The sequence below is a fragment of the Drosophila persimilis genome, unplaced genomic scaffold (genome assembly GCF_003286085.1).
Source record: "Drosophila persimilis strain 14011-0111.01,24,50 unplaced genomic scaffold, DperRS2 tig00000000-arrow-pilon, whole genome shotgun sequence".
In the NCBI taxonomy this organism is placed as follows: domain Eukaryota; kingdom Metazoa; phylum Arthropoda; class Insecta; order Diptera; family Drosophilidae; genus Drosophila; species Drosophila persimilis.
The window spans coordinates 21348973-21481461 of NW_020825288.1; the positions used below are offsets into that span (position 1 = coordinate 21348973).

Genomic DNA, 132489 nt, shown 5'->3' on the forward strand with positions numbered 1-132489 from the left:
TTTGAAATATATCAATCTTGTAGAAAATTGATTGGACTATTGCCTAAAATCATATGTTCAGTGTTAAGGCTTAAAGATAGCTAGTAATACTAAGCGGAATATCAAAATCGAGCAAATGCAGATCATTTTTGACGATAATGAAGTGATAATGAAAATGGTATTTTGAAATAGAAAAAAACCAATAAAGTGCGCACTTAACATTTTTGATGTGGCAGGGCCAAGGCGATGTGTGCATGGGGCTGCCAGACTGTCGGATTTTGGCCAGTTCCGCTTATCGCAAAAAAAAATCAAAAATTTATATCGATATATTGAACCCAAACATAAGCTCGCCAGCAACATGAGTCAGCAAAAGGCTTACCGTTTTAAGTGTCTACAATGTTGATTGTAGAAAAAGATGAAAATGGATCTAGAAGAAGAATTAACAAACAGTATTATTTTCCGCCGTTGTACTTAAGCTGCTTCACCTGTTTAAGTAGAATAGTTTAAAGATCGTTTTTTCACCGGTATATTTCGGTGGGTCAGACGGTGATGTTGCTGCTCATACTTGCCACGCAAAAATAAGTGGGGGGAAATTTTATAAAGTTCCCTTCATGGTATGTTAGACAAAACGGTGAATTTTACGTTACATGCGTTGCATCTTCAGGGCCGTTTTGCCTGTTGTCCATACCCTCTTTTTCCGCAGCAAATTCCCAGCGGGGAAATTTTATAAACTTCCCTCCATGGTATGTTAGGAAAAGTGTGGATTATACCTTGCATGCGTTGCATTTTCTGGGCCTTTTTACTGTTGGCCATACCCTCTTTTTCTCATATTTTTCCAATGCAAACATAAACAACTGTTTTTTCGTTTTCTCCACCACCTCATTCGTAAATTTTTTCTGGCGCCGCGAACAACAAATGGTAGTGACTTTTTCCGTTGATACTTTTGTTGATTTTTAGCGGCGCGTTCTTCGTTCCGTTTCGCGCATAAATAATAATCCTCAAAGAAAAGTAAAGTGCAACTAAATTAATTAATGATTTAAGTACAAAAAAAATCGCGAGAGTCGCGCAAACGAGAAGAGGAAAACCAGTTTTCCCACCGTGCAATGCGCAGAGCCCCAGCGAAAGAAAAACGGGCCCAAAGGAGATGCTAAAGCAGGAAAAAAAATCTAGTGAAAAAAAGTTTTATTGTTGTTAACGCACACCAAAACAGGTCTCTCGCGGTATCTGTGGGTGTGTTTGTGTGTTCGTGTCCGTGTGCATTTGTTATTGTTAGTGCAGACAAGAGGAAGAGTGTAAAGAGGCATAAAAAAGGGCGTCGCAGTTTGCAGCAGCAGCCAAAAACTACACACACGAAAGAGGCGTGGAGGAGAGGAAGAGAAAAGAGAGTGAGAGAGTGAAAATAGCGGTAAAGCGTGGGGTAGCTGCAGCGGGCGGTTCAGAGGTGAGTGCGTGCCGAATATTGTTTATAGTTTCTTATTCCAGTGAGCGTTATGTGCATGCATATGGGTATATGTATTCATATGTATGTATATGTGGGCCCCAAACTACAAAGCAAGAACAACTAAAACCACACCCACACATACTGCTATTGTCCGAACAGTGGGAACACACGCACGTACCTGCAGCCCACGTATGCACGGGTGTGTGTGTGTGTGTGTTATGCTTGACCAGGAGCGGGTTTTGGTCCAAGGGTAAAAGCACGTTTTGAATGACCCCCCCCCGCAATGAAGAGAGAGGAAAGGCAGAACAAAACAATCAATCATTAGTCTTTCCGCTCCTGGACGTGTTTGTCCAGAGGCGGATTTGGATTTGGGCCATGGTCCATGCAGCGGATGGCAGAATGCTTCCTCTTTCAATATTCAATATCGAATGATCGACAGAGGCTTGTCCAGGGGCGGTTTCTTCCATTCAGGTAGCAGCACAATGTTGGTCCCCTATAAGAAAGAAGACGGCATAAAACGTATAATCAATCAGCAATTTGGTGGGCAAAGAGGGTAGCGGCCCCCATAAAGAGAGTAGAATAGATGCTAATTGGTGATACAGAAGATTATTTATTCCCCCTACCCTCATCTGGCTGTGTCCGCTCCTGGCAATCGACACGGATGGCCAAGCTTTCGCTGCTGCAGCGGGTCGACTGCACTTTGATTGCTTTTTGCTCCCCCTTCCCTCTGCATTCCACATCCCCAGACCATCTGCATAGCACAATTAAAGTTAACAACTTCAATTCAATTCATAATAATAACAGAGAGAAAATGCGTTTTGTGGCATGTTAACAGAAGCAATAAGAAATCGGAGAAAAGAGTCTATGCACAAACAGAGAGTCTCTCTTGCATCTCTTGCAGTCTCTGCTCTGCTCTGCCCCTCTCCCTCTCTCTCTCTCTCTGTTCATCAACCGAAGTTCCTCTTGAAGAAAAGTTGTCTTTTCTTTTGATTGCTGCTTCTTCCTGTTTTTTTTTGTGATACCCTGTTGCACAGAGGGAGTACCCATAATCATCCATGCTAAAATAAAGCAAAAACAAATATTTAGTTTCTATTTATTACGATGATTTGGAGTGACATTTCTATAAATTTATCAAGCAGCATTACGATCGAATGATTGCAATCAACCTGTCTACACAGGGTATTCCATTGTCGACGGGCACTCAACTATAGAGAATATTTTTCCCTATTTTTGTTGTTGGTTGTTCGGCGACAGGCACGGTTGAATCTGCAGCAACAGCAACAGCAACAACAATTGCAATTGAATTAAATTTAACAGAAATGATAACTGTATGAATGAGTGAGTGAATGAAATGAATTGTCATATTCATCTCTCTCTCTCTCTGTTTTCGCTGTTGCCCTCTCCCACTCGCACTTTCATGTGTCCGATGGTAGGTTGGGGCTATGGCTATTTTTGGGGAGGAATCTCTGTGTTTAAATTATTTATTTAATTTTGTGTGCAGATCCACCAAGCCTCCCTCTTCCACTCGCTCGCTCGCCCACTAATCTCTGACAACTGATGATTTTATTTATGAGGGGGATTGCTATACATATGTATAGAATATATAACTGAAAAATATATTTTTCATTGAAAAATGCTTGCTCTCTTATGCTAAAATGTTTGTTTAATTTGCCTCGTGCATGGAATAGCCTTCGGCTCTTCTAATTCTCCCTCTCCCTGTCCCTGTCTCTTCACTCTCTTCTGTTGCCAACGGCGCCAAAAGCACTTACACACACGGAGCACCCGCACGCACACATTAGCGCACCTCAAGAATTTTTTGGAGAGGCCGAAGACCCAGCCAGCAGGTGACGTCAAAAGAGCGACGGCGACGGCGGCGGCCAGAGAGTGGGAGAGCGTGAGATTAGCCATTGTTATGCAGATAGAGGGAGAAGGCTAGCTAGCGATTTGGCGGTGGTGTGGGATAGGGAAAAATGAGAGTCATTCAATCAATCAACAGTTAGCCAATGATTTTAAATGAAATAAAGCAGAGAAGGGGGAATTTATGCTCGTATGCTCGATGCTTATAGAATCATAGAAAATTTTGAAATGGAAACGAACATTCCCTTCAGCAAAGAAATATCTAAAAATGTATATATTTTCTTGATTTATTAAATAGTCTTATAATTCTATAAAACTCCAAGTAAGTGTCATACAGTCGCATAATTCAATTAAGTAATTGTCATGTAGGGCCTTAACTAGGAAATACCCACCAAGGGCGGGGGGGCTGTCTGTGCTGTCAATCAGTGAATGATCTTAATTCATTTTCAATCAATAATTTTCCTGCCTCCTCTTTCCCTACAAAACTCGTTCCATAAATTAACATTTTGACATGTGCCCCACTTCCAGTTTCATTTTCATTTTCTGTTTCTCTTTTAGCTTCCGTTTTACTCTCAGAGTTTCAAGTTCCAATCCCCCCCTCCCCATTAAACTCTCAAAATACTCACCTTATATCGTGCATTATTATGCAATATAATTAGAGCATAAAATACACGCAAATTATTTGCATATTTAATTAAAGCAAAACAAAAAAAAATCAAAAATTGGGATTTTCGTTTGCGTTTTATTTTGTTCTTGAACTTCTCGAACCTCTCGTTTTTGCATTACGCTTTGTTTTAGTCTTTCCCCCGAATTTCCCTGGCATTTTGTTTTGGGCGTGTGCCCAAAAGAGAAACAGAGAATGCGAGAGAGAGAGAGTGGGAGAAGGGGAGCGGGCAGCACACGTGCTCCTCCTAGCAACAAGAGACCTTCGGCAAAACATTTCATTAAAATATTTTGTGCCATTCAGCTTGTTTTTTTATGGCTTTAGTAGTGGCCCACCGCTTAGGTCCTTTTTTGGTCAATATTACTAATTAAATTTTGTGGAATTTTGATGAAGGAAACCCTTAATAAACCCCCCTCTTGCGGTGCACCCTTTTCATCTTTTAAGAACATTTCCTATCGGATTTTGGATTAGATTCTCTCTTTGAAGCACCTCTAATCTTTCTGTTCAACATTTAATCATCGTAATTCGTTTGATTAGCAAAATTATGACTATTTCTTTATTTGAAACACTTTGAGGGAAGTGCATGCCATATTAAGTAGACTTCTGATGCTATTTCGGTTGGGTACCTGCCTTATAAAGCTGCTTTTTCTTTGTATTTTATAGGAAGTACGCAGAGGTCTTATTACGAAGTGGAATTTCTTTGAGATTAGAGTTCATTAGCACATACAAAATGTGGCAGTTTTTGAGTGGTATTCGAATTGCAGATGATGTCAGGGTTTATAAGAGGATTTATTAGAGCTAATTGGAAAAGTATAAGGAAGTACAAGAGAAGAATATTAAAGAAAGTAATTCTTAAGAATAATCTGGAAGCAGTTTCTATATATTTTTGCTTTTATTTTGGGTTGGTAATCGGTTCGGTAAGCGAAAATCATCTGGGTTTTATAGAATACCTCTTAAAACAGCTGTTCTGGTTGCGGAACTGGTTCCGGTGCTGATTCCAATTCCCCATGGTTTCCTTATAAAACTTTCCCTAGAATTGCCTTTCCTTTGCTTAAGTTTTCCTTTCTTTCTATATGTCTGTCTCTGTCTCTTCCCTCACCCACTTCCTGCCTTCCCTCCCTCTTCTCTGCCATATGATGATGTCTACATATCAAATATTAAATTATTGATTGACAGACGACAAGCAAGTCTCAGCTCTTCCCCTTCTTCCTGCCAACAAGCGAAAGGTGAAAGTGAAAACTTTTGTCCCCTCTCTCTTTGTGTTTTTTGTGTGCAAAAAACAATTTAACAATTTATGTGTAAATTCGTGCACAAACGGAAGTTGTTGAAAACTTTTGCACAACGAACGAACGAACGAACGAATGAATGAACCGCAGGGGGACTCCATCCCAATCCATCCCATCATCAGAGAACAGAACAATCACAACAATCAACTTTAGTGTTTTGCTGTGTGTTAACTTTTAAGGTCAGTGTCAAATACGTACGTATTTGGTCATCTCATCTAACCCAAGGGGGGCAGGGAGGATCCCCATTTCGCTACAATATGACTCACATTCGCACTGGCAGAGGCGAAACTTGCCTAAAAACAATTTGTAGGAAGAACAAATACATAGAGATGCGGCTTTTTATGGTTCTTAAGTGCTTCAGAAGGGGTTGAGTCACTTGGGGGAAGAGTCACTCTCTAGGAAGAGTAAATGATCTAGATTCTAGATGCTCTGTACAATTTTAGGACTATAAAAAGAGCCCAAGGAATTTTCTTTACCACAAAAGGTACTCCTTGGGCGGCGGTCCTCTTCTTCATATGTTGCAGATTTGTTTTCCTTAACTCGGATTGTAATTATGAACTGATTTTGATGATTTTTGGTAGAAAGATAGATAGATACACTGTAGAACCCCATACAAAATTTGAGCCATATATCTTTTAAAATATAGCTTCTGTGGACTGTGGGCTTTATAATCTGATTTAAAAGATTTATTATATACATATTAGGGTAGAAAATGATACACTGTCGATCAATAGAATAGAACTCAATGCATTTCCTATAGGGAATTTCATTTTAAAAATCTAGATACGAATGATTTTGGTAAAAACATATTTTTTAATATTCTAAAGTCCATATTTTAATTGAAAAGGTTTTTTTTATATATTTTGTTTTGTTTTTGAACCTAAAAAAAGTTGATATTTTTATCGATCAAGTGCTTAAAATTAATATTTTTTTATTTCATTTATATATTTAATTATATTTTTAAATGTATGTTAAATTATTTTCAGAATCTTAATGTTAAATTGTATTTTTATGATATTTAAAGTTTTATTAGAAATGACTTCGAAAATTCGTAGAAAACCATACTAAGTTTCAGCCATAAATCTCTTACAATAAGGCTCGTTAAAGCAGCGGTTTCTGGGGGGATATAGCTATAATATATCTAGGAATATCCTGCATATTTACAACATTTTGAAGGGCATTCCAACTGTTCCCAAAGCTCTTTAAAAATCCCTATAAAAGATCCCTATCAACACAATAAGTTTTTGTTGAAATCAAAAGCCAATACCTTTTTTGGGTACTACTAAAATGGAAATTCTTTTCAATGCCACAACCGTAGGTTGTTTTTTTGTTGGGTTTCTTGTTTTTGGAAGCTGCTGTCCGCCCTCGAGAGAGCTCCATTTAATTGCCGGATTTTTTGTTGGGTGCCACATATTTTTCATGCAAATCAAAAGTCAGCTCACTTTTCCTGCTCATTGTTTTAATTTTAAGTGTGTTGGGAACAATTTAAATTCATCAAGCGAATCCACTCATGAATCATGAATCATGCTGGAAGGGGGTGAATAAGGGGCAGTGGTGGGGGGAGGGTGAGGAGGTGTGGCACCTCATGCCTCATGTGCCACACTTCCTTCTCGACAACTGAATCTCGTATTCGATGTTGTTCTACCGATTTCCAACTCTTTCTGGCTTCGTAACTCTCGTCTCTTTCTGGCTCTATTTATGTACAACATCTCTATCTCTATCTCCTTCTGGCTTGCTGGGCTTCGATAAACAAGTTTTTTTTTACCCCCTAAGAGACGGGGTATGCTGATTTCAAAGAGGGATTTTTAAGGCAAAGAAGAGAAAGTATTTTTTACGAATACTTCAGGCATTATATACCAAGAAATTACCAAAATCGGAGCTCTAAAAGCTATAGTTATGCCAAAGAAAAATCAGAAAAATATTTTAATAAATTATGCCATGGAAAACCCTATTATTTCTTTCAAATTTAATCAAAAAATTAACAATATCTACCTCGGAAAAAAGTTTAATAAATGACGCAATGGCAAACCCTATAATTTCATTAAAATTTAATTAAAATCGTATCCACATACAATACGATACAATATCTACCTATCGGCATTTGATATAGGACTTTTTTTGTAAGAAAAACTGTTGGAAAAAGTCTTAAAAGCGATCGTTTCTTATGCTTTGATCTATTATATTTTATATTCTTAAATCTTAACCTTAGAAGCTCTCCCTTTCGTATTCCAGTCTTCAGAACGATGGAGATTTGAGGCTCCCATCAGGTTAAATTATTCCCAAAGAATTCCAATAGGGTATTCCTAATGTCCATCATTTTTTTAGCCGTTTTTTTTCCTTTCTGGTTTTGTGGCTTTTTTTTCCTTTGTTTACGCGACAAAAATCATACCAAAATGAGCATAAAATTCGAGTACAAGTACTGTATTTGTATTTGTCTCTATTTGTTATTGTTTTTTTGATTTTATGCCAAGTTTGCTTTTGGTTTTTTGCTTTGTTTTCCGGTTCTCATCGACACACTCCTTGGACGCGTTTCGGCGTCTCAGCATTTCATTTGTTGATTTGTTGATGTTTATTTTATTTTTTTTTGCATTTTATTTATTCGTCTTATTGTGCTTTTTTTTTGTGTTTGCTTTCTTGGTATTTGCATTTTAGTCATGCGAGCGATGGGGCGTCTGTATTTGCCTTCCTTTTGTTGTTGTTGTTGGATTTTCTTACGTATTTCATGAGTTGTTTTTTTTTTCTTTGCTGTCAATTCATTGAACAACATTCGTTGTAAAAATGTTAAACAGGTTGATTGTATTCTCTGATCTCTGATTCAATGATTCACCGAATAATATTCAACAGACAAGCGAATAAAAAGCATGACAGAACAAAAATTGTCACCAGAAAAAATCGCATTAAATGCAAAAAAATGATTGAAAAATTGTGCCAGAGATATCTCTATCTTTGTTTATTTTTTTTAAATGATTCGCAGGCTTATTTTTGTAGAAATTATTCAAAAGAAGGGAAAATATGGGGGTTCTAGGAAAAGAATAAGAAAATATAGATCGATCGCCAAAAGAAGAAAGACCTTTCCTAGAAATATTTGATAGATTTCTTTCTTGGAATTGGAGCCTAAGAGCTCTAAGCCCTCTCTCGGAAAACAGAATCATCCCCTAATTTCCTTTAGTTTTAAGCCCCAAGCTCATCTCGCATTTCCTTATCGCCTGCCCTGACATTTTCATCCATTTCCATCATTAATTTCGTTTCATTTGGTTTTATTCATTACGAAACATTTAGGCAAAATAATTGCCAAACAAAAACGATGATTGTTTGCACATTATGACGCGTATAATTGCTCAACAAAAAAATTGGGGGCCGGGGGGAGGATGGGGGGATTATTTGCCACGCCCTTAAGCGTCGCGGTGTCCATTTCGTCATATTTTGGGGAGGGCAGGCAATCGACCGAACCGGAGGCTTAATTGACTTTTTCGGGGGCTCTGCGGGTCAATAACATTTTCTGATTCAGAGGCAGAGATGGGGCCTGGGGCACCCAGAGGGGATCGGAGAGAGAGAGCTGGTGGCTGGAGATCAAAAGGCGGGCCCCAGAGTTTCAGTGTTTTTATGGTGTCATTTTTCATATGAGAAAGATACATCTTTTGTCAGAGAGAGAGAGAGAGAGAGAGAGCTACAAAAACTCCTAATGGATTCTGGGAGAACTTTCTTTGTGGCGGAGAAAATTTGTAGAAATTCAAGCACACCTTTGGAGGTCAGAGAAAAGCTCTGAGATGTGGCATTCAGACGAAAATTTGTATCTTTTATTTCCGTCAAATAATTCAAACATAAATCGTATGCTCGAAAACCATTTCAAGAACACACCCATCAAAAGCTATCAGCCTTCACCTGATGCCAGAGGTCAAGGCTGTAGTTCGATAATCTTTTAATTTTATATAAACAAAACGTGAAAAAGTGGCCGCAACACCCACGAAACCACACGGAGCCACATGGCCAAAAAAAGCAGCTGCTTGGGCGATGATCTGTCAGAGGAAAAAGCACGCACCACAGCAGCCACGAAAAAGTATCTTCTGGGGCAGAGTATCTCTAGAAAGTGGGACAAAGCAATTGCTTTAATAGTTGGACGGAAGAGAGCCACGGAACAACGGAAGAGATACATAGATACGTAGAGAAAGACAGGAGGGGAAAATAATGGTCAGCATTAGATAACTGTCATAAAGGTAATTACTTGTTTGGAGTGGGTTGTATCTATTACCTTTTTGCTGTAAACAAGTATTTCCTTTTATTGCAGAGACCCACTCACGTGGCTTTCCTTTGGCGAAGACTAGGCTTTTCTTGGAACGTGAATTGGCCATCAAGAGAGAGGGCCCGAAGAGTGGGACGCGTTGACGCCTTTCTTATCTAGTGTCCACGCGAGAAACCCACATATCGGACACCTGACATTAATCAGCCTCAGGTGTTGAGTCGGCTGAGCCCACAACAAAAGCCCGAAAGCCCGAAAGACAGACCAACAGTCGATTCATTGCTTTGTGGCTGAGACTTCCGATATACAGTATATATTCGTATATTTTTAATAAAATTTGAATCACCTTTGAATCATCAGGAAAACGTAGAAAGAAACAAAACAGAGTACAGAATGTAGGGAAATCTGATATCATTGTTTGCTTGCGAAAACTTGAGCTGATTCATGGATTCCCATATACTGGGTTCTGCAATCGAATCCCATCGTATCTCAAAGTCTCGCCTTTTTTCCTTGCGGTCAAGCCATAAATCAATAAATAAACAATATATTTGTTATTGGAGAACTTTAAAGATTGCGGGTGGGTAAAGATTGCAGAGTTTGTAGATCTTTTGGGATGATTTTAATGAATGTCTTGGGGACATAATGGTCTAACATTCTAATCCTTTCTGTCACTGCCTCTTTCTACCCTTTTTGGCTCCTTTTTTGTATTCTTCTTTCTATTGGGCCTCTTTTTTGTTATTTTCTTTTCCTTTTGACTTTTTTTTTCTATTTTTGTTCTATTATTTTTGCATCTTTTTTGTATTTCTCTGCTCTGCTCTTTTCCTCTATTCTTTGTTTTTCTTCTGCCATTTTTTCCTCCTTTTTTGGCCCCTTTTTTGTATTGTTCCGTAAAAAATAGCAGATGAATGCAGTTCTTGGGATCATATTTTAAGGACTAGAGGCAAAAGATATAGTACAGGGTATTTACTGGGTATTTAGAGAGTATTCACTAGCTCTCTTTTGAATGAAACCCTAGTAAAATAGGAAATAAAATTACGTAAAAATTTGTTGCATAAAAGGAAACTTAAACTAAGAAAAATAAACCGAATATTTAACAACCAAATCATTTGCAATTTTAGCCCTCCACCCCACTCTTCTACCATACCACTTTATTACTTTTCTACTCTTCCATATCTGTAAAAAACATTACATATATGTATGTATGTAGTACTGTGTGTGTATCATAAAAATATGATCATTAGGCGCCTCATTATCTGGCGCTACCTGAGGGTAAATATTGCTCTTGCCAAAACGCTGGAAATCGCTGCCTGGAAACATCTATGGTCTGTGTTTACCTACGGTTTATGGAAGGGTACGGCGTCTCTCCCGGGAAAAACGCAAATTCATTTAGGCGGTAATTAAAGATGGAAAGAGCAAGAGATACTAAGAGAGAGAGAGAGAGTGAATGTATCATAAATCAAATTTGTATCTTTGTGTTTTATGGTTTGCTGATTCATTTGGAGAGATTAATTGGATTTTGGAGACTTCTGCCTATTCATGCTAATATACATAAGTCTGGGCAACATTCTTTGAAGTCGAAGCAGCATGTGTCTTGATTCCCTTGGAGACATTGTTAACTGTGGAGATCGGAGATGTCTAAGCAACATGATTCCTTCTTCTATGCATCATCTTTGGGCACATGCTAAAGTTGGCAGCATGTCTTTAGGTCTTAGGAACATGTTTCCTATGGAGGCTGGAGTTTTTACCTGTTGAAATTTGATTCTAGGATTTGAGCAAGAGCTTTAAAGCACTGGCTATGAGTCTTATGAGTCTCAAGAACATGTTGGAACATCTTCAGCAGCATCTTTGGGGCTTTTACTTAAGTATATTTAAAGAGTCGTATTTTTATGAGCTTTAGAAACATTTTGCTAGATTGTTTAAAGGTCTAAATGGAAATATTTTCCTTCCTCTATCGTTATCTTATTTAAAGTTTACCTTCAGTTTACTCACGTGTAACCTGTAACCCACTAATTATGATAGATAACGAAGGAACGAATGAAAGAACCAAAGAAATGCCCTCATTTGCACTCGGAATTTGTACATATTCGTAGCGTATCTTCTTCCTATATGCCACATTCCAATCGAATAGATACTTGAACCGCACCTGTGACTGATTGATTGATAAGTGAGATTTGTTTGTAATTAAAATACCATTGCAAAATGTTGATATCTTTGGGGTTGAATGCGGTGCAAAAACAGAAATAGATCTGACGATGGCGAGGGAATTGGTATTGTATTTTGCATATCGAACAGCAGATTAGATTATATGTCAGAAAATAGGGAATAGGGGGATACTATAGAAGGAAAATGGTTTCCTTGTGAGGGTAGAAGATTTAGATATTTTTATTTATATTTATTTCTTTTTATTAAAAATTATTTTTTTAATTGATTTTTATGTGTTTTTATTTATAAATTTGGTACTTATATTTTATTCATGTTCCTTCCTTTTTATTTATAACTATTTTTTCTTTTATTTTTTTTCACTAATTTCTTTGTATTTATATTTGTTTTTTTTTATTTTTATTTATACTTATTATTATTACTTTTTTTATTTAGTTTTTTTTTAAATTTATATTTGTTTTTTTTTTTAATTTATATTTATTAATTTTTTCATTTATTTTGTTTGTTTTCATTTTTTTTAATATCGTTTATTTTTTCATTTTTTTTTTGTATTTTTAGTATTTTATTTATTTAGTATTAATTTATTAATTATTTGTATATTAACAATGATCTAATAAGGATAGAGTAAAATATTAACAGAAAGAAAACATTTTTCTAAAGATATTGGAAAATATTACCGTCAATTATTGTAAGGGATATTTCAGGGTAGTGGAGTGGGTTTTATGGTTCCCTATAGTTTCTGTTTGCATTTTCCAACGTTTTCCTTATTTTCCTACTTTTTTTTTTAGCCATATACTAGTACCGTAGCTAATACCTTTTTTCTGGGTTGTAATATAGTTTTTCTTTGGTTTTCCTTTGGCTTTTTGTCTGTGGTTTGTGCTTCTGGCTGTCGTTTCGTTGCGGTTTGCTGTTTGGCTGTCGTCGATTATGACAGCTTTTCGCTGCTCTTCGAGTGCGCTCGGCGCTTATCTCTGAAAATGGAAACAAATGAAATGTTGCGCAACTTTTTCGTGTGTAATTTTTTTTTTTCGCGTCGCGCCGTGAATCACAATGAACGATGATATTTTACGTACTTGACACCAGGTGCTCTACCTCCCTCTCTCTTCGCCTATCTCTTGCTGTTTCGCACTCTGTGGCCACATCCATGCCTCCCGGTCTTTGCCGCTGTTCCACCCTCACCCTCTCTGCCCCACCCTCCTCTCTCTGCCCCTCTCTCGTTGCAAATGAGAACAAAGTTGTCAGAGAGACCCCAATAAAGTGCTGCCTCTCTCTCTCTCTCTCGCTGCGACATTTTGCAGGCAGCTATCACTCCTCCGTCTTCGGCCCCTCCGTCTGTTCCTCTGCCGTTTCGTTACAGCAAAAACAAAACTCGCTCTTTTTTTAACAACAACTTAAACACCTGCAACAATAAACCACAAGGCAGAAACAAGCGCTGTGGCAACACAAGCAACAAATTTTGACAAGAAATTAAGGTTAACTCTGGTGGTAGCCGAAGCTTTAGATACCCTTTAAAGATCAATTTCTTAAGGAATAAAAAGACTTGGATACCCTCTGGGAACTCCGGGAACTCCGGGAACCCTCTAAATCCGCTTTGTTTTGAAGGAAAAAAGCTGTGGATAACCTATGAGAATTCCTAAAATAAAAGCAGCTTAGATCACTCTTCAAAGATTGTTTTCTTCCAAGAAAAGAGCCATTAGATATGCTTAAAAAACGTTTTGGGAATGTAAGAAAGATAGCCTTCAAAAAAGTGATTGAGAATAGAATAAAATTACTCTTTAAAGATCGATATTTAATTAGCGAAAAAACCCTTTAAAGATCTATGGGAACCCCAAGAAAGATATCTTGAAAGGTTTATTGGGGAATAGAATGAAAGATACCCTCTAAAGATGGTTTTGGTACTGGAAGAAGGATACCCTTTAAGATTGAAATTGGGAAACCGAAAAGGGGTACTCTTTAAAGTTTCCTAGGGGAATAGAATAAAAGATACCCTTAAAAGATGCTTTTGGTAATGGAAGAAGGATACCCTTAAAGATTGAGATCGAAACCCAATGAAGGAATCCCCTTAAAGATTGATTGAAATCTAAAAGAAGATAAACTTTAAACAAGATACATACAGACCCTTTAGTACCCTCTTAATGCCCTCTCTTTAGTGGGGTTGGCGGGGTTAAAGTGCATTTGGCCCCACACATCATGCGCCTGTTGTTAAAATGTTGAGGTTATAATGCCCCCCCCCTCCCACCCCCCACACACCGTAAAAAAAATTCAAAAATCTTTCCACTTTGCTTGTGTTTTCTTTTTCGCTTTTATTGTTTTTGTTGTGGGTTTTTATTGTTATTTTGTTAAGAAAACTTTGCAAAGTTTTCATTTTTCCCCGCCATCAACAAAGCGCAAGTTCAATGGATGTTCCAAAGCAAACGGCGACAATCCAAGCCAAGCCAAGCCAAGCCCTGACCTGGCCAACAGTTATGCTGTTGGTTTTGGCTCGTTTTGTATCTCTGAAGTACGTATTTCTTACATAAGCCATGAAGCGAATGAACGGGGGAGAACAGTGAGAGAAAAGGTGTGAAGAGAGTGGAGAGGGAGTGACGCTAAAGTGGAGGGAAAACTAGGAAAAGGCGAATACAATGAGGGAAATCGAAAGAAGGGTACTTAAGATAGATAGAGAATAAATTGAGTTTGGCAGGGAATAATGGAATGGAAGGGGACATTTTTAAAGAAAATTAGGGATTATTTTTATAGAAAATTTCGTTAAAAATTCTATGGAATATTTACTGGAAATTAAATGAGTGAAATTTTGAGAAGATTTCTAATAGATAGATTGATAGATTGATGTCCAGTAACTAAGAAAGATTTTACAGAAGATTTAGGAAGTTTTCTTTTAAAGATTCAGAGGAAGTTTTAACACAAAAAAGAGACGACAATTGTGTGGAAGAATTCGAGTTTTTGATCTACAGAGAATATAGAATGTTGGGCAAACCTTAGAGTGGAGACCTTTGATGGATAGAAAGAGGTTTTAAAAGACTGATTATGATAAGCCTATTACCAAAATCACCCCCTAAGACAGTTCCATCGTAAAGATACTTCGATTGTCGAAGGTAATCCCTAGATTGTGGCCCTACCAAATCTATAGTCCTTATAATGATTAAAAAAGTAGCATTTCCCATAAATAAAGCCTTGAAATAATTACATTTCCGCGCATGACATGATTTCAGAATGTAATTGGTAAATTTATGATAATTATTCCTCTAGATTTCCAAAGATAAGATCGTCTGGAATGCCCCAGAGTTAAGATCGTTTTGAGTTCTTGAGTCTTGAACTCAATTAAAACTGGGAGACGTAAACCCAGAAGCGTCTGGGCTCATGAGATCATTCGAAATTCAAATGCAAATCGACTCCAGAGAGACAGGCGAGTGCTTATAGAATATGTTGTGTTTTGTCGTCTATAAAAAGCATTTCCACACACAGCCATATTATTGCTAATGATAGAATTACGACTTATGGGCGAAGATGGAAGAAGCAGGCGAGCTGGAGGAGGAATGAGAGTGGGAGCAAAGGCAGTGGGTGGCGGGAAGTGGGAGGTGGGAGGTGGGTATATAATGTGCACCCAATGGAAATGCAAAATGAGACTGTAATTATTTGCTGACTGAATGACAGTCTGGGGCTGTCTGTCGCTGTCTGTTGCTCAGACTTATAATTTAATGCGGTTCTTTATATTTATAATCCAAGCGTGGTGACCTTCACAGATGATAACCAGCCGGCGGGGCGGTAATGGCCGGTATAAGAGGTAGAACTAAGGGAGTCGATGCATGGGAGTCTCCGTAGGAGGTATCCCATGAAAGGTGGGATGGTAGATGGTGGTCTCCGATGGGAGATGGTAGTCCGGTGAAAGGAAGGCCCTGCTCAAAGGTCGAAGGTGAGAGGAAGGCATGGCCACATGTTGCATGGCCCGTAAATGACTATCTTTGTATCTGTTGTCGTGCCGGGCAACGTTGCCGCATTTCATTCACTGAGTCATTCGGTAAATTGTTTTCTTTTGTGCATAATTGAGGTCGGGGTCTATTCTGTTCTATCTTTTGATAAATTATCTCCCTCTGTCTCTCTCTCTCTATGGACTTTGAGCTCCACTACTCTTATGGGCGGCAAATGCGGAAGTGCACTTGATATTGTGGATCCGTGAGATGGGGGAATAGACTAGTGATAACAGACGACCCCCATTTATGCTGATAGTGCTTATACGTATATGTAGAGCTGACGATGACGAAGTGAGCTTTTTTTCAGAGCTGCTTATCACGAGACTTTTGCGACTTGAAAGTGGAGATCTTCATATAGCGAAATCCGAACCCAAAACAGAGATAAGTCTACAAAGAGAGAGAGAGAGGGGGGAGAGAGGGAGAGTTTAGCTCGTGCCGATGTCAATGACCCTGAAAAACAGCTTTTGTTGAAATGCACCTTGCACCACAATTATTTCTGATGTATTTCTGTGAATGCCCTCTAATTAAATAAAAAAGGGTGGTTTAGGCCTTAAAATAATTTAATTAATTTTTAATTTATTTTTAAACTTGAGAGCAACATCTTTTAAAAGGCGCATTTAGATCGGATTTTTTTTAAATTGAATTAAAATTTAACTAAAATATATGTACCTCTTTTTTTGCCTACAAACTGGTATTTCTTTAAATTTAATTTCCTATTTAATTTTTCATTTATTTTTAAATTTGAGAGCAACACCTTTTAGAGCCACAATTGGATGAGATTTATTTTTAATTAAAATTTGATTAAAATATACAAGTTTTTTTTTTTTTTTTGCCTAAGTTGGTTTTTATTTTGCCTACAAAAGGGTATTTCTTTAGTCGTTATGCCTGGGTTTTGTTATTTTTATGGTTTTTGTTTTTGTATAAATATCACTCCACGAAGCAGGAGAAGAAAGCGATTGAGACGAAAACAAAATACACAAAAAAAACAACAACAACAAAGAAGGTTACAAAATAAACGTTGATTAAAATTCCGGACAAACAAAAAACCGAAACGAAATGAGACGAAACGAAACGAAAGCCCGAAGAAAGGGGAACAAAGAAAAATGATTATGCTTGGGAGAAAGAGTGAGCGAAAAAAAAAAGAGCACAGTATTCCCCTCCCCACTCCTACCTCTGCTTATCTCAACCCCTTCCTCTCTCCCTCTCCGTTATCCTTCTTCCTCTTTCTTTGGCCTTCCTCTCTGCTTATCTGCGCTTTCCCCCCTGCTTATCTACGCTTCCCCCCTCTTTATCTGCTGTGTGCTGCGGCGCAGTCAAGTGCAGATGAGCATTTGGGTTGAAAGCGCACTGCCCAGGGCTGTGGCGAGGGGGGGGGGGGGGGGGGGGGGGGGGGGGGGGGAGAGCAAGCAGCGGCGGCGACGCACGACAGGCAAAGTCCATCTTTATTGGAGATGGGAGCGTGACTATCGGTGGATGTTGAAGAACGAAGCGATCGATTGCATCGACTATCATCGAAGAGCAGTTTGGGATCCCAGATCGATAATATCGGTATACCCTATGGGATGATCAGTTTTCATGGGACATTTTGGTACCCCTTTTTATGTTGTTCTATCGCAGATAAGGCTTTCATATTTAGGAAGGCCATAGTCTAGGAGGGAATAGTGATACTCTTCCTAGATCCATGGAATATTCCATATTCCATCCCCTATCAGATTATGTTTATATGGTAAATTTTAGTGCTTTTTTCCAGTGCCGATAGCACCGATCACGCCGGCCCATTGCTACCATCTCTAAGTATTATCTCCTTCTCTCTCTGCCGCTTGGAACGGAATGGAATGGGCTTACAAGGCATACAATTACAGTACTGTTAAAGAGCCCCTCTCTCTCTCTCTCCCTCTCTCTCTCTCCCTATCGCTTTGTATGCGTATGCTTATGCGATTGCCTGTCTGTGAGCTTCAAGGGATTTACCAAACGGAAAATTACCCGAAAAAAATGTAAACGAAAGTGAAAAGAAACGAGGGGGGGGGGGGGGGGGGCAGCAGGCAGGGGCAGGGGAACGTGGTGTGGATGTTCCTCTCTCAATTGATTTTCTCAACTGAAGTTACAATGGGGTAGGTCTCCGGTCTCTTCGGTATGCAAATGGGTGTGAAAGTGAAAGATAAAGTCGCATTAAAGCTGATTAGTGCTTGAGGCATTCTTCAGCATCGTGCGAGTACTTCTTCAACAAAGATTAACTGAGGATTAACTTTTCAAAGGGGATTACATTCAATGGAACTGGAGATATTTTCTGCTGAAATATGAGCTTTTTTTGTTGGAAATTTGAGATGGGGTTTTTGGATTTGTTGGGGTTTAATTAAAGAGTATAAAATACCTTTATGTTGAATGAGGTACCAAAAAGGTGTTCTATGGCGGGTTACGGCCTACTCTTCTTTGTCCCAGAATCGTACAACGTAGGATCTTTCGGTCTACAAATTTGCAGCAACAAATTTCACAGTCTTTGGCGATGCACAAAAGTCGTCCCCCTCTCACAAGCGAATGATTCTAAACGGAATGCCCAATAGTACAGCAACAAATTGCATGTCTTGTGCATGACTAAGGCCAAGAAACGGCCTGTACATATCGAATACATTAGGTTTATTTTAATCAACCGATAGAACAAAGCGTTTACCATCTCCTAACGTATGTATGTATAATAAGGTCTATATATTCCTGGTCTATATATTCAGGAACCTAAATAATAATATTTTCTACTAGACTTCTAAAAAGAGCTACAATCGGTTGATTATTGTAGCCAGAATTAAGATTTTGTTTGGAAATTCCTACATTTCCCAAGACGTTTCTTAGTGAACATTTTCAAGAACCGGAACATGTACGGAACCCTCCGTGCACCACTCTAATTGCTGCCCCTCCCCCCCCTGCTGAGGCCCAGAGGTGTTACATCGCTGAAGGCGGCGCGGCGTTGGTTTATTAATAACACAATTTTGTGTCTGTATAATGTTTGTATAAATGTTTATAGTCGGGTAAACAATTGTTATCATTGTGTGCCACAAACCTGATGATGATGTGTCCTCCACCTCTGACTCCGACTGCCTCTCCCCTGGCTGTCTCTCCTGTCTGCTCCCCTGACTGTCTGCACCTCTGACTGCTATAAAACATCCATTGGCATGCCGCTCAGGGCACTTGAGCTCTACGAAATTCGTATGTACAGCAGTCGGAGGAGGCCACATAATCGATCTATATAAGGTGTTCTCCCGTTCTCATACTATGGCGGCTACTGGGCATACAGAGAGAGAGAAAGAGAGATTGTTTTTACCATTATCTCTAATAAATTGACACCATATCAGGTTTATAAAAAAAAACAAACATACAAACATGCACTGAACGACAAAGGGGGTAACATAAAGAAACTTTGAGAGTTAATGGTACCCAAAAAAAATCTGGAAGTCTGATTGATTGATTTTGTATGAAAAAAGTCTTCTTTTGAGTGTAGGATTGTATCAAAAATTATCCCAACAAACTATATATTTGTATGCCTTTCAAGAAAACTATATTTTCTGGTTTTTACCATCAAAATTCTAAAATAAGGAACAAAGAATCATTAATATAATCTAATAATCTTAGATCTACCCACTTTTATCCCCTTCCTTTAGAAAAATATAGATTGTTCCTACACGGAACCCGAAATACCTATAAATGTTCACATATTCTTCAGTGTATAAACCCAAACATTCCTATAGATTGAATCCCAAAAACACTTGAATTTATGGCTTTTGTTGGCTTGTTGTATTTACAAGAAAATATTTGGAATATTTTACACCATATAATCGGATGGTTTTCATCATCGAACACCCGCTAAACAATGCCAAAAATGTATATAATTTTTTTTGCATAATTAAACGTGCTCCAGTTTTCGTATTATTCGTATTTCACTTATTTATAGCTGTGATTGTGGATTGGATTATCAGTTGAATGCTTGGAGAGTTGAATCACCTTTGGACTTTGTGTTCCGTAGCCTAGAAATACAAATAACAAATGATTGGAATATTATAATTAATTCTTTGCCTTGGGTTTTCTTTTATTCGTAGAGTGTGGCTGATCTACCATTGAATGGCAACAAGATGCAATAATGGACTCAACGCCTAATGCGGTGCCAAGTCGGGATCTCTTAACCTTACAGCCACTGCGTCCAACACGGGGCTCGAGTACGAATCTACGCGCCAGTCGCAGTCCATCCGCCAGTCGCAGCACCGCAGAACAAAGTAAATTATTAATTAAGGAACCATCTATCTGTCTATCTTTAGGGAGGAGTAGTACCCTTCCATCCTCTATGTATCGGTCCATCTTTAGGGAGGAGCAGTACCCTTCCATCCTCTATGTATCTGTCCATCTTTAGGGAGGTGTAGTACCCTATCTACTTTGCTTTTCGCAGCCTCATAATCGCTTTGATTGGCGCGTGTCTTAATGCTGTGGCTTCCTCTTTCCTTCAGCATCTTATCGTCTGGGTCTCACTCGTTTAATGGGTATTCATGATTAGGTCTGGGGCTTTCAATCTTGTTTCTAACTAGGGAATAATGTTGTTATCAGTGGGATGCTGCTGCTGATTCAATTAGTATTTCCGGCTATTAAGTCTGCAGCCATCGAGGCTTAAGAGGGGGAAAAAGATAGAAAATTGTCTGCTTAAAGAAGACGCAAATATAGGATTCTGAATGAAATTTTGAGATTAAAGATGGAGCTTGAATGCGGGTTTTTAATGGTTAAAGAAAAGATGCGAGTGCATATCAAAGATTCCTTTTAAATGGCTTACAATACTCTACTGTGTTGCGGGCTATAACATTTCTTTAGTGTTTTATTTATGAAAAGATACTTAAACGTTTTTGAAAAGAAACTTTGTGAATAATAAGGCTTTAGATGCCAAAGTTAGGCTGTGATTCACATATTAATTAAGTTTAAGTGAATTATTCTTGCCGTACCGATACTTAAATATTTATATGTGTAGCAATACCAAAGAAGAAACCTTTAAATACCTTTTTATGCCGATTAAAACGCATCCCATATCAATTATAGCAATGGGCTTTTAGTCAGGGGGGCGGAAGAAACAAAGCAAACAAACAGCTTTCCCCTCCACAAATTGTTCTTTTTTTGGGGGCATTGTGATGCTCTCAATTTATGCTCCAGATATCAATGATGACTCATCTGCAAAGCAACCCCCAGGCACCCATCTACCCTCCCTTAGAAATCCCCCAGCCCCGAGCTTCTGCGTATTGCAGCAATCAGCTTTCCACAGGGCCATATTTTTGCAAACCCACAAAATTTTAGCCTGCTTTTGTGCGCTTAAGATAATTATTGAAAAAGTAAAGCCTGCTTTTGTGTGCTTGCAATTATCATTGATTGTTGATTGCTTATATTTTGTATATATTTTGTCTCTAACCATTTGTTTTCCTATTTTACTTTTCACACACATTTACATATATTTTTCTTTGTTTTTTCTCTCTTCCTTTATTTACCTTTTCTTCAGCTTTTGTAACCGTTTGAATGTCAATTGTGCTGTAGCCTACATACCCACACACACACACACAAGCCACAAGAAAATAGAATCTCGAATTTCCATCGCAATAAATCATTAATAAATGTAGGTATATAATCATTTCAGATATAGTCTTAGCTTTATGTTAAATCATACATTAAAAAACGCAAACATTTTTGTATTTCTACAGCGAGTTTTCATTAAAATTAAGTAAAAAAAAAATATGCTCTTTATTGTGATATTTCATTAGTAAATCGTATTTTTGGAATGCAATAATTTTTGTACTGCGAAATACTATAAATACGATATTTCGTTACTAAATCGATTGAATCTATATTTTGTCAATTTATTCTCATTAAAATTAATAGTTTTTCTTGTATTTTCACTTTTGCTATTCCCAATTATCGAGTGTTCATTGTGCCTGCCTTTTCTTGTTTGTTTTCGTTGAATTCTTTGGCATGCACGCGATTAAAAACGCTATTAAAACGCTTGGCGCTGTTCTCTTCCTCTCTCTATTTGTCTTCTCTTTCTACTATCCGGCTTATGCTCTCTCTCGCCCGCGCGCAGACCATGCGGACGGGTCTCAGTGTCAATCATTCATGTAGGTGAAGACATAACTCAGTGGAAAAGCACACGCACACAGCCATCAACAGTCGCCCTCGGCCGAGCCATCAACACTCTCCTCTCTGCCCATCACTCACACTCGCTTCCCTGCCCAATACAACCATTACTCACACAATCACTCACCCTCTCCCGCTCTCACATCACATAACGCTTCATACTCATACACTATTTCTCTCACTCATACGCTCTCTCTCTCTCTCTCTCTCTTTGTCTCGCACACAGCATTCACCAACAGCCACAGCAGCACTTGCACTTGCACACTCTCTCTAACACCCGCCCTGCCACCCACCACCCAACACCGCCCTCTCATTTACACACTCACACAGCGGATGACACTGCTTTCATTTTAAGCCGGCGCCTATGTGCATGCAACACATTTTTCCCAGCTGCGGCGAGCTCTGCGCGATCTTATCATTCACAAAAGAACAGTCAGAAATAGGAATAGAAATAGAAATAGAAAAAATAGCAATAACCCCATCACTCGTACCGTTTTTTCTATGCGCCACAATTTACCAGTGTCCAGGGAGCGGGCCAGCGAGGCAGCGGCAGCCACACAAACAGCAGCGGCAGCGTCAGGAGGTGCATCAGCAGCAGCAGCAGCAGCAGGAGCAGGAGCATCAACTTCTGGAGGACCAGCAGCAGCAGCAGCCACAACGACTACGACAGTAGCAGCAGCAGCAGCGGCCAGCACTTCCGGTCCCGCTTCGGGGAACACCAATAGCAATTCTTCGGCCTCCTCCAGCACAGTGGCAGCTGCACAGGCGGCTGTCTACAGCGGCGGCAACACGGTGACCGGCAGTCTGGGCAGCGGTGGGGTGGCGGCACGTGGCTTCCGCAGCCACAGCCCCACCCACCGGCGAAGGAGTCGCGAGAGGCAGCGTCGGACCCATGGCTCGGATCAGGGCGGCCTCCTGGCCTACAGCGGCCTTGTGGGCGTCAATGATATGAATGATTTTGGAGGTGTGGTGGGCGGCGGAACCCAGGGAGGCGGCGGTGGCGGGAGTGCTGGCACAGGCAGTGGACTAGAGGATTCCCGATTGTCCGGCAACGAGGACTACTATTCATCATTCGTGTCGGATGAGTTTGACAGCAGCAAAAGACCGCGGAGATGCACCCACGAGAGGAGCTCCAGTGTCCAGGCCATCGATCGTTTGAACACGAAAATCCAATGCACCAAGGAGTCAATACGACAAGAGCAAACTGCCAGAGATGGTGAGAGAGAGAGAGAGGGGGAGTCCTTAAAGGCACAGAAAGTTTATATAGTATCTATTCCCTTTCAGATAACGTCAATGAATATCTAAAGCTAGCAGCCAGCGCCGACAAACAGCAGCTGCAGCGCATCAAGGTACGAGTCCCGCCAGTCCCTTCGAGGAAAGTCCCCCCCCATTAATTTACCCTTCTTTTGCCACAGGCTGTCTTCGAAAAGAAGAACCAAAAGAGCGCACACAGCATCTCGCAGCTGCAGAAGAAGCTCGATAACTATACGAAACGAGCCAAAGATCTGCAGAACCATCAATACCAGACCAAGAGCCAGCATCGACAGCCGCGCGAGGTCCTGCGCGATGTGGGCCAGGGTCTGAGGAACGTGGGTGGCAACATACGCGACGGCATCACCGGGTTCTCTGGCTCTGTGATGTCCAAGCCGCGAGAGTTTGCCCATCTCATCAAGAACAAGTTTGGCAGCGCCGACAACATCAATCAGATGAGCGATGCCGAGCTGCAGGGCATGCAGGCGGCCAATGCCGCCGATGTACTGGCAGCCAACGAAAGACTGCAGCAGCAGGTGCCAGGCGCTGGAACCTCCACAGGATCGGGTGGCGGCGGACACAATAATAATACGGGAACCGGCAGCGGCACAGGGAAATTCAACAGCGACAATGGCAGTGAATGCAGCAGCGTGACGAGTGAGAGCATACCAGCGGGGTAAGCATATGGCCTGGGGGGGGGGGCATGGGATCCCTTTGCAACATGGAGTACTTAACGAGGGCTCTCTTTCGTTGTTGCAGCTCTGGCAAGAGCCAATCTGGTGCCAGCCAATATCACATAGTCCTCAAGACACTCCTCACAGAGCTGGCCGAACGCAAGGCAGAGAATGAGAAGCTCAAGGAGCGCATGGAAAGGCTAGAGGTACGCGCCCTCTTTTCCCTCTCTGGACTTACATTAATTCTTCATCTATCCACAGACAAGCCAAAAGGAATTTAATAACCTGACAGCCACACTCGAAAGTGAACGATATCGTGCCGAGGGACTCGAAGAGCAAATCAATGACTTGACGGAATTACATCAGGTTTGTAGGACACGAGACGGTGCCTTTCCTTTCCCCTTTTGGCATGGTTCCAAAAATAAATATGGCCCTTTGTTTTATCCTTTTGCAGAATGAAATTGAGAATCTAAAGCAAACGATTGCCGACATGGAGGAGAAAGTACAATACCAAAGCGATGAAAGACTACGTGATGTCAACGAAGTGCTTGAGAATTGTCAAACGAGGGTAAGCCCCTAGACCAAAAGGAGAACAGACTCATATTCATATTCACATTCATATTCATGTAATCCCTCTCGCAGATATCCAAAATGGAGCACATGTCACAGCAACAATATGTCACCGTTGAGGGCATTGATAATTCGAATGCCAGGGCCTTGGTTGTGAAGCTCATCAATGTGGTATTAACGGTATTACAGGTGGTACTCCTACTAGTGGCCACAGCAGCGGGCATTATAATGCCATTTCTTAAAACAAGGTATGGGGTTTTTGCAGTAAAGAATTTGAAGGTGGAAAACTAATTGAAATTTTGTTGGTTATAGGGTACGCGTTTTGACCACATTTCTATCGATTTTCTTTGTCATCTTTGTGATACGTCAATGGCCCGATGTGCAGGATATTGGTTCCGGTCTGGTGCGGCATCTCAAGCAATCGCTTGTGGTCAAGTGAAGCGGAATTCCCATGCAACCCATAAAACATTATGTTTCTTTAGTTATAAGTTCTTAAAAGTGCTGCATATTCTGTCTTTTTTTTTGTACATAGCTTTGTCGACATTTTTAAAACCGAAAATTGTATCAATTATCCCACAAAAAACACTCATTCGCATTCACATACACACTCACATGAAATCTGTACAAATCATACATTATATATCCCATATATATCATCAGATCAGATCGGACATCTCCCCTACACTCTCTCTCTAGAAAAATTGTAATAATATCTTCGAAAAGTGCTGATTACTCAACTAAAATCTGAATGGAATGAATGAATATACATGCTGTTTAATGTATACTCCTACGATATGTGTAATGATATAAACTATATATGCTATAAAATAACTCTTATATTATATAAAGTGAAAAATGTTTGTATAAATCCCGAGAATTACTTCGTATTTATTTATCCCTCACACCCACAACCCAACCACAAAATGTACGTAAATGGTGGCCTAAAAACACACACACACATCTATATATGGCATATACATAGATATATAGCAATTTCCAATATATAAATACCCTACACGTACATTCGGAACAGCAGCTGCAGTGATTCCCAGGCCCTTGGATTGGATCAACACCAAACACACAGAAAATACAATGAATCCTCCTTCTACACAAAAAATAGGCCGACTATAATTAAAGTTGAAAGAACATGCGTAAGAATCCAAAATGAGTTGTCTATTACTGCCGTTCGCGTGTTGTGTTGGAAAACAATCGTGTAATTAGGTGTAATTAGGGATGGTTAATGTGGGATTAAAGAAGTGCTACCCAGCAGGGTAGCAGGGAGGCTTGGGATGCCTGGGTAAAAGGGTTTATGGACACCAATAAACTCGGGTGGATTCGAAACCCCATTGAAGTTTAGCAACACGTCGCATATCTCGAATCTACATGGCATATGGGATGAAGTGCTGGCTAAACAAGGCATTATCTCATCATGGAAACTAATCGGAAATGGAGGAAGAATCTCAATAACAGAGGAATACAGATACTGGCACCTTTTAGACCCATCCACCCATGTTGTACCCATCATCGGAGGTTAGCAAACAGCCATCATTCTTAGAATTGACGCTGGAAGGGCTAAGGTTTACTGCATATTTTACAAGCATTAAACAGAATTGAATATATATGCAAAAACGATTTCTTATAGAATCACTTATTATTTCCTGAAGTAAAATGAGTTCTGCTCCTAAATCTCTAGCCAAGAAGGCTCCAAAAGCAAGAACGCCATGATGCTATGATGGAGAAGCTGCTACCCCACATTAAGGGCAATGCTGGCTTTGTCTTCACCAAGGATGATTTGGCCGAGGTCCGCGACAAGTTGCTTGCAAGTTGCACCGTTCGGGTGCCATCGCTTCCCTGAACGTCATCATCCCAGCACAGAACACTGGCTTGGGACCCGAGAAGACCAGTTGCTTCCAGGCTCTGTCCATCCCGACCAAGATTTCAAAGGGTAAAATTGAAATCATCAACGATGTGCCCATCCTTGAAGTGAACAGAGTGCTGCTCCTAAATTTCTAGCCATGAAGTCTCAGAAAGCTGCGGCCAACTACAGTCCAAGGACCAGGACTCTTCTAATTTCTATTAGAGCCCCCTTGAAACTCTTTAAGCCCTCCATTTATCTGTTAATAACCCTGATCTGGTGAGCAAAACAATTCCAGATCATGTGTATTTTTTATATCCATTACGTTTATTTTTTGTTTGAATGTAAATTAAATTTAAATTACACTGCCACAGCATTTCTAAATATACTTTATATATTTTGGTTGGTTTTTTTCGAATGCATCTATGCCTTAATTGAATTTCGTTTTATCTTCAGTTTCATATAATAGGGTTTCTTTTTGGGTTAAAATAATCACAAACACTTGGTTTTTTTTTGTTCTACTTTCAGTGGATTTTGTGGCAACTTGAAATATAATTTTATCATATTTTTAAAAAGGAGAAGAAACGTACATTCATTCATATATTGTATATGTTTTATTGTGTTGTGTTTTTCACTACTCTTCTGCGGAAATCAATTGCAACATTTTGGAGGTGTTTTAGTTTAAATATTGTTTCTTTTTTTTTTATAGTAAACTTAAAATTAGTTAAATCGAGAATAATATACAATATGTGGCCCATATAATGCCACATCAATCATTCATTAATCAAATTTTGTTTGCTTTAATTTCATTTGTTTTTGTTTTGTTTGTTTTTGTGTGTGTTTGTTTCAAATTAAAAATACAAACTAATTCCATGAATCGCTCTGTTGCACGTTTTTGGGTTTTGTTTGACTAAAGAAAAAACATAAAAAATAATTAATCCGAAATCAAAATCAGTAAAATAAAAAACAATTTCAAATCTTAAATGTGGTATTTTTTGCGTTTTGTTTTGGTAAATTTTGTAGGCGGGTGATTCTTCTGTGGTTCTGTGCCAATCGTGCGATTAGGTTTGTAAAATGTATATAAAATAAATCACAATTTTTATACGCATATATATGTACGTGTGTGTGTGTGTATTGTGTGTGCCTGTGTATTTTGTGGGCGTGACGGACTTACAGGCCAGCACAAGATCTGGGGGGGGGCCTACATATTTATTAATATTTAATAATAAACATTCGTTAATTGTTTAAAACAAAGCAGCTGGCAGCCACACAGCTCTCTCTCTCCTTCTCTCTCTTTGATTCTCTCCTGAAAGCGAACCCAAACGAAAAATAATTCTTGATTAGAAAACAAAAAGTGTTATTCTTTGGGAATCGATGACGACTAAGGGGGAATCTCATATGAGAAACTGACGATCGGCAGCACTGTGTGGCAATGCGGCCACGCCTATGCCGCCCTGCGTGGGCGTCTGCAGGAACGCCGAATCATTGGCGGCCGCTGGCGTATTGATTGCTATGGGTTCGTAGATGGAGCGATGCGGTGGCATATCGTCGTCATCCTTGAACGAGCCGCTTAAATTCGGATTAAGGATGTTATTCGAAGCGGGCGTGGCAACGGCAATTGTCCCCGTTGTTGATGTCATTGCAGTCGTCGCAGGCAGCCCCATCACGGCACTAGTTCCAGACTCTACGTGCTCCAGATATGGAGGTGCTGCCACACTAATCGCAGTCGCTGGACGACGAAACAGGAAGCTGCCAAAATGCATTCAGAATTAGCGTCCAGACACACAAAAAGAAATACAATGAAAAATAGGCATTACCCAAAGTTGATGCGCGACCAAATCGAGGGACGTGCTTCGTTCAACTGTCGAGCGAGATGTGCGGGTAGATTTGGTGCACGATCGAATGGATTCATGCGCTCATGAGTGGACGACGATGAGGTGGCCGGAAGTGAGGCAGAGTCCAGCAGGGCTGTTCCCAAAAACAAAGAAGAGAATTTACTAAATGATTCAATCAATCAGCAGAGCAGCACACGCACCATTCTCATCATCCGAGCTTTGAGTCTCCTGCGCCTCAAATGGATTCCGACCAGCATCAGCACGTCGAAAGGTGCCGTGGCGTGTGGTGCCTCCAGCAGCAGCAGCAGCAGCAGCTGTTGCCACACTTGAGCTACTGCCAGCCGCTGCTGCACTGGCAGCGGATGAGGTGGACCCTTGACCACCCTGCCTGCCACCGTTTGGCTGCTGTTGCAGCAGCGGCGTTGTATCATCATCCGTGTCCGTGACACTATCCAACGAAGGCTGTCGATTCCGACTTGCACGTGTCTCGCCTTTCGTAAAAACCTTGCGCTTGCAAATGGGACAAACGCGACGATTTTCGGTCAGCCAGGGATCAATGCAATGTGTATGATAGGCTGCAAGATAAAGATATACGTATAAATATATATGTATTATCTACTGGATTACAGCGATCTTCGCTTACGATGTGAGCATGGTAGCACACGCAGCTTGTCATCCTCAACGAATTCATCCAGACAGATCACACAGGTATCATATTTATTGTTCGTATTGTTCTTTGTGTAGCGCCGCACAGGCAACTTCTTCAGCATGCTCTTGGGCAGTCGATGGCGACGCAGGCGACGCTGTTCGCGTATGCATTTATATATCATATAGATGACCTAAAGAACGAAACACAAACCATGAATGAAATGTAAATAGGGATATGTGAATCAATCAAAGATTGAATCGCTCATACCATGATGAGAAAGCAGAGGCCAATCAATATGGAGAAGGGCAATATCAATTGTGTGTTGATATTGAAGGGCAGCTCATCGTTGATGATTAGCACCACTTCGGGCGTGAAATATGTGGCCAGCGCCTTACCCGTTGTGTGGCCCACGAAGACGGAGGGTATGTGTATGCCCGACTGATTATCGGCGGACATTTGCTCTGCAAATCAGAGACATAATTAGTAAGACAATCGGCAGGGAAGTCACTTGATTGCGGCGGGTATGCGCTGGTGCCGGAGCTGCTTACCCAAGTCATCCCCTTCATTATTGTAGACAATCACAGCTGAGTAGCTTGCATTCTGTGCCATACGCACCTTCGTCTCAAAGGTGCACCCACCGCCGCGTGATATCAGTGCCACAAATTTGGCCGCCGATGGATAAAGCAAATGCGGTGGCCTACTCAGCGTATCACAACCATAGGAATGGGGCATGGCAGGCACCACATACACCTTGAGACCATTCGGCGGCAGTAGAGGACCAAATTGTGCTGGCAAATCATTGAATTCTTCGATCAACTGCCAAAAGAAATATCAACAAATGAGTATTGGTTGTTCTGTCAAAGGAAATACACATGCATATAGAATACTTGCCTGATTTGAGATGCGTCTGTAGACGAGCACATGTCCACTGACCACAGCCGCTTCATGGCAGACCAGACACAGACCCAACAGGGCCAGTACGTGGCAGCTCTTTCTTGTGGTCATGCTGCTGCTACTGCTGCTGCCTGCCGGCCTGCAACTTGTGGTTTTTCGTCGAAATATTATTCCTTCTACACTGATGTTATTGCTGTTGCCCCTCGTTGTTTCCACTGCTGTTGCTCCTGCTGCTGCTGCTGCTGCTTTGTGCTGTCGTCACCATTCGCACTATTCGCATCTCTCATCTGTTTGCCACAGCCTGGTGTTCTTTTTTTTAGGACTGCAATTGTAAAAGAAACAGAGTTTATAATGCCAGCTCAAGTCAAAGGCAAACAAACAGCTCAGCTGATAAGATAAACGGCTTGTGATCGTTATTTTTATATTTTTTCGTGTACGAGTATGAGTATGCGTATTGATTATTCCACAAAAAGTATACTTTTTTTTCCCCATTACAGCTGTTGCCCGAAACCGGAGACGGAGACGGAGACAGAGACCCATGAAAATGCATTTTCAAAACTTATGTAAGCAATCAGCGCATTTCGCTGACGTCGCAACGGAACTGTCTGCGGCTATGCTTTGGCCCGTGATTGAGCTCAATTTGCCATCAATTGAAGCGGCATAGATTTTAGAAACTTCTCCGATAAATAGCCCGCCGAATCTGTGTCACGAATGGGGGCTCTTCAGCCGGCTTAAACCCTAGGGAATGATGAATCACAGCCCAAAGTTTCAGAGACTTCGAGAATGTGGAAATTGTTCACCAAAAAATGTCCAAAGTAGAGTTGTTAGCATGTACCGCAAATATGTCACTAATAATAAGTCTTAAATGTATAATTAAATAAGAGAAAACGTCACAGGCATTAGCACATCGTCGTGTATAGAAATGTGGCTACAAAAGAGGACAGAGAAGCAGCAGCAGCAGAAACATTAATGAGAACGTGACTTTCATTGGATGAACAAATAATAAATAAATAAATACTCGATTGGACAGAGACAGCCAGGGGCTCTAGGAGAGAGGAATTCAAACGGAGAAACGCGTGGATGCGATATGATTTCGAAGGGAGATCCATTTCTAATTGCAACACCCGTGAGTTGGTTGTCTGTGCAGCGAGGTAATTGTTGATTTCTTGTAAACAAATCGAAGTTGAGATTGTTTTGCAGAACAGCTGTGTTGCCTGGCAGCTAAAACAAACAGCTGATTCTTGATTTTAAGCGGAAATTTGTTGTTTAGAAGTGAATTAAGTACACAATGAATACATTTCCATATAATGTAAGCAAAGAAGCGATTATAGACTGGAGTTCTTTCTAGTATTCCAGTTTCCATTTTATGCAAAACAAACTAAGTTCCTAGAATACCCCCATCGCCATTGGAACCGTTTCCCAGGTGGAGGGAGATTCTTATCAAGGCTGCCAGGACCGCCCTTTTCCTTATTAATGATAGCGGGCAAGGCTTTTTCGTTACAGCTTATTTTTTGCATTAATCCGCTTCCCCTGAAGGCTGTCACACACGCGTTACCCACCCCACCTACACACACACACACACACACACGCATGGGTGGCAATACCTTGAACTTTACAAGGCGCACATCGCACGAAACAACGCGAATTCAAGGTTTTGCTTTACATACCAATACACTTGTAATATCTGTATTTGTACCTGTAGTGAAAAAGGGACAACAGGTGTAAAGGGTTGAAGCGACCATCAAAAGGCATCACCGACTAAAACGCTAAATTTTTACCAACAAATTAATGCACTGGCTTTTGTTATGCTTTTTTTTTGTTAGGCGTATCTCTCTCCGTCCGCATATGTGTGGGTGGGTGGTGCTTTCATGTGTGTATGTGTGTTGCTGCTTAATTAACACCACAACAAAGCAGCTGAGCTGATTTCCTGTCTTATTTGGCCTTTTATTCACGTACACCCCATTGAGAACTCACTCGGTTATTGTTTATTTCAGGAATTCTGTTGATTTTGGCTGCCACTGTTTTGCTGCTTGAGGGTTTATTTCTGCAACCGATTTTTTTCTCTCTCAGCACTCGCTCGCCTTTTCGCCAGCACTCGTCGCCATCGCAAAACAATTGCGTTCTATTTTGCTGCTATTCTAGGACACTGCACGATATCTATGCGTCGGTAATATTCAACAGGGACACTGGCGCAGATCGTTATTTAGCATGGCAGTCGAGAAATCAGGATTTGACTTGGTAATTAGTGGATATTTTTTTTTTTTTTACATTCCCCCACACGGACTTGTGCTTCGCGATAACCGTTAGAGATGACTGTTGAAACCATCGGTTGGACTATCGATGTTTTTGTGCGTCGATGTTATCGCTTCTACCAACCAGGGGTAAATTAAATAATAAATAAAAACAACTTCAAATTCTTCAAGATGTGGCCCTATCTTAGGGCAATTTGAGCTTAAATTTAATGAACGTGAAATGTAAAAATCTTACAATCACATGTCTACAGCCTATTTAATCCACAAATACATCTTTCCTTGGATGGTGTGCTTCACGGGATTGATTTTCTTCAATATTTTTGTCATAGTCTCCACAAGGCGATCGCTAGAGACGCCAGTCTTTTTGTTCTTGAACTTGGTCAGCAGCTCGGTGGCAGTCAACGGCTTACGCTTGAGATACCGCCGCACTGCCTCCTCGGTTATGCCATAGTCCCTGAAAAAGAAACATGGTTAGGAACACTGTATTTAAAGGGGATTTAAAGGTTGAACTTACTCCACTTTGCTGCCAGAGAAGGATGTGGGCAGCGAAGTGCTGATTTCGTTTTTGGTCCGCTTGGCCGGCGTGCTGGTTGGACTGTTACTGGTGTCCGAGCCAGTGAGATCGCTGGGCAGGCTGTTCATCTTGCGTTTGTTGACATCGTTGTTCGCTGGCGTGGGCGTGGAAGAGCGCGATTTGTTGACATTGCTGCTGGTTGATGGCTTGTTGTTGGTGGCACTCTCCTTTTCCTTTTCCTTCTCCTTTTCTTTGTCCTTGGGGACGACCTTCTTTTTGGGTGGCCCATTGCTGAGATCATCCTCGGAGTCTGTGCTGTCCGTACTGAAGTCCGTGGAGGAGTCGCCACCGCTGCCGTTTGCCTTCGCCTTCTTGTCATCCTTCGAGGGTTTCTTCTTCTTCTTGTCCTTAGAGGCTTCGTCTTTGTTCTTTTCCTTCTTCTTTTTCTCACCATCCGCCTCATCCTTGTCCGACTCATCCGACTTCTTCTCGTCCTCATCTTCCTCGTCCGATGTAAGCAGCTTCCGTAGAGCATCCTCCTCTGCAACGCCCTTCATGTCCTTGTCCAGCTTGGATTCGGGATCGGGTTCACTGTGGGCAGCAACAAGTGTGTCAACAAGTGGGAATCAGATAAAAGATAATGACGAGATAGACATACTCTTCACTGGACTCGGTGTCGTAGTCCATTTCACGACCCTCTTCATCGCCATCATCCGACTCCTCGAACGCCTCGTCGTCCACATCGCGCTTTTTCTTCTTTTTGTCGGCGCCCTTTTTGCCCTTGCCCCCCTTGGCCTTGCTGCCATCGTCGCTGTCCTCCTGCTCCTTTTTCTTCTTCTCCTCCTCGTCTTCCGAGTCGGACTCGTCCTCGGAATCGATCCACTCGTCCATGTCGGTGATTTTTAGCTCTTTGGACTTTTTGGTCGCTGCCTTAAGTAGTTTTGCCTCCTCCGGATCCTGCTCCTCCTCCTCGTCGCCACGCAAACGCTTGCGCAACATAAGCGAGAAGTAGTTCATGACCTTCTTTCGACGACCGAACTCCTGCTCCGCCTCCTCCGCCGATAGAGATTTGTATCTCTGAATGGGTTGGAAATTGTACCACTCGTTCAGGGGATACGCCTCGATGGCACCATCCGGGGCATGGGTGAACACATAGAATGCTGCATTCTCACCCACACCGCCCTCCCGAATGCCCTTGAACTTTTTCCCCATCTTGCCACCGACTTTCAATATCCAGGGCTGTGCTTCCGGCCTGTACTTGCGCGCTATGATCCCAAACTTCTTGCGGCGTGCCTCCTCTCGCTGATCTCGATTGTACTCGGAGCCGGCCCCAAACTTGGGCTGATCCTCGTCCATCCCTCGAAACTCCTTCATATTGTTTTCCCTCTCCAGTTTCACATTTCGCCATTGGGCGAAATCCACATTCAGTGTGGCATTGAAACGCATAACATGATGCTTCTTTCGCATCTTGGGCACCCGGATCTTAAATTCCTGGACATTCGAGGAGGATGCTGACGCCGTTGCTGCAGACGTGGAGCTGTTGCTGCTGCTGTTGCTGCCGCTGGCGGCGGCGCTTGGCTGCTCATGAAAGTAGTAGTGGGTGTAGTAGAAAAGTTATCCAAAAAGAAGACAAGTGCTGCTTACTGTGGACTTTGATGCACTCGACATGATATTTTGATTCAATTTGATCCTACTACTAATACTTTAAGCTTACAATTTAAAAATGGTGTGTTTTTACTAAAAATTTATTCATTGCAGAACTAGCGATGTGAGGATGGCAGTGATGCATTCCGATAGCCACCAAGTGTATCGAAATCGACCTATCGCTTTCATTTGATGGATGCGATGTCAATTTTGTGCGTCTAAAAGTTGTTTTGATTGAATTTCAAGAAATTTGATTCAAAAATGTCGCGAAATATGATGCTGACGGACGAACAAAGCAGATTGAATGCTCGCCTGGAGGCGCACATGGTGTACATATGCCCTGAGTGTGGAAAGGCCTTCCGGACACAGGCCGAGTGGCGTCAGCATCTAAATACAGTGAGTAATGCGGTCCCGTCCCTCCTGGTTGCTAAAATCCATTCTTCCTTTGCAGAAACACGACTATCTGAAGAAGACCTATTCGGACTTTAACTTTATCGAAATCGATGAGCGTTTCCATGAGTGCCAGATCTGCTTTAAGTGGGTGGAAAATGCACACAAGACAATCGCTCTGCTGCAGTACCATTATTTCATGCACTTGGACCACAGCGAAACATATCGCTGTGTGCACTGCCGCATGGCATACACCAGGAGACGTGCACTCAATGGCCATCTGTTGGACACGCACATTCGGGAGATTGAAAAGTACGAAGCGAAGCTGCGACAAATGAAAAGGAATCCGAACCCCAATACATCTGCCACGACAACGGTTGCGGGACGACTGCTACCGAAACGTCGCGGTCGTCCGCCAGGGACAGTGGGCGCCAGACGTAGGGATCTGCTACAAAAGGCCCTAATGGACATTGATTTGCAGGCAGAGGAGGATAAATCCTCCCCAAACAAGCCGAATGTGAGTGAAGTAAACCTGGACAGATGCCTGACGGCGTACGAGGATATTGTGCGCAAGGAGGAGGAACAGACTCCCAAGGACGAGGCCGATTTGGATGCCCTTTGCCAGGAGTTTTTCGATGATCCCGAAGCCGCCGAAGCAGAAGAGGATGCGGAGAACAAAGAGATGGTCATCATTGAGATCGATGCTCTTGGCAAGGATGAAGTGGCGCAGCTACAGAAGGAAATGAAGACAGATCCAGAGAATTCGGCGGGCGCTGTTGGTGCAAACAGCGTCAAACGACGACGCATTTCCGGCAGCCCAAATCGAGAATCCGATACGGAAATCTCCACCAGCGGCCTCATGAAACTCTTAACCTTTTTATGTCCGAAATGCGGCAAGGAGGTCAACTCCATGGATGTGTGGCGGGAGCATGTGTTCGAGAAGCACGACTTTGAGCATTACATTGAGAATAGCTTCAAGATCCTGGAGGCTGGACGCAAGAGCATGTGTCTGCAGTGCCACGAGATCCAGCCCACCACCAAGAGATCCGAGCTGCAGAAACATTGCTTCAAGCATCTGCCCTATCGATCATATCTCAAGTGCACCCTTTGCAATCGCACCAAGACCAGTATGTCCAAAATGTTCAATCACGTACGGTACAATCACCAGTCGGAGCTGCAGCGCAAGAACAAGACACAGCTGCTCATCAAGACAGAGCCCAAATGGATCAGTCCCAACCACAATCGGCATTCGGTCAAGAGAGAAAACGTGGAAGAAGGCTCTGCCGATGAGGAGTGCTACACCTGCAACCACTGCCACAAGTCGTACAAGACCCAATGGCGCTACCACCGACATCTGGCCACGTGTACAAGAGAAAGCAGCGGCAGCGGCAGTGGCAGTGTGCGCCCTGCTACCCCCATACAAGCGGGCGTTGATGCCCTGATGAGTCATTTGCGTGAGGGACGAATGCGCATGAATGATATTTGGAAAACGATGCAATTACAGAAGTTATAGATAGTCCTGAATCGTAGATTAATTCAAAAACTGTATGTGTAGTACCGAGTATAAAAAAGAAAAACAAACATACAAGATTTATGCAGTGGAGCGCATATCATTTCCATTTATTTCAACATTGATTTATTTATGAAAAAGGATATTCTCTAGGCTCTGGAACATCTGCATTTATTCAGCATTCAACCATTCAGCCCACAACAATCCAACGGGCATCGGCCTTGGATCTGGAACGTTGACGACCACGACCACGACCACGACGACGACGACGCCGCTGCCCATTTTGTTTTCTACCACGTTTCATGACTTTGTTCGCTCTTCCTGTTCTGTACCAGTTCCACTTCCTCCGACGTATTCGTCGGGCTCTGTTGATTAAACGCTTGTCTTTTGGACTTCTAAAGTTAGTTCTATGACCCTCGACTTTGTTGCTATTGTACTCCACCTCATGGTTCGTGGTAACGATCGTGACCTTGCCTTCCTTGTTGAGCATATTAGCCCTTTTTATCATGGCCAGAAAGCGAGCGAACTTCCTTAGAATCCGGGCTTTATCCTCTGCCGCCTGCTGTTCTTCATGTTTCTGATTTTTTTTTTCATCTGGTAATTCTCTTAGTCGATGGGAGGTGTCTACATCATCTTCATCTGATTCATCAGAATATGATTCTAGCGATTCTACCCAATCTTCACCTGAAGATGATGATTCTCCTTCACCTTCTGCAGCAATACCAGCTCCTCCTGATGCTCCTCCATCTACTGCTGCTGCAGTGGTCTCTCCATCTGCTGCTGCATTGGCCTCTCCATCAGCCGATGCTGGTGCATTGGCCTCTCCATCAGCCGATGCTGGTGCATTGGCCTCTCCATCAGCCGATGCTGGTGCATTAGCCTCTCCATCAGCTTCTGGTGCTGCATTGGTCCCCCCATCTGCTGCTGCTGCTGCTGCAGTAGTCTTATCTGCTGCTTGTGCTGAAGTGGTCTCCCCATCTGCTCCTAGTGCTGCTGCAGTGGCCTCCCCATCTGCTGCTGGTGCTGCTGCAGTGGTCTCCCCATCTGCTGCTGCTGCTGAAGTGGTCTCCCCATCTGCTGCTGCTGCAGTGGTCTCTCCATCTGCTGCTGCATTGGTCTCCCCATCTGCTGCTGCTGCTGCTGCAGTGGTCTCTCCGCCCTCTCCAGTTGCTGCTTCACCGCCACCTGCTGAAGATGGATGGTGCAAATGTATATACATATATATATCTGTATATCGAAGTTTAAACAACAGAAAACTGAGTGCAAATATTTTGCAGTTTCGAAATTAAATTTGCCAAAAATTACATTGAAGGCATAATGGAACAATATCAATTAAGATGAAATTGGAAATGCAAATGGCAAAAATTATATTAGCCTCCATCCAAAAAGGACAGTCTTAAGACATAAAGCCATGCTCTGGTTTTCGGAAATTTTTACAATTAACATTTCGGATAAATTCGTACGAATTAAGAGATTTCTCTTAATGAGGCTAAACTCTCTATAAGTAAGAAGTATTTCGATATTTTCCCTGAATATAAATTCAGCACTCTTTCTCACTTCTCGGACTCCCGCCACAGAGACGCAAGATCAAGACGATGAGGCGAAGGAGGAGGTGGATGATTGCAAGGAGCTGGTGGCCCACTCGCACTTGCTGAGCCACATGATGAGCGCCCATTTGGACGGGGACAGGGCCCAAGGTAATCGCCGTACACACGGAGACGAAAGAGGGTTCCACTGGGGCGATGACACTGCTAACCGTTTCATGCGTTTAGGCCGGGACCTGTGCTCAGCGTCCAGGAGCTGAGCTCCCACATGCCCGTGCTAGTGATGGTATTCAGGGCCACCTGGAAGTCTGTGAAACTTCCGAAACTAGAAGAGCCTTTGCTACTGATTGCGAAAACGCAGTGCTCGAACTCAGTTTTTAGAGATTCGGTATCTTTCGGTTCTGACTGAAGGCAAGATTCGTAATGATTCGTAACCGATTAAAGGGGCAGGGGATGGGTATATCTGTGATTTTATAAGCACTGTGGATTCAGGCACTCTTTTTTGTATATGTACAAAATATACAAGGAATATGTGTGGTTTCTCTTACCCTCAGTTGCTGTTCCACCTTCTGCTGCTCCTTCTGTAGCACCTTCTGCTGCCCCTTCTGCTGCTCCTTCTGCGGCGCCTTCTGTTGTTGCTTCTTCTGCAGCTCCTTCTGCAGCTCCTTCTGCGGCTCCTTCTGCAGCTCCTTCTGCGGCTCCTTCTGCTGCTCCTTCTGCGGCTCCTTCTGCTGGTCCTTCTGCTGCTCCTTCTGCTGCTCCTTCTGCGGCTCCTTCTGCTGCTCCTTCTGCTGCTGCTCCTTCTGCTGCTGCACCTTCTGAGCCTACTCTTTGTGCTACTCCTTCTGCTGCTGCAGCTTCTCCTTCTCTGCGTTGGATTTTACTTCTTCGTGCTAATCCTACTTTATGTCCGATTGTGGGCATCAATCTTAGTTGAACCTTGGGTTTCTGGCGGAGTGGACTCTTACGCTTTTGAATCTTCGTTTTCTTGAGTGTTGGACTTGTACGCTTTTGAACCTTGGTCTTCTGCCGGAGTGGACTCTTACGCTTTTGAACGTTGGGTTTCTGGCCTAGTGGACTCTTACGTTTAAGAATTTTGCCAGATCTGCGACGTGCTACTGGCGCTACTTCTTCACCAGCAGCTGATGGTGGCGCGTCTTCGCCAGCTGATGCTGCACTGGAGGAATTTGGAGGATTCACATATTCTTCGATTCCTGGACTTCGGTTAGGGATCAAACGATTTAGCTCTCGCACATCGACTATGGTCGATACCCCATTCCTCATGTATACTTCATCGACAGAACAGAGATTCGTATAGACGGGGTTGTGGCCGGACTGGCAACCATCACCGGCCCGTTTGCTGCTGTTGTAAACGGGTTGACCCAGCACAGGGGCGAAAGCGTAGTTGCAAGTGAGAAAGGTCTGGAGCCAGCCGTTCTTGGTCTGTTGGACGATGGCACAGCCCACACGATTGCAATTGTCGACCACCATTTGAACAAAGTTCTCTCTCGGTTTTCTGCGGGGCGAGTTAGCGGGGAGTTAGCCCATGAGAATTGGCAACCAATCTTACCTTACCCAAAGTGCGGTCCAATGTAGTTCAAGATGTCATCCATGGCGGTGACCTCGTGCTCACGATACCACAAGCCAATGGCATTGTAGATGATCTCAACCAGCTCTCGATGCTTAGAGCTGAGGCCGCGATAGGCCACCGACTGGCCAACGGTGCTGTACACCAGGGTATTCCGGCACTTATCGAGATGGGGATCACACGTCTGCACATTGAAGCCGGCGAGGTAGGCCAGCTCCGGGTCCCAAGTCATGGTCGCCATTTTAGCAGCCGCCGTCAAGCCACTAAAGCCCCCTTGGGCCACCTTATCCCTCAGCTCATTAATACGATCTACTAGACTGTCCTGTAGCTTGCCTTCGATTGGTATTATGTCGGCATCCATCGAACATTTTTTGCCCAGTGTCTGTTCAGTGGTTCAAGATACACAGATGTATAATGCGTGGCACCTACGTGGCACCTAGGTCACCATTTCAAGAAATGGCTGGTTGGGATACTCACTTTCTCCCGTGCCTTACAGGCCACATGTGTCGTTCCCTCGGGACAAAGTTTCTCATCGCAGTAGTTGTAGGCTCTGAAATCTACCCCCGTAGGACCGACGGCCAGTGCCAGCTCCACCAACAGGAGGAGGCACACCAGCCCCAGCGGCAACATTTTCCATCCAGATATCATTGCGCATTGAATGGAATACTACTGGCTTACCATATATTCCATTTAACGATTTGCCGATTTGCATGCCTGATTCGTTTGGTCAAAATTCATTTTATTGCTTACAGTTTTTGTTTAAATAAAATACAAAGCGTGAAAAATTTGATTTTACAGTGTATATGGTGGGACGTCGCTCCTTAAGGTCACGCCGCTGTTGTCTGAACTTTGATTTGAACTGTTCCTCGAGGGTTTGGACGCGCTCGCACATATTCAAATCGGCTATGATTTGCGGCCAATCGTCGTCAGCAAAGATGTCCATCAAGGCATCCAGTCCCTCGGACATGGCCCACAGATCTTCCTCCTGTGCGCAGGAATTCAGGAGGAACTGGACAATGCCTTTCACTAGGGCCTCCGACAAGAGGCAGCCCAGTGTGCCGAGCATGCGGTTCCAATTGACGCGTATATCCATAATTGTTGACTTTTGGGCACTCTCGATGATCATGTTTAGATCATTTTCGGTTATTTGACTGAAGAGATCCTTGCGCGTCTTCAGGAGCGTCAAGGCGGAACGCATTAGCGATGTTATGGCCTCCATTATCGTTGCATCTTCCGTACCCTTGAAGGCCTGCTGTCCCAGGTGGAACCACATGTTGTAGATGTCATTGTGGCCACCCAGATCGTGCACCGACAGCACGTTGCACAGATTCTGCAGGCAAATCAGGTAGGAGACACGCATTTTCGAGACCTTCTCGCGAATGCTCTCCTGCTGCGAGAGGAGCTTCTCCAGTGCGGTGTCGAGGGGCTGCGATTTTTGCCACAGTTTCTGCACCACATTGTTTTGTAGGATGGTTTCCACGAAATTCACAGGCAGAGCACCCGCATCATTGTCCGCCGACTGTTCGTTCATATCGAAATCGACGACACTTTCGGTCTCCGACTGATCCGAGTCCGAGCCCCAACCAGATTGATCGTCACTCGATCCGAGATTGGTGATGATTTCTGCCACCAGACGTTGGGCATCCAACAGATACTCCAGATTCTTGACAGCAGAATCCGCTTCACTTTGGGGTTTTGGCTGATTTTGGGTCTGCGCTTCGGACATTTCTTCCGTTTCCATGGAGATCTCCAGCACGGGTGCTTCGTTTTTACTCTTCAGGTCTTTGATTTCGTTTTTGCAGCCCATCAGCTGCGCCTGCGTGTCGATCGTCAGCAGTTTGTCCAGGCTGCCGAGAATCTCCCGCGTGTAGGCCGATGAACAGGCGGGCACATTGCACAGAATCCCGGCTGCCAGAGCGCTTAGGTACAACAAACTGTGGCTTCCTTCCGTTACTTTCAGTAGTTCTGTCAGAATTGTGGCATTTGCCAGGAGGTTCCACGAGCTAGAGTTGTTTTCGGAGACCACCAGTACCAGCTGAGCCACGGAAATGGATATCTCCAGGCCAAACTTCTGGTAGTCCAGGCAGAGCAGCAGATTCCTTAAGAAATTCGACTGATTGAAGGCTTCTGTGGCTGTGGGAGAGCTCTCGCATAGATTCCGCAGCAAGTGTGTTGCCTGCAGAAAGATGTCGGCATGGAGCTCGGACTCGAAGCACACAGGTTTCGTCAGGTCGTAGCCAGCCACCAGCGACAGCAGGGCAGTCAATATATCATTGTCGACGAGGAAATCGCAGACCTCTGATCCGAACACGGATAGATTTCTCAGGGCACCGGCGGCGGCATCGCGAATTGCCATATCCTTGTCGCACAGCATGGGTGCAGCAATGCGGACCAAGTTACTTTGGCAGATTTCCTGAACCTTTTCCTTTCGCAGGGCGAGCACCGCGAACGAGTGCAGTCCATTCAGCTTTTCCTCCACATCCGGTCGTTGTAGATGCACACTGATCGCTTCAATGGGTCCGCAGCCCTCCTCCTCGCTGTCAATGTCCTGGCCATTCAGGAGGGATGCATCCAGTCCTACTCCGGCAGGGGTGTGTGTCTTTATTTTCCGTATTTTCCCCATTGCAAACCGCGGCTGCACGTGTTAGAAAAACAATTCGGGTTTGAATGTGTGAGGGGTGGGGTCGTGTTACTACACGACGCTGGGCGATAGTTACACGAACCTGTTACTGTTGAGAAGGGTGTCTTAAATCAGCAATCACAGCTAAAGCAGAGATTGAACATTGTCAATATTATATTATACTGTACACACCATATCTGGATAGGATTGAGATTTAAAGTCTATTTGCTAATATTTCCTAAATTCAAAGAGCTTGACCAAAATATCGTGCTCATCTCTAGGCAGATAGCCAGCACTGTGTTTTGACAGCAATCGATAACACGTATCGAAAGCACACCTGCTTGTATTTACATCCCTAGCGGCAGAAAAGTGCAGAAAAATTGGTGAAAATTTTTAAATGCAAAGAGAAAAAAGTGTAATACGCGTAAATTGTGTGCAATGGAAACCACTTTAGACGAGAGCATGGACAGTGAGCGGGCCAGTTCGCCGGTAAACTTTCAGGAAGAGAATCAATCTCCTCCAGGAGTCGCCCTGAACATCAATGGCAATGGCAGTGCCAGTGCCAGCGCCAGTCAAGAGGGGCCGAACGGCGTTGCTATAGCGAAGGAAAAACCGACCGATGTCACTTGGTAAGTATCTGGCGCCGACTTTTCCACCCGATGCCGATATCGAAGCATACTAAATGTGGTCGCATTCCAGGAGTAAACCTTTTAATGCATTTAGTGGCCGCCCCATCGGCGAGCACTCGGCCCAGCAGCAGACGCTGCAACAGCAGGCGCTACAACAACAGCAGCAGCAACAACAACAGCCACCGACACACCACCAACAGATGCCTCCTCCAGGGGCAAATGGTGTGGCGGCGGCCACATCAGAGATTTGGGTGGAGACGAAGGCGGAGGATGGACGCTCCTACTATTACCATGCGGTGACGCGCGAAACCACCTGGACACGTCCGGATGGGCCCACTGTCAAAATAATGACCCAAACTGAGGTAGAGGAGATAGCCAAGAGGCCGCCCAATGCGGCTGTCAAGCCGGATGTGAAAACTGGCGAACCATCTCTGGGCTCTGAGATGGCAGCAGTACCCCATCTGACATCGCAGCCACCGCCTCATCTGATGAGCCAACCCCCGCCGAATGCAGCCGGTCCGCTGCTGTCGCAGCCTCCGCCCAATGTACGACAACAGCCGCCGCCCATGTTTCAGCCTCCTGGGATGCAGCCGCCTCCTGGTTTTGGCCAGCCGCCCTTCTGCATGCCCCCGCCTGCATATGGCTTCCCGGGGGGTGCTGCTCCCGGTGGACCCTGGGGCGTGGGTGTGCCGCCATGGCAACAGCAACAACAGCAGCAGCAGCACATGCACGCTCCGCCAGGCGGCCAGGATAAGCCAGCCAAGACGCTGATCATAAAGCCAGGCGTCATAGATCCAGCGGTGATTGCACGGGCAGCGGAATGGTCCGAGCATCGTGCTCCGGATGGCAGGCCGTATTATTATCATGCTGCGCGCGGGGAGAGCGTGTGGGAGAAGCCGCAGGCTCTGAGGGACATGGAGGCGGCCCGTATGGCTGCACACTCCGGTGTGGCGCCAGCAGTGGGACCTCCAGGCGGAATACCACCCCATTTGCTGCCCAATCCGATGATGCACATGCCTCCGGGCACGGCGCCACCGGGATTTGATCCCCAAATGGCGTACGCGGCAGCTGCCGCCGCCATGAAAGCGAACACCGAGAGTGCAAAGGCATCGCAGGCAGCCGCCTTGGAAAAGGAGGGGAAGAAGGCGGCCGAAGAGAAGCGCAAGAAGGAGGAGGAGCAAAAGAAGCAAGCGGCGGCCACGGCCAAGCAGACGGACAAGTCTCGCCCAGTAACGAGCACCCCCATTGCGGGCACACCCTGGTGTGTGGTCTGGACTGGCGATGCTCGTGTCTTCTTTTACAATCCCTCGACGCGGACTTCGGTCTGGGATCGACCCGAGGATCTAATGAACCGTGAGGATGTGGACAAGGCGGTCAACGATCGACCCGAACAGCTCAAAACGGAGGAGGAAAAGTCAGCTGAAGCGGCAGAACAGAAGACCAACGAGGAAGCAGGAGAAGAGCTAGCCTCAGCCGTGGCCCAGGCGCAGGCACAGCAGCCGGACGTCCAGCACATTGAACCGGAGGAGGAGGATGACGAGGAGGTCATCAAGATTGGCACTGAATCCGAATCCAGTGTAGAGGAGGTCCCCACCAAGCGCGTGCGGATGGGTAAGAAAAGTATTGAGTGCCCATAAATCCCATTTCTGGCCCCCTTTTAATAAATTTGTTCATATTAGTGACAAAATCGAAGCGGTCCGAGGATGCTGCATTGGAGGCCGAGCAGAGGGCAGCCAAGGAGCGTGCCCTCATTCCCCTGGAGATGCGCGTCACCCAGTTCAAGGAGATGCTGCGGGAGAAGGATGTGTCGGCGTTCAGCACGTGGGAGAAGGAGCTGCACAAGATTGTCTTTGATCCGCGGTATCTGCTGCTCACATCGAAGGAACGCAAACAGGTATTTGAAAAGTATGTCAAGGACCGGGCCGAGGAGGAGCGCAAGGAGAAGCGCAACAAGATGCGACAGAAGCGCGATGACTTCCGTAGCCTTATGGAGGAGGCCAGGCTGCATGGCAAGTGAGTGTTTAGCGGGTTGATTGATCGTTCGATTGAATTGTTTGCTGACTGACCCTTGCCCTGCCTTTGCAGATCCTCCTTCTCAGAGTTTAGCCAGAAGAATGCCAAGGAGGAGCGCTATCGGGCCATCGAGAAGGTGCGCGAGCGCGAGAGCCTCTTCAACGAGTACATCGTGGACGTACGCCGTCGGGAGAAGGAGGACAAGCAACTAAAAAAAGAACAGGTAGGCTTATGGCAGGGAAATCGTACTACTTATACGATGCTGTTGAATCTCCTTACGTATCCAAATGAATCGATGTATCTATGCCAATTATATACCAATATATTCTATATACATATATTTTAAATCTTAATCTGTATACAAAGCGTATTTACATAATATGATTGATTTTTTGTTAACTTTTAAACATAAAACAACGTGTGTGAACCGAAACTGATACTGAAACCCAACCAAATCTGAAACCTGAAACTGAAACCCTGAACTGCATTGCATTTGCCCTTTGACCGACGACGACCATGTGGTTCCGTTGTGTCGCTAAATGATGCCCACACCACACAATAAAATGCATTGCCTGTGGCCACTGTTACCCTAGCCACTAGCTACTGCTACTACTAGCTACAGATTACAGCACAAATGCACCACCACTCAAAAAAAAACATCACCAAAAACCACCATCACACAAAACGACAGCAACATCAAGAACAACAACAACAACAACAACAATCTTCAACAACATCGTCGTCATCGCACCACGCACACCACGCTCGCAATCTGTGTGGTGAGTTTTCTAAAAAAAAAAACTAAAAAAACAAAACCAAAAAATTCCATTAAAAATTTGTTTTTCTGCAAAAAAAAAAAATTAAAAAACAAAATGAAACAAATTTGGAAAACAAAAAGACAATTTATATGACAACAAAAAAAGGTTCTGTTCAGCCAAAATACTGAAAAATATCCTGAATAATTGTTGGTGTGATTTCCACTTCCCGCCCCATGCCATGCCCCACGTCGCCCCCGAAAATTAGGATGTGATGTGAGGATGTGATGATAATGGATAATGAATGGAGAATGGCATTGGAGTTATTGGCATTTTGTAATCATATGTAACACGATGATATTTGAAGATCGTGTTGGTACACAGAGAGAGAGAGAGAGAGAGAAAGAGAGAGGCCCATCAGGAGGTAGGAGGAGAGAGGAGGAGCTGCTGCAGAAAGAGGAGCAATCGGAGGAGAGCCACAGCTTGCAGGGTGTCTTCGGCCGCTGAGCAAACAGTATGAATAATACGTAATTTAATTAACCAAATATTTTCCGTTTATGTTTTACAATAATAAAGACATCCCCCACGACCCGCCCCAAGAGTTCTGTGTGGCCCCAATGGAGCGCAAAGAGATCCGATGTCCCATGTCCATGGAGATCAGATCTTTGCACTTGCCGGCGCCCGCCCCGCCACCCACTCACCTTTATTATGTATACTATTATATGTATTTATTGTAGCTCTATAAACACTGTACACTTCGGCCATGGCCTGAAGTCTTTTAATGTAATCCTTTCAAAGGCCCTGCTCTAAAGACGGAAACACAGAGAGAGGAATTTAGCAAAAGGTGGTCTGATTATTGCTTGTTTCCCATATATGCACTTGCATTTACTCTGCTTTGATTGAACGATTGTAAACGATAGAAGCACATTGAATACACATTTGTATTTTTCCCACACCCAAAAAAGTCAAGTAAACTTTCACTCATTTAATTTCATTTTTCTGTGGTCTGAAAGTCCTGCTTTTACATGTAGATCCTCTCTCTCTCCACGGAGCCAGGGCCTGAAACTAATCGAACAACTTCTCTTTCAGTTAGGTCTTTGAAACACTAATCCAAAATCATTCTCTTTTGCAGGCAACATGAAGAGTGTAACTATGTTCAGTAGCCATAAGAAATTACTAGCATTTAAGCTCTAAGTTTGCTCTTTAAGCCCATAGATTGTTAAGTGAAAGACTCTTATCAATGCCAGACCTCTAACTCGTAGACTTTATTTCTTTTCTCTTCCGCATGGCTGTCATGTCAAACATTCTCCTCCCTTACAATCACACTCTCTAGATTCGCAAGGACTTTCTCGATATGCTGCGGGAGCGGCACGACATTGAGCGCCATACGCGTTGGTATGACATCAAGAAGAAGCTGGAATCGGATCCGCGCTACCGGATAGTCGACTCAATGTATCGGGAGGAGTACTTCGAGGATTATCTCCACATAATGAAGGAGGAGAAGCGCAAGGAGCGTGAGCAGCGGGAACAGCGGGAGAGGGAACGTCATCGGGAACGTAAATCCGATCGCAAGGACAAGGATAAGGACAAGGACAAGGAGAAGAGCCGCAAGGATCGTGGCCGTAGTCGCTCCAAGGACAAGGACCGTGAGCGTAAATCCTCCAAGGACAAAGACAAGGAGAAGGATAAGAGCAAGTCGGAGAAGAGCAAAAAACGAGATTCCCCCGTAAGTTTTTATTTCTTTTTTTAGTGTTCTTTCTACTAAAAGTGTCCTTGATTGTACTGCAGGAGGAGGGCGAACACCATGACGAGTCGGAGCGCGAGGAGCGGGCTGGCAGCGATGACAGCGAAGTGGCCCGCCAGCGGGAGAGCGAGGCCGAACAAAAGCAAAAGGAGCGCGAAAAGAAGCTTCGGGCAGAGCAGAGTATTCGGGAAAGGGAGAAGGAGGTGCAGCGCACCCTGGCCGGTCATCTGCGTGATCGGGACAAGGAGCGTGAGCACCACAAGCGGGACGAAAGCATTGGACACTTTACGGCCCTGCTGACGGATCTCGTGAGGACGGCAGACTTCACTTGGAAGGAGGTGAAGCGACAGCTTCGCAAGGATCATCGATGGGAGCAGATCGAGCCACTCGATCGGGATGATCGTGAGAGGTAGGTTCAGAAATCCATTACATACATATAGTAAATACCATAGTTACTTTCATCTTGTAGAATCTTCAATGTACACATTGACAATCTGATGAAGAAGAAACGCGAGAGATTCCGCGAAATGCTCGACGAGATCAGCACCCTACAGCTGACGAGCACTTGGAAGGAGATCAAGAAGTTGGTTAAAGAAGATCCGCGGTATCTCAAGTACAATTCGGAGAAGGGGGAGCGCGAGTTTAAGGATTACATCAAGGACAAAACGCTGCAAGCGAAGACGGCGCTGCGTGAGCTCTTGCAAGAGTGCAAATTCATTACCCACAAGAGCAGCGATCTCATCAAGGAAAATGCCAATCATCTCAAGGAAATACAAGATATACTCAAGAACGATAAGCGGTAAGAGCCATCATATAGCCAGCCCCTCTTCTGAATCAGAGCTTAAATATCTCCTCCCTTTAGCTACTTGGTGCTCGACCACTTGGAGGAGGAGAGGAACGTTATTGTTGTGGGGTTTGTGGAAGAGCTGAACAAACGTGGACCACCGCCCCCACCCACAGCCTCCGAATCAACGCGTCGCAACAAATAGTGGCACTATGGCCCTCCCCCAAAACCCATCAGCCCTTTACCCCCAACACCCTAAAAACAACGCCTAAACGCTAAGCTCTATATTCAATTTAATCTAATAAATTAAATTATTTTAGTCCTGTGTAGCTTCTAATATTTTAATTATTTACAAATGAATAAAACGTACACCATCCACACAACAAAAAGGAGAAAACTTGTCTACTTTTCAATATATATATATTTATTGATCATTTATGTAATGTATATATATATACATATAAGATTTGCATTTGTCACCTATATATATATATATATATATATCTTTTGTTTGCAATTTCATAATTCTATCTCTAAATGTACTTCTTATATACCATTTAATTTCTCTTGCATCGTATCGTTCATCGATTCCTTCCGCGGTTCATTGCTACCATTTATTGTTTAATACACATTCGTTCGTTCTGTACTGCAGAAGTTTTGTTTTCTACCAATCTATAAATACGAATACCACAAATTATACAATACACAAATACAATACAATAATCTTCATAATTTTAGTTGCATATATTTCATATTTCGTTTTCCGATGCCAGGCGTCAGACTTCTTTTTCCTTGCTTTTCCTTTTCTTTGCGTTTGGCTCTCCTTTATCATCCTCTCACCACTCCTCTCCTCTTCATCGAATAGTTATTCCAATTTCTATATGTTTGTGTTGTTTTTTTTTTTTTGTTTTTGTTTAGGAACTAATAGCGAAAATAATGCGCTGTGTTTTTGTAAAAAATTCTTTTTCCTCTCATTTATCATAAAGTTTCATTTGGTTTGTTGTTTCTTTTGTTGTTAACGAATTTTCCACTAGCCAAACGGTCTGCTACTTGGACGAGGGACGATACACACACATTGTTTTGTAGGGTATCCGCTGATCGAAATATCGCATCTAATAATTTAATGATCCATGGCCTAATGTCACATAATGTTGAACCCAGTATGATAATGGAAGTTGAAAATTGAGCGATAAAGATCGCCACCACAGAAAAGATCCGTACTAATGAAATCTGAATTCAATTGTTAATGATTCGAAAAAATTATCGGTGCTGATCTGTGCTTTCACTTATCTCCACTCGGTTCTTAAAGAATTCCAAACTCTCACATAACTCAAATCAATTCTTAATGATCCCAATGATACGAATTGTACGAAAGATATTTGAATGATCCTAAATACTTAATGATCCCAATGAAATGATCTGTACTAAAGAATTCTGAACGATCCCCAAGCTTTCACTGACCCCCCAATCAATTCTTGATTATTCAAAATCAAATCTTAATAAATCCCAAGCTACGCTCCCGCTGATCCTCACTTTATTCTCAATGATAGAAATGAAATGATTTTTAGTAACGAAATCTGAATTAACCCCCCTATCAATTCTTGATGAACCCTAATATAGACCCCAACTCCCATTTATACAACCCCCCACCCACCATCCATTCGAACACTCCACTAGCACTCCCTATGTTAGCTGGTGTTTTAGTTGACTGTCTATTCTATAATTTATTTCTTTACCATAGTACGGCTAGATCATCTGTTAGTTTCTATCATAGGTATATGTACTCGCACTAAACTATTTACTTGGTGTTTTGCTCTTATTGAATGCATTATTACGGTTTCGGTTAGGCACAAAGTAACTGGTTTTCCTTTCTATCCGTTCTATCGCCTGGGGGTTTTCTGGCCTTTGTCTCCATGATTCAGTATCGAATTTTACATGCTATTTGTTTATTCTCTAGTTATACTACTACCAATGTTAGTGTGTTGCTTTTGTTCGATTCTCCATATACTATATATATATCATTCTCTCTATATAATATTGCTACAGGTTGGGTTTTGTTGTTGGTGTTTTTTTGTTGTCTCTATAATAAACCACGTTGCATTTGTTTGTAAATTGAAAAATACAGTGTGTGTTATATATCTCTAAATATAATTAGTAAATTCTATTACAATTAGATTTCTATCGTGTTTTTTCTTTTTGATTCATAGACATACAAAATCTGGTAGGGAGGACCATCGGATGGGGGTACGTGGCAGGGTCTAGAATCTATTCAAAAATCTCAGCCAAAAAAAGCATACGAAAATAAAAGAGCAGCAAATAAAAAATGAACTTAAAGTCATATAAAAAATATATATATATATATTTATTACATAAAGCATTTAAGAAACTAAACTAAAATCAGCAATAATACTCCAAGTCATTAGATTAGTTAGTTACAGCATTCCAAAGCAGTTCTTCGTCCTCTCTTACGCTTTCTTATAGAAATTGAATGGAGAAATAAATGTAAAGAAATCAAAAGTAGTGCTTTATACATGGTACATATATCGTATGTAATATATATATTTTTTGTTTTGGTTTTCATTTCTTTTTTAAATGCAAAAGTTACCAATTTTAATGTTTAATAATGTAAATCTGGACAACTATAAAGTAAATATTTTTTGTTTTTTGTTCTTTCTTAAATGATTAAATGATCTTTTAAGTGTACAAATTTCAAGAGCATTCAAAATGCTTGATGCAAATTTTTCGTTTTTTCTATACAAAATACAAATGTAATGTAAATTTAAGTTTTGGTATATAACAAAGGTTAGTAAGGGAAACATGTTTCTTTTTTCGATGATGTGTGGGCCAAAAGTAGGGTTGGGTTTGGGTTTCGTTTTTGTGTGTGTGTTCATTCTGGAAACCAAATTGTTGTGTAAATTGAACTACGCGTGTGTCTGTCTCCTCTTCTCCATTTTCTTTCCTCTGTTGCAGTTTCTCTTAGCGTTTTGTTTGTTACGAGTAGAATATATAATAGAATAGAATATAATATATGTATGTATATAATACGTTTATATAAATAATTAATAATAGTAATAATAATAATCATAATCGTTAATCCATCATAATCATCATTAATAATTATTGGATGGATTATAATCCATCATCATCTGCGATTTTCAGTTACTGTTGCTATTGCTATTGTTCTTGTTCTTGCTATTGTGGTTGTTGTTGCTGAAGAATTTCTTGCTGCTTTTTGCAATAGTAATTCATTAGTAATGGTTAAATAAGCTTTTTCTTCTTCGTTGACAATCAGTTGCCCTTTGTGGCCTCTTTGGCGGCCATAATCAAAGGCGTCAGACTGGCCAATGGACGTGCCAGCTTCAGGAAGGGATGCTAATGAAAGATTCGTACAGGAAATAGTTATAAAATCTTCTATAATCACTCTATAATCATACCTTTAGCAAATCCATTGCACTGGCTCTGCGCTCCACCTCCACTTCCAGACACTGATCGAGAAAATCTTGAAATGCTGCGGACAGCTTGTCTTTTTCTTTAATCTCTGGCTTGCCATTGGTGGCAATGAGGTACAAGGCTTTCAGCGGATTCTCATTCAAATATGGCGGTTCGCCCTCAACCATTTCAATGGCCATGATACCCAAAGACCATAAATCAACCTGTCGAATAAAAAAGAAGTCAATTAAAATCTTGAGGAGAGAGAGAGTAACGAGTAATCCGTACCTTGGGACCATACTGCTTCCGCGTGACCACCTCGGGCGCCATCCAGTACGGCGTACCCACCATCGTTGTGCGTTTGGATTGCTCCGGCGAGATTTGCGCACAGAAACCGAAATCAGTCAGCTTGACCGAACCATCCAGGCCAAGCAATATATTATCACTTTTGATGTCACGATGGATCACCTGATTGGCATGCAGGAACTCCAGGGCTTGCAGCACCTCCCGACACACGGCCGCAATCTGTCCCTCGTCCATGCAGGTCTCAGTGACGACATCCGTGAGCGAACCACCCGGCAGATACTCCATCACTACCCACAGCTCTTCGGACACCAGATAGCTGTCCAAATAGTTCACGACATTCGGATGCTTGTTCTCTCGCATCACCAGAATCTCATTGATGATCAGCTCCTTCTTCGGTTGCTGCGAGAGGTTCATCTGTTTGATGGCCACCTCCATGCCCGTCGAGGATTCGATGGCCGTGTACACGGTGCCCGAGGCGCCCTGGCCGATCTTCTCCATTTTCGTGTATTTGCGATTGGGATCCCCAACGGAGACGATGGTGCGCAGTTTCTCCAGGATTTCCTCATCGGACATCTTCTTCTTCTTGGCATTGGCCGCCCGCGTGTTGGGCGTGACTGCCGCTGCTGCCTGTGGGACGGCAATCTGATTGCCAGCTGCCGCTGTCGGAGCTCCTGCTGCTGCTGCTGCCACTGCAGTTGCATTCAGGTTGTTCCCAATCGCCACTGAGGGATCGTTGTACAGGTCTGTGTGCAGGCAGGTGGCATCGGTGTCGTCGGCAGCGACAGGTGTGGGTGAGGCAGGCGTTATGGTGGTAGGAGGCGGCGGCATGGGCATGGCCACCGTCGAGTTCCGAGCGGAAGATATGGATAGCATCGATGTTGTCGGCGTTGGACAATGGATCGATGGCAAGGCGTTGTTGGTTGTTGTTGTATCATCGTCGTGGAATGAAGGAAATGATGAAAAGGAGGAAGCAGAAGAATGGTGATTAGTCGTTGGTGCAGTTGTTGCTATTGTTGTTGCTGCTGCTGCTGACTCGGCTGCAAACTGCTCTTGCAATATCGTAGTAGTAGCAGAAGTAGTAGTGGTAGAAGTAGTAGTAGGATTGGTAGTACAACTAGGATTAGTAGCAGACAAAATAGTAGCAGTTGCACTTGTTGTTGTTGCATCAGTGCCTTGTGTTTCTGCTGTTGTTGTTTCTGTTGTCGATGCTGATGCTGAAGCTGGCGTCGAGTTGCCCCCAGACGCTGTTGTCGCAGTTGGTTTTTATAAAGTATTTTTTTTTTTAGCAGCAATTAGAAGCATTTTTTTTTTCAAAAACAGAACAGAACACAGAGGCGATACAGATAACAATTATAGACATTACTTTAAATCTTCCACACAAAAAAGTTGATTAGTTTTCAACACAACAAAACAGAAGATGGGTGGACCAACTGCCTGGCAGCAAATCTAAAATCTCTAAAGAATAAACTCAAATAATATTGCTGTCAGGCGGCGGTTTGGCTCCTTTAAAGAGCCGATCAAAACGATACTAAAACTAAAAGCAGAATAGCAGCTAGTCCTGGCACAACACTCACTTGCATTGTTCTTATTCTTGTCCAGCGTCGTCGTCACATTATTATGATGCAGCGGCGATGGTGCCGTGATCACCTTGTGGTTCTGCAGTGGTGTTGTGGGCGTTGTGGCCGGTGCTGCTGGCATTATGATGGGCGACGGCGATGGCGCTGGCTGCAGTTCCTCAATGGGTCGCGTGTAAATGGATTTCGTGCGTTCGGGTCGCGATGCCACTGGCGGAGGTGGCGGCTGGTGCGCGGCCTGTTGCAGCTGCTGCTGATGCGGTGACCCGAGCATGTCGTCCTCATTGGCAGATGAATGTTGCGATGTGGATGAGGAGGCCGTGTGGCCGCCAAAATTGTATGAATGCGATTGACTGATGCCAATGTGATGCTGATGCTGCTGATGCTGTTGATGCTGGTTATGCTGGTGCAATTGTTGATTCTGATGCTGGATAATATGCTGCTGCTGCTGTTGGTAGTGATTGCTCAGCATTTGTCCTGCCACGGCCACATTGTTGGCATTGGGTCCCAGTGTCATGCTGCCCAGCTGGACGCCAATCAGATTGCCGCCACTGTTGGAGCCATGCAGTTCCGAGTCTGTGGGCGTGCTGCTGGGACTGCTGCTGCTCACGCGACTTAGTGAAGAGCCTGTCCAAGACAAGACGATTGCATTACATTGAGAATACAGTTCGAGAATCAAAGGATAGGATCTCTCACCTGAATGCGTCGTTATGGCATTTGTCATGTATTTGGAACTTGGCCTCTGTTTGGTTGTGTTGTCAAACCACTTGAGCACATCGAGCACTGCCTGGGGATTCTTCTTCTGCTCCTGTTTGCTGATGTTCGAGTTCATCAGCAGACGCGCCCATGCCTCGGGCATACCCTGTAAAAGGCAACACACAAATCGTTTGAGTACTACAGATCTTTAAATGAAAGCTAAGCGAATGAAAGATAGAGCACATATAGATGCCGCAGGGTGGGTGGGGTTCTTTTTGTTAGGTATTTTGGATACAGCAATGCTTGGCCAAATCATTCCGAAAGTAGGGGACATCGACTAAAAGCATTTCCACTACAAAACTCTATGCTTCAGCCATAAATATGTTGTCTGTGTTGGCTAGTGTAGGTGTAATGGAAACTAATGAGGAACACCCGATAGACAAACATCGAATGGAATGGTTGAAGATATATACACAAAAGGAATATAACGAAACACCGATATATCTTGAAACAAACATCGAATGGTAGGAACGAACATCGAATGGGGAATGGCTTGATATTTAGACAAAAAAAAAGGAACACAATCAATGGTTTATTTTTCTTTTGGAGAGAAACTAATGAAGAGGGAGGCAAGATTTCCATTGCGTTAAACGTGGAGTTTACTTACTTTCATGGGCAGCTTGAAATAATAATGAATAATAGAAAGTCGGTAAAGAGCACATATCGGCGATAAACAACAACATAATGTATGTATAGGGTATAGGGTATGTAGTATGTGCTCTCAAGAGTACATTATATATAATTGGAAAGCGAAAATTATGCAAATTTTCATTGGATATTGAAAGATCTTTGAATGAAAAGAGAAATCACCATTGATCCCTGTTGCAAGGCTCTTCAGCGCTCCTCTTTTACTCAAAAATCACAATTAATTCCTTAAGCATGTGAAAGTGTTTCTTCTTTGGGTATGTTTTTCATTAAAAGCTTATCAAATCAAACTGTAGGTTTTAAGCAAATGAAAACAGAAGATTTCCCTCCTGCTATTTTTAGCAAAATGAAAATTGAAGGCGAGGCACATGGAATAATAATAAATATCCCAAGGTAAACGATCCAATACGATTCCAATAAAAGCCATAAAACTCACCGTAAATTCTCCGGTTACGGGATCGAAACCCACATGCACCGTATGCTCGAAATTCGTCGGATACGAGATGTTCGGCTTGGAGTCAGTGTGCGAGGGTTTCGAGCCTTTGATCTTGTTCTTCAGCGTCTTCTTCTTTCGGTCGGCATCGTCGGGCTCTTTGGAGGGGAACAAAGAGAAACACATTGTAGTTCCACTGGTGGACACATACTAATCACAGTGTTGTCATGGCACACACACTCACCCTTGGGCAATGGTCGCATATCAACAGACGGCGCATCACCACAGCCGCCGGCACCGCCACCGCCGCCGCCCATGAGGGGTACACGCTCTATGCCAGCGCCACCGCGATTGCTGGTGAGGCGCACGGGCGGCGCCGGTGGTTTATCTTCCTCGCTGGACATGCCTTCTGTGGGTGGTGGTGATTCCTTTCCTTTCCCGTCTTCCTTCTCTTTTCGCTACGGCTTCTTCCTCCTCCTCCTCGACGTTGTCTTCTACAGCTTCAGCTTATGCACAGCTGTTCTGATGCCCGAAAACAGCTGTTAATGGGGGAAAAAGCGAAAGGAGATTGTTTTATTCGCGAAAAAAAGAAATGATTTCATTCTTGGTGAATTCACACAGATTTCCAACATTTTGTTATCTATAAACGAAGCTTATCTTCTCATTTGATTGTTGTTTTATCAATTATTTTTTTTAGCTTCGGTTGCAGTCGCGTCCGAGTCATAAGTTTTGCAAAAACTTAAAAATTTGTCATACATAAGAAAATGTATATGTAGATAAATATATCACAAATACTTATACGCAGATATATATAGCATATATGTCTGTGTCTGTATGAATATATATTTCACAGAATTCTGCAGAGAATTATACAATTTTTGCCCACTTTATTATTTTTTTAATGTGATTATCTTGAAGATCACGTCAAATTCGTGTCTTGTGTTGCTCTCATTTATTTTGGCATGCGAAAAAAACACATAAAAATGTTCAGAATGGTTAAAGCACCCACACAAACCAAATGTTGCAGGAGAAACAAGAACTACAACAAATAAAGAAGCAAATAAATTTATCAATATGGGTCGTCCGACGAACTGAATCCGACTGTTCTATTGGGGGTATTGGGATTGGGGCCCTCGCTCTTCCTCTGTCGCCGCAGTGTTGAGTGTCACTGCCAGTAGAGCAGCCGGCAAGGCAACACCGCCAGCTTTTCCACTCTCTGGATCGTCAGCCCAATGGGAACGGGCAAACACAACTCATGCACAGAGAGAAAGAGAGAGAGTGGGAGTATCAGCCGCCATAAAGAGCGCCACCTCGCACAGTGTTCTATAAACATCAAGCGAATGATTCCACCCATATGCCCTGCATTTAGTTTCTTCCATTCTCAATGGAGACCACTGTGCGCTCGCTCGCTTTCTCGCCTACGCTGGCGATTGTCCCCCAAAAACAACAACTTTATGCGATAACAAGAGTGACTTCGATTAGCTCACGAAACAAAAACAATGCAGCTCACGCATTCGGAATTACAGTAATAATAAACAAGAGAAAAAGATTAGTCGGGTGCCGATGCTTTGATACCTTTGGCGATCTATTGTTTTTGACTTTGTGGAAGAAAATTAGCCTAAGAACTGAGGAACTATGTATTGTAGTTTGGGTATAATATTTTTTTCACTGCGTAACAGCAACTTTGATCATATCCGTAATACCTGCTTCAAGGGTATCAAAACAAAGCAGCTCTCACGCATTTAAAATTACAGTAACAACATTGCTACCCTGGGACAGACACCACCGACACTAATATGTAATGTGGGCGGCAGCGCAGCCAAAACATATGAGAGTCAACCGCTTGGCGCCTGTCTGCCTTTTTGCCGGTGACGGCGACGTCGACTGCGCAGCTTTTATGATTCATTTATCAACGTCAGGGCGTTAAGAGTCAATGCAGTCGTCAGTCCAGAGAGAAGGAAACAGGGCATAGGTGGGGGGAGGGAGGAGGGAGGTGCTGAGTGTGAAAACACTAACAATTTGTATGTGTTTTTTGTAGGTTTGTTGGCTTTACGCCGAGAGAGACCGTTTCCCCGATTCGCGTCTATAGGTAAATGTTGTTTTTAGATCAAGAAACAAACTTCTCTGGGGAGCGCCGGCGGCGAAGAGCGTGTGGGCGGCGTCCCAGAATTGGGTTAACCGTGTATCGGTGTATCGAATTTGTTTCTTTTTTATTGAAGTTCATATAAAATCAATAAATACTGTATATATAGCGGGGTTTCGCGGTCTCTGAACTTTTTTTTCTATTATATTTTCTACGGGCCGGGCCTAATGCAAAATTATTCCCTAATGAGCAAAACACACACACACACACACACAGGAAGCTCGACAACACTTGCGGCATTTAAATTAGTGACAGAGGTGGGGAAGAATGGTGGGGGGAGGAGGAGCGGAGAGCCGCCGGGGCTAGGGTGGACTTGCCTCTCAAGTGGGGCAAGCATAGGTGCATGTTGCAATGGCAACAGCAGAAGTAACAGCAGCAGCAGCAGCAACAACATGGTGCATGGCGTGTTGCAAGTGCATTGAGTGGCGCTGGGCTCCAAGTGCTGAAAGAAGCCACAAACATATACGGACTTCTTGACAGTGTTTATGCGGTTGCAGATAACATGATATTGAACAAAGGCAAGAGATACTGCAGTATGATTTATTATAGTACGGTCTCTGCAAATGGAGGCAAGGTTTTCTGGGAATGCGGTATCCTATAGTCGGGAAATATGAACATCGCGGATTTGTCACGCATAATCGCTCGATGAAGAGGAGGCACTGCGGCTGTGGCGACGACGAGCGTAGCGTCGCTGTCTATTTTGGGTTTTGGACGCCAGCCGAAAGCAGAAGGCACCAGGCGGAAATGTTATGCCTTTTATATTTTTCTGCTTGTCTATTTCCCCCTCCTCCCTCTCCCTACGATTCTCCGTTACAAGTTCGCTTTTCCGTTTTTACCTGGACTAAACACACACAAGCCCACACATGCATAGGCACATGTTCCATACATACATATATAGAGCCCCGTTAGGACGCCGCCAACTGCTAAATGCCAAACAGTTGCAACACAAAATTGTATTTTATGTAAATTTCTTTTTGCTGCTTTTGTGCTTTGTCACGTTTAGTTTGCCGCAATACACGTGCCCCATTGGGGGAAAATGCAGCAAGAAGAGGTGGAGGAAATCACCCTGTATGCAAGCAGCTTGTTGACATTTTCACCCCAACCCACACCCCACACACACACACACATACATTTCCCCTTACACAATGCCAAATATTATGGGGAAATATATTTGTGTGCTTGGGAAACTGGAACAAACAGCAATGTGTTAATCTTAAAACGAAAACCACTTGAATCGGTGTTTTCCTGGGCATTTTCCGGAACATATCTCAAAGAAAACATAGATCTCGCACACGCACATGCACATACAAGTGGGCGAAGAGTGGAGAGGGAGAATGTGTTGGAAAAATCAATGCACATGTATGCGTATCTGTGTTTGTGGAACCTCCTTTCGATGTGAGGCCAGAAGCCAGACCAATTGGACTTGCAATGTACTCTTTTTTATGAATGAAACGCTCTCTCCGCTCCTCCCCACCTCACACTCTCTATGGTGACGGGACTCACTGCACTGCAGGTATGTCTTCGGTAACACCCTGTATGCCGCTTGCAATCTGTCGCTTTCGTTGCGTTGCACTGCTGCAGCCTTCTTCTTCGTGGATTTCTTGAAGTTTTCCTTAAGCACTCACAACAGCACTTCACTGCACACACACACATTCACACGGACACACAGTGGGTATTGTTTTTCCCGTTTTCTTTAGCGTTGCTTGTCGTGTGTCATTAATGTCCGACACGGGAGCAGAGCAGCAGAGCTAGCAGCAAGAAAACCATTTAATATTCCACAAATGTGGTTGCATGCGACCCAAGCACACAATTGAGAATTGTTAACGATAAGAGCACTTTTCCTTTTCCGCCGCTATGTTTGGTATTGTTTAAATATATTATTTACATTTTCCGATGTTTATAAAAAAATTTAAGACGGTAGCAGCCAGTGTGACCGCGGACTTATCGATGAAATATACCGTCCGACACTCAGAAATATACCGAAACCTACCGTCTCATTTAAAAAATATACCGTAAGTATACTGACCAATTCAAGTTCTTTTTTACATATTCCTCGTTTTTGATATTCCGTGGATTATTACTCACTATATAGAACATTTAGCCATGCCCACATAATTTTATCCGATTAATGAATTTTTTTTCTACTTGATTGGCTTAATTTAAATAATTGCTTTTATTGGATTTCTATATAACGTTGAAAATTAAATTTAGTAGATTGATGAAATTGACAAATATACCATTATATACCGATATAACGTAAATATACCGTCGTTTAAATTTTTACCTCAAAAAATACCGAAAAGTATTAAAAATGCCGTAAATGGCCGCCCTTGTAGCAGCAGCACCAGTGTGACCGCGGATTTATCAATACAAATTGCTGTCTGACCCACAGAAATATACTGACATATACCGTCTTATTTTCAAACTATACCGTAAATATACCGATGAAAAAAATGAACTTAGCCCACTTAAGCCCTCTCTATTTAAACAGGTAATCAACTTGAGTTTCAGCAGCAGCAACCTAGTGATGGGGACTTAAGTAGAATTGATAAAGTATACCGATTTGACATATTTTCATATGCGAACAAATTTGTTTATATGAACGATTTGAAATAGGCACTTGTCGGAGAATTAAGTACTGTTATTGTAGTGTATTCTCTCGTATACAGACAAGTATATAATATACCTTAAATGTTCACCTGGATGAAACATCGTTGTCAATATCGATATAATCGATTATTTTCTGCAACATTTGAAAACACTAAAAAAAGCTAGCAACATTGTCTTCGCAACATCGATTGGTTACAGACATTGTTTTTAATGATATTAAAAATTTGAATTTTGAAATTCCACAGAAATACAAAGCCATCGTTAAAAAACCGAAGTCATGATTTGCAGTCAACGTATAATTAAGTTTTTAGAATGGAGAATCATTTCATTTGCACAGATACCAAACAGTTGGAACCCCAAACCCTTATTGCCACCCCCATAAGGATGTCACCTCTTCGTCCTTTCCATTCAATGTTTACCCAAAATGTCAGCACAAAGGACTGCCGTTGGACGTTTCGAGTGGCCGGCGCGCGACCAATCATAGGGCAAAACAATAATTGTTTACAAATTGTTAACACGCTGCGGAATGATTGTCACTTTTGACACGCCACGCCCCCGCATAAGGCTTATCCTCCTCGTCGTCGAGCAAATAGCGAAAAAACCACAAATCATGTTGAAATACTACAAGGCACTCGTCGTCGTTGATTTGCATATCATTTGTGGGGTATGTCCGATGGGGGTCCTATGGGGGATTAAATGAGTATAAAACCATCAATATCGAGGATGTTCCGTGTCAGTTCGATACCAGGCGGCGTACCGGGACGCACAATGTCGATGTTCAGCTCCTGTGAAGTGTGTGGCGATCAGAGCTCGGGGAAGCACTACGGCGTCTCCTGCTGTGATGGATGCTCCTGCTTCTTCAAGCGCAGCGTGAGGAAGGGCAACCACTATGCCTGCATTGCCATCAAGGGAAACTGCATCGTGGATAAGGCGCGCAGGAATTGGTGTCCCTTTTGCCGCTTTCAGCGGTGTCTGGCAGTGGGCATGAATGTGGCTGCCGTTCAGGATGAGCGGGGTCCGAGGAACCAGCAGGCGACAGCCGTCTACAGGTACAGCCGCAGATCTATGCCGTCGCCACGCCTGCCCCAAACGGTGGTTGCTGCAGCAGGAGGGGGTCAGGCGTTGCACTTTCAAATACTCGCTCAGATTCTGGTCACCTGCCTGCGACAGGCTATGGCGAACGAACACTTTTGTAGCCTGGAGCGTCCTCAACAGGATGCTATCCTCCAGGTGGTGTGGAGCGAGATCTTTATACTGCGGGCCTCGCACTGGTCTCTGGATATCAGTGCTATGATCGATGGCTGTGGGAATGATCAGCTAAAACGACTAATATACGAGGCCCAACAACTAAGGGCCGATGTCTTGGAACTGAACTTTCTTGAGACGTTGATTTTGTGCAGGAAAGGTGAGTACTACTACAGGGACTGGACTGGAAGTATAAGTATATAAAGTTTTGCGTTCTTTGCAGAACTAGCTCTCAGTGCGGAGTATGCCATTATCCTTGGAACCCACTCGAATGGCGCTTTAATGTCTCTGGCGCGTTACACTTTGCATCAGTCGAACTATTTGCGCTTTGGACAGCTTCTACTGGGGCTGCGACAGCTCTGCTTACGCCGATTTGATTGTGCTTTGTCCTGTATGTTTCGAACAGTGGTTAGGGATATTTTAAAAACACTTTAATTAGCAACTAAACTAAAATAAACTAAATTTTAAAAACTCCCGCCTTAAATGTTGCTTGGGCTTTGCAGCATGTATAGCAGCACTTAAATATAAAAACTCTATCGATATTTTATTATCTGAAACTATCGATTATCATTGTGCCATTCCATCAGCTGTTTGCTCCATTGCCAGCCATTCCAAGAACGCTTTGGCAACGAAACACCGCGTCAATTTTGTTTTAAGTGAAAATTTTCATAATTTGCATGGAATTTTAATTGAAACCCCTCGAAAACACACACAAAATCATGGCTGATGACGCGAACGAGGATAGCTGGCTGTACGGCACCTCGAATCCGGACTCCACCACAAACGAGATTGGCAACGGCGACGATGCTCTGGCGGCCGAACACGAGGCTCAGGCGCTGGCTGCCGTGGTGGCCGGCGACAAGCCGGGCTCCAGTGCCGCCTCCCTGTTGCCTGGTTTTCCCAAAGAGGAGGTGCCCGAGTACAGCGAATTCGATGATCCCGCCGAAGAAATGGAGGAGGACGAAGCGGCGCTGCCGGACACCACAGGCCGCCATGCGAGGGTACGAGACGAGGCCAGAGAGGAGGCGAGAACGCCTCCAGACCAGGACGAGGACGAAGAAATGGACGAGGGTCCGGCCAGAAAGGAGCGCAACGGTTCCGGCTCCGATGAGGATGATGACGATGACTCGGATGACGATATCAATGTGGTGATTGGCGACATCAAGCAGGCGCCGAGCACATTCAACATTAAACAGCGTCCCAATCTTTTGGCGGGTGGCACGGCTGCCGACAAGGCCAAGCCGGCTGGCCAGGCGGGAAAGTTCAGTATCGAGGATTTCGAGGGTGCCGGCACCATCAATGGCGTGGCTGTACACGAGTTTAGTATCGATTCGCTGGAGGAGAAGCCGTGGCGGAAGCCGGGCGCGGACATCACGGACTACTTCAACTACGGCTTCAACGAGGAGACGTGGCGGGCCTACTGCGAGCGGCAGAAGCGCTTCCGTGTGGCAGAAAGCGGCGTCGGTCTGGCTAGTCTCACCCAAAACGTGAGTCAGAATGCTCCCATTGGCATCCTGAATGATGGTGGCATGAATATGGGTCCCCCGGGGATGCACAACATGCCGCCGATGATGGGCATGAACGATGTTGGCATGCAGATGCCGCCGCCGGGCATGCCTCCACCCAACATGATGCAGCACCAGCCACGGCCGGGCATGGGCATGATGCAGCGACCGCCGCGTCCCATTTCCACCACGGGAGGCGGTGTCAAAGAGAATGCCATCCAGGTGATGACGGCCGAGTGTCGGGAATATTCGCGCGGCGGCCTGGGACCCATGGCGCCCAATTTCCCACCCCCGGGCGCCTCCGATGAACCCTTCTTCCACGAGCCAGAGCCCTTCGACTATGGCTACGAGCCCACTCAGGAATCGCAATGGGGCAACGACAATCCTGGCTGGGTGCCCACCGGCATCAAGGAGCTGACGCCCGGCCACGCTCACATCCATCAGCCGCCGCCCGGAATGCCGCCGCAAATGAATGTGCCGCCTCCCCAGATGGGCGGACCACCTCCTCAACTGCGCGGCATGATGCCACCCAATATGCGAATGCCACCCAATATGAGTGAGTCTTGATTGAGTCCTTGATCAGTGGTCTGATTACTCATCCATTGATTTAATTTCAGATATGGGACCCCCGCATGGAATGATGATGGGTCCTGGGAATGGACCGCCGCCGGGGATGAGAATGGGTATGGCGCCGCCACAGCGAATGCCCATGGGCGGTAACAACAATGGAAATATCAGCAATTTGGCCTCATCATCCTCCGCCTCCTCCTCAGATCGCGGGGGCTACGACGATGAGCGCGAACGACGGCGGCGTGAAAAGGACAAGCAGATCAAGAAGGATCTGGTAGGTTACATCCATCCTTCATTCTCTGCTCGGATCTTCTAAAGAATGTTTTTCAATGCTTACAGCTCCGCAAGGACTTCCTCGAGATGCTGCGGGAACGTCACGACATCGAGAGGCATACGCGGTGGTATGACATCAAGAAAAAGTTCGAAGCGGATCCCCGGTACCGAGCCTTGGACTCGACCTATCGCGAGGAGTACTTCGATGACTATCTGCACATGCTGAAGGATGAGAAGCGCAAAGAGCGCGATGTGAAGGAACGCGATCGTCATCGCGACAAGGAGCGATCTCGAGACAAGGACAAGGAGAAAGATGGCAAGGACAAAGACAAGGAAAAGGACAAGGACAAGGAGAAAGAAGAAAGAAAGGAGAGCTCCCGTGTACGTTCCCGCTCCCGTGACAAGTCCAGTCGCCGCAAATCAAAATCCCGCGAAAAGGAGCGCAGCGAACGCAGCAGCAAAACGGGTGGCAGCAGTTCAGGAGCCGCCTCTGGCTCATCGTCCAGTCGCGGCGACAAGAAAAAGTCGCATCGCAAGGACAAGGAAGAGGAGGAATAGCATTTGTTTAGATACTACATGGAAGACGAGGGTGAAGCAGCTCCACTCTAAGCTGCCGATCCACACACAAAACACACACAATCCAAAATACAAAAAACGAAGCGAAAAATTTTGAAAGAGAAAAGAAAGAAAAAACACTTCCAATAAATAAGATAAAAACCCAACAAATGTATCAACCAAATGGGAGAACACTGGGGAATCGAAGGAAGAAAGGAATTCTCTTAGGTTTTGGGGAATTCTTCAGCTAAACAAAACGTTCGATTTAAGGTTCTTTAAATCTAAAGGTTCCACTGTAATTTCTACTCAAATTCAAAATTCAAATTTAATCACACAAAAATCTGTGCGAATTTTAAGTTCTCTCCCTCTCAAAAAGAAACGTTAAAAAATATCAGGAAAATCCTTTACATATTTAATTCCGCCGCATTGTCGCTGCAACAATACACATACAAAAAAAATGACCTGAAAGATTTACAATGAAAACATTTAATCCACTCCCCCGAGTTACATGGCAAGAGGCAACAGAGGATATCATGCCGCACTTGAACGGCCTGTCCAATTGGTTTACGAGTATTTTCATTCGATGTTCGGTGGTTTTTTGCTTCTGTGTGTGTTTGACATTTAAATTAATAACAACCGAGAGGATTTTTAAATAAGTTTATGCATTTATTTATTTGTTCAGGTGAGAAGAGAATGAAATTCAAATTTCAAATAAATGAATACTTGAACAAACAAATTGACAGTCAACAAAAGTATGGTCTTAATTAATACCAAATGAACAACACAAGGGGCAAATGATGATAGTTATAGTATATTTAATGGTTATTCGGATTTCATTTTCATTTGGTTTTTATGTTCCGGATTTTGGCATAATTGACACCGTAATTGTCACAAATTTGAGCAGGATATTTTGGAGATGCAAATCATAATGATGATGATAGTTTAGATGGGTTTTACACTTACTTATAGATACATTCATAGGCTAGGTTTTCTTGGGGCTAGTTATAAAAGTTGTGTGTGTGTGTGTGGGTTAGTTTTGAATTATATTCCTCTTGAATTTTGGCTAGAGACCCATTTTATATTAGAACTGATATTTTAGGTTGATTTCCTTAATCCGGGATAGATATACACACGCATGCACTGTAGTGGATGATGAGAGTAGTTTACAATCCGATTAGACTAAGAGCGGTTACAAAATATATACTATATACTATATATGTATACATATATATCATTAGATAGTGAGACAAACGATTCTTTTCGGTTCTTATCCTTCCTATGGTATATAGTTTAGATTTCATTTCATTTAAAAGTAACAACGATTGTCTTTAGAAAACTAAATTCACGTACGCGCAATACTTATACGATACTCGTAAATATGTATGTATGGAATGTCCGCTATATATATACTAAATATTCTGTGACTGGATTGAATTTTCTAATTATTTCTTTTATTCTCGAAAAAGGAACATCATGTATATAATATATAATATATATATGTATGTATATTGTATATTCTATGTTTAGTTTTTGTTATTGTTAATTGAAAACCCATGCAAGTGGAACAAAGAAACAGCCCGAAAGTTTAGATCAGATCAGATATACACACATATAATATTGTAGTTCTTTTGATTACCAGGAGACAGTCAGTACAGTACAGCACAGTACAGAGAAGTTTCAGATGCTTTTGATTATATTCCGATTTTGGTTGTTCAGTATTCAGGATTTTGGCACTCATTGAGGATGAGGATAGGGTTTATATAAGATTCATTCTATGGAACAATGGACAGTGATGGGTTGTATTAATCCTCAACTAAATTGTACTTTCATTTTGCTGCTGGAACCAAGTTTGCATGCATCCGAGGTACTTTGCTTTCCACATCACAACACTTGCCACAAACTCATGCACTTTCACACTTACTCTCATTCGTATACTCACACTCAGATTCATTCGTATTCGTATTCGTACTCTTAAATCGGTTTTATTTTTTGGCCTTCTTGAGGACCTAAAGCTTGGTTTTTTGGCCAACGGCTACGTTTGGGCCTTAGATTGTGCCCTATCTGCTCAAGAGCTGCTCCACATTCAGGGTCAGCTCTGGGGCAGTACTGGGGCTACCATTGTTGTTGTTGGTGTTGTTGGGACTGTGGGCAAAGATGCCATTGAGGGTGCGGGATGGCGCCGGCGATGTGGGGGCCGACAGGAGGGGCGGACTCAGGGCCAATGGTGGCAGCGGCGGTGACTGCGCCTCCAGAGTGGAGGGCGGACTACGATTGAGATTGCTATCGAGACTGCTGTGGTGCTGCGAGGAGGCCGGCGACAGCGGTATCTCCTCGATCTTCTCCAGATCCTGGGTGATCGACGACGAGTTCTGTTTGTGGGCCCGCGTCAGCGTCCCCTTGGGACTGCGCGACGTGTCATGGATGATGGGAATGTCCAGCATCGAGCTCTTGCTGGCACTCACCAAAGCGGCGTAGTTGGTGGCCTGCAGAGAGTGCTGATGCTGTTGTTCTCCCTTCGCCTGCTGGTCGTCGCGATCGAGACTGAACTGGCGACGCAGCAGGCGACTGGAGCCGGGTTTGCTATCGAATTTCGCCGTACTGCCGCCCATCGAGCTGCCACCGCTGCCCGGACCACTGGCCACGCTGCCCGCCCCTCCGCCGTGACAGGACCCCGCATTGCCGTACAGATACTTGCCGTCGTAGAACTGGGTCAGATTGCTCTCGCTGGGACTGAGACACTTGTAGTGGTTGTAGGGCGAGCTCAGGTCCATCATCTCCTCGATCTTCTTGTAGAGCCGCGAGCTGGAGCCGCCTGTAGAGTTGGGCAGTCGGTTGAAGCTGTTTGGATTCAGTAGATTATCCGGCGTTAGTTCGGACAGCTTACGGGACTGTGGACTCGTGCTGCTGGGCGTCGTCGTCTTGCCGGGGAACTCCGGACAGAGTGTGGCATTCGGACTGATCGTGTTGGTGGAATTGGAGTCCAGAGAATAGGAATTGGGCAGATGTCCCACGGATGCCATATCCGAGTTGGCAGGCGGCGTAATCTCCACTTTCACCTCCACAGACTCCCCCGCCAGCGAGGAGCTCTGCGATGATGAGGGATTCGTGCTTGTTCGGGATTTATTCGCCTGCGCCTTGAGGGTGATGGAGTTCCTGATGAGGGATTCATCCAAGCTGTGGGGGGAATCAGGAATAATGGTTAATCAAGGAGTTAAGGAAGAGCTTTTAAGCCATTGATGACCTACCCATGCGACTCTCTAGGGAAAGCAGGGTATTGTTTTGAGAAAAGTTTAAGTTTTTGGTTTTAAAATACGTTTAAGAAGAGTATCCTAATGATAAATACTCACCCGATTGGCGGTGGTGCTGGCAGTGGCTTATCAAAGCCCTTCTTGCCGAGCAGCCAGAAGGTATTCATCATGCCCTTGCCTTTGATATCGATGAGTCCTCGAGGTTCTATGGCATAGCCCCCACGAGCCTCCAAACGATCTCGTGTCTCCTGGGACATGTGGATGCGCCAAGAGGAACCTTTTTGGGGAAAACAGAAACCCCTAAGGAATGTAAACTACAGAAAATATAGCTTGAAATACCTGTAGATTCCATTCTGGAGGCTGTATTGACGGTGTCGCCGAAGAGACAGTACCGTGGCATCGTGAGGCCCACCACACCGGCACAGCAGGGACCTGTGTGCAGACCTATGCGCAGCTGGAGAGGCACACCAGGCAGATGTTTGACATTGAAGCGACCGCTCTGATGGAGCAGATCCAGAGCCATGGTGGCTATCTGCTCGGCGTGATCGGGTATCTTCACGGGTAGGCCACTCACCACCATATAGGCATCGCCAATGGTCTCCACCTACAGATTGAGAGATTTACAATTCCACGAGAGTTCGAATTTCTTTAAGCGATCACCCACCTTGTAGACATTATACGCATTGATGGTGGCATCAAAGATCGTGTAGAGATCATTCAGCAAATCCACAACCTGCACGGGACTGCAATGTGCGGCGATTGTTGTAAAACCAACAATATCGCTAAAGTATATGGTAACATCGGAGAACTCTTCAGGATCCACGCCCAAGCCCATTTTGAGTTTCTCAGCCACAGAACTGAAGGATCAAAAGAGTACTATTATATGAGTGTGTAATATTAAGATCCAGAACCCACTTTGGCAACATGCGATTCAGCAGCTGTTCAGTCTTCTTTCTTTCAATATCCAATTGATCGGTGCGCTCTCGTATCAGCTCCTCCAGATTATTGGAGTACTTCTCCAGCATTTGGAACATGGTGTCCACAAAGTTCACCTTTCGACCATGATTTAACATCTTGAAGCGCTCGTAAACGCTGGACACAAAGGATGTTTGAATGGTAGAAGAATTGGTAGAAGCAATGGCACTTACGAATTGAAATCTGGTCGCATATCTGGCTGTTCGGCCCAGCACTGACGCATGATATTGATGGCCTCCGGCGGAGCAGCACCCTTTGAAACGGAGGGACGTATCAGTGGCGGTGGCTTCTTGATCTTCGCAATGATATCCTCCGGCGAGAGGGAGAGCATGCAGTAGGGCTCCCCACGCACCACAACCTCCTGCATGATGATGCCAAAGGAGTAGACATCCCCGAGCTGTGTGCCAAACTGGATGCGTCCGTGGTGCTGGTGGTGATGCAGGTGCTGCTGCTGATGGGTTTTCATGAGGCGCAGCAGCTCGGGGGCTGTCCAAAGTAGTTCTTTGGCGCTGCGTGGCATCAGTGGCAGGCCCTGCGCCTCGTAGAAGGAATTGAGGCCGTAGTCGGTGATCTTTAGGACCCAACGGGCATCCACCACACAGTTCCGAGAGGTGAGGGCGCCATGAACGCGTAGGGGAGAGGTGTGAAGGTAACGCATGCCTCTGACTAGATCCGTGAGCAGGCTGAGGCGGAACGACCAGTCCAGCTTGATCTCATCCATGATGAGGACATCCTGCAGGGATCCCCGAGAGCAATAGTCAAATACCATTGCCGTGCGATTCGGATCTGAGAGCCAGCCAATCAATGGATTGATGTTCTCGTGCCTCAAGCCATGGGCCATTACTAGGAGATCCATTGCCTTGGATCGCAGTTCTGCGGAACCATTCATGTGGATCTCCTTGAGCTGCACCAGATCCCCGTTGTAGCGCGCTCTCATGTCCAGATGTGCGGGATTGTGCCTGGCCAGGCTGCCCGTGGCGGAGGAGCCTCTCTTTCCGTTCACCGTGGTCGTGGTGGAGCTCCCCACAGCACCCGTGGAAGCTGCTGCTCCGGGTATCACAAATCCCAGATTCTTAAGCGATCCAATGGAGCCCTTAAGCAGATCGGGTTTGTCCACTTCGGGGCCACCAAACTCCTGGAGCTGCTGCAGCCAACAGCAGAGCATGGCCTCAATGCCCTCATCCACCTGGAAAGGAAAGAGATTGGGGGTCAGAAAGGGGTACTCCCAAAGACTGTAACTTTTTCTTACCCTTCGTGAATCCACGGGAAAGACAAAGTCACTGGCGGATAGGACGATCTTATTGGGTCCTTTGGAGAGACGCTGTCGCAGGAAATAGTTTCTGAAGGAAAAAGTTCAGGAGTTACCATCAGACCTGACACCTGCTTAAGATGTTGTCTATTTAAACAAAGCTGAAGAGCTACTTGGAAACGGAGGAGGCTCAATTAGCTCTAGCATCCAATCAAGCACACACCTCCCCCTCCCTCTTGTCCTGGACACATCTTCTGCTCCAGTTGCTCCTTCAGCAATGATTCTTCACCCCTCTGCCAATGCAATCTGCATCCATTAACCCATCCGACCCACCCACAGGACTCAGACCTTTTGGCTTCGTTGCGGTTCGGACTATAAAAACTTTTTACTACCACATTCTTAGTTACACCTAACAGTTCTGTACCGGTTGTGGGGGGCTGGACCCCCAGTACTTCGTGGATGGATGGGGTGGTCCAGCTGGAGGCGGGAAAACCGCAAATTCATGCAGCAATTGTTATGCCAGAAGTTTGTTCGGCCACGTGGCCACCGCCTGGCCCAAAGTCAAGACCGGGTTAAGTGTATTAAGGGGCATTAATGGGCTACACTCTAAGTAGGGCAGCAAAAACTCTTTTCGGCCACACGTGTACCGGTTGTTAACTAGATTTGCAAACTCCCAACCTTTGCCCAGGAAAAAGACAAACGGAAGCTGGCATTAAATTTACTATTTTCCCGCCACTCCCCCATTTATGGCAGAACTTTTTGGGGGCTTAACTAAGGGAAAAGTTTTGTCTGTGTGTGTCTGTGTGTGTGTAGGGTGTTGACAATGATTCCGGGATTAATGAAAAAAGAGGTTACGCAAGGTCATAGATCAATCAATAAAAGAAGAAGCGGAAAATGTAAATATATACAAGGTTCCTTCCATAATCCCAATATTTCTGAAGGAATGAAAGCCTCTTTATTTTGTATATTTTCCATTTTTGCATGCCGCGGATTATGGCTTCACTTTGTCCAATGGTAGACCCCAAGGGTATTTAAGCATCGTTGTTATGGGTTAATTTTTTTCCATATTTCCCCTTGATGGGGCGGTGTTTCCCCCTTAAGTGTTTCTCGTACAGGTGTGTCCATGGACGGCCTTGGTCGGCCATTCGTTGGGTTCTCTTTTGCTACCCTTTAAAAGGGAAACTCGGGTTTTCCCAACCCCACAAAACGTTGTATATTGGCGGAGTCTGCGGGCAAAACAGCTTGGAAAACACTTCTTTGTGAGCAACTACCTCTTTGTTCCAAAAGATAATCCCTCGCACAGCAAATTTTAATCAAAAATGAATAACCAAATCATACAGCTTTCACCCAAACAATGGCGCCACAAAAGGGTATCTAAAGCCGCGTCCTAGGAGGCTAGCCGGCCATTACCATTTGCTTCCTGTTTGTCCTTTTCTGTTTTTGCTCCTCTCTCTCGCGCTAATTAAAACTTCATGAGTTGCATTTTAGCGTGTCTGGGAAAAAAGCATCTCTGATTGCTGCGGTTTAAAGTTGTGTGCTAACTAGTTTAAAGCGAACGCTTTTTAGTTAATGAGAAACAGAGAGAGAGAGAGAGCGAGTCTGATGGTCAAGGCAAAACACGATGTGGTCTAGGGCTGACACCTCGGGTGTCCTCCTCCTCGAACCGGAAAATGTCGGTGGCATGTCAAACAGTAAATGATTTGTTTCAACCGCAGTTGATGTGTTTTTTTCTACATAAATGTCAACTGCCAGGAATTCCACCTGCACACCTGTGTGTCTGCTTGTGTGTGTGGCAACCTGTTCTACGCTTTGATGAATGCAATTAATTAATTAAATGCTTGTTTTAATGGCCCAACTATGGGAAGAGTGAGCTGGTCGAGGACTCGTGTGAGTGGAGTGTGCGGTTGGCTATTGATTTTCAAGTACAATATATATGATTTCAATCAGGCCACAGACTAACCAATTTGAATTTGACATTAACTGTTTCGATATATCATCAGTGATGCATGCAGACCCTTGACTTTGGGCCTGCATAAATCATGTCCGAGTGCGGGCCATGATAATTAGGCGGCCAAATATCCAAATGTGGCTTAAAGGCAATCAAAAGCCAAGTGGCGACGTCTTTGGATCAATCAAAGTGGGTTTGGGTATCACTTGAGATGAGTGCAGACCATCTATAGAGCACTCAGAATTGATTAGCAGTAAGTCACTCTGACTATAGATGTACTTAAATAATAATAGTTTCAAGGTTAAGTATCAGTCTACAGATGTTTCTGATTGCCTTTGGATCCTTATGATATCTATTGATGGCACTCTTTATAGAAGTATCAAAATGGGATTATTAAAAGTGGATATATATATAGTAATCATCGTATATATTCCGCCTAGGAATGGCATCAAAAGACCAAGCCATGACCTCAGTTACTTAATATTCCTTTGAACTTTGCTTGCCCCCAAGAGTTCCTAAATTCCATGACAAATGCACAAAATGTTTCATCCGATACTAGACCCCAAATTACTGCTTTTACAGCGCAGATGCATCTTCGTGGCTAATAAAATTAAAAGCGAAATTGAATTACATTTTATTCGATAGCACAACACAACACTACAATTTCCCGGTGTGGGGCGATGTAAAGCAATTAGCATCCAACCAATAGTAAAGGTGGAGGACCAGCAGAGGAAAAGCGAAGCAGCGAGATGAAAATGAAAATTGCCAAGCGCAAAAATATATATTTTATGCCCAATACCATGGTTATTGGGAGGCCATTGCGTGGGATAAGGAATGGATTTACAGTAAAGATGAACGAGAGGCAGCCTTTTTGGGGCGTGCTAATTGATTATTTTGCTGGCGAGGGAAAAGTTTTCTGTTGCTGCTGGAAAAAACCGAATCTTAATTACGCCCCAAAAGCCTCTGTTTCATCTTGAATTTTGAGGAGCGTGTTCCGGCTTACAAATTCACACGAATTTCCACTTAAGATTTGTGCTTTACGAGTGTCCTTCCCCACTATGATGGCTGGTTATGTACTAGATAAATCAAGACTCACCTTAGGGCTATGCCGGCGGCCACGCTGCCTGCCACAATGATCATCAGGAGGCCCACACAGATGGCAACGATGGTCCAACAGATGGCACCGCAATGCCACAATTGGACACTGCTCACCAGCAGCCATTCATCGTAGCCCGGTTGCACGGAATGGGTAATGTAAGAGTCGCCGCTGGCCCCATCCGCACTCACCAACCTCCTCCTGTCACTCCACTCCAGGATGAGCAGCGGCCGCCATTTGTAACTGGTAGCTACCACCTGAACGTTGGCATCCCGCACAATGTCCAAAACTATGAAATCATATTTGGGAATGGTTTCCGTTTGGCTGGCATTCGATGGGACCGCCGCTGTGGCAATGTGCGTGACAATCAGATCGTAGAGGGGAAAGAGCTTTATGTAAGGGTAAAGTTTGTCCACACTGGCATTGTGATGGGCCCCGGTCATGGTCCCACTGGTCGAAGCGTCATCGTTGTGCTGCTCTCCCTGTGGCATCCGAAAATTCTGCATTGTGGCCATCAGACCGGCGGCATTCAGAAAGTGTCGATGCTTATCGCTTAGCAGAGTCAGCACCAACAGATTGCTGGTGACCAGGCCCGAAACAGAGCTCGAGTTCCCTCCAGCCCCGCCCTGCTGCAGTGGCAGTGGCAGTGGATGGCGGCGGCGAAGGCGGGCCAGATATTTGTAGAAACGATGTTCGACATTCAATGAGCTGGCCACCATATCGATGAGCAGTACTTTCGTATGCTGTTTGGTCGACGGCGCCGCATCCTCCAGTTGGTAGTCAGCCTCATCCTCCACCTTTTCCATGCTCGCCAGCAAACGGAGCGTACTGTCATCGTTCAGTGGGGCCGTGATAATAATTGCTGAAAGTCGAAACCCCAATGCAATGAGCCCGTCAACAGTAGCAGCACCCAGTAGCCAGTAGCCTGTCCAGCTGTACAGTGGGGGTTTTTTTTTGTTTTGGGTACTCACCTTTGCCTGGCTTATCCTGGCCATGCAGGTCACGTACTGTCCTGCCAATTTCAATGCGATATGGTACATGCAAGTTGGCCGCTATGGCCAGTCCTAGGCCCCAATTGTCGTCTGCAAAGAGAGAGACACGGAGCGATAGAGATATGTATGCTGTCGAAATTAAATTGCGTTTTTGTGGCACGTAAAGTGTTGGTGGTGTCATGTATCTGTCTGTTTTGTTGCACGCTGCTGTATCTGATGCCTCTCTAGTTTTGGCTCCCTTTTATTGGGTTTATAATTTGGCATGGTAGTGGTAGACCCTGTTTTAGGCCCAGCATTCGGACTCGTTCTGGTTTCATAATGAGCTCTGTTTTGAGGGGTTTTGTGTGTGGTTTGCTTATGCAAATGTCACCGAACGAAAGGTCAACCAAAGAGTTGATAGAGCAAACTTTTGTTGTTGTTGGTTTATTGAAGAGTATTCTGAGAGTGAAAGAGTTCACTGGGAGGTTTAAACAGAATTTATTAGCATAGATATCATACGATATACATTTCTAGACAATTATTCCCACTATATTTGAGGGTTTGCAGGCAGCAACAATTATTTAAATATGTATATCGCAAACATCAAGATATTGAAGGAATAAAACTAAATTTCAACACAATTTAAAGAGAAGAAAGAAAGAAATTAATAGAATTTGCAGTGGCAATTTCTGAAGCCAGGACGCTGAGGCTTCTTTGGGGGTTCGGCGGCTGCCTTTTCGGGCTTCTGGCAGGGCGCCTCGGGTGGCAAATCACAGCCCTTCTGAGCCATAAAGTGGCAATTTCGGCGAGCCGCCTCCGGACACGGACACTTGTCCAGGCTGGCATTGTCTAGCCGAGCCTTGAACTGCTGCTCGGTGATGGGGGGCCGAGGCACATATTTGTTGCGATCACAAGCGATGATCCTCCAGTTGGGATGAGCGCGAAGGTAGTCGGTGCCGTTCTCCAGAAACTCTTTGGCCAGCTTCTGGCAAGCCACCGGATCATCGACGGCATCCCGGAGCTGGCTCTCGAAGTAAGCGTTCTCCTCCGCCTGGAGGCGTTTCATTTCTATGACCTGTTCATCCAGAGCGGCACGATGACGGAGCTTCGCGCAGAACTTCATGGCGTGGGTGACCTCCGGATGAGCGAAGCGATTCTCGGGCATTTTGTTCTCCCGCACTTCGGCCTCCAGGCGCAGACGTCGCTCGGCCTCTTCGCAGATCTGCAGCTTGAGGATTTCATGGCAGCGGGCCGCCTCCTCACGCTTGAGACGCATCGTCTCTGCAATGTTGTTCTTGGTGCAGATGTCCACCTTGTAGAGGTCGGCCGTGCGGTCGTCCAGCATCTTCTCGATGCCCAATTGGAGGGCCTGCATGCGCCGCACATAGGCCAGATACTCGTGGGTGGATCGGTGAAAGTCCCGCTTGGCTTGGGCGATCTTCTCTCTGGCCTCCGCCTCCAGGCGCTCTGTTTCGCGACAGAAGGCGGCATGCTCGGCCTTTTCGGCCTCCCATATGGCCAGCTTGGCGCACTTGCGGCGATGGATCTCCTTCAGAAGCTCGTCCCGGTAGGCCAGATTCTTGGGAGGGGCAGCCTGGTGCTCCTTGTCGAATTCCTCGAGACGTATCTCTTCGATTAATTCGTTCAGGATGCGGGCATCCTCGCGCTTCTCTTCATCTTCACGCGCTAGCTTCTCGGCGTTGTCGAGCATTTGGACGGCCAGGACGTTCTTCATCTGCTCCTTGATCTTCTCGCGTCGCTCGTTTTCGCACTTCTGAGCGCAGTCGTACTCCTCCCAGCGTCTGCGGTTCAGCTCCAGCCAGTACTTCTCCTGCTCGCATTCGCGCCGCTTCTTGCGTTGATTTTCGAGGATCTGCTCCTCCTGGATGATTTTTGTCTCGATCAGATCCTGGTGACGCAGTGCCTCGCGTATCTCGTAGCAGTTGAGCATCACCTGTTGGATGCGTTTTTCCTCGAGGAACTTATTCTGAACCTTGTGGTGGTCCTCCGTGATGGCATGCAGATGCTCCTTGCGGTCCTTAATGTCCTGATCGATGCGGTTCTTCACCGTATTGGCGAACTCCTCCTCGTAGAACTTGTCCTCCTCGTCGAGAAGGTTCTTCAAGCGAAGACTCCGCTCGTTCAGCTCCGCGGCGGCAATTTCCTTGGCCTTCTTGACCAACAAACCAATTTGGGAATGCAAACTCTTTCGATCCGTGCGCTGGATGAACTGGAAGTGCTCCTGGCCATGACCCGACTCTTGCATGTTGCACAATTGATTAATATATTGCCCAAAGTATAGAGTATTGTAAAAAAGAAACTATGGAAAATATTCTGAATTTCTCAAGTTGTGTCTACGTTTTGTTCCGGAATGAGTTGAAGGGTAGGAATAAGGGCAGGGACAGATATGGAAGGGAAAGGCAAAGGCATGTCAAAACGGATCCAAAATCTACCTTTAACATATTGAAACAGTTCTCTCCCCCAAGCTTCCTGAACAACAAAGCTCTATCCCCATCAAAATCTGCATGATTAATGTGCCACTCAATGGCGGAGGTGCAATCCACAAGACAAACAAACACACAATGCACCGCCGCGGCTCCATTAAACTGTCTTATGGTTCTGGCCCAAAGTGTTCCATAGATCATGAAAGCAAATGCCAATGCCCATAAACTCCCGCCAATAGATTTCGCTGCATTATCATGCTCAATGTGCAGAGTTCTAGACATAATTTATGAGTATCACACGCAAGGCACTCGAATGCTGTCTGATTTGTGGCTGGAAATGGTTAGGAAATTGCTATAATTTTCTGACGAAAAGCTAATATGACATTACGCATACGCAGCGTTGTCAAACGTGTCATTTTTGCAATTGTTCAGCGATGTGTGAGCTACAAATTTAATTAGAACTGACGTGAAGGGGTCGTTCTGTGTGGTACAAAAAGTTTATGGAAAAAACTTGTGGCAGCTAGAAGCTGCTTTAGGCAATTTTACTATCACTTTTCCCTCGCTCTCTTGTGTCCCTGGGCCTCTATAAACTCAATTAGCAATGCAGCTGACAACACGCTAATTAACTGAGATGTGAGCTGGAAAAACTTGCCAAAACACTTGGCCAGGAACAGGAAAAGAAGCACCTAAGATCCTGCCTGCCCTGGCCAAAAACTTTATGGCTGAGCTGCGCAGAGTGCCGGAGCTCCTTCGCCTCTGCGATTGGCATGGAAGTGCATGTTTGCCCAAGTGCAAAATTGTGCAATTACGCAGCTCTGCGGAGATATACCAACAACGAGGACGAGAACGAAAACGAAAACGAAGACGACATCTTGCAATGCAGCCTTCGTCTTAGTCATACGTCGTATGGAACGCTGGCTGGGATTTCCTTTTTTTGTTTTCTTGGCCATATTCAAGACAAAGTTTCAGGCGGCAGGAATATTTCAGGGCGATTTGCATAGGGCTCCCCCTCGCGAACGATAATAAAATGTAATAACTGCCAGCGCAGAGCAGAGACAACCATTTCGAGTGAGTGAGTGCCTGATAAGCCATTGCAGCTGTTCTGTTCTTCCGAGGCCTGAAGGCAGGATACGGTTTCTGATTAATGTAGAGCTGCTCTTCACCATGATGGAATGAATTCTTACTTTATTATGGTTGTGGCATCTGTGCCTGGGATTCAGTGAACCATTCACTGCTACTGTGCTTAATTTTTCGGTATTCTTTTGGGCAAGGCCAAGGCTCACTTTACTTGGAGGTAGGACTGTAGGAAAGGCGCATAGCATATCGCTGACTGTCTGTTGCACACACACACACACACACACATAACGCGCAAATGCATTGGACTCTCTCTGGCACACAAGGGCTCTCCTCCTCCTTTCTCGCACATAATGCACACCCACACAGATGAGCGCTCTTCATGTTCATATTTGCACTTGTGCTTTTCATACCGAGCTCTCAAAGAGTTAAAGGGTATATGCTATTCGAGGGATAGTTAAAAGATGCAAGTTGTTTTGAAAATATTGAATACTAGAAGACTCTAAAATAAATACCAAAAAATCCAATACCAAATACCAGAAAATAAAAAGCAAAAATGATAAATTGAATTATGATAAAAATTGGTCTTAAATGAGGCAAGATAACATTTTTTTTTTCTTAGAAATGCATAGAATATAGATTTGAAATTATAAAAAATATATAAATATTTAAGATTATAATTTAATCGTACTTTTTAAACATTTGTCACTATTTTTCCAAAGTTATATTTTCCCACCTTCTGTCTGATCTGTGATTGCGAAAACTGGCCCTTTCTACACATGATCCCGAAGAGCTTTACTTCCTACTGGGTATCTGTTGTTCGATTCCCTCGACCTTGGCTCATTTTTATACATTTAAATATTCATGCGCTCGACTCAAAATTTAAATTGCGGCGCGTTCACTCGAAGCTGTGTCAGTGTGGGTATCTGTGTTGGTGTGTGAGTGCCTACATTTGTGTACATATGATTATATCCGTGTATGCATAGTGCTTTTAAATCCACAGCATTTGCGTGTGGGAGTATGGGTTAGCCAGCGAGTCTGGTCAGCCAGGCGTTGTTATTTACAATCAACTCTCCCAGCACCCAGCACCCAGCACCCACTACTCAAACCCCAGCAGCCGACATACACCAAAAAAACAAGAAAGAAATGCTTCAATCAAATGCCGAAGCTTTAGATGCACTTGCCGGGTCATAGTTCATATGATATTACTAGTATTTGACCTGAACTTAAGTTCCTGATTCAGAAGTTAGCACATACTTTCTCTCAAAATTTAAATAAAAATAATCACCATACCCCTTGTAAGTGTATAAAAGGTAAAAAGGCGTTCACACACACAAAAAAAAACCCTCAAAGAAAATAGGTAAAGAGGAAAAACTGCATTGGAAAATCCATAATACAACAGAGGCCACAGCGCAGCGCCAACCTAGAGCACTGTCCTCCTCCGCCGCCTCCTTTCCCACCTCCTCTCTCTTTGCCGCACATCAAAAATTTCCAGCGGGTAAACGAAATAAATGCGTCGTGCTGCGCTTTTCCTCTCCGTTAGGGTTACATAGTTAGAAAGTTATTTCTTCTTGTTTTTTTTTTTGGACACTGCAAAATCGGAAAATGTAAGCAACAAAAAATTGGCTGAAAATATACAGAAGCACAAATAAATGGACGGGCAGGTAAATAAATTGGCCAAAACCATAAAACAGAATGGCGCAGAGTGGGGCAAGTCCTCAGAGGAATTGTGGGATGCTGTGGAAATTGTAGCAGATTGTGGGGCGCTGACTGGATCCGCATTCATTTATCTAAACGAAGCCACATGCAGTGCAGTGCAGTGTGGCTGCTGCTGCTGTTATTGCTCCTTTTCTCTGAAATGTAATCAACACATGTCACACGTGGCGTATACGTTATATCATTTGCATAGGCGTATGCCAAGAAGAGATGATGTCAACGCTGCTGTTGTTTGGCTTTAAAATTGATGGGAAATAGATCGAGATGTCGTTATATGGCCTATGAAGGATTAGCAGATGAATAGAGAAGGGGATACCACAAAGACTTTCTGATATCTTATGTACATATTTTTAAAACATCTTTCTGTGAATTAAATAGTTGATATAGCAAGCATTGAAGTGCATCATTTTTGTGAAAGTTACTCCCCTCAAAGGCAAAATATTCATGAATGCAGTTAAGCAAGGAAACTGACTTCTCAAAGAAAATTATTCTTGAATTTCAAACACCCAGACTTCATGGAGAATTAAACACACATACATAAAGCTATCGGGAATATGTCGGAGCACACACCCTAATTTTCGAAAGTCAAGCCACATGTTCCACACTCCCCATCCACTGACCGCTGACCATTAAATTGTCATCATAAACTTGTCCCTTCATCAAAAACCACTTTCACATCACAGATGGCCCCCTTTCAACATGTAGTTGAAAGTTCCATTAAGGGATATGGGCTTACAACTTAACATGACAGCCTCTGATCTGCCGAAAAGTTGTGGAAACATTACTTTAAAATTATTCGCACATTTGCATGCTTCCGAAGAGGGTGGCATTCAAAATGAAGCCATAATTTACTTTCTGCCGCATAAGATATGCCACACTCTCTCTTTTTATTTAATTGCAACATTTTCGAGGCGGCAGACACCTTATCGTGACGGTGACAGGCAGCATAAAAACTTAAATATAATTAAGTTTATTTTATGGACCCGTGTGTGTGTGTGTCCGTGTTCGTGCCCGTGTCGTGTGCGTGTGTGGGAGGTGGGAAAGGGGGTGAGTGCAAAACTTATGGCATACTTTGCAGCTGTACTCTTGACAGTTCTCCCGCATTGTTGCACGGTTGCTCAATTGTGGGAGGGGGATGGGATGGTATGGGATGGTATGGAATGGGCGGCGGAAAAGTTGCTGCAGTCCATTGAAATGCAATTAAACTTGCAAATTGCTTTTGCTATACACACAATTTACATAATGCAGCAGAGATATAATCTTTGAACAGAAACTTTTGCCCCATAGTTCAATTGAGTGGATTGGATGGAGGGGTTCTACTCAGCAGACGTCGACCCGTCACAGATTTCTTGTTTCGCATTGCCAAGAGTATATAAAGATTTCCGATACAGATTGCAATTTTTTGTCTTTGCCTTTCAGCCAAAGTCAATGTGAAAGTCAAAGCAATCAGTGAAAATGGAAAAGCTTATGCCATATGGCCGGCCACCTTTTTTATGGTCGCCAACTCCATTAGCTGTCACTTAGTGTAAAACAAATCATAAATGCTGCTTGGACAGCAGCAGAGCTCTCCCCTAATTATGCTGTCATAAAAAGGGAGGCATTCCCATCAGCAATGTTAATGGGGCGTGGCTTTTGGTCCAGCCTTGTCCCCAGGCCCCGGACCCATCACGTTAATTGTTAAACACTTGAGATTAATGTTGGGCTTGGACCATCACCATCCGACCGCTCTCAGTCTCTCTCTCTTGCCACCATTTAATGGCGAATTTATAGACAAAGATGTTGCAGCATTATTCATAAAAGTTAGGGTCTTCCGCCGCCTAACGCATCCCCCACAGGATTCATGTGGGGCATAAATCAAAGGAGGTGTGCGTGCTGCCTCCTGTTTGCCCAACTAAGCGGCCATCAGGGGCTGCTAGATCCTACTTCTGGTCCTGTTCGTTGCCGCCCCTCCACTCTCCAGCTGCTCCTCCGCAGATGTGTGAATCGGACTGGAGGTCACGTTCTATAGATGTTGACTGTGTTGCATTTGTGTGTGTGTGTGTGTGTGTGTTTGTGTCTGGGGGGTGGCTTAAGGACTTTTCCTGGCGGAGTGATTCAGAAAACATGCAATTGTTTATAGGGGTAGAGCAGAGATCTTTAATTGACAAAGTTCTGTGGCGGTTGAAAGAACTCAAAATATTGAAATCAAATTAGCAAAACTTTCTTTTCTAGAGCTGCCCTTATTCGTTGAGCAACCCTCTGGAGTACGTCTAAAGTTTCCTTTCTTTTTTTTGGCAACGGTTTTATTCTTTCTCCTCATAGAACTTTAACTGCCGTCCGACTGATTTTATTAGCTGGCATTTGATTTCCCAACCTCCTCCTAGATCTGCTATATCTCCATACTAGCGTCAGGACATCTCAATTTCGGTTGAGTTTTTCTTGCTTTTTTTTTGTCTGTGTGTTTTCTGGAACTCTAGATTTACATTTTTACTTGGGAGATTCCTTGGCTCTCTGCGGTTTTATTTTATAACTTTGTTTTTATGCCATTTCACCAGTTGTTCAGCTGCTGTCACATAATTTGCACTTCTTTTGGGTTCTTTGCTTTGTTTTTCGAGTGCGGGTCAACAAACTTTGCTACAGTTGAATAATGGCCAACAATTAAGTTGAGAGGTGGGTGGAGGAAAGTGGCTATGAAGGAAGAGTATCTGCGTTTTTGGAGACAGAGGAAGAGTGGCTGAATTTATGGAGACAACGGAAAAGCATTAGGCTTTATTGGCTCAATCATTTGCAGACTTTACACCGAGAAAATGTATAGTTTCTGGATGTTTTCAGAGTTAATCTTCATTGCCTAGATGGATGGTTTCTACTCATTTTGTATGCAATAAAAACGTTAATTAGAGCAACTTCTGTTTTCGATAAATCTTTAATTGATTGCCGGAGGGCGTGCCGCAGCTGTTGCTTAAAATGCTGCATTTGATTGGCAGTTAAATTAATTAGGCAACATGCGGAATATTTAAGACCAGGCCAAGGGCCATAGCCAGAGCCAGAGCCAGTCTCTCTCTCTCTACTGTTTGGCTGTTTCGGCTGATTAGCTTCAGTCACCTAATTAAATTTCAAATGCAGCGCAGTGTCAACTTAATGGTCCTCGGTTTCTGTCGCCTCACTGTCGGTTCTCCTGCTATCTTTCTCTAGCTGTCAGCAAACACTCACAGATACACACAGTCGCACACACTCGAACACAGAGGCAACGTTAATCATAATAATGTCACCACTAATTGCATTGCGTATACGCACACGTGTACTTAGAGTCGACTACAAGCAGCAGCTTCCTGCTTCCACTCTCTCTCTCTTTCTCTGTTTCTCTGTGTATTTGCCTCTTAATTCGCTGGCGACCCCATAATTTGGTATTACGTGGGCGCGACCGCCACCAGTGCCACGCCCACAGCTGACTCTCCCTCTCCCGGAGATCGGGGAAATGTGTTTATTTAACATTTAAGCAAACAGCTTTTCCCCGCCAACCATATAGGGGAATCGTGGAGAGTGAGTGGGTTGGGATAACGATGCGATGGTAGGGTATATATCAGGGAATGGAATGGGCGATAAGGATTGTCAAAATTCGCTAACATAAGGAAAAAAGTTTTAGCCGGAAATATTTACAGAACGCAAGGAAGAAGTGGGTTTGGGTAAACACTTTTCCTGAAGGAAAAAATTAATTGGGACATTGAAGAGAATCTGTGTAGATAGGATGCGATTAATATATTCTATAATGTATTTAATAGAATTGCTAAAGCTTCCTTTGGCAATTATCTTTTCTAAGCGGATCTAAGCTTCTTTTCGATTTCCTTTTAATCTTCAGAAAAGGTAACACCCCCCGAAACTAAATATTCACTCATTTGCATACCCGTTCCACCTCCAGTTTCTAGCAGATACGCGTACCACTCTTAAGATTAAGTGTAAAATACCTAAGAAAAATAAAAACATTTTAAAAAGTTGAATCACCAACTCCAACTCTAGCGTCCCCGAAAATTTCCATTACCATTTCAGCATTTAAGCACAAAAAGCAATTTCAATGCAAATGCCGAGTGATCAGAGGAGGAAAATCTGTAGGAAAATGGGGGTGGGGGACAAGGGGAGGAGGAAGGAAAACTTACCGCCAACATAGATATCAACCTGCGACCAATTCAGTTTGCTGGCAATGCTTTGCACGGCCAGGGAAATTGCCTCGAATGATGGCAGAAAATTGCTCGAGATCTGCAACGAAAGATACGTATATATTGTTAGATGGTAAGCGGGAGGGAAAAGATGTTGTGCCGAGGTTACACCAAATAAAGGAACTTAAATGACGCACTGAGACCCGGTCCCCAGACCCCATGGCAGCTCTATAAACATAACTCTACCGGTGCCCCCAACTCTGTCTATCTTTGTGGCATTTCATTGTGTTCATTCTGTTGTTCTGTTGATTCTGTTGTTGCTCCCTCCCTCCTTCCCCCATTCGCCAGACTCTAGTGGCTGCCAGAGCCCAGTTGTTGGCCAATTCTCAAACCTCATCACCCATTCTACCTTGCCCCATTCCCCATTTCCCATCCACAATCACCTTTTGTCTCTGTGGGCAGGCAAATGAAAATCTAAACACGAACTCTAGTGCCTTGTTTGTTAAAGTGAAACAAATTAAATGCTTAAGCAATTAAAGAATACAAACTGCTAAAGATGGTACACGGCAGCCGGTATGTCCACTTGCCTGCCGAGAATGTGTGTGGGAAAGAACAATTTGTGGATTAGAAACTGATAGAAATTATATTTTGATTTAAATCAACACTTTCTTGCTTTCTAGCACCACATATTCATAGGTAATTAAATCAATTTAAAGCCAAGAATTCAGTGTGAATCCATTTTGTGAATGATAAATTGAAGAAAATGTGGTTGCAATTACCATAAGAAATCAAAATTAAATTTCAATCAAAGTGATACAATTTAAAACACGAATCTGCTAGGCCAATTGCCTCTTCAGTTCTGTTTCTCTTTAAATTGAGTTCTTATCGGCTCTGGCTATTCCCTTTACTTGGATTAAATACATAATGTAATCCTGCTGTCCATTGTCCAATGCGATGTACAATTTTTGCAACAGTTTCGAGTTTGTTCTCTTCTGTTCCTCGAAAAATGAACAAAGACTCACTTCAGATAATGAGAGTCCCCGTCTGGCAGGGATTTTCCTCTTGCTTATTTACGAGGCTCGTCAGACAAATAAATCTGCAACAAGGCCATAGACAATTCAATCATGTTTAATCAAAGGATTAGACCCATTCCCCAACGAGCGAAACTTCAATCAATAATCGGGGGCGGGCCCTGACTTTTAGTCCCCCTAGACCCTCCTACATATACATATCTACCCCTATTATGCTCTGACTCTGAGTCCCCCTTATACATACAATATATCCCTCTATTATGCTCCCTTCAGCAGTTGCCCCCCCATTATGCTCCCCTCTCTCTCATCATCATAATCATCGTCGTGCTCGAGCATAAAAAGGTCCTTGCGCGTTTGGGTGGCGGGAAAAACTTCGATTTTCCATTGGCATTGATGTGGGGCCAAGTCCAAGGAGGGCCCTGTGGGGGTTCTGGGGAGGTGGTAGCTGACAGCTTTAAGTTGGTATTTGTACCTTTTTGACCTTTTTTGCTGCTGTCCGTGTGTGTCGGCTTGTTTCTCATTTTTTGTTTAGACTCATTTGTTGGCTTGATTCAAGCTGGCGATGGAGATGGAGTTTCTTCTTTTTTTTTGTCTTGGGCTGGGCTGGCAGGACAGCTGCCTGTCCAGGCCTGGCTTCATTATTTTGGCAGACGAAATAAATTGAAAAACGTTTTTGAGAGAGGAATACGTGTAGGCAGCTTGGACACATACAATTTTCTACGAAATTGAATTTGAAAAGCAGCAACAACCATAACAATCACAGCAACAGCAACAGCAACACCGGAAGCAATCAGTGAAGGAGGCCCTGAATAAGAGGGTGACTTTTTTCGCTCGAAATTGAAAGGTTTCTGATGTGATTAGGCAATGATTTTTCACAATTTCACTTGGCTTGTTGTTCTCTTTTTTACTTATGCTTTATGACAAATACGAATTGCCCGTTATCGAGAGTTAGTTTTGGGCTAACAAGGCGTATACGTAGTGGCATATGGAATGTATCTGTTGGTACTGAAGGGAGAGGTTTCTAATGGAATTGGTTTCATTTGTGGGTCAACTATTCAATAGAATCCTTATTGGCTGTATTAACCATTTGGGAACCTCAAAAGAAGTATCGAAAAAGGAACCCTCAAGGTCTTTCGAATAAAACGAATGATTGAACCCCTTAAATCTTGTGATTTACTATGATTGCTCCCTATTATTACAGCTGACTGTTTGTTGCACTTACCCTCCGTGCACCTCCAGTAAGCTGCTGCCAAAGTTCAGGAAACTTTTTCCATTCAATACAAACAGCAGCAAAGGAAGTGGGGTGTCAGAAAGTAGGGTGACAGGAAACAGGAAGTGTGGCTGTGGCTGTGGCTGTCGCTGTGGGGGCTTGGGGGGAGTGAGGTAATGCAGCAAATTGTTAAAACAATTGCAACAATTTGGCGTCGAAGTGCATTTGGGGTGCTCTATTGACACAACGTGACCAGCCATCGTACACTGAGAATTTACTGAGTTTTCCACTCTTTCCCCTTCTCTGGTTCTCGCTTCCTGTGTTCCCCCATTCTGCCATGAGCTTCTTTTTGCGGCCATTGTATATTGGAGGCGCCTCATGCTTATTTATTTTAGTTATTATTGCTTGGACTTTGTTTTATGGCACGACAAATTGTTTAACGTTCAATCAATTTAATTAATTTGCAAGCAGCTGGTGGAAATATATATTATTTTTGACCAAGCAGCCGGAAAATGAGTTTTCCTTGCGCTTTTCCTTATTGAGTTTTCTTTTTGTCTGTTCACAGGTGAATTGCTCCTTGGCCCTCAGACGAAAAAAAAGGAAGATGTTATGCAAAGGAGCAACGTGAGCACCGGGGAAAAAAAGAATCAACATTAATCACAGCTCAGCAAATATTTGACATTTGCCAGCCTCTTTGGCAGATTGTCAAACGGGGGAAGGCAGAGAGGTTCCGCCCACCAACCCCTCAGATGTGGAAATGGAGGCATGGGTCTGGCTTATCCCCAATCCCGACTCAAGCATCATCTTTTGTTGCCATGTTTCATGTTTTTCTGTGCGAGCGTGTGCCTGTATCTTTGGGTGCTTCACATTTCGCTACACATAACAGCTTTGTAAACCTATTCACATGTTAATAATTCAGTTAGGAGGCGCATACAATCGGTATACGGAGGAGCATCTAACCAAATTTTAAATTTCGATTGATCTTTTATGGCGATTTCTATATCCTTATGCTGGCATTTGGTGCAAATGGATTTATTTATGCGGGTTTATTAAACTGATTGGCATTGAACTTTGCGTTTGGATATGGGTGTGTGATTTCTCATAAAAGGTTATTGTTACAAATCCTCAGTAGAGGAAACTAATAGAGGAAATGTATGGAATATATATGATAGAATGGAAGAATACAAACTCTTACTTTAATGATTTTGCTCCCAGCAAACTTTGACCAAACTCTGACAAACAATATTAAACCCATAAATATTATAAAGCTCCCTAAAGATACATACTATCAAAAGACGAGTACCAAAAAGATTGTAAAAACGTGAACTTCATTTCAAGGAACTTTTCAATGACCAAGCTGAATTTGAGTCCTCTTTTTGTGTGGCCCACTTTTTAGAGGGTCTTTGCAGGTTTATTCCTTTTCAATACGCAAGGACCAAAGCCAACAGCTGGCGCTTGCAGATAAAAATTAATGCGAGAATATATTTTATTTGTTGTATTTTTTTTTTGGTTTTGGTGGAAGATGCCATCATTATTATCAATATACAATAAAAGAAAAGCATAAGGCAAAAACTTTGCCCGCTGGGGCACTTAATTTGCTGTCATTTAACTGGGGAATAAATGGCCAAGACATGCGGCTGCAACCGAACCCATTAAGATGCCGCAGAACCAACACCAACAGAAGGCGGAAACGAAGGATGAAGTTTTGGCCTACATCGGACTTTTCTGTTTCTGTTTCTGCTTCTTTACTTTTTTCAATTTAAGACAGAGACGGAAAGAGATAGTGTAAACGAGAGAGGCATAGACAGAGGAAAGAGCATTTTTATTGTGTGGCAAAGTGGCAACAAACATTGAGGTGCTATAAAGTTACAGCAGTAGCAGTAGGAGCACCAGGAACAGGAACAGGAAGGGACCACAGCTGACTGAGTGTCCAAAATGGCTGTCACACATATACATAGATGGCTACACATACACAGATACAAATGCAAATCACACAAATGCGCACGTGCTGGCATTCCCAAATTGTTTTCACTTTCTCTCTCTCTTTCCGAAGCACATGGCAAATGTCTGCACTTTTTCCTCAGCTGTCTTGTACACAAATTGAATACGATTTGAATTACGAAATGTTTGTTTGATGTATTCTCTTTTGCTCTCTCTATCTCTATCTTTTCTGTACCCTTTTGTATGCGGGGGCATGATGGTTTTGAGGAGAGCTTTGCCACGGCAGAGATGATCAATCCTCAAGGGTATCAAGAGTTTCAGCACTTCCCTCTTGTTCGCCTGTAATTTTTATCCGGTTTATTTGTTTCTGTCCGACAAATTGCTTTTTAATGCCATAGTTATGTGCTCCATTTTTTGTGCCATGTAATTTCCTGGCCAAATTTTATTTGCTTTTTGGCCTGAAGAGTAATCACTCTATCTCTTGCCGTAATTTATAGTTTATTTTCAGACAAAACGATAGATAGGCTAATGGTTGAGCTTTGTTGGGCAATATGTTTGTAGGGGACTTTGTCTGTATTTAAATTGAATTAAAGCTGGCGACAGCTTTACGCTTTTAAGGGCCATAAAGATTGACGGATGGATAAGGTGATGGCGATGGTACCCAGCGGATATGACCAGGAAAGTGATTTGATGGCTTGTTAAACGTTTACATTTTTAACGAAATGAAGCACTAACCCTGCCCAAAGTCCTGTGCCCCTGACCATTATGCCTCGTCTTGCCACACGTATGTGCAGCACTTTTGTGGAGCCAACTTTATGAATAATTGAGCGGTGCCCTAAGTGGCAGGCAGGCAGGCAGGCGGCAGGCAGGTCGGCAGCCTCTCTGAGCTGCCTTTTTTATGAGCAGCACTCTCTCGCGCTTTCACTGTGTGAAATAAAGGACTGAAAGTGTAAGGAGGAAATGCGGAAAAAGGTTTCACTCTTCACAAAATAAGCATCATTGAATTTATTATGATTTTTATGCAAATTGCCGCTGCTGCCTGCATCCCCAAAGGGGCGTACGATGAATGCAATTAATGTGGCATGGCAGGCAAAGCAAAAAGGTTTTATGTCCCTGCCACTTAGCCTAACGAAGGGCTTTTTCCCGTCCCTCCAGCCATCCAAGAAGATTCTTTCGCAAAAGGTCACCATCCAGAGAATGTTTCTGTCCAGCTAATTGCCAGCTGTCTCCCGCTTGGAAATCTCTTCGGAGAAAGTGCGAGAAAGTCGAGCCAGGAGTGGATTTAGCAGCGAAGATGCTGGATGCTGACAGCTGTGGCTGGGGGATAAACTTGGGAACAATATTCAACAGAAGCTTTTGAATATGTTAAGATAATTCTGGGATGAAATGAAGTGCCTCGAAAGTTGGCTAAAAGCTGTGGTAAATAAATGTAGATGTTCTGTTTTTTTAATGCACATTTAATGTGAATTTATGAAGGCGGGCATTATCATATTGGAAGTGCCATGTCATACGCAACAATTTCATGTATGCCACAGCAAATCTCTCTCCCACAGAGATAATAGTTTATTTAGATGGAAATGGAATTCCTCCTGCTGTTTGTTTGTCCTGCATTTGACTTCCTGCCACAGACGAATCAAATATGCCACTCACAGAAGCCCCCGAAATGAAATTGTTCTTAATTTGCGTGATGCGAATCAAAAATCAATGAGAATACAGCCGCAAATCAATATCCCCCAGGAGCCATGCACACACAAGTGTGGAATCAACACGAACACAAACCTGAACACACAGATACAGATACAGATTCACATGCAGATACCTGCAGATACATATACGGATACAGATACTCTGGTAAATGTGTGACTGACTGACTGGCTTGCATGTGCAATGTGCCACCTGCAGTCAACAGGAGGGTTAAGTGGAATTATGGCCGGGTCTGATCCAGCTAAAGGCAAATGTGTTTGGCACTTGTAACCGAGGCTTAAGTGGTCCTGATTGGGCGCAACCTTCGAGTATTTAATGCCCGCTGTAATTTTCATTTAAGTGTGGCAAAAGTGTACGTGATTTTCAATTGAAGCTTGAGTGTGTTTGCTTGATATTAATAGTTTCGCAGCAAAGGCAAACCTTCTTTTCATCACTCAACCTCAACATCTCTTAAAGTTTATGCCCCAAAAATGTAGCTTTCTTTGAAATTTGTGCCACATGTGTGGCTGACTTCAAAGGAGCGTGCTGGTTCATTGACCCTAAATATGGCAACATTTCTTGGCTTCATTGTAAATAAGCCAATTTTTTCTTTTAGCTGAAGATGATGCTGCTGCAGCTCCATCTTCAGTTCGCTGTTGCAGCTCCTTCTCATTCTTCAGCTACTTTTGAAGCTTCTCTGTCATCTTCAGCAGGTTCCCTCCCATCTTCATACAATGCTGCTGCAGCTTCTCCAGCACCTCCTCCATCTTCCGCTGATGCTTCTCTCCTATCTCTGACTGCTGCTACTGCCATTTCTGTGGATTCTGGCAAACAAAGCTCCATTTGCTTTGATATCTACTGCAAAATATTACGTATATATCGTCGTTGTCGTCGACCAAGGCAGCAGCGGGTTTTTAGCGCTGCTTTCAGAAAACTGCAATGAAGGGGGATATGAGTGGAAGCATGACATGCTGACAGCTGCGTTGTAAGTTCTGTTGTTAGCTTGTCGCATGAATTTGGCCAAAGCAGAAACGAACAAAAGGGACAGCGGGAAAGGATACAGAGTTGCACATGGGGCATGGTCACGAGTGCACTTAATTGTGTTTGTGTCTGCTGACTCACATTTGAGCTGCCATGACTCCGAAAATGGAGAGTGGAAGTACTAAAAGTGGCCAAGTGGAAAGTGGAAAGCTGCTTAAAGTTTGATTAGCTGACAATGGGGCGTATGAGCAACGTTCCACGCTCAGGGCTTCAGGGATCTCGCCCTCCTGATAGGATTGTCTGGAAAACACAATTACGAAGGGCATGCAAAATTGCAATTCAATCTTTCCCAGCGATTCGAAATCGAATTACAAAAATGCTGCAAAAAAGGGGGATTCACTGAAGTGCCAAAATTCAATTTAAATGCTTCCTACCCTCAGGGGTATAGGCGTGGACATAGAGCATGGGGCATGGGGCGATGGAACGCCATGGCATTCCATTTGGTGAGCGAAGCCGAGGCGCGTAAACAGCAATCAATCATGGCGCATGCAGCAGCGTCAGTCGGAAGCAAATAAGAGCAATGCAGCAGCAGCAGCAACAACAGCAGCGATAACGCAACTAGAAACGGTAAATCAATGACCAAACAGGATGCAAGGCCAAGGCCAAAGTGTCCCAGAAAAATATGAAGAATCCTATAAAGGAGGTGTCATCTAGAGAGTGGCCTTAAATGGAATCAGAAATTGACGTTTCCATAGAGAATGTACCATTTGCAAACCCCTGAATATATAAATATTCCCATTTAGAAATCCATCACACAGCAGAAGCCAAACAATAGTCTATCATCAGAACACCCCACAAAAGCCAAACAGCTCAAGGCTCTTTCCACATATTATTTATTAAAATAACGTTCTCTTTCCTCCATTGCCTAACCCAATCGTGTTGACAGATCCATTGTTAGGGTCTCCCTCCCCAGTCACACATGCACACAGCACTCTCTGGAATGGTCATATCAGTATCAGTGCATAGCCAGAACGGATGTCATCGTTATCATCGAGGCAGCTCTCAAACTGGCTATGGGATTGTCAATTGTCAAACTGATTGAGTCTAAGGCAAATGCTCAGCGTATGCGGACTGTTGGTATCCACACACTTTTCGCCATGAAAAACTGCACTGCCAAGTGACTGTATGACTGACGGAATGACGGACTGACTGACAGAGAGAGGGAGAGGGAGAGTCGCCCATGAATGACTGACTGACTGACAAACGCTTGAATGCAGTTCCGTCTCTGACTTGACAGACTCCCACTTTTGCTTTTTCTCCCATGTGTCTTGTTTCGCTTGCGTTCATTGCAAATTGTTAGATAAATGGCAAAGTCGATCCAGATTGGCACTGCACTGTGTTTTGCTGGCAAGGCAAGCGTTTCTTTGAGTGATTTCAAATGTCTCGCGGGAATGGAATGCCATCCTGCCCCTCAATTCAAATGCAACATTAATCTTCATTAAACTATTTGCAAGTTCTCTGTCTCTCTCTCTCGCTCTCTCTTGGGGATTATTCAAGTTCTTTCGGATTACACACATATACCAGCAGAAGCAGTATTCAAATGTGTGTGTGTGTGTGTGTGTGCTGCAGGGTCAAACTCAATTTACCGTATTAAGCGATTCGAGCGGAACAAACAACAACAATTCAAACAATAGTTGAAAAACCCACAAAAGTTAACAAAATGCAGCAAAAGTTTAAAATGATGTAAATTGCATGAAATTGATATGGGTGGAAAAAAGCCAAGAAACGAAAGGATAACCGAATTGATCGAACTCTTAGATACCCTTTGATTGACGAAGTCTTTCAATGGAATATATTCGATGGTTGGTTTAAGAATACATCTATGTGAAGAATATATCTATCATTATTCGTTTTTGCATTGCATCTGTACAAAATCAAAAGACTCTCTGTCTGGAAAAGGGTATTGAAAAAAAACCCCGCCTCTGAGAGGGTGAAAAACTTTGCTCGGTTTTGGGGCGCTTTTCCAGGGCTCTTCAGATTCAATGACCGTTATGGAAAACTAAGCCCGAAATGTGTTTGATGCGGGCTTCTATGCGTGTCTTTATGTGCATGTATGCTCCGCTGCGGCAAGCACTGTATTTGCACAGTGGCACAGTGGTGTAGAGCAAAGTTTCAGCTGACTTTAGCCATGGGAAAACCCAACAATGTGAATACAATTTTCAATTGGTTTCATCCCAGTGCACTGCAGTGTCTGTGCGAGTGTCGACAGAGATGCCTGGCCCAAGTGGCGTATGCGCAATTCCCTGCTATACAATGTCAACGCTTTAAGCTGACCCTTTTTCCCTATCCCAATCGCTACTTCCTAACGCTATTCGGTATATTCCCTGCCCGTACTTAAAGGCCTCCCCATCCCGCTTTCAGTCTGCACTCTGTACATTCCCAAGGCGCCTGGCAGTTTGCAAATTTTCCCAACTCTCTGGCGGCACTCCCGCACTCTCGGCGAAGGAGCGGCCAACAAAGCGCATCAATTGCAACTTTTGTGCGGCATTTGTGTCGCTGATTTAGGAGCGGAGCTGGTGACGGTGCCGTGGCCGATGCCGATGCCAGGGCACCCGACTGTGCGGTAGGCGTGTGCTATTGCAACAGCAGCGCATAAATATTGCAGAGCGCATAAAAATCACACTTAATTGCACGTTTTGTTACTTTGTTGCCAGTCGTGGTGCTGGTCGCTGGTCGTCGGGCCATGGTCCGTGGTCCACTCCCCACTGTTGCTGGTATACTCCCCAATGATCCCCCGCGGTCCACTATTCAATGGCGGAATATGTCGTTTATGGTCTGCTGTCTGCTGTCTGCTGTCTCTGTCTATGTTTGGTGTGTGAGTGTATGTTTTCCTGTGGCACAGTTTGGGTCTTGCAACATACTTTGCGGCACTCTATCTCTGTTGTCTCTATCTACTGTTGGTATTGCATTTCAGGCTTTCATTTATTAAAGCATCAGATATTTCTGGTATCTCCGAATTGTGGCTGAATGTGAGGCATTTCGTGGCTCACCGCAAAACCAAATCCATGGAAAATCGGTTGTGCTTTTTCTCAAAAGGGTATATGAGCTGCACCTTGCTACCAGTTAAGCTTCCTATCTTGCTCGGGTTTTGCTTTGTTGTCAATTAAAAACACTTTTATCTGCAACATTGTTTTGTGGGGTCCGCCAGGATATAGCAAGCCATGGCTCCGTGGCTGCAACAACTGCGGTTTAATGTTCTATCGTACACGTGTGCGGGGGATTGCTGTTGCTATCATGTGTTGTCTGAGATGGTACATGTTGGCGTTAAAGTTATTAAAGTTCTTTAAGGTTTGTTTGCTCTAACAAAAGTAGTTATATTTCAGCTGCAGTTCCATTATATAAGTCACATATATCTTTGCAGCTTTCAATGTAATCCAATTACCTTTGAAAACTCTCTAAAAATGTACATTAATTATGCGCAATTTATGACAAAATTTGTTTTAATTTTAAAGATAATTTCGACCCAAAAAACGCACTCATAAAATGGCACTCATAAAAAACTTAAGCAGGGTCTCCATTTTCGTTTTTTGTGCAAGCCAAGCGAAAATATTTCATAGCATACTTATAAGGGCAGCAGGAAAATTACAGCTGCCACAAGGGAAATACCCAAAAGAGAGAGGTATAAAGAGGAAGGAAGATGTGGAGAGTCATTAGGTGGATTTAGTTGGGTCGGATATAGCTTTTGCGACAGTTTGCGGCTTTCTGCGGCGCTAGATGTCGCTCTGGCTGGTTGTAACAAGTTGTTTGAAGTGCTCTGTGACGGAATTTTAAGGGCTTCCCCTGAGTGGGTTATATATTTTACGAGTACTATGCTTTTTTTAGTAACTGACCAAGCACTTGCCAGTGTATGTTGCTGCTGCTGCCTCTGCTCCTGCATTTGATGTGCATTTGTGCATTTCCAGACCAATAATAACTTGCAACTGACATAAACCTTAGTCAGCTCATAAAAATGTACAGAAAGGCAGACAGACACAGCTGGCTGGCTAAGCAACATTTTTGTTGATGATTCTGCAGCATTTTTATGGGAGAGACAAAGGGATCTCTTCAGGAAAGGAGCATCCTTGAAGAGCTTTAAACGGCAGCAGCAGGCCATGGTTATTGGCATGCATAAAAATAAGAATGAAATATTGTAGCTGCCTGGACGCTCTTGCTTCTCCATCAGCATCATTATTATTGGCTGATTTGCATGGAAATTATATGCATTTTGCTCTCTTTGGTGCCTCTCGCTGCCATACATCTTTCGCAGCAATAACCTCTCGGGGGTCTAAGCTGGCAGTTCATTATAAGGCCATTGCTCATTTCTCGGGACTGGCTCTGGCTATGGTGCTGGTACTGGCACTGGCACTGGCACTGGCAAACCCATTTGTCAATCATTTTGTCATAGTTTGTCAGTGGATTTCATCGCTTTTCAGATTTTCATTAATAACTTGGCTGACACTCTCAACAAGTTAACAAACTTTCGGCCAGACTAAGGAGAAAATTCCACTTGTCAATCAATTGTCGGGCAGAAAAAAATCCTCATAAAAATATGCAAAAGTAACGAAGGGAATTTTTACGAGTACTTGGCAAAAGTTTTTCTGTGACAGCTGGAGTTTGGAAAATTTCATAAAATATTCTTTGGGGCACTTGTTGGCATGCACTTCCAGAGAGTGTGGCAAGTGTTGCGCCTTGTTTCACCTTCGGCCCCATCGGCTCAACGCTTGCCACAGAAAGTAATTTCATGCTGGCGTCGACTTTCATCAAGCAATTTTCCAGCATATTTCGGATAGTAGTACACCCCCACCACCACCCGGACCACTCAAACGAAAACTCTTCTTCATTTCCAGGGCCATAGCCTGCTTTTCCATTTCCTGTTTGCCAGCCAACCTTCAACCTCCTCCGACCACAGACTTGACTTGATGAAGTTTTGTGGTGCCAACTAGTCTTCTGTCTCTTAGATCCCACCCCACCCCACCATCCCATTCTATGGATGGGGACTGCTCTTTCCATCTCCTGTCGCCTGCTTCAGGGTTTGGGTTGCGAAATTGCAAATTTTAGCTGCAAAATGCCTGTGGCTTTTCCTAGGCTTTTACGTAGTTATTTTCTTTCAATTGCTGCTTAATTAATACACGACATGTAATCCTCCTACATAAGGTAATAAATATGTACACATTTGCATTAGACCGCAAATATTTTTACAACTAATTATGTAAGGCAGCAAATGTTTGGCTTTAGCGACGGGAATGCCACATGGATTTGTGGTATTTGAAGTTGACTTGAAAAGAGCAACGAGGTGGTCGAGAACTGCCCACGAATAAGTCATCAGGGGATCGGGCAAGTCTTCATTGAATTCAAAGATATATTTCTACTATATTTTGTGCTGAAATTCTTTAAGATTTGTCTGTTCTCCCAGATTCCCTGATATTCCCTTTGAGCCGTTTCAATCCCTTCTTAAATTCGTATGCCCTTTGAAAACCTTTTTCAATCAATTGCTCCATACACATCCCCTTTTAATGATGTCCTTACCACCTGCATTGCTTCTTTCTGCCACACACGAAAAACGGAGGGAGGTCTTAAAGAAAGGGACATACTCACTTTCATTCGCGGACAGGGCCACAGGACGATGGTCTTATTATAATCGTGTGCCAGTTGTTCGGCCAGCTGATGACAGTGACCCAAGCTGCGGGCATCGTTCCAATGATTCCTCTCATTCCAGTCTCCTGCTGACGACTGATTCACTTTAGCCTCCTGCTGATGCTGTTGCTTCTGTGGCTCCTGCTGATGCTGCTGACGTGGCAGCTGCCTTTTGGCTGGGTCAATGTCCACATTCGCAGAGCTATTCCCACTGCTTCCATTTTGGTTCAGGTTCAGGTTCAGGTCCACGTCGGTGTCTGCATTAATGCCCGCATTTAAAGTCTTTACAACGCTGGTGTATTTCGGTAGCTCCAGTAATTTAATGAAGCCACTTAAATCTGTGCGTTGGCATCGTCGTCATCATTGGAGTGCAGAGTGGGGCATGGTGGCATGGTGGCAGAGTGGAGGGCAGACCGAAAAAGAAAGAGAAACATTTTATGTGGCATATAAAAAAACTTGTGCATATTTAAGCCAAGAACGCAGTGTGTCTCTGTGTGTATGTGTGTGCTTAAGCGGTGTAGTAACTGTTACTGCTGATGAAGGCAACAGCCATGCCCTCAGTGGAGAATATGTCTGCCACAGCAACAGCAGCAAAAATTGTTGCTCCTCAAGTGCCCCTCTTCTTTGAGGTTCTACGGGCATTGCCTGCTAACGGGGGACTAACGTCTGGCAGTGCAAGTAACTGGCCAAGCATCCGACAAGTGGCCAGAATTATGAATGCCCAGCTCTCTAGGCTATGTTCTTGATGTGCTTCAAGTGGAAACGGGAGCAACACTTCACAGCAACAGCAATAGCCACTATGCCACTGGCAATTGTCGGTGCATTATACTCCATATATAATTCCATAGCTAGTAAAAGTCCGCCATGAAAACTATATATAACTATCTGTAATCTTAAATACATAAAATACTGTGCTAATCCCCGAAAGCTTAACAACTTTCGCTGGTAAATAATGTTCGTGATAAATTAAAAACTTTTGCGTGCAAAATGGCAAAGTTTCAGCTTATGTTCCCTGAATATTTATACCCGAAATTAGGTTTGCCCTGATGATTAGCTCTTTAAATGAATTTGGCCATAGATCGCGATAAGCGCAGAGTTTATTTCAGTCAGCAAAAATACCCTCTTTTAACTTGCGAGACTTTGTCGGGGTCTGCAGACGGGCGCTGACTGTCTTAGAAAGTTGCCTTGACTGTGCCGTCCTCCCCGTCTGGCTATTTGTTTTATTCTTTCATTTGGCTTTCTTGGCTCTCAGTTTTCATTTCACTGTCCTTAGTTTTCAGTTCTTTTTCAGTTAGTTTTGAAAGTAAACACGGGTGTGCGCGAGTATCCTCTACACATGGCAAACTTTTGGCGCCAAAGTTTCTGTCAATTGCAACAATTTCTGTGCGTGGCGGAAAGTTTAAATTTGATATCTTTAATTTCAATGCAAGGTGCTGCCCTCCTGTCCTCTGAGGTGTCATAAATAAAAGATAAAACTTTCTAACGAATGCAGTACATCTAAATTGATTTAAGTTCCAGAGAGCTGACAGGGAAATTCAATTTGCAAACCAAACCATCCCATGCGATGCGACAAATAAATTCCATTTGCCTTAATGTACATATGGCTCGTTGTTGCTGGTTTTTATGTTTTGCAAAATATTGAAATTGAATCTAGTTGCATATGGCTTCCCTTTCGCCTCTGCTTCCCTCTGCCGGTGACAATTTATGGGCCAGAGAGAAGACCCTATGGCTGGCAAGTGCACAAAAGCTGGCAGGAAAAAAATCTATAAATTGTATCGCTTTTGCCTACCTCAGGATGAAATTAAAAGGATACCCGAGTCGAGGTCCGGGTCTGGTTCTGGGAAATAGTTGGATAATATATGTTTTGTAAGAGACCGTACAATGGCCGAGGATTGATTGGACTTGGATGCTGTTCACCCAAGTCCATTTACAATTGAATTGCCCATACGCCATGTTGTGCAATTATTCTCGTAATTGATATCCAAGCAACGACAGCTGCTAATCTTCTGAACAAATCTCCCCTTTTAAATTTTCTTTCAATTCTTTTTTCTCTTCCTCTCGACTGTCAAGTATTCTTGGTTCTTACTTAGCCATTGGCCTCTGCTTCTCCCTTCGAGCAGGAGTGAAAAACTATCATAAAACACTTGAGCTGTGAATGGTTGGGGGGGGGGCCCTCAAAGCCAAGGATTTCTTTTGCCTGGCTTTAATAAAATAGTAAGTCAGCCACAGCCACAGCCACAGCCATAGCGACAGTTCAGAACAAACTTCGAGTGCGGAAATTGTGAGTTGTCACAGGCAGGGGCTACGAAAATATTTATGATACGAATTGAAGGCGAAAGGAGGTGGAAGGAAGGCTGGAAAGTTTCCCCTTTTGCTTCCTAATTGAAGGAACTATAATTAAAGTTGTAAGTAGTAGCCCTGGAAACTATAAAAAAGTCAAGACTATTGAGCAGTCCGGCAGCTCAAAGAAAGGACGTGCTTAAATTAGTTTAAATTGATGGGGGAAAAAGCGTGGAATATTTATACAGGCAGAAACCCAAGGGCAGAAGAAAAAGCGCGAAAAGCGGAAAGGGAAGTCAGCCATAATGCATGCAAATTGAGTTTGCAGAAGGCTGAGGCTAACAGAAAGGCTTTCCCCCCAAAGATGCTGTAAATTTCAACTTTCATCTTTTTTGAGTCTTCCCTTTAATATTCTTATAATGTTCTGGTTAGTGTAATCGTCTTTCTTGCATCTTTCCTGGCCATCAGATAACTTCATCTTTAATTTCTATCGCTTGATTTGTATATTCCCACTCAATTAGAAAAGTTCTCTGATGGCTTCCACTCTGTTGCCTTGGCCAAACATTAGCCCCAAGCAAACAAGCTGCCAATTCATCTTCATAAACGGCCCAGAAACCCTCAACCATGCTGTGGGCCATCACTTTTTTGCGGCTAGAAGGGAAACTTGAGCACAAACACAAATCATCGATAAAACACGATGTGTAAATGCATGTTGGCAGGGATTTCCATCAGGGGTTTACAGCCAACAAAATGTGTACCAGACACAGGCTTTTGATGCTGCCTGATGATGTCGGTTCTAGGTCGGGTTTTTGTTGGGTTTTCGGTTGTTTTTTTTTTGTTCTGTGTACTCACCCACATCACGTAGAAAATCGACGCTGACATTAGAAAAGTGCAGTTGGAAAAAGTCGAGAAAATTGTGGAAGCCCTGTTGCACATGCATCATATCAGTGTGCAATGATGGGGGTATTAAAACGCCCACCCGTTGGGCCTTGGGTTTTGGTTTTTGGTGTTGCTTGTGCTGTCTTCTTTGACGTTGTTCCTTCTTGTGTTGCAGTTGTTGCACCTTTGGCTGCTGTTGCTGATTATGTTGCTGCTGCTCTTCTTGGCCCTCGTCTGGATGTGGCTGTCGCCTATGTTGCTCCTGCTGCTGTTGCTGCTGTTGCTCTGTGTCCTGTTGATTTTGACGTCTCTGACGTTCAGCTTCACGCGCATTACGTGGGTTTCTTGTGGATGATGTCGCTGCTCTGGCTGTTGCTGGCTTCCAAATTGAATTGCTACTAAGTGTTGTTGCTGTCTCTGTTGGTGCTGCTGCGGCTGTTGTCGTTGCGGAAGTCCACGTAGCCACAGCTGTTGATGCTGCACCAGATTCACTTGCTTTCTTGGCCGTTTGCAGGACAAGGACACCCAATGAGGACACCGAAACGTTGTCTGGCTGAGATATAAAACTGGAAGTGGCATAAGATGAGGGGGAGGAGGAACTGATGGAGGAGTTGGTAGTGGTGGCGGTCGAGGAGGAGCTGATGGCTAAAGAGGCAACACTATGGGGGGAATTGAGAAAGAAGAAGGCTGTCAACAGCAGAAATAATTTAGCAATTTGACAGATTGTTAACTTCATTTATGTTGCGTATTTTTCTGTGGTTTCTGGCGGTTCGTTCTTCTTGTTGTTGAAGGTCCTTTTTGGTTGTTGAAGGTTGTTTACTGTTGCTGTTGTTGTTGAATGCGGCTTTTGTCCCCTGAATAGTAGTTGCAGTTGAGATTCTTGGTTTTCTGGTGCCTGTTGCCTTCTACTTTTAAGCCCACTTCCACTTCCAATCAAAAGCTGAGCGGGCCCCTTCTTTAAAGTCCACTCTCAGGGCCCTTTACATTTTTTGCTGTTTGTAGTTGCTGTTCTGCCTGTTGTTGTTGTTGTTTCTGATGTTTGCGTTTCCTGTATTTTTGTTGTTAATGAACTTTGACGTAGTTTGGTTCGAATTTCCCATAATTGTGTTTCTATTTGCTGGCAAATTGCAGGCTGTCTGAAAATGTAAAAGACGGGGGAAAAATGGCATTTCTCATTAAAAGTTTTCAGTTGAAAAGATCTCAATTGTTGTTTGCAAGTAAGAATAGCAGTATTCAGGAGCAGATTGCAAGAGTATAGGTGTATGGTATTTCGGACAATAAGCAACTCGTTATCTACCAATCATTCTGATGACTTCCTCTACCTTTAATCATTTTCCTTTATACCATTTTTATGTCCCCTCACTTCCAATTTGTTTGATGACAACAGCACATTTGCTCCACATAATTTCCCAGGCACGCACCTGATGCCTTGATTTATTGAGAGTTCTTCATCACCATCTTCTATATCCGGGTTCAAGGACTCTGCCATCTCCTCCACACACACACACACATTTCTATTAAAAAATGCGCACACAAATTAATTAAATTAAAATTTCAAATTAGTTTAAAAGTTCCGCTGGCACACGAACATCCATACGCTGTACAGCCAGACAGGATACGGATATAGACACACACACACACGTATACATATATGCAGGGGCCAGACACTCACACAGTCTGTCACGCACGCGCTTCCGTTGATGTTTCTACTGTTGGCAGCATTTTCATGCACGCTTAAGCATTCACCCACACACAAGCATACAGCACCTCCACACACCCACACAGACTTTAAATTCTATGTATACATATATATATATGTGAATATCCTGAGAGAGAGGGAGAGACGGAGAGCCAAGCTCTGCATAATTCAGGTCGCAAATTCTTTTTTAGGCCTGTCTCTGGGCCATAAAAACCGTATTGCCATAAAATTGATTGTGCCTAAATAAATATTTTGTAGGTTTACATATCGTCTTTCACATCTAGAATTTCATTGAGCGATTGCTCCTAGAATTTCATTGAGTTTTTTTGGGCCTCAAAATAACATTGAGTTCATTGAGGGATTGGACCTAGACCAGGCACAACTCTTTTTGGGCTTTGTAGTCCCTGTGCGTGGCCCCCTTTTGCCTACTTTGAGAGGAGCCCCAGCCACTAAAAGCAAAATGAGGAGTAGGCAGCCACCCAATTGAGGAAAAGGACCCCCTGGCCTACCCAATCACCCACACTCTCAACCACTTCAAATCCGTTTAAAGTGTAAAGTTCATTCTCTCTCTTCTATTCCTGGATGCCTGGAGGGGGAGCTCTCTCGCCTGAATCCCTGCCAATTCTTATGCTTGATTACCTGCGTAACGCATTCGTGCGGCAATATTTCAATTCATCAACATGACAGTCTAAACTTTCATTTAGATATTAAAAAATATTGTGGCATACAACAGCCTTGTGCCTTTTGCCTTAGGCCCTGTGGGGCATTGTCATCCGATTGCCCGGAAATGATTGATGCTCCTGTTTTGTTGTCAATGGGCCAAAATAAATAATTCTGCCGCCCCCACCAAAAAAAATAAAAAAAGATTTCCAGTTGTCGGTGGTAACGTAAATTGCCATACAATGACAATGCCCCAAGATATGGCTGCCAGAGGGCAATTGTCAAAAGTGTGAAGGTTAAAATGGGGCCACGGCTCGGGGCCAGACACACACGCATGTCGGCCTCCCAACAGCTTTTTATTAATGATGGATTGTGCTGAAGCTGAAGGAGCAGACTGGGGACCTATCTAAATGCTGGACTAAATTAAAATGGGTGGGCTCTCTAATAAAGCCAACTTTTGGGACCGAAATATGGAACAATTGTGGGAGAATTAAGTGCCCAAATTAAGTTTGATTAAATTTATAATTAATATAAATAATTCTGAGCACTTTAAAATGTCTAAAACGCACTTGTGCCTTTATTCGATTATAGTTTTGGTAACTTTTAACAACAGAATACATTAAAAGTTCTTTGGGCTTAAATGCAGCAATTCCTAAGAGGAGTATGAGTCTTATTTCCCCCCAAAAAGGCTAACTGCATAACTATTTAAAGGAGATTCAATTAAATTTAATTCGACACAAATTGCCAATAGAAAAGGTGCTCTCAAACCATCCTCCAGCCAAGGAAAATTCTCCCACAACTTGACCTTTCAACCTCTTATACCTTTCCATTGTGTCTCGACTGTAAATGCAATCCGAAGCAGAATGAAAAACCTTTTTACCCTAACGAACGAAAGTTAAAGCAACGACAAAATTGCTTTTAATTTTATGGCATTCTATGAGAAGCGTAATAAAGCAGCAAAATTGTAGTGGACAGCACTGGGTTACCAGCGGCTAGGGGGTGGTTTGAGAACGGTAGTACACTGCGTAAGGACTGCTTAGGGGTAGGAGTAGGGGCAGGAGGGGTTGTATAACAACCATTGCTGTGATAAACAACATTGACGAGCCAACGGTGGTAGCAGTGCTCCAGCGTTTATATAAATAAACATATTAAAAACTTTCAAGGATGCGAGACATAAAAATGTGAGTGGAGCAATGCTTGCTGGGAAAATGCTGGTAGCTTCGCTAGAAGAAAGCTTTATTTCGTATTGTGGCCGATAGATCTTGGGTGCTGTGACATTTTTCTCTTTTGCACGCCTCATCAGTTCTTGGCACTCTCCTCTCATCTCTCATCTTGCGCTTCGTGTTTATTCTATTTTATTTTCCTTCTTCGATTCATTTTCTCTCTGTTTCTGTGTCTCTGAGAAATGTTGCCTATTTTCATTTTGTTATTGAGTTTTAGCCCGGCTCGTCCTTTCTTAAGGGTATTATTAAGGTATACACAAACATAGAGGTAGGGAAGTTATGGCTATATTTTACTCTGTAAGGAAGGTTATTATTATTTGTTTGTAATGTTTGTGATGCCGAAAAGGTAGAACTCTCTATCCTATATGGAATTTCTCTCAGTGATCAGTATTGAGCGGATATTTATTTCTGTGGAATCTAGGGAAATCGACTTGCCTATACCCAATAGTTATTGGTCCTGCCTTCATTATGGAGGGTATCCCAGGCTTCGGCCTTCAATATGCTTCTTTCTTTATTCTTGGTTGACGGCTTTTGGCGTCGATGGTGCGTATACGCAATGCCGCCTGCCTTCATCATCCTTGTAAATTTATAACCACTTGTTTTCCCGCTTATTTACATACATATTGACACAGCACAAGCGGCAGTTAGTGTGAGTGAGTGTGCGGGCGTGTGTGTATCTGAAGCATCTTTAATACGCATACATATGCATTGGGCCATGCCACGGCTTGAGGTCGAGTCAGGGCCGGGTCTGGTCTGCGTTCAAACAGCAGCAGCAGAACCAGCACCAGCACCAGCGTTGACATCTTCACCAAACTAACAATGGAGGAGTGGATATGGTTTCTCTAGAGATAGAGAGCGAGAGAGAGAGAGTGGCCGGATGGCTGGCACTTAGGACATACAAACAAACCCTTAGCCACATTTATCAAGGGTCTGTTAGGTGTCTGCGTGTCTGCTTGTCAGTGCTTCGGCTTTATTTATCATATGCTTTCGGTTATGAACGGCTCTTGTTGACCCTACACACACACACACACACACACGCACATGTCGTGCGACTAAGATCTTTAAAGTGCCTCAAGGTGGCACCACGAAGCTCTCCCTTGTATACAAGAAATTTGTTTTCGCCCTTTTGCATATTCGTAGCAGTAGCTCTCCCCAAACAGATTAAACTGTCTTGTTTCTTCCTTATCCGTTTCACCTTCTTTTGTTGCTGTAGCGCATGGATATGGCGACTTGATCTGCCCTTCCAAGAATCCATAAATTGTCATGCATTGCCTCTCTCTTCGGCGTTCCTCACTGCTTCTTTTTTTTGGTTCTCTGGTTTCCTCATTTTTCTGTTAGTTTATTTTGTTGTTCGGGGGATAAATTTATATGCGCCCTGGGCCGTGTTGTCAGTGAGTGTAATAACTCAATTATGTGGTTGTCCTGGTTGCATACATATGTAGTCACCCCCCACGCCCCATCTGCCCTCTTGGGTTTCTTTTGTGTTGAGTGTTTTTATCTTACGGCTGTCTAATCCTGGCCCCAAGGCTTTCATTTCTTTTCTTGCTAATCTTAGCTACCCAGAGAGGGCACTTTTTTTCGTTCTTTGCCTCTCAATGAATGCCAGAATTTAGTTTCCCAGGGATTATTTGTGTGCTCCTTCACTAATTTCAATTTAAATTGTGGGGCTGCCCGAAAAACTTTGTCGCGTTAAATGCGGCTAACCAATCTGTCGGCTGTGCTGGCGGCAACATTTTCCCCGTTGATTGCGGTCGTGTTTGAGGTAAGGGTTTCCTGACTGTCTCGCGTTTTTGGATGCGGTTTTGGGTGGAATTTTGGCGGAGTTTTGGTTGGATGGGGATGCCGACGGAGTTTGCCTGAATTTTGGGTTTGGCTTGTATTGGATTTTGCCTTAAGGTCTGTATATCTGTACGGGTTCGAGCCTAAAGATAATGAAAAGAAAACATTTTCAACTCGCTTTTGTTTGCTTTTGAAGCTAGATTTGAGTCATTTGAAAATAGAAATGTTGGAAATTTAACCGAACTAAATGTAAAGATACGTCTTTATTCAATCATTAGTTTGTTAAAAGGTGTCTCCAAGGTTCTTCAGTTTTTGTAATCCTTTGCCACATATCATAAACACACATGTTAACCATTAAATGTTTTATTCTTGGTAACATTTTGAGGGAATTCTCTGGTAATGAAATGAAAACATGCAAACATTTTCATTCGCAAAAATAATAAGATATACGCAGAGTATTCTTTAGTGTTAATTGCCTTTAAATATAACCCCATTTGCCTGGCTCTTTTGACACTCTTTGGAGAGTTCTCTTTCATCTCTCACATGATATTCATTTCTGGGATTCTTTGACAAACCCCAAAACCATTCCACTGGCTACATTCTTGGTATTATTTTGGCGGCATTTGGTGGTAATGGAATGAAAACATTTTCATCTCAGTTTTGATGTTTATTTAGGAAGAGATCTGGCGCAGAATTTCTTGAGATAAAAGTGTTTTACTATTCTGCTAAATGTTTTCGGTTCCTTTGACGAGCAATCCAGTTCTCTTTCTCTCATTTTGGATTAAACTTTTAAATTTTCACCATTTTGATAAATTCCCTTGCATAAATCTTTACCAGAATCCAACAGCCTTTAGCTGTTATGTCCGTCGTACGAGGAGTATCATTCTGATTGCATTCCGTGGTTATGTTTTATCTGCTTGTAGTTGTTCTTGTTGCTGCCGTGTTATGGCTGTTGTTGCTGCTATAGTAGCAGCAACAGAGCCAGAACTTATATAAAAATCCCCCCAAAGGGTTGCTGCTGCGCTGCTGATGCGATGCGATGCGATGCTGATGCCGATCCCAGCTCGCGTGTGCTACTCATGTGTCTTGTTTTGGCTGCCGTATAAGCCACGCGAGTGCTGTTCGTTCCTCCCTCTCTTCCCAGCTCATCTTTTCGCCCTGCTGGCGGTTATTCATGTCTAACAGAAAGAGACGGGTGTGAAAGAGGGGTGGCGTGTGACACATGTAACGCTTGCAGCGTCGTGCGAAATTTTTCAACATTCGCGCGCGCTTTTTCCCCATTCCCCAACCCCCATCCACCCGCTGCCTTGTGCCTTGGGTTTGCCTACTTCTTGTTCTTGTTGTTGTTGCGTGTGTGTTTTTATCTTTATACTATTTTGTATGCTCCTTAAAGAGGGTATTACGATGTGGCCTACATATTTGGGAGGGCAGAGAGTATACAGGTCTTAAGACTGTTTATGTAAAGCTATTGGTTTTATAGAAAATCAATCAAATCGGATCACTATCTCGTACTTGATCCTGATATTAGTTGAATGACCATATAATGCAAAGGATAGATATCTCAGGGTATCCAAGGCGTCGAACCCTAGGGCTCCCTTTCTTGCCTTTCCTGTTTTTTCTTTGCCTACTTTTGGCGACAAAAATCTCTTGCGCAACTTTGAAAGAGCGAGAGAGAGAGCGATTATAGAGCGGGAGGGGCGGAAGGATTGCTCCCGCTTTGGTTTTGGTGCTTTGTTGTTTATTACCGTTACAGCTGTTGGCCCTGCCTGTCTGAGCGTGTCTGTGCATGTCTGTGCGTGCTCGCTCGCGTTGCGTATGTATTTATCTGTGTGGGCGTTTTTGTCGTTTTGTTTTTTTCGTCTTTTCCGTCTCGTTTGTTGTTTGTGCAAAAATTAGTGGCAAAGTGGCATGAGGGGCATGCGGCAACAACATGAACTTGAAGGCGTCTGCAGAAATTTTTAGTTACATGTGGGAAATCCATGCCATGCCCCACATTTCAGCCGCCTCTTCTAGGGAACAGAACAGTTCTTAGTTAATTTTCCTTTTGGTCTTGTTGTTGCTGAATTTTCTCCTCTGAAGTGTTTTTGTTGCTGAATTTTCCCTCTTGAAGTGCCGTAATTGTAGGCAAAGGAGGAAACTTTTCCCATGATATTTGTGCCTTTTGATTGCCATAAATGCCAATTGACATGAATGGGTTTTCTTTGCCTAACCTTGGCTTAAATCAATGGCAGACCGAAGCATACGAGGGGATTTCCCAGGATTATAGTAAATTCTTAGGGACTGTATTTGTAGTTGCTTAAAGAGGGCGGAAAACTTCTGATGAAATGGAAATTTCAAGCCAAACTTTTCGTCATATTAAAAGTTGTTCGTCGTGTCCTTGATTTTGCATTTATTAGTGGACTTTTGTATATAAACAGATTTCCTTTGAGTTGGATTTATGATGGGTCGCTTCTTTCTTTTTCTTGAGACTTCATTCATTTTCTTTTACCCGCTTTAAGGGAAAAAAATTTAATTTTCCAGCAAAGAAAAAACTCTGTAATGGCAACAAAAATCTACAATAATTTCCATCACATTATTTGCACGAATTTATGTAAATTTTGCAGCCTCCTACACTCACATAAATAAATATATATATATGTATGTAAATGGAAATGTTGAGAACTTTTCGTGTTTGCCAGTATTTGCAGCATCCATTCCATCATTAAAATATAAGAGGAATATGAGAGTGCACAAATGAAAGCTCAGAGCTACAAATAGAACATAGAAATGTGCTCATAATATCATAATTTCAATATATACGAACACCTATACAAAAATCTATGTTCAGGTTCCTTTCCTGCCCAAGGGTTCATATAATCTATAGAGCATAAATACACTTGCCTATATATATATTGTACATATATATAAATATTTATAACATTTCGCTTTAGGGGCTTTTTGGTTTCAGTTACAGTTTGAAACCAAATCAACGTTAAAAGCAATTTGCATATAGACGAAAATTGCAAAAACGCTACTCGTTTTTCCAGGAGGTGCAGGCGGAGCTTCCCTAACAATTTTATTCGCATTTTATTTGATTTGCGTTTGGCTGTCTCTCTCTCTCATTTGCCCTCTTTGTTCATCTCCAATCTCTTGGTTTTGCTTTAAGTGGAGCTCTAAAGGAAAAAAAAGAGCTCGGTATAAAGAGGCTGGGAGCAGGGCACTTAAACCGTGTAAAGGTAATAAAGGAGGAAAAGTCAGAGCCAAACGATTCCTTATTCCTGCGCTTTGGTTTGGTTTTGTTTTCCCTTTCCCCTTCTGTTTTTTTTTCCCCTTTTGCCTCAGGTCGATATCTATGGATTTCAATATACGATACATATACATAGGATGATAAATGATTTACGACTGTTTGTCGGGTAATGTTAGCCAATTAAGTGAATTGTGTACGAGTATGGCTAAGTAGATACATGAATCTTTGTGGGTGGCAAGTGTTTTCTGGGGCAGGTAAAGGGGGATGCCCACCAAAGAAACAAATCGAGTTTGATGGCCGGCCGAGGTGGAATGACTAAGGAAATACATTTTCGGTTGACTACAAGAAAAGAAACAAGTAAATATTCTGAGCTATAGGCTCTTAAGTGTATTAGATAAGTGTATCTTTAAGGCTTTTCTCTGCTAAATTCATCTTTTCAATGAAACATACTCCAATTCAACTGTTGATTTTCTGCAACCAACTGCCTTAGACGGATATTAATAATGTACTCGTAGACCACTTTCAGTTCTAGTTATTTGTTGTCACCTTCGAATTCAACAAAACTTTTTTCGAACAACCTCCTCGAGACCCTCTTTCAGCCTAATACCCTCTTCAGTTCTGTTTAAACCCTTATATTTGTATGTTTATATTATCCATTTCCTTTCTCACTCAGCTTAAGCCCTCCTTCGGTTCACCACTTGCTTAGGTCGAGCATCTTCGATGGCTTAACCAACTTAGCTGACAGCTGAGACCGCACACCCCCACACCACCCTTGTCAACAATCACAAATGTACGCCCATAGATACTCGTATATGGGGAAGCATCGAGGGCGGAGAGCTCTCCTCCTTTTGGCCCACTCATTAGTTGGCCAACAACTGTGTGGGCAAAGTGTTCGTCGAGTGCCTGAAAATTTATGCAGCCAAATTTGTTTGTTTGTTCGGTGAGAGGCGGCCCATGCCCCTGCCACTCCCACTGCCTGGCCCCCTTGGCCTTTGCATAAATTTTCCTGGGCTGTTCCCCGGACCATAAACATTTTGCAATTCCATTTCGAATCCACAGAAAATATTCTCACATTCGCAACTCTCCTCCTCGCACTCGTATCTCTGAGAAAAAATTTAATTATGCGCACGCAACAAATTTGTTTTTCCTTCCTCAATGCTTTCCCTATTTTCTTTAGGTCTTTCTTTCCCTCTATCTGTTTCTGTCTGTCTCTGTGTGTGTGTCTGGGCCATTTGTATTCGTTTTTCCCCATTTTCCTTTTGGGCTTTTGGCGATTTTTATTGCATTTTTGCTATTTGCTGGGGCAACTCTTTTAATGAGTTTTCAAGGGGTGGGGTGTCTACGTGTCGGCGTGTGCGTGTGTGTGGTAACCCTTTTTTTTATTTTTTTCTCGGGTTTCTTCCTTGATTCTAAGCCGATTTTAATGCGCTGCGCAGCCTCAATGCTTGGCTTTTATTATATGGCTAGGTGACATCCTTTGGTCGGCCACCAATTGGGTTAATTGAATTTTCAGTCGAGCAGCAGACTCTTCGGGGTCCTTTTTTGGGCCAAGAGGGCCTTCTTGGTCTACCTCTTTTGGTACCTTCTTCTGGCCAAAGAGGTCTGGAGTTCACTGCTTTCACTGGAACTAAACTGCGTCAGGGCTCGTCGTCGTCCTGCGACAATCTGGCTGTCAACTAATTTCATTTAGCTTCATCTCTCTGGCGTGTGCCTGTGTGTCCTTGGCTTTGGGCCATGCCATGTTGGCCGGATTAGGCCATATACGACATGTGGGACAGCTTTTCGGTTATATATGGCCCCATGATGGCCAAGCTGTTGAGGTTTTCCATTGGCCGGTTTCAGATTTTATGTATTTTTGAGAAGCTTACAAATTTTGTATGTCGTTCTGACAGTTTCTTGGCCTGCAGGAAATCTTACTGCAGTATTTTCCTTAGGTGGTTTCTCCGTTCCACTCTATATCTTGCTTTCTCTTCAATTGTGACCACATCTGGCTCGTATGCTCATTGCGTTTTCTAATTGAAATACAGTCAAACTATGCGTAAAACTTGTTGAACAAAGTTTTGGCACAAACCAAAAAAAAACACTGAGAAACTAGCGCCAAATGCAATGAAAACTGTTTTGGGCCAAAAGGGCGCTCGTATATGTACATGCGTGTGTGTGTATGTAATTGTTTTGGCCCACTTCTAAGCGCATTAGACCCGCACATAAAAAATTCCGGTAACTGCAGCGAAAATTGAAACAAATTGCCAACACAGCGGCCGAGCGGGGCGGGACTTTAAAGGGGCATACGAGGCGCTAAGCACACAAGTTTTCGTTGCGTGGTCCTGTTTCCTGATCCTGTAGGTGGTGGTAGCACGACATGTTTAGGACACCTGGAGCGCCGACCAGTTAGCTCATTTACATTTGCATTCAACACAAATGGAAATGAGGGAAAATGTCGCACATTTTCCCGTGGCCTTGTGAAAACTTTTAATTTGTCCAGCTCGCATACGAGTGCCCGAGTCCGAGTCAGAGTCCGAATGGACAGGTTTGCTTTTTGGTTGGTTAAATGGGGAAACCATAATCACTTTGAATGTCCTTTAATGAATTAATTTGAGTGCGACATTGACAAATTGCAGGCGATAATAAATGGTTATGTGAAGATCCACTATATACTCGTATATACTAGATCCGAATGGACATGGCGGAGAGCCAACGTCAAGCGTTTGTCGGCCCTAATGAATTTCTTTCACTAGATTTTTCCTTTTCGTTTCGGCGGAAATCAGCACGCAATCCTCATGGCAGCCAGCCAACTGGAAGAGTGGTTCAAAGAGAGAGATAGAGAGTGGACAGATATATCTAGAGACAGGGAGAGAGAGGGATGGACGGAGGAGCATAGACAAAGACCGCATTTTAAGATTACAAAGTGTGTGACAAGTTTATGAGTTTTTGGCGGCGCTATGGCTTTCTTTCTCAAGGAGGATGATATCTACTCTACTCTCCTTCATGTATGTCATAAGCTGACGCACCATTAATATTTATTTGTCCTTCTCTTTCACTCGCTGTATTTTGCTCTCTTTCTTTGTGAGTATTTCTGTGGTTTACCGAGCATTTTAATGAGTTCATTGAACTCGCTTGCGTGACTTTAATTATGCACCGCAAACAAACACTCGCTCAAGGCCTTGCCAGCCTTAATTATGGCACGAAAAGAAAACCCAGCCTAAGGATCAGGCTGCTTACAGTATGCACCAGTTGTGGCGCTTCACGTTTCCTCTATAAAGCTCTCAGGTTGTGGCTCTAAAGCATCCTCCAGTTTTTGGTATCCCTCCATTTGTTGATTTCACTTTTAAACCATTTGAAAACCCATATCCTGCTTCATTTGGACCTCATCCAGTTGCCATTAAATAACTTTCTAAAGTTGTATTTGCCTTCACATTTGGCAAATATCTCTTTCAACTTCGCTTACATAAACCATTCCCTCCAGTTTGAGCGAATCTCTTCCACACATAGGCCAAGTGTCACACACTCTAAATCCCGGCAAGTTTCACATTTAACCCTTTTATTTTCCTCCTTTTTTGGGACTTCCCTTGTCAGGCAGAAATGAATTTTGGGCACAGCCCCGAAAAAAAGGGTGGAAAGGGAGGTAGGGAGGTAGGAGAAATGCAAACAAAGTGAAAAGTAAAGCAAAATTTTGGGGGGGGGAAGGCCAAGCTGCCGTCGTTTGGGATATTTTTAAAGACTTCCTTTCTCTACCCAGAAAGAATTTCCATCCTGTTTTTCCACAATTTACGTTTTCATTCATTGTTCGAATGGCGAGTCCTTCTCTGCGTAGTCCTGGCTGTAAAGCTGGTCCCTGGTTTTGGCTATGAAGCTGTTTCTGGGTCCTGATTTTGAGGTTCTTTCGGGGTCCTGGTTATAAAACTGTTTTTGGTTCTTGTTATGAGGCTGGTCTCTGGGTTCTACGGCTGGTCCTTGGTCCTGCTACCCGACTGTTGTTTATTGCGTAATTGTTGGAAAATGGCGCCCCCAACATGGCTTGATTTTGACTTTGGCTCTGACTTTGCTGTTGCCTCTGGTTTGGCTCTATATTCTGTTGACTGTTAGGTGAAATTAAATTGTTTGTCTTCGTGCCTTTTCCTCAAGCCAGTTTTCTATTCCTTAGCCTGTTCCTTCTGCTTTTCCTTAGATTGGTTTCTATTTGAATTAACGCTTAGGAGTGCAATTTTGATTCTATGAAAGTTTTTAATTAAAGGCATTTATTTGCCTATGTTAACTTGTGTTTATTCCAAGACCAACAGCAGCAGCAACAGCAGCAGCAGCAGCAGTAGCAGCAGCAGCATCATCAGCAGGATGCTGCCAACAATCCTGCGGGGGCATCCGCTAATTAGGCGCATTTAATGACATCGTCAGAGGCTTCCTCTTCGTCTCGCCCCAAGTCGTGTCGTGCAAATTACTGACCACCAATGGAGGTGGGTTGGGGAGGAGAGATAGGGCTAACCAGATGGCTGATGGCGCGGCCCGGTACATCCATCTATATACCTTTATATATATATGCAATTAGGAGTCTGGAGGAAAGGGGCTTGGCACCTGCTCAGACTGCATAAATCACGGCTTGGAGTCCATTAATTTGTGCTTTGGCTTCGACCCTAATTTCGCTGAATACTTGTAATTGCTTTCGGAAGAAAGAAATTGCTTGCCAAAGGAAGGCGAAACCACATCAGCAGGATATGGAGTATCTAAATGGTTGACACCGTTTAATTTGGTGGAGCTCCAGCCAGGAGTCAGGAGAGCAGTAGGACATACATATCACTAACTACTATCGAATCTCCGCCAGAAACATAATAAATTTCAATCACATCACCAAGGCTATGCTATGTATAAATCAATCAATTCGAATCATGAATGTATTAACCAAACATCATGAACTTTTAAATACGCATTCATGTAAATTATGGCCAAAGAATTATGAAAAATTTAAATGAGAATAAATTAAACACACAAAAGTCAGTAATGTTCGTCAGTTGTCCGATGCATTACGTATACGCCACCGGCACTTAGCCTTCATTATGGCAGAACATTCAACTCTCAACCACAACCACGAGAGCACACATTATATCGTATTTCATACACACACACACACAAACACACATACAGTTGCAGTGGCATGGATTTCCCATTTTCCACCAAACATGCGAGCATTTTTACATTTCGAACTTGAATATTCAATCAAATGAATTTAGAACTGTTAATCGCTTTCTGGTCTGCGTTCTGTTTGGCTGATTAGTCGCCTAATTAGACAGTCTAATTAGCCAAAATAATGTGCTTTTTATCTTAAAGATACCCCTAATTTTGTGGGTGTTTTGGGATAGATATTCTGTTTCCACAAACGTTCGCATGCAAATGTATAAATTTTCTAATTAAACCGCAATTGCAAATACAATACGAGGTAGAACAAATGACCTCGTTTATCATTTCACATAGCAAATTCGTAATAAATTATTGTATTGGTTCTGGTGGGGAGTACCCCCGGAGGCTTCATACTTTGCAAATTGTTTACCATAGAAGGGCGGGGCATTATATGTGGGGCATTAAATCATATTTGACAAGATAAATTAGCATGGGGGAGTGTCAGGGTGGTAAGAGAAACCAAAAACAATGAGTGCCAACAAAAAAGTTTCAGCTTTCGAATAAATGCTCAAAAGACAAGAAGTAATGGGAGATGTAGATGCAACCTACTGTACAGTGCACTTGTGTATCTATCTGTATGTACATTTTCCAACCTTCTGCACCTTCCACACTTTCAAAATGCCAACTAAGAGTCTATTCGAATTTTTTTGCTTGCTTAAGCCTCTAGCAGAGGGTATGCCAGTTATCCTTGGAGGTTTGTAACCCAGAGAAAGACAAAGAGAGGATGCACCGTCCAGGGTATCCATAGATTCAGCTTTAAATTGTGGCGCTGCTTTCTGGCTTTTTTGTTTTGCCTGCTGATACTCCTTGCCTTTGGTGTCGTCTGTGCTCCCCTTCGTGCTGCTTCTTTTGTCTGTTTACAGCGTGATTTTATTTTTAAAAAATTTTGTTGTGCTTCCGTTCCAGTTTCCCCATTTTCCACACACAATTTTCCACCTTCCTCCCTGTAACCCCGTGTACACTCTTTTGGCCATCTTCTTCTGTTGACTGTTTACGCATTCGCCCAACGCTCAACTATTCATGTGTCTCTCTCTCTCCATGTCCGTCTGTCTCTGAATGTGTGCCCTCCTTTCGTCCTTTGGCAGTGTCGCCCCCCACTATCTTCATGTGTCTGTGTGTTGTGTCTTTTTTTTGCGTTTTCAATTCCATTCAGTTTTCCTTAATATGGCATTAAAGCAGATTGCAAGCACTGCTTCAGTGCGTGTGTGTGCGTGCGTATCTGTGTGAGGAGTAAACAAATGTGCTCGGAAATACAATGCGGGGCAAAAAATTAGATGCATTCGGGTGTCGAATATGAAACGGATATTTGGGTCAACAAAATGGCAAACAATATTCGTATGGAAGAGGAGTGAACATTTTTGTGGAGAATCGCAAGGCAAACAATTGGATAGAACTCTTGGAAAAAAAGGGACATATGAAATATAAATCAATAATAGTCCTTCCGAATTGGTGTGTTTCAAGGAGTGCCAATGAGACTCTTTTTGATTGCTTTACAATCCTCAAAGATAAAAATATTGTATATATCAGCTTTTAGTGTCAGTTCCCATTCATTCATTCTCTTTGTTAAAAATGATTTAATTCATTAAAAAAGACCATAAATAACAATAACAAAAAAAGACGGGAAACAATCCCCATAATCCATAATCCACTGCATTATTGAGCGTTTGTTTTACTTTTAAATAATTATATTTCATAAATTTTCCTTTCTTTTGTTTTAGTTTATAATAATATAATTAATTATTTTCATTTCCAATATAAAATGCCTTAATTAACCGCAGTGGAAAAATTAAAAAAAAGCCATAAATTAACGAAAAATAAAAACAAAAAATACTTGTGACAGCTACAACCGACAGCTTTTGCGAAAAAATTGAATAAAATTCCAATTCATTAAATTGTGAAATAAACATCCTATATGATGATGTTTAATCCTCCACCATTTCCCCCCTGATATGCTCCATTTATGTTTGCCCCGAAATACAAATACCTACATTTAAATATTAAAGCAAATAAAAAACCAGAGCCGTATAAAATTTCAATGGTAAGGGGGAAGAAAAAATGCTTTGCCAGCTTATAAAAAATTTAATAAACGATTTTTCAGCCAATTCTGAGTGGCAAAGAGGCCGGAGATAAAGAAGGGAAAGGTTAAAAGTCCCAAAGAAATAATTATGGAAAATTTTCACGAAGAGAAAAACGAAAATCCAGCGAAAAAAATTAACATACAATTTTTTGGAGGAAAGCCGCTTAGGTCAAATGAAATGCAGCCAACCTGAAATTGAGGTTGCCTCAACAGACAGAAAGAGAGAGAAATAAAGAGCGGCCACGCCCATCATTTCATTAGCATTCCGCCGGTATTTCTGATCTAAGTAACGAGTTTCTTTTCATATTGCCAGATTCGGGATTTGGATTTGCTTTTACTTTGGATGGGTCTTTAGTCTGAGGGTAAAAGCATAAAATGCAAGGCTTAAAAAGAGTTGAGGGCAAAGGGTACAGCGGACTTTATAAAGAGGATGGTTCCTAGCATTTGTCAGTGAGGATCAGTTATAGGGGAGAGGGACTCGATTTTCTTGATTGGAATACAGGGAATTCGACAATTTCCTCTCTTATTTACCCCACAAATATCTAAAGAAAGAGCATCACAGATTGTCATTCCCCTCTGTGGCCTTTTCCTTTTTAATTTGCCACAAAAGCTTGGCATTAAAAAAAGGTTGTTTTCTCTGCTTTCGGCCTGGTTATTGCCTGGCTAAGTGGATGCCATTTTAAAGGGGGGAGGTGCTGGCTCTGGTTCTGCCCTGCTACCGGATCGTTGAAGAGGACACCTTTTAATTGGACTCTACTCCGCCTGCCGAATGGCATTGGCATAATGGAGTGGCATAAATCTACTTAACACACAAACAGATTGCAACGCGGAACAACAAGGCCGGCACACTCCTGTTCCCAGTTTTCCACAGAACTCACAGGCCCAAGGGCTTTGTCTTTTTCTGTTATATCCCGGAACAAGAGATTTGATTAACATTTTGTCAAAGCCCCTGGTCTGGCAGCGAGAACGAGAACAATGGCGAAACAATGATGCGGGGAACACAATGTGGCATTGATTTGTGCATTTCCATTGCGTAAGTCCTAATGTGTGGATGGATGAGGAGAAGCCTCGTGTCTAATGATTACACAAACATGATGTTACGCTAGACAACGGGGGCGTCTCTTTCTCAAGACAATCCTGATGGAGTCCCGGGACCAGTGAAGCGTAGCATATGTAACTGTCTTATGTCTCCATCTCGGGACTCTGTGGAAAGGATTTTAAAGCACGGCATACTGTTGCATACCCAGACAGAGGCAGAGGCAGAGGTAGAGGTAAAGGCAGAGGCAGCCATGCAAAATTTTTGTAGATTGTTAGCGTAGTTAAAGCCACAAGCCGGAAGTTGTAAAGGCAGTGGAAAAACAAATGTTTCACTTGGCCTTTTGACAGCCTCTCGTAAAGCGCTCTAACTTGAGTACCGAAAATTACAGGAACAACAAAGAAAACAAGCGTGTGTCCTTGCCAAGAACTTTTTGTTTTCCCATCGCAGCGTGGGGATAGGCTCTGTACATGCACATAGGTGTCCCTACTATATATATATAGTATGTGCTAGAGAATTTCAGAGAGTGTGTGCCAGTGTGTCGGTGTGTAGATTTATGTGCTGTATGTGACAAGTTGAAAAGTTTGCGACAGCACGCGGCAGTGGCACGAGAAAAAGCTTAACTCTAGCTAAGAAGTTGCCATACTTTGTCTACAACGAGAATATAGTGAAACCATAGTCTGAAAACGAAATTAGGATGAATTTGGGGAAGACATTTAGTTGGTTAATTTAAAGAGATGGCCTTGAGAATGACGACAGCTTTGGCGGTTACAGGAAGTGAAAGTGGGTTAATGGATAATCCTTAAGGGTAATAGATTGAAGGCTTTCGTGGTGTGGTTTCTTTTTGAGTGAAATGTCGGCTGAAGGTTGCCTAAAGGTTGTCGAATTCTATCCAAACTGATTAGCAAAAATGGCCTATTAAATAATAAATTCGCTCTAAATATCTCTTAAACACAAAAGTAAAAGGAAATATCAAATAAAACTTGGCAATTCACAAATGATTTATGCCGAATTGGCACCTTAAAGAACTCTTAATCAACACAGTATTCACACATGGCTCTGACCCAACTAAAACTCTCTTAGAAGATATACTCATTAAATATTAACTGCCAAGTGGCATGCAAATCGCTAGGCATTTCATCAACCGAAAAGTATTCTATTAACCTTTTCATGCGAATGATTACAGTTCCACTCAGACGGCCTTTGTTGTTTGTTTGGCTATATTTATATTCTTGGAAGTTTATCGACTAGCCCCGTACCCAAGGGCCTGTCATTTGTTATTTCTTGAAATATTTGTCTGTCTGACTTTTGTGTGACTTTGTCGCTTCAATTTGCGCGTGTCGCATGGCTGTCCCTGGCTTTTGTTCCTTCTCTAAGCTTTATTTATTTTATTTCATTCTTTTCTCAAGTGGATGGATGCTGCTGCTGTTGCTGCTGCCGAGGCTTCTGCTGCTAATGCTGCTGCTGTTTGGAGGGGTTATGGTCATTGTTATAACAAGCAGGTTGATTTGGCTAACAAGCAGAAGATGAAAGGGAACGAAGTGTCAGAATCCCCTGCAATTTATGAGCTCAAAGTGGAAGAGCAAACAGAGTTATGTTGCTACTATTTAAATGCCAGAAATAACTCAAGTAGGAAGGAGGTCTCGGTCTTGGTCTCGGTCTCTCCCCAGCTAAGTGCTTAACTGACTTGCTTTATTCTCTCTCCCACCATGCCACCCCATCAAATCCCTGCTGTGCGACATGTTGTATGCGTAACAATTACAAAAAGCATACTCACCCACCAACACTGTCGCTGTCCTGATGTGTGTGAGTGCTTCTGTCCAGACACCACACTGCCTGCTGATGGGGTAAGCCGCTTTGATGGCTGTCGACGGGTCAAAAAGGCTTGTCTGGCCTAGGAGATTTTGCCTGTTTGGGGTCCTTTGCCTGTCTGCGACACGCGCACACTTCACTTGAACACACGTATACGCACACTTCGAGGAAATAGGAGGCGGACTTGGACTCGCACGCACTTTCGGACAGCAGCAGGAAATCCTTTCTGCCGGAGGCAATTAAAACGCTTCGGCCGTTTGACTTTCGTCGTGTATCAAATGGTATTTCCAGCAAAAGCTTTTTGGTAATTGTACACAGGCCAAGCTCCGTCTTCGAGTCTTATATATCCTTCAGCCTCAGCACTTTAGCACAAAATTTCACTGAAAAATGTAAACGGTTCTTAGGATTTTGGGTTTTTAGGGTTTTGGGGCGGAGATTTTCGTGGAAGAATTGCCGAAACGTCTCACAAATATTCGGCAATTAAGTTCAGTGGGAGAGCGTCGGCAAACGGTGCGTATGAGTGATGCGGGTGGCGGCCACGGCTAGAGCGACGGCGATGGCGGAATCGGAATGCCTTACGAGTACGTCGTAATGTAAGCAGGCGTCAGCCGGCTGGCGTGTGTCATCTTTAATAGCAGCCATGGCGACGGGAATTTACAGGGGGACAGGGATAGGTATGTCCTTCCTGTTGTTGCGGTTTGTTGTGTGATCTGATCACGTATTAGCCGGGCCGGCCCCACAGCAGGAGCACCGACAGAGGAGACATTTTACAAATAAATGTTCTACTTTTAGACGAAAGGCAAAGGAAGGGTCCTTTAATCTTGTGGCTCACTGCTAAGCTGCTTCAAAAATGCGGGGCACGTGAGACCCGTCAGAAAATATTTTAAAATCTTTTACGCTTTGTGTGGGATATAAGAGGGATCAACTTTCAATAACCCCAGCACTTCCTGGATCGTACAAAAGTGTGCCCCGGAGAAAGGGCATAGGTAATACGATTGACTTGAATAAGTATTCATCATTTCGGATCAAAATAATATGATTTAATGTTAAGTTTAATCGTCAGGATTATAGATTATTTTTTATTCGAATTAAATATAGATCAACCCTTAAAGTTAGACCCCTAATGCTTTCCTAGATCATTCTTGAGACTTCGGACTACTCTTGGAAGTTTTTGAAAGGCTACCTTTTATATCCCTGGAAATTTCGATTCCTAAAACGGATCCTGTGAAAATTATATAACATAAAAACACTTGTACGGAATGGGACTCTGAACTTTCAATATGTATCCATCATTCATGATTCCCTCTGTTCGCTCATGAAGTGGGTTTACCCTCAAATTGTGGCCAACATTGTTGGCATTTCATTGGCCAAAGACAGCAACAGCCGCCGCAGCACCAGTAGCAGCATCAGCATCAGCTCAGGCAAGCTCATTAACACACATCCCAGCCGACTGAAGCTATTGATATGCCCGGCACGCCATAACTTTCCAAACGTACCCCCACACAAGCACAAGAACACTCTCGGATCGCAGTACACAATTACCAAGAGTCGGGCCGATGCCTCCAGTACCGCCTGCCGCCTAAGCGGTTCATTCATAAAAAATCCTACGCTTCAGCAATGTTAAAGCTTTAAGAACATACAAGAACACACCAAACAAAAGGGAGCAGCGCATGGGGGGCACAGTTCTTGCACAGTTTGGTTCGCGTTGCCTACAGTTCACATTTCCCACGTTTTCCGGGGCATCAGTAGCACAAACCGTGTTGCCTACTTTCCGGGCAGCACAAAAGTCGAAATACGCGCGCGACTATCGCTGGATGCGACTGAGCGTAGGATGTGATGTGATGTTGTGCGGAGACACAACCAAACGCTTCGGGATTTGCACGGGAACTGAAACTGAAATCAAAACGAGTCTGTTTGGGTCGCAATCGCGGCAGCCTTCGAAGCCGGAGACAGAGCCAACATTACTTCGTCTGTGTCGGCAACGAAAGTGAAACGTAACGCATACGCAGCGTTGACCCGCTTCCCCACTTGGTCATAACGAAAGCTTTGCTCTTCCTTTCCGAGAGCTTTCAGAGAGCGGTAGAGTCCCAGAACAGCTGACTTTTGTTATTGCCGGGCGGCCTACCATTGGAGTGTTTTTCTTGTTGTTATTCCACATTGGCTCTGAAATTTTGTTTATGCAAAGTTTTCTTAGGGGATTAATAAGTAATTGATTGCATTTACGATTTTGACTGTTGTTGACACAGCCAAGGTCACGCTCAATGGAGTGTTTGGGCCCAAAAATATATATCAATGCCTTAAGCTAGCTCAGGCTCAGAGCCTCTCGCCAATGTCTTTTGTGGTTGGCCAATAGGGCTTACAGTAGACAAGAAAATGAAAGACAGACTTGAGAAAGTGATTAATTGCATTAGGCTTAAGTCTCACTTGCAACAACTTGAATTCTTGAGTAATTAGGTAGGAAGACCTTCTTGAAACTCCACTCTATGGCTTATAAGTGGCTGACACCCCAACAATTAGCCCACTAAAAGCTTTCTAAGCACACGTGCCAACCAGTACGTACTCCCTCCAGCCACAAGCCAATTTATGAATGAACAGGCCATACCTATACATACGTACATACATATACTTATGTATAGGTAGAAAGCAATAAAGCAGTCTTCCTTCGTTTTTGTTTGGGTTGCGTTCCTGAGCTGCTGGGCTGCCATTATGTTGATAATTTGATTCGCATTGTCGGTGCTTTTCCGGGGCTTTGTTCGCCCTGTGAATGCCATTATATTCCACTTATTTTGAGGTGCCTTTGTCGATTCTTTGCATTTAATAGGAATTTAATTATGTGTGCGTATGTATATATTTATTCATATCCCTGCTCAACATCCTGGCTCTTGTGACTGGGCCATTTATTTCAGCTAGTCAAAATCGTTGACTGAAAATATTCCTCTTACGAGTATTTGGCCCATTTAGTCATTAATAATGAAAGCATTTTAATTACTTGAGCAGCTTAGCATACACTCCAGTAGAATGGGCAGGGAGTGTGATATATGTATATCACAGGACAGGACATTCCGATGTCAGGTCGGGAGTATGTTATCCAATTATCTTGTTTACTTTTTACTGGGGTTTAAGATGTTGCTGCTTGGTTGAGCTTGCTGTTTATGGTCAGCAAATGAAAATACGAGTATTTAACAGGGGATAAAAAGTATAAAAGGGATTCAAAGAATGATCCCTGAGAAGGGGAAATACACGTAGTATTTAGAGGATTTAATTTGCTTGAGAAATTTCTTATATCATATTTTAGTAATACTTTAAAAATACCATATATCCTACGTATATCCTGGATAGCTTTTAACGGAGCTTGAAAGCTGAACATATTATTAGACAACAACCAAAAGAAAACTTTTAAAAGAACATTCAAAGCTTTCCAAATTAGCTTTTGGCTGGTTGAATTTATAGCAGGAATATTTTATAGCAGCGTAGGTAAGCTCAGGATTAAGCTTTAGTCGGACTACTTTAGATTAGCTTTATTTTGATGCCTTAAACCTAAGCCTAAACTTAAAATAACCGAATCTTAGGCATTCAAACCTCATCCAACCACAACAGACCTCAGACAAACCGAACTAACTTCTCAAACTGTGGCGCAACAAACAAAAAATAACCAAGAATGAATATCACTTGCCACAACAACAACCACAACCCAACATCACGCAACTCCAGCATTAACCCACCAAAACCTCAATCATTAAACAAAAACCAATCCCTTAGCCAATAGAAACCTTTTCTAGGCCACATTCTATACCTCCAAATATTTCCTTACATTTTCAATACACCATTTCCCCCTCCCTCTAAGAGAATTTTATTGCCGAACTTTTTGGCATGAAGCCTTTTAACAGCCAACTGACCTTTTGGTAGGAGTGTGCTCCTGCCCAAAAGACCTCAGCAATGCCCCCACAAAAGTTTACACAGGTCAAAGAAAATATTTTGGATGAGCCCCATAACAATATGACAAGTTCCTCAGGGGGGTGGGCGTGTGGCAAATACCACCCATACACAATGTTTGCTTTGGGGCTTTGGCGAGCAATAAAACAGAGAAATTAAATTTCTATAAGTAGGAAACAAAACACACACCAAAAAAAAAAAGAGTTAACCGAAAATCGGAAAGCGACCCGAACGGAAGCCGCAAACCGCAAACTTTTGCAGCTCGATCGACGTAGGTAAGACCCATGAAAATCGCTTTAATTTTCCAGCTGCGGCTGACCAAAAGCCGCACAGAGAGGGAGAGAGAGAGAGAGAGAGGATGAGAAGGGACAGTAGCCATCTGCTTGATTACACTTTCCCCTGACCAGGCCCTGCGGTTCGGTCCGATTTTGCCAAACATTCGCTTAAATAAATTGGAAACTGTTTATGGTGCAGCAGACAAAAAAAAACTAATTAAATTGGCCAGCCATTTGCCTGCCGCTGAAAACTTGGCTCACAAACTTGGCTTAGTTCTCAACACCTGCGAACATGTTTACACTTCCTGGCAGGCACCGGCCCCGCCACTCCGAACGGAGATTCGATTCGGGGAAAAGTTTTGGTCAGACTCTGCCTTTGCATGCCAGGCACATAACTCATTTCCAGCTTCCTGCTGGTTTTCCCCCTTTTTGGGGAAATATATATATTTGTTCAAAACTGAACAAGTCAACTTTGTTAATATGTATATAAGATACGTAGACTATAAGGAAAGTTTCAATGTTTCCTCTTGTTAGCTTCAAGCATCTTCTTATCTGAGATGAGAGCTTTAATATTGGAGGGCTGCTTTCCATCCACCTGCTGCCGTTGGCCTCACCTTGACCAATTTATTTGCGGTGGCTTTATTATTGGGAAACTTTTGAAATGACTTTCGCCAACCCATCAGGGGATCTTCAATGGATTTATGAATATTTTCAAGGGGATAAATAATGAATCGTTGCTTAATTTCAAAAGCCAAAGTTGCTGTTGCTTTTCGCCTGATAAATGTGAAGCCATTGCATCAGTCAGTCGTTCAGAAGGCCAACTCATTCAATTAACGCGCCCATTTGGATTCAATAAATTTTGAGGAGAACACTTTATGGGCATGAAAGTTGGCTATAGCTGAATGGTGATGAAGAAAGTAATGAAGATGGTGCAAAATTACATTACATGTTAAATGGTTTTCCGCTATCTATTAAGTAATGCTTCATTCAAAGAGCATCCCTAAGACTATACTACGAAGTGGTTGATTCCGCTCTCCATAAAAATATCTTTTATGTGTAGAGTATACCAAAGTCTATACTTCTTGCCGATACTATTCCCCTTGGACATCAACTCTTTTTTATGACCATCCATTAAGGATATATTAAAATCAACATTGTGGAATTTTTATGGCCCTCCCGCAAAGTGGGCTCAACAATGAGTGTGTTGGAATAGGCCTGGTCCAGTTGGCAGTTGACAAATAATATGAGACCCGAACGACTAGACAGCGGTCAGTGTTTAATGTCAGCGCCTACATGTCGTATTCGTAATTGCGCATACGCCATGTTGTCCAGGACGATAACAAAGGGGTTTTACCACTTGTGTCGCCCAAAGGAGCAGCCGAATGGAGCCGGAAATTCCTACACGCCGTCATAATTTACTACCTCCGAACAGCTGCAACTGTAGAAGCCATAAAAATGAGGCATCAAAACCATTTAAGGCAGCAACTTAGCGACATTGTCCTGGCAATCCAAGAAGCCAAATGAGAGTACGATTTCCAAGAAAATTCTTTTGTTAACTCAACTTTATTTTGTTTGTGTTTTCAATTGAAACTTTTTAAGGAAAGTACAAGCTACAAAAGGTCTAAAAGCACATTCAAAATGAATTGCGGACACAGTGGAGCATTGTCTTTAATTTTCAGCCAGACGGCTTTCTGTATCATTATATTCCATCTAAATTTAAGCGATGGATAAAGGCTGACTAATCGTTTCTTCTGACATAAACAATTAACTAAAAGCTTGTCCTAATAGTTTTCACTTTAATAAAGATTAAGGGCCACATGACATTAATAATAAAACAATCTCCATTTAATCGAGAATGTTGAGGCATTCAGACAAGCCGTAAATGCGGTTCCATTCATAAATATCAAATGTGTGTTGTTGGGGGAAAAAAGTCAACTGCCAATGAACTAAGGAAACAAATTTCCCTATTTTATCAAAAACCAGTATTCAAGAGAATCCCCGAATCAAAGAGAGTGAGGGTTGCAAGAGAAAATTACCCTTAAGTTTGGTCAGAAAATGATTCAAGTCTTTTTTATATTCTACGGCCAAAAGTAGCAATAAAGTTGCTTTGAGATATGGTATACTGGTTCTTCTTGTAATAAAAAACATTCTTTCAAAATCTTTATATGAAAACTTTATAAATATCTTCATTTGATTTTTCTTTTCTTGTTTTTTACATAAATTTAACCGCTTTTCAGAAGAAACTTTTGCTATAAGGAAGACAGTAGGAGCCCGAGGAATATTATAATGCTAAATTTGCTGAGGTTTCTCTTTCCATTTAACAACACATACTCACATGGGTCTTACCATCCAATTAGCTGACAGTCAACATATTTCTCTTCATAACATTATCATTTGTTTTGGGGGGAGAGAGCCGAAATCGCACACTAAACATAACAATAAACATAATTTGCAGGACTTTTCCCTCCCGCTGTAATTTCATATTTTGGGTCAATCAGGGACGATCTCCCCTTCTCAAAATAATTGAGATATACTTTTGCACGCATCCGAATCCCAAACGGAATTCAATTGATAGGCTTGTCAAATTGGCAGACGATTATAATTTGCCATGTGCCCGGAGAATCCGAATCAGCTACGAATCAGCTACAGAGCCAGACGGAGGGATCAATGTGAACAGCAAGGCCAGGTCAAAGTTTTTTCCTTTGTATCGCATTTGCAGTTTATCTTTTTTCTTTCTTTTTTGTGCTCTTCTGATAAGCCATACCCATAAAGGACTCATAAAACAGTTCGATATAAGTGCGAATGGCGCCCGTCAAGAGTCATAGAGTGTCCTTGACATTGATGGCCAATGGAGAAGGAGAGGTGGGTGGTCTGCAGCTGGAACTTGGCCCTCGTCTGCGTCTGCACCCATACACACGAGTAATTGCTTCCGGTGCCATCTTTATCAAGTCAAAGCCAAAGTCAAATGTGCAAGCGGAACAAATGTTTGAATGTCTGTATAAATCACCTTTCACATTCATGTTTTTCAGAGTTTTGAAACCTACAGTTTGTATGCAGTTGGTAAAGGGTACATTGGTTTTGTCAAGGAACTAAGTTTGAATCTAGAGGAATGCTTTTTGAGTGTAATAAAGTTATGAAATCCTTACTCAAGAATCTAAATATCGGTGAGGGGGACAAATATTATTCCCTCAATACTGACTAAATAAATACTCGTATCTTTCTCGATAATTCCTGGAACACAACGACTTCCTTTATTCCCCCTTAAAATGCTTGAAAAGTCACCGACTTAAAGAGCATTTCCATTTCGTTGCTTAAAAAAAACAGACTTTCTGTTCATCGTGTTTTTCTTCCGTTTACCATGAAAATAAATGCGCAACAATTTCTTTGTAGATTTTTACCATTTTCCATGCATATATCAGGATGCTATTGAACGGCCATGAGCCCAGGAGGGTCTTGGCAATTGCCTGGAACCAAACCCACAGACAGACCAGACCCTGAAAAAAGGGGCAGCAACATCGTGCGAGTGCAATACTCATTTGGCCATAAAGTTTTCACTGTCACTTGGCTGATTGCATTTATAACAATTTTTTGCTATTAAAATTTTCGTTGGCTTATTTCCAATTGCCGGACATATTTTCATTCTGAGAAGACTTTCATTATGCCAATGCCAAGCCGGCAAGGACAAGGCACACAAAAACTTGTCGACAATTCCAGAGACACATGCTCGTAGTCGTAGTCGTAGTCACAGTTTTGCAGAAAAGTTTTTGCCCGTCAGCACAAAAAAGGGAAAGTCTTTGATTTCGAAGGGATTTCCAAAGCTTTTAGTTGAATTGAAATGCCTCCAGACAGGGGATCAGGCATCAGCTGAGCCTGAGCCTGAGCGTTTGCCTGAGATACGGCTATGACAATGAGAAAAAAAACAGAGAGTGGAATCTAGATTGGGGAAAACTGGTGGGGAAAAGGTCAGCATAATTAATGTTGATGGCCATTGACCGACTTAGACAGGGTGCTAAATAAATGGTTGCATTCAATTTCGGGGGCTGGCATTAATTTGTCATCAATACAAATGCTGTCAGGTGGCTCAGACACGTGCCAGAAAGAGGTCCTTGCCCGAATAATTGTTCGCATAATTAATTACATTCATTTGTGTTTCCTGATTTGTGTGCGACCTCTCCGCTGTGAGGATCCATCATTAATATCCTTTCATATTGGTTCCCTTAACGGAAGTACTTCCCCGTTCTCGAAGAGTCTCACTCTGTGCACATTTTTTCCGCATGTTTTTGTTGCTTTATTTCCCTATCGCTAACAGCGCTGCGTATGCGTGACGTTTAATTGAATTGTTCATTGACATTTTGCTTTGTCGCAGCCGATGCCAATGTCGGGGCCAACCCGTTTACATTGTCAACTTTTTAATTGAATTATGTAATTGCATGGTGCACAAAGTTCCCTGGTGAAAAGCGTTGCATACGCTGCCGGGGGGAGGGTGAGAAAAACTTTCTGCCACCCAACTTTCTAAATGGAAAAATTCCAAATTAAAATGTATAGCACTGCGGGTGGGCGGGGCTGGAAAAAGTTTTGAAACTGTTTTTGATATGCTGTGAAATGTAAAAATAATGGAAAATGTCTGTGGCATGCCCACTTGATGCATGTATACAATGGCATCGATAGGTGGCAAAGGGAGTTCTTGTGATGGGCCGGAATAAAAGATCAATAGAAAAGAGTTTTCTAATGGAAAATACATAGGAATGGTAGCAGAGGTTATTCTTTTACATGAATATTAGGGATAACTCCTAATCTTACTATGCCCCAATGAATCGTTTATTCTCTGAATTATATACACCTTGCGAATATCCTTATTGATGCCAGATTACGAAAACCTTAAATAAATAAGCCCCAAAACAGTTGTTGAATGTTTTTATATTATTTATGGACATAATAAGAAGCCCCTCTGTGCCCCCAAGCACTTCCAGTCTTTGCCTTCACCCTCTTGACCACAGTAAGAGCTCTCAATATGGGTTATCCAGGTGTCGCGTCTGTTTGATTAGGTATATATAGACATGCAATAATGCCAGCCCACATCTTGAGCATTATTTATGGCAACGACAAACCACTTGATGGCTACTCTCGACTCCTGGCCAGGGGGTAGGATGCAAAAGAGGGTCATTGGAGGGCACACAGAGGTGGGCAGTGGCCATTCATTACTCATATCAATTGGCCCGAAGGCTGGACCATTCGCACACACTCTCATCTGAGTTAATTGGCTTATATTTATATGGATTTTTACAGCCTTGAACGGGGATATATGGTGTGTGTAGGGCTCTAACTATAGGTTGACTATGCGTGGCTCTAACTATATCTATAGTGAGTGGATCTCCCTTTTATATCAACATATGTGTGCCCAGCTACATAGCTGCTGTGCCCTTGCCCTGACATTTTGATGATTGCGTGTTAATTAAGCGTTTGCACGCACAGTTGCACACCCCTGAGAGAGGGTTTGGGTTTTACAGGCGTGGGTTTTCGGGGGATGGAGTACCCAGGCAAATGTGGGACATAAATTTATCCTCCTCCGTTAGTGCAGATTTATGGCAGAGCAGCTGCCACAAGTGTCTGTCCTATCCGGTCCCAAGCGTCGTTCTACACTTCGCCACTTTCGCACCTCTGCAAAAAAAAAGAAACTTTCACCCAAGTGGCATAGTCGTATATGTGTGTGTGTGTGTTGGTATGGGTATGCACTACTACACGCATACGTAAGCACAAGTGACAGGTAATTTGTGCATAAAAGCGTGTATATGGCGGAGGCATGAGGCAATAGGCGGCACAGAAGGAGGCTTCCCCTCACACCCACATATACATTATTCATTTCATTGCCAACTTTTTGCTGCTCCCACCATCTGTTATTTGTGTGTGTGTGTGTATGTTTGTGTGGGTGCGTGTGTTTTTGCACCCTTGGCAATTTTTGCAGTTGTCCTTCAATGGGTTTTTGCCACCCCGCCCACTACTTTTTTGTGCACTTTTCAACAGATTTCCACATGACAGATGCGACAGTAGCCTGACGGTTTATGGGCCCATAGTCGGTTAGACGCTGTTCGATGTTATGCCCAGGCTTATTATCTCGCTGTCGCAGTTTTTGATACACCAAAAGGGGGTATAGCGGTTATGCAAGTATGTTGGTAATGCTGGGGGGCAAGGATTTTGAGGAATATGATGAATCTTTGATGAACTGCAACCATAAATGTCTCTATTTCTCAATGAACATTTCTATAACCTTACACAGACCCTACCTAAGATCTAACGTCAATATCAGATGGCTACCATAATAAAAATAGTTTGAAAAACAAGTCTCAGTAAAAAACAAATTCCCTTTTCCTAGAAATATTTAAATAACTACCTTTAAGAGTATTTACACCTTCGGTGTCTGAATTGTTAACCTCTCCTTATTTAGCGTCCATGTTTTTCCACTTGGTTTGATGTACCATTTGTAGCCAAACTTTAATTTTAAAATATATATTAGTCTTGGCCTGGACACGCTGTACCTTTTGTCAATTTTGCTAAGCTGATTTGTCTGCACACAAACATTGTCCAGCGACTAAACTAATTATGCAGAGAGCACAAAGTTATTGTGGACAAAGGCAAATTCAATTATTTGTGCAAAATTTACACAAAATTCAATCAATTCAATTCGGAAGCCCAAAGTGCCTCAGGAGAGTAGTACTCTGTCAACAAAAATTATCGTATGCAATAATGCCTAACGAACGTACAAAGTTTACTCAAACACACACAGATGCTATCTACATGGACACCCAAAAAGAGCGAGGAACCAAATGTAAAAGTTGAATATGAATATTGAATATTGACTGGCTGAGAGATTACCTGGAATTCTTGAGCAAGAAAAACAAAATAGTTTTAGAGAATGAAAGACACTATAGATTTAAAGGTCTAAAGGCTGATTAAATTGAATATTGTGGAATATTTCTGACTGAAATTCAGTAACTAAGACACAGCTTCACCTTAGTTTAAGAATTGACAGTATCAAATTGTAGATTATTTATTGTTTTGCAAATAATTTTCCTAGAGGTGCTCGTCCGAGTAGTGTCAACAGAACAGAATCCGTGTGTCGCTCTGGATAAATGGCCATCGGCCATGGGTTAGATCGAGTCTCAACAAGTCAAAAACTTATGCAAATCCATTTCATGTGACAGCCAATGTGTGAGGATACTTGCAACAGGCATGCCTCCAGGGGCAACATGTGCCAGCTGCTGAAACTAGTACTTCTGGACGGTTTTTTTTCGTAATAAAGGAAATATATTTGTCGTAGAAGAAATTGACAATACATACATATATGTATATACCAGGCTTGAATTTAAATAAATTTAAATGAAAACGAAACTTCATTCCGTTTTTGTGCGTTAATTATGGCTCAAGCCTTATGCTCGTATAAGCCATTTAGGCTTTCCCTTTTGCCACATTAAAGGGCATTAAAACCTTTGCGGTCCCCTCAACGGTGGAAAGTTTAACAACTTTATTCCTAATAAACAAATTTCGCCATTATGCCTACTCACAGACTATATCCTGTCCCCCAAGGGCAACAAGTTATCCTCTTAATTGGCTGAGCCGGGACGTTGTTGGCCCTCTGTTTGTGTGGGCCCAATACGAAGGGTACAAGCGATTCAATTACAGGCCAAATTGCGGCTCCTTTGTGGGTGTGTGCGGAGGCTGTACTTAATTGCATTGATGCTCTTCCGTTGCAAACTGCGTATGCGTAATAAGCTGCATTATCAGACACTAACAGCTTGTTATAAGCAGCCAGAGCAGAGCCAGCAAGAGCAAAACAGAACAAGGCCCGAAGGCTGTACAATTGTTGCGTATACGCAACGTTTACAGGAAAAGCCTTCAAGTGTATAAATAACTTACAATTATACCCAGTTTCCTCCGCTCTGCCCCTCTCTGTCGTCGAAATTATGTAAACCACTGCGGTCGCGACAATTTTCCGACCTACTCTTACACCCATTTTAGTAGCCAATAAACTTTTGTGTGCGCTTCCCCGACTCTCGACCTTCCCCGCACAGGTGCGTGTCCCGTTTGGACTGAAATCCTTTCTGGTAAATGTCGACACTCGTAATTTGTAATTTGCAACCATTTTTCCGAAACGTTGCTAAATTGCATTTTCCCACACACACACACACACACACACGCACATCCTAAAACTCGTAAATCTTGTGGCTAATGTGTGCATGTGATTTTCCCATTCGAAGAGAAGAAGAGAAGGCCTCTCTCTCTCTGCCTTTTGGTGGTTCTATTTATGCAGTTTGTCGACAAAGTTTTTAAGTGCATGTCAATGTTTATTGCGGCAAGATGTGGGCACCCAATTCTATGGGAGAGAGTGTGCGAACGAGTGGCAAAATCTATGTGGGAGAGTGTCCCCTCTACGAAGTAGAGAGTGTTCGACTGTAAACGAGTAAGTAAATCTGTTACGTGCTTAGTCTGGCTGTATTTTGGTTTTCCAAACTTTGTTTGTGTTTATTCTCTGGTCAGTCGGGGGGTGGTGTTGGAAAGTTACACAGAATTTTGGAAAATCCCACACACACATAAAGTGCTTCCACCCAAAGAACTACAAAGGATACACAGACCCATTAAATCGATTCCCCAAAAAACAACTGGAAGCCCCTCTTGCTCTGGACTTAGATCACGTATCTCTGGCCGTGTTAGAGGTAGCCTAATCCTCTCCAGTAAGTCCCAATCCTCATGCAAATGCAAAATTTCTTTTCTTTTCTCATTTGCCTAAAAGGTAACTGCTGTCCCAGGTCACTAAGTTTCAAATTTGCTGACCAGAGAATGCTACCAATTTCCATAGCCGGGGCTATGTGCTCGGCATACGCAAGAAGACCGACTATTGTCCATTGTTTGGCTTTTGTACCGTTTCGAGAGGTTTATCTTTGGCCAACAGAGGAGTTTCCTTGTAATTGTGTTGGGTAAATGGCCCGAAATACTAAAAATTAAACTGAAACTTTGCTGCTGGGTCAGCATTTCCAAAGAGAAAGTAGAGGTTTCACTTGTATTGTGTTTACCATAGAAAATATTTTTTCTCAGTGCAGGATTAGTTTCCTGTGAAAACAATTAACCTACGCACAAATTGGCAAATATTTCCCTTTTAGCACCGGCTTAATTAAATGTTCACACAAGAGACAATGCAAAAAATAGAATCTACTAAAAGTTGTCCACAGTTTTTGTCGACACGTTTCCGGATTCCTGCAAATTGCACAACAATAAATATTTACATACTCATTAAACTTTTCACATTAAAATAATACAGGGACATAGTGGAGAATAGAGTAGAGAGGGACTTAGCTCTGTCCAAAAAAAAAACTAAAAGGGAAAACTACACCCCGAACGAATAAACAAGAACAACAGTCAGGAGAAAAGCTTAAAACTTTTTCGATCTCTCGCACTGCAGGGAAAAGTTGTTTGTGGCCAAAAAGCCCCAACCTCAATCCTGGGGCCCAAGCCCAAGGATCCTTCACCCTGGACGTGTGGGCCTCGGCTCACGTGCGGTGAATTATAAGTTGGGTCTGGCTTTGGGTCTGTGTCTGGGTCCAGGTCTGTGCCTGGGTCTGGGTTTTGTGGTTGTCAAAATGCAAGACAAATTGAAATGTCTATGACAAAACATTCACTCAGCTGGTTTTAATTACAGTCGAGTCTGTTGTCAGTTCTGTGTGGAATAGAAAGAGTTGATTGTGGCCAAACTTTGGATATTTCTAGACTGTTTCTCACAGATTGGGTATCTTCTTAGAAATTGTATAGCTTTTGATATCTTTTTCATGTCATATGGCCATTGTAATAACTTAAATCTCTTTCTGTTTTGGACAACATTCATGACTTGTGGATGGAAGGTTCAAAGTTTATTGTTTATTATTTTTATTTTATTATTTCTACTCGACCTCTTTCTTATAATATTTCCTTCCTGTTCAGTATCCCTTTTTGGCTCTTTTCAGGTCTCGCTATTTAAGCTAGTTATTTTTCAGAAGCGCTAACAGTAATTTAAACATAATCCAACCTCAGTTTAAGACAACTTTCCCTCTCCCGTACCATGCAATCCGCAGACGCCTTGAAAGAAAATTCATAAATCATAATTTTAGCCGTGTCATGTTTCGTTGCTCGTTGTGTGCTCGAGTCAAAATGGCTACCAGTCAGAAGCAGCCGGAGCCGCAGCCGCCGGATCTGGAACAACTCTTCCTCCTCCCTTACATTCCCTGCGACAAGCTCGCACCCACACCCTTCAACACCCTGTACACCTTGGCGTATGAGTGATTTATGCAAATAAAATTGTTAACCAAAATCGTTTTGCCCCCCATTTGAGTGCATTACATTTTGTGTGCTCAATGAGTTCCCCCAATAATGATGATGCTGACTGGCTGTGACGCTGGTTTAAAGAGCTGGCAATTGTCCTGAATAATGGAATTGCCTGTGTCGTGTCTTTCCGTGTCGCATGCATATTTAAAGTTTTAATTTGCTGTTTATACTGTTTATATGCCCCAAGAACATGGGGCTAGACCATTGTTGTGTGCCCCTAAGCCCCGTCATAAAACATTTAAAGCTCTTTCGGTTGTCTGTGTCTCTCTGAATGGGTGTGTGTGTGTGTGTGTGTGTGTGTATGGCCTTGTTGAGGGTAGAATGTGTGGGATGACTGCTGTTTTTTCTCCATACACTTTTTCTGTGCTTTGTGTGACTGTGTGTTGGCCACACAGCCTTCATCAAGTGCCAGCACGTTGGATGGCCAGGCACAATTAAGTGCATTTTATGTATGCTGCAGTTGCTCAAGTATGCTAATGAACATAGACCCCACCTCTAGGCCACATGTTTGACTCTTAAAGAGCTTAAATTTACCCATTTGTCCTTTCATTTTCCAACTGAATACAAACTGTTTCCGGCATGAATCCAATCGAGCTGCATGAATGCTTCGAACGTGTGTCAGCCACAAGACCACTCGAGCCAAACGAAGCATCGACGAGGACTTCGGCAGGCTACAGGAAATGGGGGAAAACTCACAGTTCCTTTCTTTAATGCTAAGCAAATAAATTGACTGGTGGGCGCCTTAAAGTCTGCTAAATATTTTCCAGTTTTGATTTATTCTTTTTCTTCCATTCGGTCTCTATTTTTTCCCTCCTTCCTACATATCGTCTGATTGGTTTTTCTAATTCCAAGCTTTTAGCCTAATGGTTTTTTAAATATCACAAAACAATTGTTTGTGCCAGTCTTTGATACCCCATGCTATTGTTGTAATTATAACAAAAGATCTGTGGATCTAAAAGTATTGCATGAAATTTATTTCGCGAAAACATGTTTAATGAAATGTAAAATCGCTTCAATGTTGAATCTGGACTTTTGTTTATTAATGGGTTTTCGGAATGATTAGAAGCATGTTGCGGTCAGTGAAGGATATACAAAACATTTTCAACCATTCAGAATAGCTTTTGCTCTGCCTTTTCCAGTGTTGCCATCCAGTCGAGTGCATATTAGTGTGACCACAATGAAATATAAGACTCCCAGAGCAATACAAGACATTCCACTTATCTGTAACC

General features: G+C 43.2%; 12 protein-coding genes and 1 pseudogene across 15 annotated transcripts; 6 read left to right on the forward strand and 7 right to left on the reverse strand.

The window, feature by feature from the left end:
* Positions 1 to 983: 983 nt before the first annotated feature.
* On the forward strand, positions 984 to 24673 carry LOC6592038 (transmembrane and coiled-coil domains protein 2). Its single transcript, XM_026985983.1, has 10 exons — positions 984 to 1420; positions 19681 to 19854; positions 22260 to 22955; positions 23024 to 23088; positions 23155 to 23666; positions 23750 to 23870; positions 23926 to 24030; positions 24119 to 24232; positions 24307 to 24482; positions 24547 to 24673. The coding sequence occupies exons 2-10, from the start codon at positions 19722 to 19724 to the stop codon at positions 24671 to 24673; spliced, it is 2049 nt and encodes a 682-aa protein (XP_026841784.1). The 5' UTR covers positions 984 to 1420; positions 19681 to 19721.
* Positions 24674 to 25966: 1293 nt separating this feature from the next.
* Positions 25967 to 26247, forward strand: LOC113566252 (annotated as a pseudogene).
* Positions 26248 to 27483: 1236 nt separating this feature from the next.
* Positions 27484 to 31467, reverse strand: LOC6592039 (E3 ubiquitin-protein ligase RNF13). Its single transcript, XM_026984942.1, has 8 exons — positions 31442 to 31467; positions 29465 to 29789; positions 29122 to 29389; positions 28841 to 29034; positions 28568 to 28763; positions 28125 to 28499; positions 27907 to 28057; positions 27484 to 27838 (listed from the first exon to the last, which is right to left on the reverse strand). The coding sequence occupies exons 2-8, from the start codon at positions 29576 to 29578 to the stop codon at positions 27484 to 27486; spliced, it is 1653 nt and encodes a 550-aa protein (XP_026840743.1). The 5' UTR covers positions 29579 to 29789; positions 31442 to 31467.
* A 417-nt stretch (positions 31468 to 31884) lies between these two features.
* On the reverse strand, positions 31885 to 33935 carry LOC6592040 (general transcription factor IIF subunit 1). The gene is made up of 4 exons (XM_026984935.1): positions 33878 to 33935; positions 32892 to 33811; positions 32234 to 32824; positions 31885 to 32173 (listed from the first exon to the last, which is right to left on the reverse strand). The coding sequence occupies exons 1-4, from the start codon at positions 33899 to 33901 to the stop codon at positions 31972 to 31974; spliced, it is 1737 nt and encodes a 578-aa protein (XP_026840736.1). The 5' UTR covers positions 33902 to 33935; the 3' UTR covers positions 31885 to 31971.
* A 168-nt stretch (positions 33936 to 34103) lies between these two features.
* On the forward strand, positions 34104 to 35870 carry LOC6592041. Its single transcript, XM_002016973.2, has 2 exons — positions 34104 to 34273; positions 34329 to 35870. Exons 1-2 carry the CDS (start codon positions 34139 to 34141, stop codon positions 35778 to 35780), a joined length of 1587 nt encoding a protein of 528 aa, XP_002017009.1. The 5' UTR covers positions 34104 to 34138; the 3' UTR covers positions 35781 to 35870.
* Positions 35871 to 37537: 1667 nt separating this feature from the next.
* On the reverse strand, positions 37538 to 39544 carry LOC6591968. The gene is made up of 4 exons (XM_026991167.1): positions 39387 to 39544; positions 38897 to 39291; positions 38089 to 38837; positions 37538 to 37722 (listed from the first exon to the last, which is right to left on the reverse strand). The coding sequence occupies exons 1-4, from the start codon at positions 39537 to 39539 to the stop codon at positions 37538 to 37540; spliced, it is 1482 nt and encodes a 493-aa protein (XP_026846968.1). The 5' UTR covers positions 39540 to 39544.
* A 70-nt stretch (positions 39545 to 39614) lies between these two features.
* Positions 39615 to 41665, reverse strand: LOC6591969 (HEAT repeat-containing protein 3). Its single transcript, XM_002016977.2, has 2 exons — positions 41633 to 41665; positions 39615 to 41544 (listed from the first exon to the last, which is right to left on the reverse strand). Exon 2 carries the CDS (start codon positions 41530 to 41532, stop codon positions 39649 to 39651), a length of 1884 nt encoding a protein of 627 aa, XP_002017013.2. The 5' UTR covers positions 41533 to 41544; positions 41633 to 41665; the 3' UTR covers positions 39615 to 39648.
* A 234-nt stretch (positions 41666 to 41899) lies between these two features.
* On the forward strand, positions 41900 to 47773 carry LOC6591970 (transcription elongation regulator 1). Of its 3 annotated transcripts, none has more exons than XM_026986604.1 (8): positions 41904 to 42158; positions 42229 to 43778; positions 43838 to 44171; positions 44244 to 44394; positions 46260 to 46652; positions 46715 to 47079; positions 47140 to 47469; positions 47533 to 47773. In XM_026986604.1, the coding sequence occupies exons 1-8, from the start codon at positions 41968 to 41970 to the stop codon at positions 47657 to 47659; spliced, it is 3441 nt and encodes a 1146-aa protein (XP_026842405.1). In that variant the 5' UTR covers positions 41904 to 41967; the 3' UTR covers positions 47660 to 47773. The 3 variants fall into 3 exon arrangements, with proteins under 3 accessions (XP_026842418.1, XP_026842405.1, XP_026842412.1); XM_026986611.1 differs by having other exon boundaries at positions 42229 to 43769; XM_026986617.1 differs by lacking the exons at positions 46260 to 46652; positions 46715 to 47079; positions 47140 to 47469; positions 47533 to 47773 and adding exons at positions 44765 to 44950; positions 45195 to 45356 and having other exon boundaries at positions 41900 to 42158.
* A 2795-nt stretch (positions 47774 to 50568) lies between these two features.
* Positions 50569 to 55106, reverse strand: LOC6591972 (serine/threonine-protein kinase PAK 1). Of its 2 annotated transcripts, none has more exons than XM_002016980.2 (7): positions 54842 to 55106; positions 54601 to 54755; positions 53460 to 53625; positions 52764 to 53390; positions 51172 to 52433; positions 50889 to 51107; positions 50569 to 50826 (listed from the first exon to the last, which is right to left on the reverse strand). In XM_002016980.2, exons 1-7 carry the CDS (start codon positions 54999 to 55001, stop codon positions 50743 to 50745), a joined length of 2673 nt encoding a protein of 890 aa, XP_002017016.2. In that variant the 5' UTR covers positions 55002 to 55106; the 3' UTR covers positions 50569 to 50742. The 2 variants fall into 2 exon arrangements, with proteins under 2 accessions (XP_002017016.2, XP_026850549.1); XM_026994748.1 differs by having other exon boundaries at positions 50570 to 50826; positions 51172 to 51932.
* A 5012-nt stretch (positions 55107 to 60118) lies between these two features.
* On the forward strand, positions 60119 to 61030 carry LOC6591973 (nuclear receptor subfamily 2 group E member 1). Its single transcript, XM_002016981.1, has 2 exons — positions 60119 to 60755; positions 60819 to 61030. The coding sequence occupies exons 1-2, from the start codon at positions 60119 to 60121 to the stop codon at positions 61028 to 61030; spliced, it is 849 nt and encodes a 282-aa protein (XP_002017017.1).
* Positions 61031 to 61263: 233 nt separating this feature from the next.
* LOC6591974 (pre-mRNA 3'-end-processing factor FIP1) lies at positions 61264 to 63635 on the forward strand. The gene is made up of 3 exons (XM_026987946.1): positions 61264 to 62656; positions 62718 to 62944; positions 63010 to 63635. The coding sequence occupies exons 1-3, from the start codon at positions 61315 to 61317 to the stop codon at positions 63499 to 63501; spliced, it is 2061 nt and encodes a 686-aa protein (XP_026843747.1). The 5' UTR covers positions 61264 to 61314; the 3' UTR covers positions 63502 to 63635.
* Positions 63636 to 65029: 1394 nt separating this feature from the next.
* On the reverse strand, positions 65030 to 99047 carry LOC6591975. Its single transcript, XM_026995459.1, has 13 exons — positions 98001 to 99047; positions 94830 to 95206; positions 82350 to 82449; positions 72986 to 73096; positions 72015 to 72876; positions 68971 to 69061; positions 67895 to 68907; positions 67662 to 67838; positions 67411 to 67603; positions 67086 to 67350; positions 66846 to 67023; positions 66744 to 66755; positions 65030 to 66672 (listed from the first exon to the last, which is right to left on the reverse strand). Exons 1-13 carry the CDS (start codon positions 98761 to 98763, stop codon positions 65556 to 65558), a joined length of 5259 nt encoding a protein of 1752 aa, XP_026851260.1. The 5' UTR covers positions 98764 to 99047; the 3' UTR covers positions 65030 to 65555.
* Positions 73511 to 75297, reverse strand: LOC113567466 (trichohyalin). Its single transcript, XM_026995458.1, has one exon. The coding sequence runs from the start codon at positions 75249 to 75251 to the stop codon at positions 73650 to 73652; it is 1602 nt and encodes a 533-aa protein (XP_026851259.1). The 5' UTR covers positions 75252 to 75297; the 3' UTR covers positions 73511 to 73649.
* Positions 99048 to 132489: the final 33442 nt, after the last annotated feature.

Coding starts and splice junctions, on each gene's coding strand:
- LOC6591972 (XM_002016980.2), bottom strand. CDS start 55,001: ATGTCCAGCGAGGAAGATAAACCACCGGCGCCGCCCGTGCGCCTCACC. Junction 52,434..52,763: donor CAAGAATAAGAACAATGCAA/GTGAGTGTTGTG, acceptor CTGCGACAACAG/CGTCTGGGGGCAACTCGACG. Junction 51,108..51,171: donor GGAAGCAGTATGGTCCCAAG/GTACGGATTACT, acceptor TTTATTCGACAG/GTTGATTTATGGTCTTTGGG.
- LOC6592040 (XM_026984935.1), bottom strand. CDS start 33,901: ATGTCGAGTGCATCAAAGTCCACA. Junction 33,812..33,877: donor CGAGTGCATCAAAGTCCACA/GTAAGCAGCACT, acceptor TTTCATGAGCAG/CCAAGCGCCGCCGCCAGCGG. Junction 32,825..32,891: donor GACACCGAGTCCAGTGAAGA/GTATGTCTATCT, acceptor TGCTGCCCACAG/TGAACCCGATCCCGAATCCA.
- LOC113567466 (XM_026995458.1), bottom strand. CDS start 75,251: ATGCAAGAGTCGGGTCATGGCCAGGAGCACTTCCAGTTCATCCAGCGC.
- LOC6592038 (XM_026985983.1), top strand. CDS start 19,722: ATGGACTCAACGCCTAATGCGGTGCCAAGTCGGGATCTCTTAACCTTA. Junction 23,871..23,925: donor AGCGCATGGAAAGGCTAGAG/GTACGCGCCCTC, acceptor ATCTATCCACAG/ACAAGCCAAAAGGAATTTAA. Junction 24,031..24,118: donor ACTTGACGGAATTACATCAG/GTTTGTAGGACA, acceptor ATCCTTTTGCAG/AATGAAATTGAGAATCTAAA.
- LOC6591973 (XM_002016981.1), top strand. CDS start 60,119: ATGTCGATGTTCAGCTCCTGTGAAGTGTGTGGCGATCAGAGCTCGGGG. Junction 60,756..60,818: donor GTTGATTTTGTGCAGGAAAG/GTGAGTACTACT, acceptor CGTTCTTTGCAG/AACTAGCTCTCAGTGCGGAG.
- LOC6592041 (XM_002016973.2), top strand. CDS start 34,139: ATGTCGCGAAATATGATGCTGACGGACGAACAAAGCAGATTGAATGCT. Junction 34,274..34,328: donor GGCGTCAGCATCTAAATACA/GTGAGTAATGCG, acceptor CTTCCTTTGCAG/AAACACGACTATCTGAAGAA.
- LOC6591974 (XM_026987946.1), top strand. CDS start 61,315: ATGGCTGATGACGCGAACGAGGATAGCTGGCTGTACGGCACCTCGAAT. Junction 62,657..62,717: donor GCGAATGCCACCCAATATGA/GTGAGTCTTGAT, acceptor ATTTAATTTCAG/ATATGGGACCCCCGCATGGA. Junction 62,945..63,009: donor AGCAGATCAAGAAGGATCTG/GTAGGTTACATC, acceptor CAATGCTTACAG/CTCCGCAAGGACTTCCTCGA.
- LOC6592039 (XM_026984942.1), bottom strand. CDS start 29,578: ATGACCACAAGAAAGAGCTGCCACGTACTGGCCCTGTTGGGTCTGTGT. Junction 28,058..28,124: donor AAGCTCGGATGATGAGAATG/GTGCGTGTGCTG, acceptor TTTTGGGAACAG/CCCTGCTGGACTCTGCCTCA. Junction 27,839..27,906: donor TGGTCGCGCATCAACTTTGG/GTAATGCCTATT, acceptor GCATTTTGGCAG/CTTCCTGTTTCGTCGTCCAG.
- LOC6591975 (XM_026995459.1), bottom strand. CDS start 98,763: ATGAAGTTAACAATCTGTCAAATTGCTAAATTATTTCTGCTGTTGACA. Junction 72,877..72,985: donor CCAGGATAAGCCAGGCAAAG/GTGAGTACCCAA, acceptor TTCGACTTTCAG/CAATTATTATCACGGCCCCA. Junction 69,062..72,014: donor GCCGCCGGCATAGCCCTAAG/GTGAGTCTTGAT, acceptor TTTTTCCTTCAG/AAACTATTTCCTGCGACAGC.
- LOC6591968 (XM_026991167.1), bottom strand. CDS start 39,539: ATGTTGCCGCTGGGGCTGGTGTGCCTCCTCCTGTTGGTGGAGCTGGCA. Junction 39,292..39,386: donor CCTGTAAGGCACGGGAGAAA/GTGAGTATCCCA, acceptor ACCACTGAACAG/ACACTGGGCAAAAAATGTTC. Junction 38,838..38,896: donor TACATTGGACCGCACTTTGG/GTAAGGTAAGAT, acceptor CTCGCCCCGCAG/AAAACCGAGAGAGAACTTTG.
- LOC6591970 (XM_026986604.1), top strand. CDS start 41,968: ATGGAAACCACTTTAGACGAGAGCATGGACAGTGAGCGGGCCAGTTCG. Junction 46,653..46,714: donor GCAAAAAACGAGATTCCCCC/GTAAGTTTTTAT, acceptor ATTGTACTGCAG/GAGGAGGGCGAACACCATGA. Junction 47,470..47,532: donor ATACTCAAGAACGATAAGCG/GTAAGAGCCATC, acceptor TCCTCCCTTTAG/CTACTTGGTGCTCGACCACT.
- LOC6591969 (XM_002016977.2), bottom strand. CDS start 41,532: ATGGGGAAAATACGGAAAATAAAGACACACACCCCTGCCGGAGTAGGA.